This window comes from Panthera tigris, chromosome D2, assembly GCF_018350195.1.
Source record: "Panthera tigris isolate Pti1 chromosome D2, P.tigris_Pti1_mat1.1, whole genome shotgun sequence".
NCBI lineage: Eukaryota > Metazoa > Chordata > Mammalia > Carnivora > Felidae > Panthera > Panthera tigris.
Genome location: NC_056670.1, coordinates 83188025 through 83332203, shown reverse-complemented (window position 1 = coordinate 83332203; position 144179 = coordinate 83188025).

The following is a 144179-nucleotide window of genomic DNA, read 5'->3' as shown; positions in this document are numbered from 1 at the left end:
AAATATTCTTTTTTTCTCTCTCCTACCTACCCCTCTGTCTTAATGTGAAGGAGCCACACTCTGCATTCTGTTTGCTTGCTCATAACCAGAGAGGTAGAAGGCAGTGTGATACCCCGCGGGAAGACATTACAGGTGCATGGATGCGGGGGGTGAATGCAGGGCACATATTCCGATGCCAACAACTGGTGATTCCATCTGTAGGAGAAAACTCTTGATGTAACTGCACTAAGTTGAGCCATACATCTGAAATCTTCATGAAAAATAACAATAGTCTCATAATTATTTTAGACAAAAGGGAGAAAACAAAGCAAATGATTCTCAATTTTGACATCAAAAAGTTTCAAGACAACAGAACCCAAAGTTCGTTTTGTCTAAATAAAGGATGAGTGTGCCAGTCGAGGGTATAAGTCCTGGGAATAGAAAAGTAAGCAGCCGGCTGTCAGCTGAAATACGATAAGAGAATCCATGTTTTTAAAGATATGGCGTTGTAGTTCTTAAAGGTAGTGGTTAGATAAAGGAAAGGATGGGAGCAAACCCAGCTCCCTTTGGGATTCCCGATGACAGTGTAACTGATGACTCCAGATGACAGTGTTGAGGAAGAATGGAAAGAAATTATATTAACAAACTGTTGTTGATGGTTATAATAAGATTTAAGCAACCAAATAACCGAACCTGAAAGACCGACATATTTTTCAAGATGATTTAGAAGGATGCTAACGTGGAAGATGTCAAAAGCCACAATTATGTCTGGACTCATTTCGGGAATGGATTCCTGGCATCAGATGCACTCAGCGTGTTATCACGTCTTGATGAGGGCATTTTAGTACACGACCAAAATTGGACTAAACTCCTAAAACACATCGTTGTCATTCGGATGTATTTCTTCCGTATCACTATCATCAATTTGAACTAGATTAGAAATTTTTTTTATAATAGGGATTAGCAGTTTTTAAAAATCCAATATACTTAAAAGAAACTATTTTTAGAAAGCTTGCAGTTATCTACGGGATAGATGTGTTTATGTTACTTTAAATAACACAAACTAAAAACATTTAGAACGCTTAAAATATCTTAACTTTAGGTAGTTAAGATTCAAAGACAAAAATGTGGAATCATACTTTCTGGCTATTATTTCCTTTTTAAAATAGCTATAGATATGGATTAAATCCATAAATATAAGAAAGGCTTATGTCTCCTATGTTCTGTTTGTGCCTTGATGATAGCTGAGAAAACTCTTTTGTTCCTAAATTAGAAATGTTGCCTTGTTTCTTGATTAATCTTTGTTGTTATCAGCCTTGAAAATGACAGGAATTGTGAAATTGGAATATTTTCTGAGGCTTTATTAAACTGTTTTAATTTATGTCATTAACTTTCTCTTAAATTCAATCTTCTAACCATGTAGTTCTTGAAAATCAATTGTTTGGCTCAGGGTTTCTTATCCTCGGCACTTTGTACATTTTGGACCAGATACTTCTTTGTTGTGGGGCCATCGCATACATTGTGGGGTGCTGAACAGCATCCCTGGCCTCCATCCATAGATGCCAGTACCAGTTATCCCTTCCCCACCCCTTCACCCAAGTGTGACAACAAAAATGTCACCAGATATTGCCAGATGTCCCCAGAAGGACAAAATCACTGCCTGTTTCACATCACTGGGGGAATTACTATTCTTGAAATAAATATACAGGTTGTTCTTTACTCTTGGTATGAGCCTAGACAGTGCTAGACGTTCATGGTCTTACTGTGTGGAGAATGTTTTCTGACAAATGTGTCTGCCACAATATTTTCCTTCTCCACTAATTTTCCCTCACTTTTTGAAAATTTCTGTAACTGTAACTAGGTATAATTTCCTATTTATAGAGAATTGCAAAAATGGTATGAAGAACTCCCATGTACCATTTACACAGTTGTTGATTGCTAACATTTTTTCCTATTTGAATTTTTCTCTCTCTTGTATATATACATACACACACACTCAGGCGTATATATTTATATATGTGTACACACATGTATATATATATATATATATATGTAGGTGTATATACACATATATTCACACATATACATATATATTTGCACACACATGTGTAGACACATACATGCATATATACAAACACACACAAAATTATTTCCCTGGAAGAATCGGGGTAAGTGGCAAATAGCATGCTTTCTTGATTCCTAAATATTTTAAAGTATGTTACCTAAGGAGAAGGGTGATGACTGTTAATTTAAAATATACTCAGGCAAAAACTTGAGAAAGACCATAATATAAACCATCAGACAGAAACTATAGGGTTCGGTGAAGGAGGGAGGGGAGAGAGTTTGGAAATTGGCTATCTCTCGAATTTGCTTGATGAATTGCCTAATGCAAATTCATTCACCTTCAGAGTTTCCTTTGCAAGTGCATGCAATCTGGAGATGTTGGTTGTGCCCTGTTTCTCTTAAGAGTCAACTAGGAAATAGTTTGACCAGGGAGCTTCCCTCCTGTAGTGCCTGGAAAGGCATCACACTGGACCCACCTTCTGTGCTGCTGAAAAAAGGAGTCGAGTGGAGGCAGCAGAAAAGACAAAGTGCAGGGGCAGCCTGGCCTCTGCCGCCCGGCTTGGAGCTCCTTGAACTTGGCACCGTGATTGACTTCTTTGGGGGCTCAGAGCGTGGAGGGGAGAGGCCCAGCAGGAGTGCGCGCCTCACTAATTGCATTACGATTGCATGAGATATTGCAAGGTTTACTATGAACTCTTGGCTGGAGAACACAGGCTGGTGAGCTCCGGGAGCAGTTGGCAGCAGGAGAGGAAAAAAACGACAATCATTTGAAGAGTCAGCACAGTGGTGAAGCCAGAGTGTGCGCTCTTGGCCCGGCACACTCTGACTTCTGGCTGAGGTGCACGCTCAGCAAATGAATCGCACTGGTGAAAATGTTGGCAGGTTCCGGGAGGTATCTTCTCCTTCTTTTGTCTGGTTTTGATTGCAATAGTTTGGGAAGCTGGCAAACAGTTTGGTTTTGTTCTGAATATGTTGGCCAGGAGCCTAAGCCATTTCTTTCCTTCTAAGTGTTTGGAACTTAGACCAATCGGCTAGTTGATCAAGATAATTTATCAAGCCAGAACCACAATAAAAGATATTAAGTTTTCAAGCCTGGCTTTTGATCGGATTATTAGACCAACTATTACAAATGGCAAAGGGGGTAGGAAGATGTCCCCTTGGAATCTCCTCATAACACCACCTTGTTTATTTCAGACTACATGCACATTGGCGCTTCTCACTGGCAGCCCCGGGGTTTCTAAATAAGAGTTTAATTCACTTTGACTAATGACCAAAAACTTGTCTAAGCTAGAGAACTTTTCTTATTACATCTCTATACAAATATACAGAGAACAACCCCTCTTGGGTACCGTGGGAGAAGGGCTCTATGTCACCATTCATATGGCAACATGTTGGCTCTTCCTACAAGCTAGTGGAACACTTGCATGACCTTTGGCCGTGCTCCAAGGAAAAATCCAGAATGGCTGATCTTTAGACCCAAGTGAACTTCTCGTTTCACTTGAACATTTACCTCATACCTTGAGAGATTATTTCAGTGCCAACAAATTTTCACAGTGACTGTGATCAATTTCATAATGGACTGAAGATAGGCTAATGCTTTAAATGTTTACTCTGAGACAAAAAGCCAACATTGACGCTGTCTTGTAAAAAAAATGAAGAAACTTGTGTGGGTCCATAACATTCTCTGATTACTTCATGGATGGAAAAATATCTCAAGGTCTTGCCAATGAACCAGATGCACTCTTGTTGAATTTATGTACATTTTGGGAAAGAGAATAAAAACTTTGATTATTCTGAAAATGAGAAACAACCATTAAGTTGCTAAACTCTCAGATAAACATCATTTTCATTGTTAATTTATTCACTTATTTAAAATATTTAATCAGGAAAAAAAGTTAACATCCCACATACCTACAGTGATGGCCTAGGGAAAAGACAGAAAAAAATAGCAATACTCTGGGATCTAATGTGTATACTGTTAATGCAAGTATTATATTCGCATAAAAGTTTTTTATTGCTCTAAGTTGATATTAACTCTTTAGCTATGTTACAACCAGCTTCAATTGAATTAATGAATTTTCTAAATGATCAATGCAGTAAGCAGTTATGTCTCTAAAGAGACAAAATGTTAGTAAAATAATTGCCTAATGGCACTTTATGTCAATTATTTCATTTGTATTTAATTAAAAGCAGTCAAAACAGTTGGCTGAGGTATAAAAATTCCCTTAGCTCTATAATTTTTAAATTGCCTTAAGAGTTTTTGTTGCTGGATATATAGTTGGCCTTTTGAAATAATCTGGAATGTATTTTACAAGCCAACTACGACCAGTAATGTTTCTGTTGTTATTTCTTTGGGGGAAACAACTTCATAGGATGGCAAACAGCATGATTCATTGACATGATCATATGACTAGACTTGGGGTCAGATTATCATAGAGCCTTGGGTCGCAGGTGGGCTCTGCACGGAACATTCTCAGGTTGATGCCAAGTGGCAGAGTCAGGTTAGCATGCTGGCATTTCTAAGAAGGTAATATGGCAAAATGGGTATGTTGGAAACTAGAGAAGAAAGAGGAGATAAGAACAAGAATCACCTCTATGGAGCACAGAGAAAATGGCCAAGGGTGTTAGAATAACTTTTACCAGGGCAGAAGACTGAACATTTCCCTCATTTAAAAGAAAAACATTTTTTTTAAGGTTTATTTATTTTTGAGAGACAGAGAGAGACAAAGCGTGAGCAGGGGAGGGGCAGAGAGAGAGAGAGACACACACAGAATCTGAAGCAGGCTCCAGGCTCTGAGCTGTCAGCACAGAGCCCGACGAAGGGCTTGAACTCACGGACCATGAGATCATGACCCGAACTGAGGTCAGACACTTAACCGACTGAACCACCCCAGGGCCCCCGCATTTTCCTCATTTATTAAAAGTGATTTCTTATTGAAGCACCGAAGACTTTAGGTCATTCCTGTTGGCCCTTGTTCTTTTTCTTCATGTACCACCCTTATGTAAGAGGGAATATTTCAGGTCAAGATGAATGATGCAACCTGCTGTAACCAATACCCCTACACTGCCAGTGGTTTTGTGTGATAAAAGGTGCTTTTTTTCTCAAGTCACTTTCTGATGCAGTTAGTTGGACTTCCAAACAGCTACCCACCAAATGGTGACTCAGAGACCCAGGAGGCTTTAATCCTGTGGATCCTTCAGATCACAGCTGCCTTGGCATCATCTACGGGCTGGAGGGGAAAGAGCTGGGGTAGAAGTGGGACGGGGAAGATGGGGAGGAGATTGAGTGGGAAGGCACTCTGTATTGTAACTGCTTTGGTCTAGAGGTGACAAACCTCATGGATGCTCAACTTCCATTGACCAGAACTAGTGACCTCATCATTCCAGTTGCAAAGGAAGCTCAGAGGTTTAGAGGAACACATGCCTAGTGGTGATTATTCACAGTCTCTGCCATTATGGGCAACCAAAATTAATGATTTAGGACTTTACTATATGTTGTGGACTGACCACTTTACTGTTATTTATATCTCCTAATAATGTATGAGAAGTAAATAAGTCACACATGAAAAGTGATCAAAATGGGATCATGAATCTTCCTTAACCTGCTAGAGAATCTACATATATCACCTAATGGTGATGTTCAAAGTCTTTCTTCTGAGATTGGGGAAACGACTAGAACGTCTGTCATCACCACCTGTATTTAACACTATATCGGAAGCCCTAATCAGTGTGATAAACGCCCAAGGATTGGGAAGGAAGAACTAAAACTTACAGTATGTGAAGATGATATGATTGTGTGTGTGGAGAATTAATAAGTGAATTCGGGAAGATTCTATCAGAGTTCTGTCAATATACACAAATCAACTGTATATTCAGACACTAGCAACGTATAATAGAAGACAAAGTTTAAAACGCATACAGTTTGTAAAAGGTTTCTATGCCAGGCCCAAAATGGTCACAAGTATCATAGTTTAAGGCAACACTTATTTATTATCTCACACTTTCTGTGAGTCAAAATCTGGGTACGACTTAGTAAACTGCAGTCAAGGTGTCAGCCAGGGCTGGGGTCTCCTAGAGGCCCACTGGGCAAGGGTCCACTTTCAAGCCCACTCAAATTATTGACAGAATTAATTTCTTTGAGGCCATAGAACTCACAGAAGCTTGCTTCTTCAAAGCCAGCAAGGAAGCGAGTGAGCGAGAGAGAGACTCTGGTGTTAGTGGACCAGAAGGTGAGGCTTCCTTCACGGAGATATCTGAAATGTAGCTCATCCATGAGGGTGACATTCCAAAAGCTTTGCCATGATCTGTTGGTTAGAAGCAAGTCATGGGTCACACTCAAGGTGAACAGGGAGGTGGGTGTCATGACACCTGCCTTAAACTTTGTCTGTCAAACCATTAAACTGTATTAAAAGCCCCAGCTGCATAGAAATAAGCATAACCAATGATGTTCAAGACTTCTATACAGAAATTTAAAAGTGCTTTGAAAATGTAAGAGAGACTTAACTAATCAGAGGGATATGTCATGTTTATGGATTAAAAGACTCAATGTCTTAAAGATGTCCATTTTCCCCACATTGACCTAAGGATCCAATGTGGTCACAAAGTTTCAGTAGTTTTAATTTACTTTTTGAAATCAACAAATGGAATAAAACATTTTATATTAAAAGGGGATCTGGGTGGCTCAGTCAGTTAGCCTCTGACTTCAGCTCAGCTCATGATCTCGTAGTTTGTTGAGTTCGAGTCCCACATCGGGCTTGCTGCTGTCAACATGGAGCTTGCTTGGAATCCTCTCTCCCCTGCCCCGCCCCTCCTTTGATCACACACACACACACACACACACACACTCTCTGTCTCTCTTTCTCTCAAAAATAAATAAATCTTTAAAAATTTATATTAAAATGCAAAGGACCAACAATAAAAAAGGTAATTTTTGTTATACCAGAAAAAAAAACAGATTTCTATACTTCAGCAACAAAGAACGGAACATAAAATTTTAAAACAGTATATATATAACCTAATAACATCAAAAACATCAACTACCCGGGGCGCCTGGGTGGCTCAGTCGGTTAAGCTTCTGACTTTAGCTAGGGTCATGATCTCACGGTTCATGAGTTTGAGCCCCACATCGGGCTCTGTGCTGACAGCTCAGAGCCTGGAGCCTGCTTCAGATTCTTGTCTCCCTCTTTCTCTTCCTCTCCCCCACTCATGCTCTGCCTCTCAGTCTCTCAAAAATAAGTATCTAAAAATTTTTTTAATTAAGATTTTTTGTTTACACATGCAACAAAGGACTCATATTCAAAATATATAAAGAATTGACACAAATCAATAAAAAGAGCTTATCAATCCATTCAACAGTTGGGCAAAAGACATGGCCAGGCACCTTGCAAGAGAGAATATTCAAATGAAAAGGGGGCTCGTCTTCACTGGTCAATAGGGAAATGAAGAGTAAACCATAAGGTGTTCATCATGTTATGATAAGGTAGCCACCAGGGAAATAAAGAGGAAAACCTTGACCCATCCATCGAAATGACTGAAGGAAAAGAAAGAGTCACATGTTAAAGAGTCTGTACAGCAACAGGAGGGAGATATACAGCCACTTTGGAAAGCTGATTGGCAACATCTACACGATTGAAACCCATCAGTTGAACCTCTAGGCATATATCCAACAGAAATGTGTCCTATAAATGTGTCCAAATAAAAGACATGTACAAGGATTTCTCAGCAGCATATATGTAATAGCCCCCAACCAGAGACAACCAATACGTCCATCACTAAAAACATATGGAGTGTCACAAACATCTGGAGGAATGAAATGACCCCCCACAAAAGACAACTCACCAAATCATTCCAGTAATTTAACAGATGCATCATTTCTATACTATTTGCTCTTCATGGGGGAAAGAGGTTTGTGTCTGGGAGGTAATGAATTGATTTCCTCTGGTCATAAGCATTTGTAATCTGGATGTTGGCTACCTGAGTAGATCCACAGGTTTCCTTCCTGAGTAGATCCTGAGTTTCCTTCAGTTGTATGCTTATTATTTGGGTGTACATCTGTATGTATGTACTATTTTAATGTAATTTCTGGAAATAAGTGGCCAGGCACATAAAGAGTTTTATAAACCAAAAAACTCCTTATATAAGTGTGTTACTGTCCTTTAAAAAATCCCAGCATTGATGAATTTCACCTTTAATTGGAGACCCTTGTGCATTTTCTGTCTTTTCATAAGAGGGTGCCAATCCTGCATCCATTTAATGCATTGGGTGGTTGTAAGTTGGACCAAGTCCATGTGGTAGGCGTGACTTCACCTGCAGCCCTAAGCACCCCTCCTCTAGTGACAGCTTTTACCAAGATAAAATTCACAAACCATAAAATTCATCCTTTTAAAATGTTCAAATTATTGGCTTTTGTATATTTACAGAGTTGCACAACCATCACACTTACCTCCTTTAGAACATTTTCATTGCCCCATTAGCACTTACTCTCATTCCCTCCTCTGTCCAGCCTCTGGGAACAAATAGCTTGCCCTTTGTTTTACGTATTCATCTATTCTGGACATTTCATAGAGATGGGACCATATAACACGTGGTATTTGTGACTGGCTTCTTTCACTTAGTATCACATTTCCAAGTTCATCTATGTTGTTGCATGTATCAATACTTCACTCCTTTCTATGGTCCAATAATATTTCATTTGTAGATATACCATATTTTGCTTATCTATTTTTCAGTTGGTGAACACTGGGTTTCCATTTTTTGGAGATTATGAATAATGCTCTGAACATGCATGTGTAGGCTTTTGTGTGGACACGTGGTTTTAATTTTCTTGGGTCCATGCCTAACAGTAGAATTGCTGGGTCATGTGGTACTTTACTCTATGTTTAATAGTTTGAGGAGCTACCAAACTCTTTTCCAACCTGGCTGCATCATTTTATAATCTGGCCAGAAAATTCTGAGGGTTATAATTTCTCCATATCTTTGTCTTCTTATCATATGGATCCTCCATATCCAGCCTTGCCCCCTACCCCATTCTGTCTGTCTATCTATCTATCTATCTATCTATCTATCATCCATCTGTCTATCTATCTATCTACCTATCTATCATCTAATCTATCATCTATCATGTGAAGTGGTATGTCACTGGGGGTTTTATTTGCATTTCCTTGAAAGCTAATAATGTTAATAAGATATTCATGTGCCTGTTGGACATTTGTATATCTTCTTTGGATAAATGTCTGTTCAGATTCTTTGTCCATTTTTAAACTGGGTTATTTTTTATTGTTGCATTGTAAAAGTTCTTTATATATTCTGGAAACAAGTCCCTTATGAGATATATAGTTTGCAAATATTTTCTCCCATCCTTGGGAGAAATCTTTTCACCTTCTTGCAGGCATCCACAGAAGCACAAAAAGTTTTAATTTTTATGAAGTCCAAATTACCTATTTTTCTTTTTGTCTCTTGTGCTTTTAGTGTCCTATATAAAAACATGTAGCCTAATCCAAGGTCACAAAGACTAGTTTTCTTTTAAGAGTTTTATTGTTTTAGCTCTTACATTTATGTCTGTGGTCCCTTTTGAGTCACTTTTAGTGTATGGTGATGGGTGGGGGGGGGTCCATGGTCATTCTTGTGTGTCACCACCCACTTTTCCCAACATCATTTACAGAAATTATTTGTCTTTCTCCTTCGAATGATTTTTGCGCTCTTGTTGCAAATTGATTGACCATACATGTAAGCCTTTATTTCTGAACTCTTTGTTCTGTTCTGTTAATCTATGTCTCTCCTTATGCCACACTACACTGTCCTGATTACTGTATTTTGTAGTAAGTTTTGAAACAAGGCAGTGAATCTTCCAACTTTCTTTCTCATTTTCAAGATTGTCTTAACTATTCTGGATCCCTTGTTTTTCCATATGAATTTTAGGATCAGCTAGTTGGCTTCTAGAATTTTTGTTTGTTTCCAGGTTTTATTTAAATTCTAGTTAGTTAAGGGGCACCTGTGTGGCTCTGTGCTGATAGCTCAGAGCCTGGAGCCTGCTTCAGATTCTGTGTCTCCCTCTCTCTCTGTCCCACCCTGTTCACGCTCTGTCTCTGTCTCTCTCTCAAAAATAAACATTAAAAAATTAAAAAAAACTAGATAGTTAACATAGAGTGTAATATTCATTTCAGGAGTCGAATTTAGTGACTCATCCCTTACATGCAACACCCAGCACTCATCACAAGTGTCCTCCTTAATACCCATCACCCATCTAGCCCAACCCCCACCCACCTCCCCTCCAGCAATCTTCAGTTTGTTCTCTATTGTTAAGAGTCTCTTATGGTTTGCTTCCCCCCCCTTTCCTTTCCCCTATGTTAATCTGTTTTGTTTTAAATTTCACATATGAGTGAAATCATGTGGTATTTGTCTTTCTGTACTGACTTACTTCGCTTAGCATAATACACTCTAGCTCCATCCACATCGTTACAAATGGAGAGATTTCACTCTTTTTGATCGCCAAGTAGTATTCCATTGTGTGTGTGTGTGTGTGTGTGTGTGTGTGTGTGTGTATGTATATGTATATACCACATCTTCTGCATTCATTCATCAGTCGATGGACATTTGGGCTCTTTCAATAATTTGGCTATTGTTGGCAGTGCTGCTATGAACATTGGGTGAATGTGCACCTTTGAATCATTGTTTTGAATCCTTTGGGTAAATATACCAAGTAGTGTAATTGCTGGGTCATTGGGTAGTTCTATTTTTATCTTTCTGAGTCTCCTCCATACTGTTTTCCAGAGTGGCTGCACCAGTTTGCATTCCCACCAACAGTGTAAGAGGTTCCCCTTTCTCTGCATCCTCATCAACAGTTGTTTCCTGGGTCGACTTCTGGAATTTTGACAGGGATTGCATGGAATCTGTAGATCAGTTAGGTAGTATTGCCAGCTTAATTGTGCTCAGTCCTCCATATCATGGATGTGGGATGTCTTTCCATGTCTTGAGGTCATTTAAAAATGTCTTTCAACATTGCTTTGTAGGTTTCACTGTGTAAGTCTTGTATTTCATGTGTCTAAGCTTATTTCTAAGTGCTTCATTCTTTCTGGTACTGTTGTAAATGAAGGTGTTTTCTTAATTTCGGTTTTGATTATTCAGTGGTAATATGTAGCAATACAATTGTTTTATATATTCTGTACCTTAAACTTTTGAAGGCCTGGTTCAGGTTCCTAGTTGACAGAAGGGCTGATTTAGTTGGTGGGTGAAACCAGCATGTGTCACTCTGTCCCAGACAAGTGTCCCTGAAGGGCACCATCACTGCCTGGTACCCTGCAGGGCTGCCTCTATTACAGGAAAACCAGCTGAGAAGCTTCCTTCACTGGGACACCTGTTCACTGGACATTTGAAATTAGAGCCCTGTCTCCAAAACAAGGGGTAGGATCAGGTACAAAGACTACCCATCCTGAGGGGCAAGATTTATAAAACCCAGCCTTGTTTTCATGTGTCCAGAAGGAGCTTCTGGGCCATTTAACAAGACTCATAGTGGAGTAAGAAATGGTGTGTCTATGGTAAATTCAGAGCCCACAAAATGGTATGTATTGTTTAGGTGTCAGGGAATAATCTGAAGTTATTTGGGGACATTCTTTTTCCTTCTTCGACATTATCTTTTAAAAAGTAGGTGTTTAACACAGCAAAAGACTGTGCAAATGTATCTATTGCTTATAGAGCCCAGTCATGCGATGAACCCAACCCCTCACACAAGAAACACAATATGACCCCTAACCTGCCCTTCCTTATCTGTTCCTCCTCATCCCACGTCCCCACTCCTCTCTCCAGAGGGTCTTTTCCCCTAAATGGGGAGATGGGATTTTCAAGCATGGTTTTATTAGGAATGTATACATGTCTGACAGCGTGCTATTTAGTTCTGTTTGTTCCCGAGTCTATGAAAGTGGTGTCTCTCTACAGGTAGCCTTCTGAGTCTAGCCTTTTCTGCTTCAGGTTCTCTTTCAAGAATTATCCAATGTGGGTGTAAGTTGCTGTGGTCCAGCAGCATTGTGTGACTATGCATCCATTTATATAGCCTTTTCCCAGGCCATGGGCACCTGCAAGGTCATTCCCTATGTTCCTGTCAGAAATGGGGCTGCTGTGGACGTTGGTTCGCATGCCTGAGCTTCTCTTGGTCTCGCGCAGGAGTGTGATTGCTCTGTTTCCTTCCCACCCACTTTCTTGACTCTGCCTTTGGGCTTATGCTTACCAGATGTCCTAGTGAGCAGGCTGCAGTCTCCCCTCCTTAAGGTTATTTGGACAAGACTTTCACCTTCTCAGGCTGGGATGAGAGGGCTGTGTCAGGGCTCCGTTCACGACAAGCAGCCATGTTTATATGGCTTCCAGGCTTTCCTCAGCTGTCCAGTCTCCAATGGGTGCAAGTGGGTGGTGTAGCCCAGGCCCTCTGCCTTGTGTCCATTAGCAATACATCCAAGATAGGAAATTCACTGGAAAAAGAGAGCAGCAGGCAGATGGCATGGATGGGTACCACTGGACATCCAGTTGAGCAATCTGGGAGAATTCTGATGATGATCATAATTGCTGAACTATCATTCCTATACAGTGTAGAGAACTCCCAGCATCATTGAGGACATGAATGTCATCAAAATCATCATCATAATAATAAGAAATAGCAGCAAACTTGGATGTACAGGCCCTCACTATAGGCCATGACTGTTCTAAATGTTTTTTAGCATATGGATTCTTTAATCTGACAATAGCTCCATGAGGCAGGTCCTCTCAGTATCTCTCTGTTCTCCGGAGGAAGTGGGTCCCAAGGGCTGATAAGCAGTCCATGGCCCTGTGGAGGGACCAGGGTTCATCGGGCCCTGACTCAGGATCTGTGCTCCTGTTTTTGCCCCAGTATCACCTCTTGTGTGTTACTCACCAATCGCATGTGCTTGTTAGTGGTCCTGGGGACTGACAGGCTGCAAAGAGGCTGAAACAGGTCCCTGTCTAAGAAATTTAGAGTTTGTTATCTGAAGTCTTAACTAACAACTGGTGACAAATGAGGCCTGCAGAAGACAGAATTTGTGTGCTCACGGGGCTGATGGTCTCCTCCTGAGTTGGCTGGTCAGCTCTGGCCTTGCAGAAGGAGTGGTGGTGTTTGGGTGGGTGTGCCCCAAATCCTCCACCCTGAGTGTCTCTCATGGAGGAAGAGCCCTCTCTGCTCCTCGGACCCCCAGTCCTGGGTGGTGGTGGTGGTGGTGGTGGGGCTTTGATGACAGGAGATCTGTTTTCTTTGACTCCTTGAGTTTGGCTCAGGGACACAGCTCGATTTTAGGACTCACAGTGAATGCACGGGTTTGAAGCCACCCGGAGGTTTTCTGACCCATGCAAGTGGCTTTTCCTTCCACTTCAGGATGGGGATGGAGGTGGTGTCCCTGTCGCTGCCCGAGACACGTTTCCAGAGTATTTTTCTTGCAAGAGAGCTAAATAATACCCCAGGAACAAGTGGAAACAAAGGAATAAAAGATGTGCATGACCGTGCACGCATGTGAGCATGCACACACACACACACACACACACACACACACACGAAAACAGAAGAAATGGTTGCTAAAAAGTTGTCATCGCTGCTCAAGGATAATGTTAAAATGTTAGATTGGCACAGACTCTACTGCATCATACTTGCTGCACGTGGGCCCCATTAATGCTGAACCCGGCCCTTGACGTGGAAGAAATTTCAAGTAACTTAGTGGGGTCATTTGCCCACTACACGACGTACATCTTATATTTATTTGCGGCGGTTTTTACTACCCTGTTTTGCAATCCATCTTGCATAAAAGTTTCCCTACAATTCCACGATAAATAAATACATAAAAATAAATTTAAAAAATAAAATAAGAAAAGAAGTTGACATTTCCATGTTCCCGGGTGAACACAGTGGTGAAGGGTGGTTTATTCACGAGATGTCCCTAAATCACAATTTCGAAAGTCACACCAACCAAGGCCACTCTCTTTTTCATTAGCCCCCTGTGTATAGGGATCCACAAACAGAATGTTCTCCCATTTTGATTCCTTATAAAGGTATCACACAGAAACTGTTCTTGTCATGAGGTATCTCAAATAGGCAGCTAGTGTCTTTAGATATTTATGCAAGAGACACCGTAATTTTTACTCTACTCCAAACACTCCTAACACTTTCTGGTTATAAAAGCAGAGTTTTTCTATCATGTCTAGTGGGTTCAGCTAGAGAAATTTAATTTTAATTTTTTCCCAATGCCTTAAACTTCCAGGTGTTTGACTATGCATTTCAAAACACCCATTAGCATAGCAGAGGGGACTCTGTTTTATTAACAGAGGCCAAGGCTAAGACCGTGGCCGGCTGCCTGGCCAGGCTGTGCCCACATGAGTATTCTGTGCTGTCTCCCTGCAAGTTCACACGAAATTACTTTTCTCTGCCCACTAAGCTTTTAGCAACTGAGTGTCTATGGCCTCCTGATTTTTAATGCAGCTAGTTCAAACCATCATAATCTTTGCAAGTCATTTGCAATATATTTATAGGAAACCATCACTCCATAGCGTTCTGAATTTCCTGCTTAGGGTACAATGGCAAAAGTCATTAAACATTAGCAGTAATAGTATTTTCACTGTAATAAAGTGTTAATTACTTCCACATGTTAATAGAGTGGGGGAGGGAGTTTTCGCTATTGTTACTCTGCCTAAAATAATTTCCATGTGATAATTTTCCAGGATATCAAAAACTGAATAATTATGCACTAATTAAGAAAGTAGGGCCTGCTCTAGGAGTTAAGACTGCATTAATTTTAATGTTTTTACAGTCCTTTAATTGGGGAAAGGACTGTAAATTGGGAGCTGACGCGCTGTTCCTCCGTGAGTAGGCCTGCCTTTGCGATCCGCCTCCTATATACAGCAACCCAAGGTCAACCCAAGTTTGCAAAATCCCTCTGTTCTTCATAGGAAACGTATTGGTGGTGAAGCGTGCATCGATCACTCTGACAAGCATTTAACTCTCCAAGAGCACATGCGCTCACTTCTTAAATTATTAATTGCATTAATACATTTTCATATTGTGGACGGTTTGCTACAAACTGTTCTCTGGTAGGGAGGTGCTGTCCCCCACAATGGAGACTGCTCACCTTCTGTTGCTACAGGGGACTCACTGGTGGGTTGGCAGAGCCCATGAAGGTGCGTGTCTGTCAGCCCTGGGTTGGTCAAAGGAAGTAACCTTGGTGGTAGTGGTATTATTTTTGTTTTGTTTTGTTTGTTCTGTTTTGTTTTTGGTTTGTTTGTTTGCTAAGTGTCTTTGTTATCTTGTCTGTTTCTTTTCCTTGGCTGGCTTGCTTCATGCAGGCCAGCTTTCAAGTGAAGAAGCATGTGTCCTCCCCATGGACCTCCATGGGGACATTCACTCAATGTTGCAACAGAAGCAGCTTCTGCCTCAATGACATTGAGTCAAGAGCATGGCAAAGAGGACCCGATATTCTAAAGGGGACGTTCTCAATGAAAGCAGGATTCAGGCTATCAGATGAGCCTTCTATGGACCCTAGTATGTCCTCTGCTGCAGTCATTTACTTACCAAGCTGTGGTAAGCTTTGTTGTGCGAGCCATGGTATAGCTATGGTAGCTATGTTGTGTGAGCCACAGCTGCGGGAACAAATCCAAACCTCTCTTTACATCATGGGTGGATCGGGCAGAGGTACCAGGGCATCACTGCAGAAATAAGCTGTGGAAGGCTGACTGCCCAGGGCACATGCAGCTTTGATTGTGAGACCAGAGTGACCTACCAGATTATAGCTGGAGATAGGGCCAGTGTGGGAAGTGCTGAGGGAGTGAGCAGTGGGAAAGGTAGTGTCCTGAGAGGGACACATGGAGAAGCACATTGGAGAAGGGGCTGGATTCACCGACCATGAGCCCTAGGCAAGTCAAGCCACAATTCTTCTAAGGCATATCTCTTGCCTTCCCACGGGACTGTGATTTGCGTGTTTGAAAGCACCTTTCTCAGGCTGCCGTTTGACAAATTAAGTACAAGAAGGTAACAATGGCAGATGTAGGTGGATTCTCCTCTCTTACCACTAACTTGGAAAATAAACCAGTTGAAATGCGCTTCTTCTGGTTTTCCTCTGTGGATTTGATGATGAAGACATCACTGAAATGTGGCGTTGTCCCTGAAAGCCTAGAATGCAGAGGGTCTCTTCAACGATCAAGATGACTGTACTGCAAGAGGCCTTTGACCTGGAACCTTGCTGTGTTTGGGGTGTGTGGGAGTTTGCAATGGTGTCATGGGTGCTGTGGACAAGCTCAGAGCCAGGAAAGTCCTTCCTCTGGCCAGGATGAAGCCAGTCCTTCCCTAGCAATGTACCATGGTGGTGATTCATTCGTGGGTACTGACATTCTCCAGAATATTCTTCTCTAATGTGCATGGATTTTGGCCCTAGGATCATATGATTGACCCAAGCACACTTTCTCCTCCTCCTCCTCCTCCTCCTTCTCCTCCTCCTCCTCCTCCTCCTCCTCCTTCCCCTCCTTCGCCTCCTTCCCCTCCTTCTTCGACTTTGGCTATGGCTTCTTCAGCTTCTTCAGCTTCAGTTTCTTCAGCCACTTCTCCTTTTCCTATTTCTTCTTCTTCTCCTCCTCCTTCTTTTTCTTCCTCTTCTTTTTCTGAGGGCAGACTATATATTTCTTACTTTTAAGGGATATAGTATAACTCCTGGATGCATTCCAAATGGCACTGGCACTTTCAGAAAATCTGGATCCCATAGCAGGAGCCTACTTGGTCTGTGGATGATCCTGTGATCAAGTTATTTCAATGGGGTGTTTGCTTAGGACACCTGTTCACAGGGTGGCAATCAGTTCCTTCTCATGAGATGGCAAATAGGCTCCTTGTTTCAAGGAGCCACCTCACAAATTTACATCAAAACTTCCAGCAATATCACCTTGGTCTGCATACATGGCATCTTTAGCAGCCCTGACATAGGACTTTGGGACCAAACAGTCCAGAGCAGGCCAGACATTCATTCATTCGTTTATTCATTCAACAAATAGTACAGAGTGCTTGTTTTGCACTAGGCGCTGGCCTTGGTTCTGGGACTAGAGTAGTGAACACAGTAAAGAGTGAGGCAGCAGGAGCAAAGAGACTGAGCCACACAGGTATCTGATAAAAAATTATAGCAGCAAGACCAGAGGTCCCAAGGAGGAAGCCCACTGGGATAAGCAAGGAGAGGCAGGTAGATAATGACGTCAGGAGGTAATGACAGAGCCTGATTGTGTAAAGCCTGCGGACGTGGGCCAGCACTTTGGGCTTACTCACAGTGAGGTGAGAGCAAGCGGGGTCAGAGCAGTGACATGTCCTGATGTGGTTTAGACCAGATTGTGGAGGGTTAGGGTGGCGGTGGTCAGACCACCTCACTAACCAAGGTGAGATAATGGTGGTTTGCACTGAGGTGGTCAGTACGGAGTGCCAAAAGAGATCAAATTATGAGTCTATTTTGGAAATCAAGCCAACTGGGTTTGGTTTTGTGGATTGGGTATGGAGCATGAGGGGAAGACGGGGGAAAGGACTACCTGTGGATGGTGGCTGCAAGGGTAGAATTGCCACTTATGGATGAAGAAAGTGCTGGAGGGTCTGGTTGGGGAGGGAACGTGAAGATTAGCTGTGGGTATGTTAAGTTTAAAATGCTAATGGACAAATAAAAGGGGATGTCTGATAAGCTGTTGGTTATTGAATCTGCAGCTCATGGCACAGGGCTGGGAAGGACGTGGGCAAGTCTGCTGACCCGATTGTCCACAAAGGAGGGAGCCTCCCTCTCCCATTGCTCACCATTTTTGAGAACCTTTCAAACGTTGTGGTTGGTCATCTGAGCGTCTGGTCTTGGAATATCTGGAAATGAATATCTGAGTGTGAAATAAAACACTTCCTTTAAAATTTGAATTTAGGTTTAGATTAAGGGAAACATAGAGGATTTGCTCAACCAGATGACTATACCTATATCTGCCAAATGACTGGAGTTTAGAGCTCTTCCTGTACATATACAGTTAATATTTATACACTTTACACGTCTGGTTCATGATAGCCTCTCCAGCTCCTGCAATTGCTTCCCTTGCTGATTGCCTATGATACGTGTTACCTGGAGTGCCCGTTTTGGTGCTTATAAACTGCCTTCTGGATAATAAGTTCTTGGAAGGTAGGGATCGAGTGACGTGAACTGCTATTGTTTTATTTTCAGTGTTTGGCGCCTTGCCAGGCAAATAGTGTGTAACACATGGTTGGTTGGTTGGGTAGGTGAATGAGCACGTGAATATGTAATAAAAAGATAGATGGAGACTCCGTCCTTCCTCACAGAAGATAGGTGTGTGCCTTTTATTATGTTTAACAAGGAAACCCACTCATAACCCAGGGCTTGTTTTGTTTCTTTGTTTTAGAGTCAATGGAAAGAAAATAGAAAGTGAATGTATTCAAGAAAGGGTATGGTTGCGGGGTTGACAGTCTGGAAGTGACAGCTAACTTGAAAGATCTATTATGGGTTTAAATGCCTGCATTTAGAGTATGAGAGAAGGGAAAGAAGGAGGACAAGGAGGGAAGGCATGAACATAGCAGGGTCATATAATAAAGAGCTGATAATGAAGAAGGACCAGATCACATACCCCAGCCTTAGCTATGCTCACTAGCAAGAGTGTTGGTTTTGCAAGTGGACCTCTGATTCCCAGAACTGGTTCAGGAATGTGCCTTGGTTTGTGACACATTTTGTGCATGTGTGTGTTAGCAACAAGGAACACCCTCGGACCCACCACTGACCGGAAACCTGGAACTCTGCCCAGTGGTCGTGGCTTAGCCCCCGTGTGCCCCTCCCATGCTTGGCGTGGCTGGCCTGGTTCCCCCCGAGGTCCAGGCAGATTTAATGATACTGTCCCTTTGACTCCCCAAGAGCCCGGTTTGGATGATGATGCACTGAAGAGCATCCCCCTTCCTGCTTCCTCTCTCCTGATGTGCCAATATCTTGAATTCTGTGTTTATCTTTCCCCTCCTTTTTACACAATAATTTATTTCAAAAACAGGTTTTCTACTGCATCTTGAGTTGTTAAATTTGCATTACTCCAAGGCAGCAGGGAAAGAACATTCAAAGCAGGGAAGCGTAAGGAAATGGTTCTGTGCTCCAGTAACAAGTGGGTGTGTTGCCGAAAGTGAAAATCTGCAGGTCATAGCCCACTCGATGTGCCCTTTCATAGAGCACATTTTCATATCGTGAACTGAAGTGATAACTGATAATAGCTCCAAAAGAAGAGCTATCAAAACGGAGCCAGAGACAGATGATCTGTGCGCTGAAAGTTCCTCCCGGAGCTGTGCACCGTTCCCTCTTCATATCACCCCCTGGTGACTTGAATTGCTCAGCTCTGGAAGTCGGCACTACCAGGAGGAAAGATGAATTGGGCTTTGGGTGGTGGCCGAGGTTATGGAGAGCTGGTGGCATGGGAGTGAATATTAAGTCACCCAGGGGAAGACGACAGGTAGAAACAGGGTCCTGCCGATCACCGAGGGAATCCAAAAAGAGAGAAGGTGGAGCAGGAGTGGCTTCTGAGTGGGAAGGATTAACTAACCTTGGCAGAAAAGAAAGAACCCCTATGCATGCTTGGGCTGCCCAGGTGCCTCCCCTGTTGGCGAGTGAGGGCGTGACAGCTGGAAGGGGCTTCGGCTCTGGTCAAACTCCACTTTGGCCTCTGTGCATTTTGTCTGTGTGTTGTCAGCATCAGGCAGACTGAGGGACTGATGTTAGCTACGGGGGATTCTTTCTGAAATTTGAAAGGCTTCGCATAAGTTTCTGTAAGCAGCATTTTCTGGAATTCTCTGATGTCCTTAGTAAGCATCCTTTGCTGTATATCATGCTGGTGTGCAGAGAAGTGTCAATGCCAACACACTGCTGCAATGTCCCAATGCCCAGTTGAATTGGATAAGGGCTGCTAAAGGCTAAGCTCTGGGGTGCAAGAGCTGGGAAGGTCAAAGATGCGTCCAGGCTGGTGGCGGAGGTGGATTACTAGACAGACAAGGAAACATGGCTGCTGGTGGCACAGCCTTGGTGTCACCGGGATGCCATGGGTACCCTCATTCTGTCTGGGGAGGGAGAGAAAAGGAGTCCCAGGAGGAGCTGTGTTGGCAGATGGGGATTCCATTGTTGTTGGGCGAGGACGGATTGGTTCATGGTGCCAGGGAATGACCTCTGCGCCACTACAGATTTTGTGGGAGTGATGTTAACATCTCAATTTCATTATCCTTTAAATGAAACATGTGTGCTCCGCCATGTTCAAGGTTGCTCTTAGGTCTAGCATTCTCTGTGTCTTTAACGCCACGAACTCACTGCCTCCCAACCTCATGACCTCCAGATTTCCTGACAACTGAAGGAGTGTATGCACTGTGCGTGCACACATTTGTGGAGCGTTGGCCCTTGAGTTCGCCTAGACTGCATCCAAACCTGAAAACAGATGGGATCCTGGTTTGCTGGAAAACACGGGCCGTACCTTCCTTGGGAGGAAGCACTGACCTGCTGGGGATCCAGTGGAGGCTGCAGGCAGCGTCTCTGCTTCCAGAAATGGTCAGTGACTTTGATTCACTGCACAAAGCAGTCACCCTGGCTGAGAGCCAGTCAGGGTCCTCAGGCTGCCGCAAACTTGAAGATGCCAGCAGGGCACGGCACCGAGGACGCCTTGGACCCGTGCCCACCCTGGTTAGTGAGAACCAGCCGGGAGCACCTGAGGCCCCCACTGGCAGGGCTCGTGAATGCCTTTTTAAGACAAGGCAAGCTGCCAACCACAATGAAATATGCAATTGTCCATCTGTTGCCCAAATTAAAAAAAAATTTTTGCCTTCCATTGCCAAAAATTTCTCTAACTACTGTCCAGTGGTCTAATCTTGCATTTCAAGGGGGAGGGGGATTATATAGGTTATCATTTTGAGGGAGCAGTTGGATTAGGGGCAAGGACTTTCAATGGTGTGAAGGAGCCAGAGGTAGGATTCTAGATGGATGCCACGAAAGATACCATCATCTCTTAAAAACCATCTGAGAAATTTACAAATCACCAATTGTTTCTTGTAAAAAATAAACTGGAATCCTGAGGTCACCTTCCTCCTTCATTCCAGACAAGTTCCTGTTGTCTCTGTAGACTTCTGGAGAAGCTGGTGCCAGATTTTGCCTCAGTAACTCCTTTTTGTTGGTAAGAACACACACACACACACACACACTCACACACACACACACACACACACACGTACTTTTCCTTATTTATAAGAATTTTCTCTTCCCCACACCTAAAACAAGATTCACACATCATATTCTTAAAATGTCAAGAGACTCAAATCTTACTTTTTGTCTTGTTTATACCCCAATTTTATCTGTTAATTTGAGTCAATTTTCCTTTTTTAAAAATAGCTGAGTATTTATGAATCTTGAGTAATCTTGAACATTGCAGAAGGAAGTCAAATATGTCAAGCAGAAGATCAAATCTCTGGTCACTAATGATACCTGGAGAGACATGGGTGGTTAAGAGCAAAGGGGACAAGAGCAAGCTTCTGGGAGGCATTCTAGGCTTCCTGACATGTCTGGCACATCATGGAGGGAGGGGACCAGGGTGGTTTGCAGCGCGAGTTTCCAAGAAGAGTCTTCAAAGACAGGATGAACTCAAGATCCAGAAGTAGGGGCTGTGGCAGGAATTTGCTTCCCTCCTAAACCTGTCCCCCATTGTATTAACAGCAGGTGCAAGCTGGAGGGTGATGTTATAGGCTCTAGGAATGTGCTTTGAAGGGGCTCCTAGTAGGGGGAGAAGTCATGAAGGAAAGCTGGGGTGGGGGGACATGATTCCAGGAAAACAAAGGGAAAGCTGAGTCTCCAAAACTGACAGCAGCTTATACCCCTGCTTCCCCCCAGCTGGCTCAGAGTCTCAGTCCATAAATATCATTCTCCTTGTTCTTATTCTTCTCTTTCCTCTATATCCAAGTTCAAATTTCTCCCTTATTAACATTTTCTCTTTCATTGGACCATGCTCCATGAAGAAGGGTGGCCCCTTTTTCATTTTCTCTTCTTTCACAAGTGAGCTTTTTAGAAATTTCTGTTTTTTTATTTACTGTCTGTACTGCTTCATTCCACTTTCAGCCCCAAATCCATTACAATTTACCAAATTTAATTTATACAAATGAAAATTGTCAAGTTAAGGGGCACTCAAGGTATTTTCTCCAACTTCTGCCAAGAATTTAACATGGTTTAACATTTATTTGATTTTTTTCCAAAATGAAACAGATACAATATTCTTCAACATAAAGGTAATACATGCTTATTTCAAAAAAAAACAAAAAAGGAAAATTCTGAAACAATGAAAAAGAGACAACATAATCCCAACTACATGAAATAGCAATAGTTATGTCTTGTATGTATTGCTTTCTTTCAGAAGTTTCTTTCTTCATGTGGACATATGCAAGTTATATGTAAATTATATGTACATTATGTCTACATATAAATGTGTGTATGTATATAAATATATGTCAATGTGTGTCTCTTTACATACATATGTTTATTTTATACTCTATTATGTTGTAATATATATTATATTGTTATATATTATATAATGATATAACATATTTATGTATTATACTAAATATAATACATAGAAACTTAATGATGTATATTATATTTCATTTATATATACACATATGTGTATATATATATATATACACACAGAGAGAATATGATACATATTTTTATGTTTTATAAGTTACATTTGACATTTGATAGACAAAAAGAAATTGGGAAGTGTTTGCTTTTTTCTATTCTTTATGGGAGTTTGTGTGAAATTGATATTTCTTTCCTAAATGTTTGGGAGAATTAAACAGTAAAGTTGTCTGGGTCTCTTGCAATAATTTCATGGGAAGGTTTTTAATGAAGAATTCAATTTTGGTTATTGATATAGGACTATTATGATTTTCTGTTTCTTCTTATGTCAGTTTGGTAGGCTGTATTTTAAAAGGAATTTGTCCAATCTATCTGTATTTTCAAATTACTACCATAAAGGTGTCCACAATGCCTTCTTATGTTAATAATGTCTGTAGAATCCGTGGTGATGTCCCCTCCTGCATTCCTCCTGAATTCCTCCTGTCAGTATAGAGCCTGACACAGGGCTCAAACTCACAAACTGTGGGATCATGACTTGAAGTCTGAGATCATGATCATGAGTCAAAATCAAGAGTTGGACACAACCAGCTGAGCCACCAGGTGCCCCTGCATTTTCATTCTTTAGCTCTTTTTTTGATTAGCATTTAAAGGGCTTATAATTTTTGTTTTTTTTTTCAAAATTTCAAATAAGTTTTATTTATTGCATGTTTGTGCTACATTTCATTGACTACTGCTCTCAGCTTGTTATCTTCTTTCTTCCACTTTTCTTGAACTAAATTCACTGTTGTTGTTGTTTTTACTTGAGATTGATGCTTAGTATTTAATTTTAGCCCTTCTTCCTTTTTTTTCTGATATGTAATTAAGATAATAAATTTTCCTCTAAACACTACTTTAGCTACACCTCATGTTTTAATATGCTTTATTATTTATTTTTGTTATCTTCAGCTCAAAATAATTTTTAATTTATATTGTTATTAGATATTCATTAGTATACATCTTTATTTCTAAGCATTTGGAATTTTTTAAAGTTTTTTAATCATTATTTTCTAATTTGCATGCACTATGATCAGAGAACATACTCTGAATGATTTGAATTCTTTGAAATCTATTGAGATTTGCTCAACGACCTGACATATGGTCTATTTTGATAAATGTTCCATGTGCACTTGAAAAGAAAGTTTATTCTGACACGATTGGGTATAGTGTTCTGTATATGCCGATCAGAACAAGTTTGTTAATCAAGTTGTTCAATTCTTTTACATCCTTACTGTTTTTTTGCTCCTGTTATCCATTAAGAGGCATGCTAAAATCTCTTACTGTGATTAGAAATTGGTCTATTTCTCCTTTTAGTTCTATTGATTTTTGTCTCATGGATTTTGAAGCTAACTTACTAGGTGCATGCACATTTATGGTTAGTTCTTTCTGATAAACTGATCCTTTAAAATTGTGATGCATCCCTTTTTAAGCCTGGCAATGCTGGAGAGAAAAATAAAAGGATTTCCATGTTTCAAATCTACTTTTTACTATCTCAATATATGCACATGAGCTCTCTTTTGGTTAGAGTTTGTATAACATGATTTTCCACCCTTTTACTTTATGCTTCCTGTGTTCTAATATTTAGGATGTATCTCTTGAACTGGCATAATATTGGGTCCTTTTTGTTTTTATCCAGTCTGATACCTTTTTCTTTTAATTAGAAGTCTTTATCCACTTATGTTTCATATAAATTGCTCATATGTTAAATGGTATAAATGTTATAAATCTACCATCTTGAAAATTTTGTATTTAAAACAGTTCCACCTTTATTAGTATACTTAGGAGAACACCCTGCTCTATGTATACTTCATCGTACCCTTCAAGAAGGGAGTACCAAACAACTCCCTTCTTGAAATCCTTTTTTTTCTTTGCCTTTCTAACTACTCAAGTATCTGAATGTGCCATATGCTTTCAAACCACTCTTCCTAAAATTCTACTCATGTTCTACCAACTTTTCAGTCTTCCTTGTGAATTTTTATTCATATAGCTGACCATGAATATTGGTTATTTCTCAAGATCCTTCCTTGGACTTCTTTTCTTATTTCTCTCTAACTTATCCCTGGGTAATCTTATATATTCCCATAAATCTGGTCTCCCATTAATGTCTTTTATATTGATATAAGCTCTAGGCACATATTTCCAACTGTCTTGTAGATTTCTTTATCAATATATCCCTGAGGTGATCAAAAGCCTTTATGACCAAAAGTTAATTTATAGATTCTCCTTCTGCCCTTCCAAACTTGGCCCCCTCCTTTAAGACCTCTGTTGGTAAATGACTTCACTTTCAACCCAGTGCACTGAGCCAGAAGCCTCATCCAATGCTTTGTCTCTTCCCCATTCCAGATAGTTTCTTGGCCAAACCCCTAACTGGCCTCCTCACTGGTCTAATTGCTTCCATGTCACCCCTTCTAGTCATGTTCTCCTATGGCTGATGTTCACTTTCTGCTGAATCAATGTTTTTCTTTCCCCATGGGTGAAGTGGAAACTCTTTCACGTGGCTTATAGGGCCCTTCCTGGTGCAGCCCCAGTGTCTGCTCACTACTCCCTGTGTGGTCCTCATGCTATATCCCGTTGGTATTGAGCTGTGTGTTCTCCCAGCCTCCTTCTGCATTACACCCACCCCTGCCTGGAATTCTCATCTTCTCGTCCATGAGTTCCTGTTTGTTTTGTTTTTCTCCCAAGTCTCCACTCAAGCTTTGCCTCTTCCACAAAGTTTCTTTTGATCTCAGCAGAACCATATGGATATCCTTTTTTCATAAGCTCCCTACTCACCTTATACACTCCTCTGCTATGGCATAGGAAAATTGCTATTTTTTTAAATTACTGTCTGTATTTCCCACAAGGTCCAAGTTGTAAGCTCTGCTTTCTTGGTGTTTTCATGTCTTCAAAATATAGACATGTGTTGGGTACTTGATACTCCTTTGAATATCAAAAGAATGAAAAATAGGTTAAAAAGTGTTATGACTAGGGTTGTGGCAGTCTTTTTACTGACAACAGATTCAGAAATGGTTTTGGTAATACATTGAAGTCAGGTATTTCTGTATTTTCATTTTGCTTTCTTAATTTCAACAAATATTTTATTGCACACTCATTATATACTACGGTTTTTCTGATTCACTGATAATGTATCCTGGTTTTTTTTTTTAGTTTTTTTCCATGGTATGGCTAATAGTCTGTATTTCATAGATGAGAAATATAAAACAAACAATTGGTAAACTATTTAACCAAAGTCCTCAACCAGGAAGTAGTATATTTAAAAAGAGATCACAAGCTATTTAAGCTTACTCTTACAACTTTTTCCTTTAAATGATTCTGGTTAGAAGTCTCAATTACTTACACCGAATAGTTAAAATCATAGTGAATAATAGTCCACTGGTGCATATTTATTTCAGCTTGACTTACTGTTGATAACAGAGTCTCATTTTAGCAGTGATCGTGGTAGCTATTTAATGGGTGTCTGCCACTATCCTAGATATTCACCTGTACATCTATATCTGTTATCTCATTTAATGCTTCCAGCCCTTGAATAACAGATATATTTATCCCGATTTTGCCAATGAAAATACTAAGACTCCACGAGTTTAGGTAAGTGGCTTAAGGGTGGCCTAGACTGGGCATAGAGCAAGAGGTCACCTCTGGATCAGCTGTGCCCCTAAAGCCATGAGCTTTCCTTGGGTGACATTCTCCCATGCAGCCATTCGATTCTGAGGGTAGAGAGTCTTGCCAATCTTCTGTACAGCATTGACCACCATACTTCCTTATGTTGAGTAAGTGTTCCTGCAAATCCAAGGCGACGTGCAATGGCAATGCCTGTGTGTATTTGGTTTTGGTGGTATTCGACCAGGAAGGGTGAGGAGAGGTCCCACTGCTTCTTCTGACAATCTCTCCAGGCTGTGGACATCTGTGTTTATTCTTCTGCATCTCTGGCTGGTTTGGAATCTGTCAGTAATAAGGTGTTATGGTTTTGACTCCACGTTTCACCTGGATGAATGATGTTACTCTTCAATGGTTAAAGTAATTTCTCTCCAACAGAGAAGATTCTTTTTTCTCCTTTTTTAGAAAAATGGAGAGTGGCTCTTTCTTCCTGAAGCAGCTCAGCGGCAGAGTGAATCAGGCTGCACTCTGACCCTCCTCAGTGGGAAACATACACCAGAGATGGCCGAAATATAACCTCAAAATTCTCAGCCACCTCGTTGTGGACAGTACAGGTTCACTGATGTTGAACAGCCAACAGAAATCTCTAGGGTCTGGTGTGTCTCATCTCTCATCAGATCTTGAGGTGGCTGAAGAGTAGGAATCACATGACAGGATGTTCAATTTTTCCGGTGGAAGGGATGTCACAGTGTTCCATGATGATAGAATTACTCACCTGCATGAGGGGACATCCGGGTCATCTTTATGTAAAATGTGACGAGATGCTGCTCACTGGGGAAGACTACCCACCTTATACTGAGGAGAAATTGTCACACAAGGACACTGTCCCACTTTTCCAATACATTCAAAGCCATTGGCCGTCTTTACTAAGTCTACGTATAATGGGAAATTACTCCTGTTCCCTTTTTGGAAGAGTATCTTTTCCAAGGTGGATTACTACTTGTCCGGTTGCACCCTGAGCACTAATCCTTTAATGTAAAGAATGATTAGGATGAGCAGTGAGGATAAAATGGGATTAAGAAATAAGGCTCATGACTTAATTATTAACAGTAAAACTATGAACAGAATCAATAAGGCTGCACATATAACAATGAAGGTAAAAACACCGATGCCTCTGCCAAGATACAGCTTCACCTTGAATAGGAACTGCTACCTGTCTCCGAAAGATAAAAAGCACCTTCCTTGTAAACATGTCATAAATGTTCACTGAAATTTAACCATATGGTTCAGGCTCAGAAATGCCAGTTTTTTAGTTTATGGGGGAAAGAAAAGAATGCTTGTGTTTAGCAGTGAGGAAATGGAGGGCATTGTTTCAGGATTAAGACTCCAGAATTACACATGCTACTTTTCAATAACTATTTTAATAAGTCTTTCATTGCAAGGAGCTTTACATCCTAGAAATGTCTATATGAAGAAATGTCTTGGAGGAAGTCAGGATTCCAGAGGCATAGTGGAAAGACTAACTCACCCAAGAAACCAGAACTAAATACTGGCCACTGAACTCACTGCCTCACTTCCTGTGAACTCACTGTCTCACTATACTCACTGCACTCACTGAACTCACTGCCCTCACTGCACTCACCCCCCGTGAACTCAGTGTCCTCACTGTGCTCATTGCCCTCTCTGCCTGTGAACTCACTGCACTCACCACACTCCTTGTCTCACTGCCCACTCTACTCATAGCCTCACTGCACTCACTGAACTCAGCTCACTCACTGCCTTACTGCACTCACCGCCTATGAATGTGGCAGTGTCCCATGAGCCCGCGAGCTCTAGGTCACACTCTAAAAGTTGAAGGACGTCTATAGCAGACAGCTGCTCCCAGCATCACGAGTCATACCAGCAAAGCGCTAACACCGAGCAGTCATTCACTCACAAATGTCAGTCAGTCACCGTTGTCATCTTGAACGAGAACTGTAATCACCTGAGATGTTTTTTAACATCAATCGTGGCAAAAGACATGGTCTGGAAGGCCATAGCTGAGAGCTGGGCACGTGGTGTTCTCATCAGGCCTCTTTCCCCTCGTGTCCGGGTAATCATAGGCTGAACTCCCTACATCTCCTTTCCTCGTTGGTAAATTGGAGGGGTTTGGACTACATAATCACTTTTATTGCTTTAATATAATACAGTTCAATGATTTTAAAAAAATTCACACTTCACATAATAATAGCACTTGGAATGTTTAGTGGGAATGAATAAAAAGGCTTTTAAAAATAGGTACTGCTAGGGTAGTTTGAGATAATTGAGGCTATTATAGGTAGAAATGAGTCACACAGAAGAAGCGTGTTTGCATAGTTTTCACTTAACAAATGAGAAATATTCTTTTATAGAATTTTTGCTGGGTGTTCAGTAACGGGATTTTAGCTATTGTCAATCTTAGTTGATGACAGACTTTGTCTTCCTGCTGAGAAGCTTCTAAAGCGTGTTCTCCATCAATGACCAAAGGAAGGGATGTCCTGCTTTGTAATTCCTCATGGGAATTGGGCATGAAATCTCCTCCAGTGGATGGGGGGTGCAGAAAGGAGAACAAAATGCCCAGAAGAAGTCCTCTCAGGACCGAATGTGGTAAAGACGTGCCCTGGAGATTCACAAGAGAAGTTCCAGGGATGAACTAACATGAATGGGTAGACTAATACACCCTGATGATACAAAGAGAAATTAAGACCACGAGAAATGATCGGGTTGATGACATTTTGTAGATGCGATAATGCAGGGTGTTGGCCAAAGCAGCTTTTGTGTTTGAATTGTGCCTTTCTCAACTCTCCATACGTCAGAATTCGACCTTATTTGGAAGTAGGGTCTTCACAGAGGCAATCAAGTTAATATGAGGTCATTAGGGAGGTCTCTAATCCAATATATGAAAAGGGGAAATTTGGACACAGAGACAGATGGTTATGGAGGGGAGATGATGTGAGAACACACAGGGAGAAGACAGCCACGTGACAGGAGCTGAGCAGCTATACGCCAAGGATGAGCAGCAGGAAGGTGAAAAGGATTCTCCGTTAGAGCTGTCAGAGACAGGGTGGTGCTGACAATGCCTTGAGTTCAGATTTCTGGCCTCCAGAACGGTGAGACAGTCAGTCGTGTTGTCCTAGGCCACTCTAGAACTTTGTGGTCCTTTGTAACGGCAGCCCCAGCAAACTGATAATGTGCACAGATTCCCTACGGCCCAGAGTAGGCGATGATTTCTCCTTCCCAGAGAGCGGTTTGTCAATATGTATCAAGAATCTTAAAAGTGATCATTCAAAGGGAAGATTCTGATTCCTCTATAAGATGACCATGAGGGATATGTCATAGCAAAGGACAGAAACAGGGACCCGCTGTGTGGGCAGACAGGACAGTAATGGGTGACTCAGGATCACCAAGACCACTTTCAGGAGTTGGGGTTTTGTTATCACTTTACTGTGATTCCTTGGAAGAATTTCATGCAAGAAAACACTAATATCCACTCACTCTTACAATGAGCATCCCTGCTTGCTCTTAGGACAATGGAGAGGAGGGAGTCAGGAGGCAGACAGAGAGAGCAAGTGGGGGCCACCGTAGGAGCTCAGGGGAGACTTAGTGGTGGTCAGACTGGGGTGTGGGCAGGGGACACAGGAGAACTGGGTCCCCTCAGCATGCATGTTGGTGGGGGGATGCTCAGCACATGCTGTGGAGGAAGATTCCTTGGTTTTCAGAATGAGAAACTAGATGGATACTGTTACTCCTGGTGTGGAGACCACCGGGCTGGAAGCAGAGTGGGGGTGGTTGGATGGAGACTCAGAAGGTCCATTCCGCACATACCAAATTTAAGTTGAGATCTCCACATACAGATGTCAAGTAAAAGATGTGGACAGACTGGCAGTGAAATGTGGGAGTCCTTAGCACAATGGTGGTATTTAAAATCACGGGAGTCGGGGCGCTTGGGTGGCTCAGTCGGTTAAGCGTTCAGCTCTTGATTTCCACTCAGGTCATGATCTTGTGGTTTATGGGATCGAGCCCTGTGCCAGGCTCTGAGCTGAGCGTGGAGGCTGCTTGGGCTTCTCTGTCTCCCTTTCTCTGCTTTCATACTTGTGTTCTCTCCATCTGTCTGTCTCTCTCTCTCTCTCTCAAAAATAAATAAATTTAAAAACAAAATAAATAAAATCATGGGAGTGGACACCATCCACTGGAGAAGAGAAGAGAAAGCGGGGTGAAGGCTACCTGATGCCACTGTGCTTCCCATAAAGGCTGTTTTGAGAAGCTGATTGATCGCGATTCATGTAGCACCAGCTCTGAGACTATGAAATATTTGCATCTGGAGAGCAAAAACCTCTTCCCACTGTACTGGCTCCGTTGAGTGTGGAAATCCATGTCTGAGAAGCCAGAATGGACACAGAGGCGGTTGACTGCTTTAGAAAGACAGGGAGCCTTCCTGTACGGAGCTGCTCTAGCGCTCAGGGTGTGTCGTCTGGAGGACTGGTGGCTGAAGGAGGGGAGTTGACGGGTGTTCTCAGATCCTCGCCCCTGTCATCACGCCGGAGTCAGCTTCCCGGGGCTGCCATCATAAACTACCACAAACCGGGAGGCTTAAAACTACAGGAGGGTATCATCTCACGGTTCTGGAGGCCAGAAGTCCAGGGTCAAGGCTTCTGATTCGACAAACTGTGGAGGAAAGATTCAGAAGACATTTGCTCACTTCCACAGGAAGAATTTCTCCCTCTTCCTCCTGCACCAACCGACTAGCATTTCTTTGGCACTTACTATGTTCCAGCATCCCTGCCAATTATCATTAGACTGGAGAGCTTTGAAAACCAGTTAAGGACCTCACTAGCAGGGGTAGACTCCTTAGATTTTTTTTTTCCTGTAAGATATGATGTATTTTTTTTTCAAGTAAAAATACGTATTGTAAGGTCCGATACATTTGGAAAATGATGAACTAAATGTCTTTAAAAATATTTTATTTTATTTTATTTTATTTTATTTTATTTTATTTTAATTTTATACAGAAAGAGAGCAAGTGGGGGAGAGGTGCAGAAGGACAGAGAGAATCTTAAGTAGTCACCACACTCAGCATGGAGCTAGATGGGGGGCTCGATCCCATGACCCCAGGATCATGACCTGAGCCGAAATCAAGAGTCAGATGCTCAACCGACTGAGCCACCCAAGTGCCCGGAGGTAAATGTCTTGAAAGAGGTTTCTGTACTACAGAATCCCCAGAACTTTTAACGTTCTAACGGGCATTGAGTCCAAGAAGGAGAGACAGTATACTTTTCCTGATGATTTGATTTTTATTCCAGCAAACATCTCCTGGAATTACCATTCTTAGGAACACAGAAGGGGAAATGTCGTTTTGCACAATTGTTAACATCAGCCATTAGTTATAAACCTGGGACGTGTCTTTTCCTCTGTTTGAGGAGGAATCACTTTGAAATGTAGGGAAACCTCACCAAGAGCCTAGAAGACACCATGTTGAGACTTCACCCAGAGAGCCTGCGCAATTCCAGGGAATCTCAAATGTCAGGTGATTCCTTGTGCGCCCGAGGCTTGGATTCGGTGACCTAACTTCAGGTGCATAGACTGGGGTCGTGGAGAGGTTGAGGAGGCAGGGGCCAAGCACCCCTGCTTAGTGATGGGACAAGTACAGATTCTCCAGGAAATGCCGACTTGATTAACGCACCTTTCACTTCAGTGGGATTCTTTGATGGTTGTTAAGAAAGCAGTGCCCTGTTTCCTGAGGATTCACCCGAACGATCTAGATCTTTCCTTCCTCCTGTTGGGACAAACGGTACTTGGTGATCACGAACGCATGATGCAGGAGAAAGAGTTGGAAAGTTAACAGACACAGAACTAGACTAACAGAGACAGTTTTCAACTTTTCTTTCTTCTTTTTTCCTTTTCCTTCCTTTCTTTTCTTTTTTTTCCACTGCTCCAATTTCTTTTTTGTCATTGCATTAATTAGAAATTTAGGTAAATGACATAAGTGCCCCAATTTTTTATATCTGCCAGGAGAACAATTAGGCCATTAGAAGTAACAAATGGTCCGGACTCATGTTGCCTGTTGAAAATTTTCAAGCTACATTATTTCTGACAAGAAAAAAACAAATAATAGTTGTTTTGGCCAATTTTTACCATAAGCAATGTCAGCTTTAGCAGATGCAGCTGAGCCCTGGCTCTCTCTCCATTGTCATGCCTCATTAAAGTGTGCTGACTGGCGGGTCCCCAGTCCTTTAGGTAAACACTTATTTACATGAACTGCGACATTTTTCTTTGGTGACAATTTCTAATTGTTTAGGCAACCAAGGGTGATATATAAACACTCGGAAAAAGGCTTCACCTGTGAAACAAATTACTTTAAATTAACTATCCTTTCAAAAGAAAGGCAAAATTTCAAGATGGACAAATTAGGCCCTTCTCAGGCACATATGGTAAGTGTTTCAAACACGTCCCCACTGGTACCCACTCCAGAGAACAATTCTTCATGATGGAGAGGAAGAGTTTCTGGCTCATTTGGGGGTCTTTTCCATGCCAGCATTTGCCCGCAATGTGCTCAGAAGGGATCCTGCTAGGGCTGAACGCCACGCGGTTCCCTCTGCGTTTGGGGCTTCACTGACTCTGTAGCCTTTGCTTTCTGAGCTTAACTCTTTCCGAGGTGTACTTTGATACGAGGCTCTCTTGCAACAGCCTCCATCATTTGCTCTCTTTTACATGTGACTTCTGGTAACTTACATGGTCACTATCTGTTAAAATTCATCAAGTAGCCACACGCCCACATCTTCCGAGCTGGGTAGACTGACGTCCCCAGCTCTGAGCAGGGATAAGACAGGGTCCGGGTGAAATCAATCACCAACACTACGGCTCTAACATGTTCACTTTGCTTAGGGTGCTGGGCGAGGTGCATTGAGAGTAGCATATTAAGAATCAAGGTCAAATCCCTACTGTCCTGGGTTGGATACCGTCCCCCTTCCCACATATCATACCTTTCCCAGAACCTCAGGATGTGCCCTTATTTGGAAATCGTGTCATTTCTGATGTCATCAGTTAGGATGAGATGGTAATGGAGTAGAGTGGGCCCCATACCAAGAGGACTGGTATCAGGCACACAGAGGGGCTCTGAGGGACAAAGGCCATGCCATGATGAAGACAGACATTGGGGTGATTCATCTACGAGGCAGGGAACGCCAAGGGCTGCTGGTGAGCCCCAGAGGCTGGGGGAGGCGCGGGACTGATTCTCTGCCAGCCTGGGGAGCACCCAGCCCTGCCCACACCTCGGTCTCAGATCTGGGTGTCACAAGTGTGAGAGCATAAGCTTCCATTGTTTTCTTCCCACCGTGTGGCACCTCGTGACGGCAGCTCTAGGACACAAATACACACCCTTTAAATGGGAGTTCAGGCAGCGAGTCACCACATATGAAGTGTCACTAGTTCACATCCTTTGGTGTAGCATCATTTGAATGCATTTGTAAAGGAAGTCCCACACTGAGCGAGCAATTGAAACAGGTAAGGTTTACTTAAAAAAAAAAAGAAAAAAAAGGTAAGTACATTTTCAGTGTAGTTGGCAGTTTAATGAATTTATTTGCTGCTACTCTTTATGGGAAATGCAAGCAAATGGGGTGATGAGAAAACGATGTGGCTTTAGAGCCACGTTCCCGCTTCCCGTGGACCCCGACTGTCGATCCACAATCGGGCATCCACTCGCGCCCCCGCCGTGTCATGGCTGAAACCGCGACACCTGTCCTGAAGGAGGCACTGCCGTCTTCGCGGAGCAGAGCACAGCCCATGCGGGGTCTTCATGATCCTCGCCCTGAGCCAAGTGAGTTCCTGCCTCTGTGAGCGTGTCGGTCCCCACTTCTCACTCTGGAGCCAAGCAGCTAGGACTCTGCAGGTGGGTGAGAGCCATCACGTGTCTGTCCACTCTGTGTACCAGTGAGACCCAGGACCTGGGCGCCTTCTCATGCTCGGCTGCCAGACTCCTCCACGTTTGAGGGCTTCGTTGAGCATCTTCTGATGAAAGGAGCAGAGAAATATCAGGAAGCCGAGAAACAGGTGATGAAAAATCAAACTTCCCACTCCCCACCTGTCTCAGGGCCCATCGCCGCCCCTGGGCACACACCACTTCTTGGCTTGTCACCTTGAGTGGGAAGGGTGGGGTCCCACCAGCTCAGCCAAGGTCTCCTGCCTCCCTCACAGTGGAGCTTGCTCTACTGACCACATGAGAGGATGCCCGTGTCTCGAAACCGTACTCCTACACAGACTCTCACAGCCGTGAAATCTGCCAGTTTGCTCTCGTGCCTTCGGAACTTCAGAGCACACCCATGGGTTTGCACCAGGTAAAAGAAAGGCGGGAGGCAGTTGTCCTAAACCCTAGACACTTCTCCAAGAATTTCTGTGCGGTTGCATAGACAGCATCGAGTGCTGTTGGAAGAGCCACTGGATGGGCTGTGAATTCCCAGAGTGCTTTTAGTGGATTTATAGCTAAAGTAATAAATACTTTTCCCTGTGGTTTGCTTCAATCAGGTTGCCTGTGAAATTGATCCCAGGCTCACCTAAAACCACTGCCAGTGGCCCTGAACTTTTTTTCTCCTTGCAGCTCCTCAGCTTTGCTTCTTTCTGGAGCCTCTGTCTCTTCCTCTAGACACTTGTATTTCCCGGAAAAAGCTGTGAGTCCTTTCCTGTGTTAGTGTTCGTTGTGTGCGTTCTTTCATCAACACAGAGGTATTGCTTTTAGAGGGCTTATGTACATCTTCCATCTAAATAGCTGTGCTGACAGCTCAGAGCCTGGAGCCTGCTTCAGATTCTGTGTCTCCCTCTCTCTCTGCCCCTCCCCTTCTCATGCTCTGTTTCTGGATCTCAAAAATAAATAAACATTAAAACAAATTAAACAAAAAAGAAAATTAGTGTTTTCATTCCTCATAAGATCTTTGATTTCTTTTAAGCTTCTTTATTTTGAGAGAGAGACAGAGAGAATGAGTGATGGAGGGTCACAGAGAGGGGGAGAGAGAACCCCAAGCAGGCTCCATGCTATCAGCACAGAGGCCCATGTGGGGCTCAGACTCATGAATTGAGAGATTGTGAGCTGAGCCAAAATCAGGAGTCTGACGCTTAACTGACTGAGCCACCCAGGTGTCCCAGATCTTTGCCATTTCTAACAAAAAACAACCAAAAAAAAAAGGAGAAATGGTGAAAAGGGGTAAGGCGTGGGTCAGAATTTGGAACACATCTTGGGAGGAGTCCATTTTAAATCTAAACACACATGTGCCAGAGAACCAGGCAGGATTGACTCCATTTGTGTAACTGAGTTTTCCCACTTCCTGGAAAGGTTGCTCACTGAAGCCGAAATGTGAACTTTCTAGGGAGGAGGAGCTGCAAAGGGAGGCAGCAGGGAGGGAGGCGTGGAGGGCATCCGGGGGTCCAGAGACCCTCCAATTGGCAGCCCAGCACTTTGTGGGTAAGAGGTGTTTGGAAGTCTCAGCGAGGCGGCACGACCCACCCCACCCCTGGAGCTGCTCCATCCACCAGGCAGATGCAGAGACTTTGAAGCTCGTCATGTCGGTGACAGCTGGGTCCACAGCCCATGGGCTCGACAGACTCTGAGTAGCTCATTTGCTCATGTGTCATTAATGCCCACCCACCTGTGTGCCACAGCCAGGAGCCTGGAAGGGAGAAGAATCCAATCATAGTCCAGAGGTGGATTGGAGCATAGGCGTGAATTCTTTGTCCTCTTTCCAAAACTAGCCACTCACATGTAGCTTTTGAGAGCTCACTAGATACCAATGTGGCAGATTTACAGGTTGAATTGAAAGATTCCAACCATAACAGCCCCCAAATATATGTTGGGGTCATGACCCCAGTTTCTCCGAATATGACTTTATTCGGGAAGAGGTCATTACAGATGTAAATCATTGAAAAGAGGTCATACTGGAGTAGGGTGGGCCCCTAATGACCAGTTTTGTCAGAAGATGGCCAATGAAAACAGAAACAGCAAGAGGAGGAAGAGGAAGGAAAGGGACCAAGAGACCCAGGGTCCTTTGTTGGCCATGTGATTCCACTTGTCCCACCATCCTCTCCTCCGACTCTTCCCTCACTTCAACCCTGGGAGGGGGCGGGTGGCAGGGGCCAGGGGACGGGAGGAGCTGTCAGGGTAGAGACGGGGCCCAGCACCCCCCCTCCAGACTCAGTGCTGGGTGTGAGCAGTGGCAGGTGGGAGGGGGTGGGTGGAGAGGCAGGAAAATTGTCTTTTGATCTCACATGGGCTGACCTTCTTGTTTAATTCACCGGACATAAGGTATAACAGCCCAACATACTAGATTTTAATTAGTGATGATGAAAATATATAAAGAGAATATTGTTAGACATCCATAAATAACAAAATGACAATATCAGTGGGGGGAGTTAACATACTTTCTCTTAATTCCTAGTAAAATATACTACGTAGGAAATTTCAGTAATATAATTAGTATATAAAACATTAATAATCTGGCTAATATATGGAATACCCCATAAAAATATACACTATTTTTAAACATCCATAGAACATTTAAAAAAATGTGTCACTTATTCCAAAAGAAAATCCCAATACATTCCACCAAAGGAATATTTTATTGTGACATAGTCTCTCTTATGGCAATGTAATGAGACTAGAGAAGTTTCATGAAAGAAATAATCATTTGAAAAACTATGGCACCAAAACAGGAAAATTAAAACTCTTTTCCTGAGAATGCAAAAGGCAGGTAACTAAAAACAGGTGAAGGATAAACAAACTTTAATTACTGAAATAAATAATATGAGAATGGTACATGGGAAGCCTCCTGGGATATGGCCACAGCTGTACCAATATGCAAACTGATAGCTGTTAACGTTTTTATTATTAACAACAATAAATATGAGAACAAACCATTCTATCCAAGAATACAAAAAACAAAAAACAAAAAACAGCATAAATTTACCCGAGAATAGAATAGTAGGAGAAAGGAATTGGTAAGGATGAAATCAGCTCTTAGAATATTACAAAAATGTTAAACAATATGATTGAGGAGTAAAATCAAGTGCTGATTCTTTGAAAGGAATTTTAAAAAGCTTATTTTGTATGACCAAAACAAAATTTAAAGAATTCACCTTCTGAGTGCGGAAGGTTGAGTGGAGGGACTATTCACATAAGACCAGAGATGATACAAAATATATCTGAATATCATTGATAATCTTGATGACACAGTGGGTGTATAGGAATATGTATGATTAAAATTGACTTGGAATATGAGGTAGAACCCCTGTTTGGGCCATGTCACTATGTGAAATGAAAATCAAAACAAGCCACTTACCCTCTGCTACCCCAAAATGCAACAACCATCAATGGTTTCAATGGTGATTTCCATGGTTTTGCATCTTTCTGTCTGCAATTACTTTCTACTCTATATAAACTGTTTCTCAGCACAGGAAAGGAAATCTTTTCAATTCATTTTATAAAATAGAAGATTCTTGATATCAAGGGTATAGAAAGAAAGCCATAAATCAATTTCACCTATGAAAAAGTCCTAAATAAAACATTACCACACTGAACGGAACAGGGTACTCAGAAACAATGATGAACTCTAACATTTGTTGAGCCTGTCCTTGTGTTGAGCCTGACTTTGTATACACAAATCTCACTTAAATCCTTGGCGACGTGTTCAAGAAGATGAGCATTAGATGGCTTGAAGAGGTCAAGTAAGATGTTCATTATCACGTAACCGAGAAGTTAGTAGAGATGAGATTCAAACCTAGATTTTTCTGAGTCAGGATTCTAAACTTTTGAGAACATCTCACTGTGACTTCAAAGGGTTCTTTGTAAGCAGGAGTGAGTCCCCACGAAGAAATCTGAGAGACTTGATCCCATTTGTAGGGGACAGGTAAAAAACACATGAGATTATCTTGTTTGATGCAGACCAATTATTTGATAAAATTGAACATTTCTTCTTGATAGTAGCAGCAAGGACAAAAGGGGATGTGTCCTAAGCATGGAAATAATACTTTATAAGATCACAGGCTCTCTGCCTTCCTGGCCTCATTAGTGTCACATCTTTTACAGTTAAGAACAAGATGATCATGATGATTCCTATTTAAATAGGCTCTTTTTAAGTTTTAGAAAAAAGACACACAATTACCAGAAGGGAATAGGTAAGTTTAGGATGGTTTCCAGTTGATGTAAGTATTTGTGAAACATAAAGAAATCAACTGAAAACACATTAGAATTACTGAGGCAATTTTAGTGGCTTTTTAGCTGATATTTAGCTATGTCAACTAAAACTTAATTTATAACTAATGTGCATACATTAGTAGATTTTTATTTAACACAAAACAACCAACAGCATAGAACACACATTCCAGGTAAAAGCATCTGTAATAACAGCAACAGAAATATAAAATAAGTCTGAACAAAATTATAAAGTGTCCTGGAAAAGCATTAAAAATTATAAAACTTTGCCAAAGGACAGGGAAAAAAAACTTAAACAAATATAAAGAATAATGTTCCCGTATGAGAAGATTTAGTAGTTCAGATGTCAACTTTTGCTTAATTCATCCACAAATTCAATGAATATCCAATTCTGGTCCCAGCGGGTTTCAGGGTGGAACTTTAACAGAATGTTGTTAAAGTTCATCTGGAAAAATAAATGGTTGAGAAGAGCCAAGGAAATTTTGAAAAATAAGAAGAATGAGAGGACTTGACCTACCAGATTTTAGAACACTGAGTGACTAGAACAATGTGCTTTTGGCGCAGGATAAATGGATCAATGGCACAGAAAAAAAATTCAGGGAGAGACATGATTTAGATATATCAAAGCTGAAGTTTTAGGGTGGTAAGAAAAGAAAGGGTTATTCAGTAAATAGTTTGGGGCAACTGGTTACGCATTTGGAAAAAGAACAGAGAGATCCACACTTCACAATTAGACTTAAAATGAGCACCAAAAAGAACAGTATTTTAAGTTTAGGAATGGATTTATTTTAATACCAGAAAAAAAAATCTATGTAAAAGTTGATTTAATCTTTCTGTAAGCTAAGGAAGGCTTCTGTGAGTGTGACATCAAATGTAGAAACCAAGAAAGAAAAGTCGATGGGTTTGAATCTATAAAAATATAGTTGCAAGTTAAAAAGTTAGAATACTCACAAATTATAAAAAATGTTTGCAACTTGTTCTACAGTTCAAGTGCTAACATCTTCAGTATGGTGAGCATTTTTCAAATCGCTAAGAAAACTATTAGCCAGAAATCTTCACCTTTAGGCATTTACCTGCATAGTCATGACGTGCTTTCTTTGTCTCTGTCTCTTTCTACATGCACACATACATACACGCACACACGTGCACAACACAACACAAATGCACATGCACACGCACAGCACACACATACATGCATGGATACACACAGGCACACATGCACACACATATGCACCAACATGCATGCACTTTCATTCCTGTGCTGTTAAAATAACAAAACCCAGATAAAGACAATCAATGCATCCAGCACGGAGGGACTGGGTATCTTATGCAGTCAGGAGAAAGGATATGGTTTATGATTATATGGGAAAATCTCCCATCTGTGCTATAAAATATGAAAACAAGGCAAAGCAGTTGTGTGTGAATGCGTGTGTGCACGTGTGTGTGCAGTACGTATGGTAGGAATCAACACTGCTTTCAGGGACCGTATTTGAGAAAAGTAACCGGCATGTGCCATGAAGTAGAAAGGGGGACACACCGTTGAATTTTCTAATCGTGCACGGGCACTTAAAAAAAAGAAATGTCAACAGGCATTACTGGGGAGAGATTATGAGCAAGTTGAGTTTCCTTCTTCATGCTTCCTTGTGGTTAAAAAACTAACAACAACCAATAAATATTAAGTTAAAAATAAAACTATAGAAAGAAAAATACACAGAAGATTTAAAAGGGTAATTAAATAAAAGGGAAGAAATATAAATGGCCAATAAGCATAAAATCTCTAAACTTGACTAGTAATGAGATACAAATAAAAATGAAATGCTCTCTTACTTACAAAATTATGTATATAGGTTTTTACTTATAAAATGTGTGATACTATCTGATGCTGGAAAAGTATAGGAAAATGGGTATAGCTAAAGGTATATGATCTGGCCTATCTGGTTAAAGATTTTCTAATATTTTAAGTTCCATTATAAGTTTCATTTTAAGTTTTTATAGAAATAATTATGGATGTTAATAAAGACTTGGCTTCAGAGATTTTTTTATTGCAGTATCTTTGGTGACAGAAAAACAGAGTGTAATCAACTGTATATTCGTGGTAAATTCATACCATGAAATGCTAGGCAACCATTCAAAATCGTTCTGGAAAAAAAGTTGTGGAATACTATTTAGTATAAAATATTTAGCATAAAAGGTGGGCAATAAAACAGTCTGAATGGTTTGACCCAAAGTTTAATTTAAAAAGTGTGAATTCTTGGGGCACCTGGGTGGCTCAGTCAGTTGGGCACCGGACCCTTGATTTTTGCTCAGGTCATGATCCCAGGGTCGTGGGATTGAGCCCCGTGTCAGACTCTGCACTGGGTGTGGAGCCTGCCTAAGAATCTCTTTCTCTCCCTCTGCCCCTCTCCCCAGTTTGTGTGTGCTCTCTCCCTCACACACTGAAATTAAGAAAAAAGTTTCCTATTAAAATAATAATAAAAAATAAAAACGGTGAATTCTTATGGCAAAAGGTAGGAAAAAAATACGCCAAAATGTTGAAATGGATATTTCTTGATTTTGGCACTGTGAGTGACTTTTATTTTTCTTCTCTTTGCTCACCCTTAAATCCCCGCCATCTGGATTCTCCAACGAAGTAGGTCTAGAGAATGGGGCACCTCGTTCATTAACTTCGGAAAAATAACTTGAACGTCCGCTACGTGCAGGGCACTACGTGGCTCCTTCTGCCGAGGACTCACAGTCGGGCAAGGAGACACACGTGGAAAGACCAGGGAGCAGAAAGACACCTCCCGGCTTCTGCAGAAGACCAGAGAATGGCAGGTGCTTAGCTGGGAAACATATTCCAGTGTCTCCAGAGTTCCTCTCTGAATGTCCCCCGATTCCGTCAAATGCAACCCTGAGGGTCGGCATCCTGTCTGCGTGGGTTCTCTCCCTCTACGTCCAGCCTGCTCTGCAGGAAAGCATTAGCTCCCACGGGTGTCCCCTCCCCCTGCTCTGGGCTCTTGGGGTAAGGTGCACACGAAGGCTGGGCCACGCTGGCAACTGTGAGTTCCACGCTTCTGGGCTCGTAATCTCTCCCCTGGGTTAGGCTGGGAAAAGATCAGGTACAAGATGAGGGCCAAACCCATGAGAGGGGAGTGATGAGACACAGCCATTCCCCACAGCACCGGTAATAATTTCCTTATTTCCTGATTTTGTTGAAAGGCAGCTAAGGTCTGGAAAAGACAGGAGGCTAATATCCCCTTCGCACAAGCCTGGCATATGGCAGATGTTCAGTAGACACCTTTGACTGTGGAGCAAAGGAGTTTACCAACTTGGCCTTCACTTTGTCCGCTGTACCCTGTCCTCCCTGGGCCAGGCTCCTCCCGTCCCAGCCACGGTAAATGTCACACCCTCTGTAGAGAGCCAGGATCCTTACAGCCCCAGACTCCGTGCCTGCAGGGACTTTCTCTCTCTCCTCTGTAAAGTCCTATTTCCTCTTTAAGACCAACCTCCACATGTCGGTCCCCTGTGATGTAAACTGCTTCCCTTTTCATCCCATTTTATTGTCAGTGTTCTGTTTCCATCCTGGATTATTGCCCGCTGTGCTAGATCATTCCTGGAGCAAACACTGTTGTCCCAGAGTCTGAGTGACTTCTCGTGTCCTGAGCTGCTTTAGGCTTTGTATTTCTCCAGGCACCTGTGTCCCATCCACCTTCTTACTGAAGCATGATTACGTAGCAAGATGGTGTGTCCTGAAATAATATACTCTATTTCCAAATGCATACCTGCGCGCACACACACACACACACACGCACAAACGCACATACATGAACACACACAGGTGTTTAAATTTTTTCGCGTCTCCAAGTGTTCATAAAACAAATATTCAAGGAGAATAAAATTTGTTGTAAGTCTGCGAGGTACCAAGAAGCAATCTTGCCATGGTCTCTCCCCAGTCTCCTCCACTGGAAGGTCCCTTTGGGGCCAAACCGAATGGGATGTCTCAAGGCCCACCTAGCACTTGGGTGGCTGGTCACCATGGCTGCCCGTTAGCAAAGCCGGTGCATCGGGCTACCTTCGTCCCCCAAATCTGGGATCTCAACAGAATTTTAGCCTCACTGACTTGCTCTAGGCAAGGATGGAGTTCTTAAATCTCTGAGCTGGTCAGCCTCACCACCTAGTCTCCTGCTGAGTCATCGAGACCCATTTTGGTTTTTATTTTGTTGTTAATTTCATGCCTTATGCTAAGTCCATATTGAGTACTTAATCTTGTTAAGAAACATCCACAAAATATTTATTACCGGGAAACTTATTTCATAGGTAATTGCATTGTACTTTTTTCTAAAAAAACTTTTATTTTATGCTTTTTCGTGAAATAATTAAAAACATCATTTTCGTTTTGATCTTTTGGGGATTAAAACTATATTTAATCATGCAATGTGTTTTTATTATTTTTGTTCTTGTGTTACAGCAAATGTGCAGCGGTTTTTATCTCCTCTTTGTACTTGCAATAACATATTATTTGACCATGAATCACTTTAATGGATTGAAACATAAGCATGTGAATTGAAAAATAGATACATTAGTCAAATCAATAAATAAATATGAAAATATATTTCTACGATGAAAAACCATCTTGGCTACTGTGTCCTCCAACTTGGACAGAGAGAGCTGAAATATATGGCCGTAAAATATAGCTTGTATGTCACCTAGCCAGTGCCTGCAGCCTAAAAGGAATTTTGAGCACTGGGTACGTAGTATTTCATCAACAAAATCATAAAATAAAGGCATTAAAATGAAGGGATGATGGAGTACTGCAGGACGTTTGTAAAATCACCCTTCAGTCTGAGGCTGGAGTAGTTTAGGATTAGACATTGCGTACTTTTCCTATAAATTTGCTTACAAATGGCATGCCTTAACAAGCAGTGTTACCAGGCTGGCCCTGTAGCAAATCTATTTCTACTATTTGTTGCTAAACAAACTCTACTTGTACTCTACGGTATAGCTGGGGTTGAAACAAATAATTCATCTGTGGTCTAAAAAAGTCCAACTATTACAGTTGTCGCCCAGAGTATTTGTCTTTGCTAATTAATGACTTAACATAGCTCCTTTTAGCTATTCAAAAGCCAGCTCCCCATGTTTTTATATACTTCTCCTCATGTGCTGTCTTTATTGGATGAAATCCCCTATTAGTCATAATCAATGTTCAATCTCTAATTTCATAAGATAATAAAATGGGCTGCAAGGATTATTAGTAGTTACATTGTGTAACTTATCAGTTATTTGTCAGATGAATGTCGGAATATAATTAACATGCATTATTTTAACGAATACAACTGAGAAATAAGGATTTTAAGTGACTTGCCTTTCTCAGAAACTAGGCACAAAATACAGCAAGGAGATCTGTATTTGCATTTATTTACATATCAGCGTAATTTTTTTTTTTTTGCTGCTGCACCTAGTACTAGTTAATATCTTTCAATTGCAAATTGCTACAATTTGTTTGATTATATTTTTACACACGTTAATGAGATCAAGCAACATTAATTAAAATGCGTAGGTTCTGTTCGATTGAGGGACTTCTACAGAATAGCTGTGAAATCAGGTAAGAGATTTACAGATTTCGTGTTGGGGGGTGTCCTGAAGTTCTTGGCACCCATGGCATCTCCAGGCGTCCCCGTGCCAACCATCGCCAAGTGCTGGGCCCCGGGACCGGCTCAAAGGGGACGGGGGTGTTCCTTCCATTTCCACCAAGCACCCCTCTGCCTCTGGATCCCCTGCCCTCCCACCCATATGGCGGAGCACGACCACCCCACGGAACCCAACCCTGCAGGATGCAAAGCAGGGGCGAAACCTTTTGGATTTTAGTCATCTCTTGAGTTTACAGCAGTGTTATTTTGCTCCTCTGGGTCCATCCACAGCTACCACTGACAGCCAGCCAGGGGACCAAGGAAGATCCTGCTCTCAGATTTTAATGTATCATTTATGATTTATTTCCCCTTCTCCCACAAGGTTTGTGATGTGACCTGTCCTAGGGAGTCAGACTCTGAAAAGCAGAAGTTGAGACGCAGTGCTCACGCGGCATCCCGGGGTTAGACCCTGCTTGGACCCCTCCCGGCTGTTTGGGAGACAAGGACGTCCTCCAAGGAGGAGCTGAGTCTCAGGGGCTCTGAGACAGGACTCAGGCAAGAAATCCTGGGGCACATGCTTTGAACTGCAGGGGCGTCCTACTGAGTCACATTATCTGCCCTCCAGACCCGCTGCCCTGGGAACCCACCAGAGAACTGTAAGGTGAACTCTGTCCCCACACACACATTTCAGCTATGAGAGCAAGGGCAGAGCTCCCTCCCGGCCAAGCCCAGTCCCCGCCCAGCAGAGGCAGGGACCCGCTGTGCCCGCACTGCCCACCTGATGACCAGCACTGGGAAGATAGGCTGTGAGGGCTCATTTTGCTGACCCGGATTCAACGGTGCTAGTTTCCATGTGCACTTTTTATGAAACATTTTATTCGGGGCAACTGGTGTGACATGGGTTGGCTTTTCTTTTCTTTTCTTTTCTTTTCTTTCTTTCTTTCTTTCTTTCTTTCTTTCTTTCTTTCTTTCCTTTTTTCTTTTGCCTTTCTTCCCTGTATTTTCTGGTTTATTCTCTGTCCAGTTGGTTTTGGTTATGATGTAGCCCACCCACGTGCAGGTTGCAGAGATGGGTGAATAAAAGTCAGAAACAATTCAGAGTAATTGTGGTGAGAGCTTTGTAGAACATCTGTGGATGCCAGGGATGCATTTGTGGAATATACTAGCATATGATTTTGGAATCGATAGTTCGAATTTCTTTTCTTTTGAATTGATTTTTGTGTGTGTGTGTGTGTGTGTGTGTGTAGGGGGGGCAAGTATCCAGAAACCCATCCGAATAAAAATTATTTTTGAGTCACAGATATGTTAGCAATATTTAAATGCCAAATGGGGAATACTGTATGCACATAAACATTTCAAATAATGCCAGTAAAAATTATAGTGACTCATTGTATAGACCACCCTGTGCCAGCGTCGGCTGATTTCGAGCACAGAGCTATTTCTGGATCAACATCATGCTTTATTTAATGTATCGACCCCAACATACTGTTGTCATTAAAGTTGCTAATAAATGGGGTTTAATTTTTAATGCAGTAAATTGTTTATTGTACCGATGCTGCGTTCTTCTTTGAGGAAATTGTAGGGTCATTGCTTATACAAAGCACCTTCCATTTTCAGAAAAGCCAGACTTATAGCTTCAGCTGTATTTCTTGTGTCTGTGCCCTCATTCCCTGAGTGTGAAAACTTTATTGCTCATTATCTACTGGGCTGTGATGAAGTGACAGATGATTTATTGGGAGCCAAAAACTGTGTTTCAACGGCGAACATTTTTATCCTTTTGTACTGCAGCCCTCGAACCTCCTGCAATTGCCGAGGCAACAAATAAAGAAAACTCAGTGCGGGAGGGTCACCCTCTCCCCCATTTCAGATCCCACTCTGTTCCTAATTTGATTCAATTCCCCTTTGTTGCTTAAAAATTCAATTTGTTTAATTGAGCTGTTTGACAGTAAAATCTGAATTCCATGCATTTTAACCATTCATATTAAATTTCCCTCTGTATAGTACTTTTATTAATGTGCTTTACAGGCAGACGCTTAATTTAAATTTGGTGACCTCACAAGCTTATAAAAAGATCTGGATTCTTGTGTGTGTTTTTCCCCCGCCCCCCCAAACCTAAATTAAAATGAATAAATGCAGACCAGGGGTACAGTTGTGATTTCTTTACGGAGTTTAATCAGTCAGGGAAAGGAAAACACCAGAGTATTGGGGGGGGGGGTTGGTAAAGTGTGAAAGCGTGTATGCATGTGTTTTATGTGTGTATTTTCATATTTTAATAGATGGCATAATATTGTGGCAGGAGTGAGAGTATAAATGGCCTGCCTTTCACAGTTAAGAAAGCAAGTCTCTTTTCCATTAAAATGGTAGGTGAGGCATTGTATAATGGATTATACATTGTCTGCTTTTTACAGGGTTACACATTTATTGACAGTTAAATAGCTGAACATCTTTTCCTTTAGGGTTAATAAGGTACCCAGAAACCAGCATCAGGTTTTTAAGGTTTACTAAACTTTAATCTGTAAAATTTAATAGCAATATCAGAGTGATTATGTGTATGTAGAACGCCGTGTGACTTTACAAACACTTTCAAGCAATGAATTATGTTACAAGAATGGGTTGGCTGTGTATCATTATGTCCAGGTAAATGCCAGAATGATGACATAATTGGTAGTTGGGAGTAAAATACAACCCCTGTAAAATGTTACTAAGGTAAATGTGGAAGGGATTGTAATTCATTATACATAAACATGACTTCTAGGTATTTATCATTTTATGAAATATAGACTAACTTGATCTCAGCAGCCATTGTTTTCTTCTTGCCTTTGTTACTCTGTTCAGCAGTGTGACCATGTCCTGTTTGCAAATTGCTAACTCCTTTTTATTCTACCATTTTCCAGCATACCCCAGCGACTTTTAAGTCTCTTCCCATGCACTGGAGACTAAGAATTCTGTAAATGCTAAATCCTAAAAACTGGCCTTAATAAGAATGATAGTCCACCAATTTCAGACAATGATAAATTTATGGCTTCGGATTAAAGGTCAGACGGCTATTTCAGACATTAAAACAGCCCCGTTTCATAATGCCTGGCACCTTCAGGAAAGACATTTGTGCACACCGGTGCCTGTTAGCTCCTGCTAAAGACATAGAGTAATAGTTTGGAAGTCAGGGATCCCATTTCCTACCTGTGCCGCACTCCTGCTCTTAGCCCTAGGCGACTGTTTAACTTTTAACCCGCTTGTTCACACAGCGTACATGCATAAAAGTACAACGTAGCACATGAAGAAGGGGGTCTGGCAACATTTGTTTTATGCTGTTTGCCAGAAGACACATTACTCACACGTTCAGACATTTTCTGCTGTCCCAAAGAAGAAGTCATTTTCTCTAAATGGCCACTTTTGCTTTAAATTTGTCCCGTTTCAGATCATCTTGGCCCTTCTGACATTACCAGGCTTCTAAGCGGGAGAAAGAGTCCGGTATAAAGATGCCTTTGAAAAAGCCTTTTGTTTGGCCATTCTTTTGGGGTGTTTGATTTTATAATATTTCATCAAGCCTCTGCTCTGCGGACCAGCTACTCTCCTGTCATGTGCAAGATGAACAGCTTTATAACTATGAGGTATCTCCCTCCTAACGGTCTTGAGCCGGGGCCGGTGATGAATTATCCTCACCATCACTTGGTGTTTCCCTGTCTGCTCTTAGCCCTGGTGACATTACGGTTCGCGGTTGTGGCGGGGAAGACATCTGATGTGACAGCTGTGTGGCACACGGTAAGCCCTTGGCCCACTGGTTAATTAATGGTACCAGAGAATAGATAATGAAATCGCCTGGAATTAGCACTCTTTCCACTAATGGGGGACCCTCCTTCCAAGCTTGGGGGAACCACCCTATGGAGACAATTAAAGGCAAAGGGGAAAGAGGCAGAGGAGAAGTCCCATAAACCCCACGACGTGGGTGCTTCTTCAGGTGAACGGGGCAGTGCTTCAAGCCCAGGCTTTGCCTGGAGGCCTTCTGTGATCCACAGAAGCAACAGAAAAGCATCGGCCCGTCTAAACTTGTCTACTTCTGCACATCTTCCATGTATTTTATTCATTTATCTCCCTTTCTCAAACGTTTCCCAACAGGCTACATTCCCATTTCCATAGTGACAAAGGATGGGATCTGGTAGGTAAGATCTTCTCTGTGAATATTCCTGAGTTGACAAAGAAACTTTCTTTCCATGCAATCCAGGATCTGGTTAATGGGAAACCAAGGAACCCCTGAGAAAAGCCCTTATCTTTTCTGGGAGAGGATTGTGCTTTTTAATTGAAAGAAAACTAGCAAAAGGACAGGGATAGGATATGCCATTTAAAGGGAGGGGCCCCCCTGGTGGCTCAGCTGGTTAAGCATCCGACTTCGGCTCAGCTCGTGACCTCACGGTTCATGGGTTCGAGCTCCGAATCAGGCTTTGCACTGTCAGCGTGGGACCTGCTTGGGGTTTTCTCTCTCGTCCTCTTCCCTCTCTCTGCCCTTCCCCTGCTCTCTCTCTCAAAATAAATAAACTTAAAAAAGCATAAAGGGAAAGAGAAGTCTCCTTCATTCTGATAAACCATATTGGATTCCATTCAAGATAGAGGAGCTGTAATGTAGGAGATGGTTTAGAAGGATGAAAGGAATTTGAGAAAGACATCTCCTAAACTTCCTTGTAGCTCTCCCCCCAGAACCTTTCTGGACCAAACCTCAAAACAGAGAATGCTGAAGAGTCAGCAGATGAGAGCCTAGATTTGTGTGGGATGTGGGCGGTTAGCTGTGGAAAGGGAGACATGACATTTTGGACCTGGTTACCCATCCACTGACAGATGCACAGGAGAGAGGAAAATCAGAGACCAGAGTGTTCCACAAACGGGGCAACCAAAAGTTGCTTTTAGATTTCTAACACTCCCAAGGCAGCATGGACTGAATTGGTGTGTGTTTCTGCAATCATCTGAGGCATTATTTTCCACGGTTCCCTTCTGCCCCCGCCCACCTTCCCCACTCACTCCCGAAATGAGCTTAGGGACAAAGTCATGCTGTGCTTCTGTTGACTCCCATGCTAAGGGCTCTTCACAAAGTGACGTGCCCTGACTTTTGCTTCGGCTAATGCAAAGGTCTACGTTAAGATAAAGTGGTCAAAAAAAAGAAAGAAAGAAAAGAAAAGAGATAAAAGAGCCAAATGGCAAAGCTAGTGTCAGAATTTAATATGATTCCTCAATCGTCGATTCCGTTCATTTGGACAAGACGCGGTATGAGTCCTTCCAGTGATTACCTGTCTTAGCTGACTGAGGGACCGTGCCCTTGTCGGTGAGTACTGAGCTGTGGGGCACAGACAAGGCAGTGTTGGTAATTACTGGGGTGCAGAAGGAGGGCGATGTGCGAGTTGAGCCTTAAACAGAAACATTTCACCAGACAAAGACTAGGGTGAGAGACGTTCTGGTGTGAGAGGTTGAGAGCACAGACTTGGGAACCCGTGGGTCCAAAGTTCAAGTTCTGGTTCTGCAGTTTCTTACCTGTGTACCCTCGTGGGCCTCCAACGTTTTCTTCTTGTGAGGAATGAGGTCCAAAGGCAAGACCTCCTTCAAGAGGACATGGGGGGGGTGGCGGTTGAATGACACCCTGGAGTCTATTACTCAGCTTTCCGTGGAAATACCTAACACGTGGAGGGATTGTGGATCATCACCGAGTGTCGCAACCACACCATGAGACATTGTTTGTTTCAGAGTCTGCATTGTACTCTTTCATTCTGCAGGCTCAAGTTATATTTTATTTCTGAAAACTTTTCTTAAATTATATCTCAAAAAAATTTTTTTTTCCTTTTCTGTTGCAGTTTTTCAGCTTTCTGCTCCAGGGATACCATTTACCTGTTTGGTATCTTATCTGTATGCTATTTCCCCCTGCTCTGACTTTGGACATCTTTAATCATTTCCATTTTATTTGCTCATTTTCTCAGTCCTGCCTTCCATGCGCCTTTCCACGTTGTCAGCAATGGATCTTGTTGGTTTTTTTTTTTTTTCAATTTTTTTTAATGCTAATTTATTTCTGAGACAGAGGCAGAGCATGAGTGGGGGAAGGCGCAGAGAGAGAGGGAGACACAGAATGAGAAGCAGGCTCCAGGCTCCGAGCTATCAGCACAGAGCCTGACGTGGGGCTCGAACCCACAGACTGTGAGATCATGACCCAAGCCGAAGTCGGTTGCTCAAGCGACTGAGCCACCTAGGCGCCCCAGCAATGGATCTTGTTACTGTGCTATGGCCAAAGTACCCTTCATTCCTGTGATGATTACTGTTTTTCTTCTACTTTTTTTTCTTCTTTCTTCTGTGGTTGTTGCACTATACATTTTCTGAACTCCTGTTGCTCTGCTCTGAGATTTTGTATTAAAGAAGTAATTATTTCATTAAGTTTTTAAAAATTCATGGGGCTTGTTTGGTAACAATTTTCATCTGCTCTGTGGAAACCTGTTTCTAGTGAGTGTTCTTTATTTACCATTTATTTTCCTGTCCATTTTCTCCCTTTCCAGTAGTATTTTAAATATATTCTGTGCTTATTCATTTTTTAAAAATTATTATTCATCCTGGAATGAGATGAATTATTCATGAGCCAAGCTTTAGAAGCTTAATGTTGGCAAGGGCCAGGCCAGTGTTCTTGATTAGCAGGGAGGTTCTTAAGGCAAAATGCTCCTTTGGCAGGTGCCTGTCCCCCACCAGAGAGGTCAACCATGAGACTACCTCTAAGTCATTCTCTCCCAGACAACTTCCTGCAAATATGTCCCTACTATGCGTTCCCTCATTCTGACACATTTCTCTCGCTTCTCCATGGTGCCAAACAGAATCTGGGGCAGGAGGAATTCTCTACCCCTGGTACACTTTTGGGTTTTGTTTTGTTTTGTTGTTTTTTGTTTGTTTGTTTGTTTGTTTGTTTGTTTTGCTTCCAAATCATACATCTTGGAATTTGCCCCTTTTGGGTATGTTGCCTTCTAGAAAGACTTGTGACCTGGAAGTTTTACTTGAATTCTGTAGCCACAGCCAGATGTGCCCCCCTGGTGGTCTTGCTGCACCCCTGCTCTGCCTACCACTGGGCCAAGGGGTCCTTCATACGTGCCGGTGTGTGGTTACAGGTGAGCTCTGGTTTTGTTTTTTTTTTTAATTTTTTTAAATTTTTAAAAATTTTTTTTTAGGTGAGCTCTGGTTTTAATATAATGGAGCTTGCGGTGCTTTACTCCTCGTTCTTGTCATCTAGGGGTGATTTCTCAGTGAGCAAGGAAGCGGTTTCTCTTAACACTAGTGTTTCAAACCTGGAGGTAAGAAGGACAACTTAATTGGATTGCACGGTAATGGATGAGGAATTAAAAAAGCTACGTTGTGTTACTTGGCAAATGCCTAATAAATTTGTAAAGTTTTCAAAGGTATGATTTTTATCAGTTTAATGTAATATTTGTGCAGTTTAGGAAAACACTGTTGAAAGTCTGCTCCATTTCATAAAATGAATTCATTGATTCATTTATTCTTTCAATAAACACTTCAGCATGTACTCAACTAGACATTGCTTTTGGTGGGGACAAAGGGGACAAAACCTAACCATCATGAGCTTACTTTCCGTAAATAAATCAAAGAAATAAATATATATGTAATATAATATGTCAGGTAGTAAGGGACACTAAAAATTATACAACGAAGTGAAGAGAGTGCAAGAACTTGTATATAAAATTTTTTTTAAAAAACTGTTTATTTAGTTTTGAGAGAGAGAGAGAGACAGAGAGAGAGAGAGAGAGATCAAGCAGGGGAGGAACAGAGAGAGAGGGAGACACAGAATCCGAAACAGTCTCCAGGCTCTGAGCTGTCAGCACAGAGCCCGATGTGGGGCTTGAACTCATGAACCGCGAGATCATGACCTGAGCTGAAGTCGGTGCTTAACCGACTGAACCACCCAGGTGTCCCTATTTAAAATTTTTTTAATGTTTATTTATGTTTGAGACAGAGAGAAAGAGAGAGAGAGAGTGAGTGAGCAGGCGTGGGGCAGAGGGAGAGGGAGACACAGAATCCAAAGCAGGCTCCAGGCTCTGAGCTGTCAGCACAGAGCCCGACGCGGGGCTCGAAACCACAAACCGTGGGATCATGTCCTGAGCCGAAGTTGGACGCTTACCCGACTGAGCCACCCCGGTGCCCTGAAAGAACTTATATTTTAGATTTCTGCCCTGAGATAAACGTGGAGGAGAGGTGTGTACAATTGAAGGGGCGGCTAGGAGAATGGTGTTTGGGGCAGAGGGAACAGCGTATACAAGGACTAGGAGAGGAGGGTATGATTGACAGGTGTGATGGTTAACGTTCCATGTCAACTTGGCTAGGTCATAATACCCAGATATTTGGTCAAACACCAGTCTAGGTGGCCCTGGGAAGACATGTTGTAGATGAGGTTGACATTTCAGTCAGTAGATGTTGAGAAAAGCAGATACTCTCCAGCATGTGGGTGGGCCGCATTCAATTAGTTGAAGGCCCTGAGCGAAAAAGTCTGCCATCCCTCTGGGAAGTGGGAATTCTATCTTTGGACTTGAACTAAAACATCATATATTTCCTGAGTTTTTAGCTGCCAACCTACCCTGCGGATTGTGGACTTGCCTGCCTCTCAGATCATATGAACCAATTCCTTTAAATTCAATCTCTCTGTATATATACACAGCCAATCAGTTGTGCTTCCCTGGAGAACGGTGACTAATAAAGCAGGTTTGAGGATTGCCAAGGATGTTGATATAGGGGAGTGCACTAAATGAGGAGGCAAAAAGGTAGGATCTTGGCACTAGGGATCACCCGGGATCCAATCATGGGGTCTTCTCCGGCCAGGGTCAGAGCTCCCTCTTGTTAAGTGTGGTGGGAAGCACAGCCATGCTAGACTGCAGACTAACTTCAGTATTGCCCTGTCTGCATTCATGTCTTCGGGTGGTCCCTCCCACGCTGCCTTGGGGTTGGCCATGTGACCAAAGAGACAGTAGCACAGAGTGCATGGGTATGGGGCTTGCCCTGGCTTGTCGCCATTTGATACCCTGAGGCTGGGTGGCCTACTGGACACTGAGTGCTGAGTACTGGACACTGAGTGCTGAGTGACCCATGGGGCAAAGGAGAACCATGCTGACTCAGGCCCCTGTCTCTCGACCACCAAACCGGAAAATTAGCATTCAGCTTAAGCTGAGCCCCAGCTGAGCACAGAGGTCTGCCAAGTTGTCCCTGGCTATAGGGTGACCCACAGGGTCTTGAGTAATTCGAAATGTTGGGCAAGTACTATGTTCATTATGTTGCCAAGGCTGATTCACAGCAAAGGTGAAAGAGTGGAAGTGGAGAAGCAATCCACATGACAGATGGTGGCGTGGACCCTGGTGGCGTGGACCCTGGTGGCATGGACCCTGGTGGCTTGGACCCTTGTGGCATGGACCCTGGTGGCATGGACCCTGGTGGCGTGAACCATGGTGGCGTGGACCCTGGTGGCGTGGACCCTGGTGGCTTGGACCCTTGTGGCATGGATCCTGGTGGCATGGACGCTGGTGGCTTGGACCCTGGTGGCATGGACTGTGGTGGTGTGGACCCTGGTGGTGTGGACCCTGGTGGCGTGGACCCTGGTGGCGTGGACCCTGGTGGCATGGACCCTGGTGGCATGGATGCCGGTGGCGTGGACCGTGGTGACGTGGACCGTGGTGGCGTGGACCCTGGTGGCGTGGACCCTGGTGGCGTGGACCGTGGAGACGTGGACCCTGGTGGCGTGGACCCTGGTGGTGTGGACCCTGGTGGCGTGGACCATGGTGGCGTGGACCCTGGTGGCGTGGACCCTGCTGGCTTGGACCCTGGTGGTGTGAACGCTGGTGGCTTGGACTGTGGTGGCGTGGACCCTGGTGGCTTGGACCCTGGTGGAGTGGACGTTGGTAGCTTGGACGTTGGTGGGTAGACCCTGGTGGAATGGACCCTGGTGGCGTGGACCCTGGTGGCGTGGACCATGGTGGCGTGGACCCTGGTGGCTTGGACCCTGGTGGTGTGAACGCTGGTGGCTTGGACTGTGGTGGCGTGGACCCTGATGGCGTGGACCCTGGTGGCGTGGACCCTGGTGGTGTGCACCCTGGTGGCGTGGACCCTGGTGGCGTGGACCATGGTGGCATGGACCTTGGTGGCGTGGACCCTGGTGGCGTGGACCCTGGTGGCTTGGACCCTGGTGGTGTGGACGTTGGTAGCTTGGACGTTGGTGGCTTGGACTCTGGTGGCGTGGACTGTGGTGGTGTGGACCCTGGTGGCAGCAGAGGGAGGTTGAGAAGGGACCCGATTCTGCATATATTTTGAATGCAGGCACAACCGGATTCGCTGATGGGTGTGAGAGAAAGAGGCTGGTCCAGATGACCTCAAAGGCCTTGGTCTGGGAGCTCTGTGTCTTGCTGTCGGACAAAATAAAATTTTCATGGCCAGAGGAGGTGTAGAGACTCTGGCTTGTACGGAGCTCAACAGCTTCTGTTACTGCAGGGGTTCTCCTGCCATCCAGCAGATGACGTGGGGCGCCCATCTCCAGGAGGGAGCAGAATGAACAGGATTCCCCAGCATCGTTCCTCCCGGGAATGCCCAGGGGGCACAAGTGGCTGAGCCGCTGGACAGATGTGAGAGGAGGAGGAAGTGGTGGTGTCCGCTCTCGGTCACTGGAGCTGTGGCCGCGGGTCAGGCGTTCACACCATCTCTTTTAGAGCTAGAAGTGTGTTCTTGGGGGTGAGACGGCTCATTCGGGTCCCGTGGCCGGTCGGTGGCAGGGCCACACTGTCCAGCCTGTGTGATGCCTCGGCTCCAGTCTTCCGTCCTCTATGCTGTACCTCACCGGGAAAGATCCGGGTTTCTCCGTGCTTCTCTGATGTGGTACATGGGGGTGTTTGATAGTCAGAGACGGAAGCTTGTGAAAGGTCGTGAGGGAAGCAAATCCTTCCTAAATGGGTACCCCTCAGCAAGGGCGGGAGAGACTGGCGGGAATATACGCGAGGGTACAAGTGAGTCTCCTGTGCAGAGGGGAGCAGCTGGGGAGGGTATGGGGCAGGAGCTTCTTGCAGGGCTCTAGGCCAGGGGGACACAGGAAGGACTCTCGGAGAAGGCAAGGGAAGTAGGAAGGGTGACGTGCTCATCACCTCATGCCATCTGCTGCCACCACCACGTCTGTCCTCAACCCCCCAAGGCTCCCCATTGTCCCAACAACCATATCCAAATTCTGTATGGTGGTGTCCACGGCCGTGGCTCCGTTCTCCAGCTCGTCTCGGGCTCTCATTTTGTCTGTCCCCTCCCCCACAAGGACACTGCAGTCCCCGTGGATCTCCTGCAGCCCTAAGACCTGCACCCCCTTTCCGAGAGTCATCACTTTGCAGATGCTGTTCCTCCTGCTGGGAACACTCTCTGGCCTGCCTGTGGAAACAGAGTTATTTTAAAGTCCAAATTAAAAGTTACCATCTCTAAAAGTCTTCTAGGCTATGGAGATCCCTTCTCTGTGCGTTCAAAAGTAGCTTCCTTGTTCTCATCTGCTTTGCTTTCTGCCGTTTGACTTTTCCTTCTGTTCAGTAGGCTAGAAACAGTGTGTTATGGGGGATGGCGGACAAACTTTAGAAACGGGCTGATCTGAGTTTCATTTCAGGTGCCATCACACGCTGGCCCTGTCACTTGGGTGTTATTTACTGTCACTGAGCCTCAGCTCCGTTTATCAGAGAGGGTTAAGATTACCTACTGGATAGCGCCACACCTGTCTTCTGCAGTTAGCTGGTAAGCTCTGTAAGGGCAAGGGATGGCTTCTTCATTCCTGTATCCCCAGCCCCTGTGCCTGGCACATAATGGGCCCTGGGCAAATATTTGGTGGATGAATGAATGAGTGAATCTGTAAGATGATTGTAAGCTATGAAACCGGTAATTGATGCAAGGTACTTGTCACACGGCAGGCTTTCGCTCTCCGGTCGCTATCAATACTCAACAGCTACTGCTCCCACTTGTGAGTGTTTTTGGAGGCTAGAGATTAAGTTTTGTTGTGTCCTCAGCCAGACCCTCCCGTGTGGTGAATGCCTCAAGCCATTGAGTATCATCTCATGATCATCGCAGCTGGACACGAACCTCAGACAGAAAACAAAACAAGTGAGTTCTGCTCTCTTTTGGGCCTCATGGCTGTCCGGGTCCATACTGTACTCCTGCAAGCCCAGGGACCATTTCACGTGTATATTTTGTTGTGCAACAAAGATAGACTGATGGATGATATTTATTGAGCATTTACTCTGCGGTAGGGTATGTTATCTAATTTTAACTCTATAAGAAGTTGCTATTACTGTTCTTGATGAACAAACAGGAAAGCAAACCCACCGAATTTTCTCAAGGGCATACAGGTGGGAAGGGGGGGTGCTACAATGCATAGCCAGGTGCTGTGATGGCAGGATGGGGGCAGGATGGATCCATACCTCTGTAGCAGTGGGAACTGTGACAAGTTGGATGGCTGCTGGGGTAAGTCTTCAAATAGCATCTGTCCTGGGAGTATTTGCAAAAAAGACCATCTGAATAAAGGGTGCTACATTTGGGTGGCGGGTGGGTAAACTGGGAAGAACCTGGGCTTTGGAGTCTGACATGCCTGGCTTTCTTCGTTATTTGCGTTGTGACCTAGAGCAAGTCGCTTCTGCTGGATTTGGCTGTCTTTCTTCAGTAATGGAGGCAGTATTATGTACCTAAGTAGGTGGCAGTAATGGTAATGTGTGTTTTGAATGTGATCATAAGACAGTTTCTGGCCCACGTCAGAAGTTCACAAGAGACGGTTCTGTTCTTTCTAAGAGGTCACCCCCCCCCCCAGGGAACCTCCTTTCCCTGCGAGGTCGTTTGGGCAGGGTGTAGCACCAGGTGCCCAGCTGGGCTCCTACCCTTCCTTGATGAAGCTCACTTTCACTTTCTGAGGGCTTTGGTGGATGCTAGCAATAGAGGAAAAGCCTGTGGCTTTGCTTTTGGGCGACTTTGCTCTATCTAGCCTTGTGGGGGACACTATGTGACATTCGGCCTGCTTCGGCCTCATAGACGCCCCTCCAGTCTCTTCTCCCCACTTTTGGGGCCACTCGTTCCCATTGCATGGACCCAGCTCTGTCTGGCCTGGGGACCTGCCTCTCTTCAGGGAAGATTTCGCCATGAAGTTCCCCTTGTTGATACAATGTTTGCTGCTGCTTTTAGTTTCTCTGGGAAAATGGATCTCAGAGGCTGTTTGCAAATATGAAGCAAAAACAGCCCTGGTTAAATGCAAGCTGTTGAATCCTACATCCGTCAGGGCACTGGCAGCTTGGCTTTTAATGGGCAAGTGGTCTGAGCTTTGAGAAGTGCTGCCCTAGACCTGAGTGACCAACTTGCCCCTATCTGCCTAGGACATTCCAGCTTGGCACCCCATGGTCCTGGGCAAGCCAGCACCACGGTCACCCTACCCATATGCAAATTCAGTCTCTTTGGGTCTCTCAGGGACTGTATTATAATCTTGGCTTGGAGGTGGGGCTCTGAGTTTCAGTCCCTGCCTGCCTGATTTTCCTCACATCACCTGTCATCAAATTACCAGATGTCACATTCAACCCATTCTTGGGGACACACGTAGATGGATGGCTGGACCCCAGTTCTCCTTGCTTACCGGGATACAGCTGTGGCCGCTCTGTCCTCTCCAGCCTCCTTCTGCCTGCCAGGCTGCTCATGGTCCCATCACCAGCGGGTGGGGCCCGCTTCCGAGCACCTGCTGCACCGTGGGCATGCTGATGTCCACGTGCTGGTTCCTCGGGGCCCCCCTGCCCTCAGCCACATGGGAAGGCGTGACAGCGTGACCTTTCCTGCAGAGAACAAGAGATGAGCTGCCACAGGAGCCCTGGTTTTCCAATTTGAGCTATTGCTGTGCCTGTAATATCTCTTCTACTCATTGGAGGAGTCACTGCTCTGCCGGCATCTGATTCATTACTCATTAAAGCAGTTTGAAATAAGGCACAGTGTGTACTAAAAGGTGCTATATAAAACCAAATTAAATATATTTTAGTACAAGTTCACTCAGCCAGGTGCTCCCAAGAAGACCTGATAATTAGGACTCTAACTTGGTACGATGGTGTAATCTAGCCCAGAAAAGATGCTTATTATAGCCATGCCATTCACACAGGCACTTTGTGAAAATGCTTCAATTGCATGGAAATATTTTAGGAGCGGATAAGCTGGCTCGAAGCATCAGTGTGAATCGAAGGCTGGCATTCGGCCTCTCAACCTCTGCCTCAGTATCAATTGTTTTGTAGAGTTTCTTTGCTTTCTTGTTTCATCATCTTTCTTCTTCCACTCTTCTCTCATTCTCTTTCATGAGGCCAGTTTTGCTTTTTTAAAATTTTTTTAAATTTATTTTTTTATTAAAAAATGTTTTTTATGTTTATTTATTTTTGAGAGACAGAGAGAGACAGAACACGAGAAGGGGAGGGGCAGAGAGAGAGGGAGACACAGAATCCGAGGCAGGCTCCAGGCTCCGAGCTGTCAGCACAGGGCCCGACACGGGGCTTGAACCCACGAACCGTGAGATCATGACCTGAGCCGAAGTCAGACGCTTAATGGACTGAGCCACCCAGACTCCCCAGGCCAGTTTTGCTTTTTATAATTTCAAGCACAAAGACTGGTGTTTCTGCTCTTGGGTTCCCCTGAGTTAAAAACGAGAGCATCCTCATATGGAGTCCTCGTATCAGGCAGCCCCGGAACCTTAACAAAGTCCCACAGGCTGGGCAGCTTCACCACAGGTGTCTATTTCTCCCAGCGCCCCAGCTTGGGGGTGGGTCCCAGATGGGGGTGTCAGCACAGTCGGGGGCCGGGGACAGCCCTCCTCCTGACTCCTAGGCAGCTGCCTCTCACAGTGTCCTGATACCGCGAGGAGAGAGAATGACAGCGAGCCCTCTCTGGTCTCTTCTTTAAGGGCGGGGACCCTACCACGAGAGCCCCACTCTCATGACCTGTCTAAGCCTCATCACCTCCCAAAGGCTGCACCTCCTCATATCATCACATAGGGGTTAGAGCTTCAACTTAGGAATTTGGTGGGGGGGGGGGGGCGGGGACACAAACATTCTGTCTGTAACAGTCGTGTTTTAAAAAGTATTTTTCTCTAATACGTATGTTCTAATTTGCTCAGGGCAAGTGACAGGAGATCCAGAGTGAATTAGTTGTCATGTAGTTACAGAAAAACCAAAGGCAAAAACCATTCACTCAAAATGCCAAGGGCCCCTTGTCCTGGGAGCTGAGGCATGGATCGGGGATTGCCCCAGGGAACGGTGTCACCCCGAGCCCTCACGCTTTCTGAACACTGGGGACACACCGTCAGGTTGTGTACCACATGCTCCCTGAACGTGGCCCATGCCAACACAGCCGGCCCGGCCCGCCACAGCCTGGGGCTGGTCCTACAGCGGGCGGAGATCAAGGTGGTTGGCCAAGGTGCACTCTTTCCCCACCCGTCCGTATTCCTGACACTCCCAATGTTTGCTGTCATCTCCATGTTGAGTGATACAGGTGGGCCCCACGAAAATATCCTACTTTACTGAAGAAATTTCTGGAAAGTCATCACAAAGATGTAAAATTTCCTTCACAGAGCTTTTCACTCTGGGAGCTTTTTAAGAATTTCCACATTGAGACATGTGATCTGCTCTGGTTAGCTGGGGAGAAGGAGCCCGCGAGGCCATATTGTATGCAATATGGCCTTATTGTGGACCACGTTTGAAAGTGGCTTTCTGCCACCAGCTGCTGGGGGCCCAGGGTCCCTCCATGGGGCCCACAAAGGTGTCACCAAGCTCCTGCAGTGAGCTCCTCAGGCCCACAACAGTCTCCTTCCTGTGGCTCCCTGACTCTTCTAGCCCATACCACGTATCCAATTCACCCGCTAATGTGGTATTTGTGCCTTATCTATGTGAATATGTCCCTCCAAACTGGTGGTGGGTCCCTCAAAAGAAGGATTCACTCTGTGGCGGGCTCTGAGGCTATAGTGTGGCTGGCAGGTGGCTCACATTCTAGTGACAAAGAAAGAAAAACCAAATGGGGACTCTGGGGGAGTGTGGTTGGTGTCGAGCACAGATCCACAGGTGCAAGGGGGCCTGGAAAACAAGGGGCCACGATCATCCCTTTGTTGGGCAGCTAACTGGTTGTCACTGGCTGGGCACACGGGAGGCTTAGCCAAGCCATGTGGATTCATCTAATGAGTGGCTGGCCCCACCGGTCAAGGCTTCCAGTACATTCAGTACAAATGGCACCCGGCCTCATGCCCAGTCTGCCATATTGAAGCTGAATGTGCCCCAGCCTATCCTGCTGTGAGGACGCGCCCAAGGCTATGGCAGTGTTTCATAGCCCTTATTCTGCTGGACAGATTCCTTCTTCCCTCACAGAGGCATGGGCATGAGGACAGCACAGAAAAGCCAAGACAGACTCAATCTTGGTTCCCAGATAAGTAGAAAACGAACAGCCCAAGAAGTGTGGAGGCTTGTGCTGTTAGGTGCACGAGATCATGGTGAGAATATTGCTACTTTAGGACTTGATCAGAAGATGACTTCCGGTGACTGTCAGAAATGTGTACCTCTCGGTTCCCGCTGGTTGTACCTGGGGAAGGAGGGTGTCCGCCGTGTGGTGGGCAGATGCCGCATCCAGAGAGTGCACTCAGGCGTGGCGCCCCCTCTGGACGGGTTTTCCAAAAGGCATTTGGCACCTGGTAAAAATAATGGTCTGTGGAAGCCCAGTGTGGTCCTTGACAAGGGAGCCAGGGCTTGGGACGCACAGCAGCACCCCGTGCGTCCGTCAGTCTGCGTCAGGCCCTACACAGGACGATACATCGTTCTCTGTAACAGACCTGATATGTCCTCAGTCGCCATTTATTATATCTGAGAGTAGTTTCCCTGTTCTAGACTGAGGTCCCTCTGGTAGATTAGAAAATTCATAAATACTGGTCATTATAGGAACATATTTTAAGATTCATCGTCTGTGGCAATTCACTGAGAATTCTGTGTCCAGGTAGCAGGCATGAATCTGTCTAAATTGAAATGCCTCACCTCAAAGTTGCTCCAAATTGCTCAGTATTTGTGAGCTGAAAGCCGGACGGACCCACAACTGTACTTTAACATAGTTTTTTTTTTTTTTCCTTGTGTGTGTTTAGGAACACAGTCTCCTTAAATCGTGGTGGCAGGTAGCCAGAGGAAAGAGAGCTGTTAATGAGACTCTGTGTAAACGGAAGCAGTGCAGGACTGACAGTGGATCGAAAAGGAAGGTTGTGGCACGAAGCTGACCGGTCACCTCAGGTAGGGACGAAAAAACAGGGACAGGGCGCAGATTCCAGGACCTCGGGGGATTCACACCGGTGGGGACTGGCTTGGAGGGTGGGGAGAGATCCCGGTCCTCCGTCACCCCCAGTTCCTGGTGAGGAGCACACCCAGCGATGGGATTCCCGGAGTGGCCGTGGCAAGGAGCGGACCCAGGGGAGGGCACAGCTGAGGAAGCGCTGGGCAGCTCACGTTTGCAGGCGGGACTGGGCAGATCAGCCCACTGTATCTTTAAAGAAGGATGCCTGCAGGATGCCTTGATGACTGTGGCTCTTTTTATAGACCTCCCTTTCTTCCTTTGGGTCTGGGCTGGGCGATGGTCTTTTTTCTCCCTGTTTCTTCTTTTCAACTGCACATTTTTTCCAGAAAGCAAGTGAAAACACAAAAAGACATCTCAGTCTCATCATTCTGGGGGAGGTCTGTGGATCAGCTGGACGTGGGAGGAGGCTGAGTCTTTCGGTGGATGGAGACTTTGGGGACCCTCCCTCCTGTTCAACGGTCTCTGTTCTTCGGGTCGCTATACAACGGATTCATTTTCCCCCCGACGCCAGAGTTAGGCTCCTGCTGGTCCCATTGACCACCAAAAAGTAGGAGGGACAGAATGAGGCAGAATACATTTACACCTCACGACTGCAAAAATGAAATATTACTTCCTGGTACCTTGGGGTATAGGCAGCCGGTGTCAAGAGACAACCAGATTTCTGTATTATCAATGGAGACATGAGAACTTTGTCTCAGGGACACACGCAAGGATGGAGAGCACAGCTAGAAGCACATAAATGCAGGAGCTCATGGGCAACCAAACCTCCTTAGCACAGGTGATACGGAAATTCCAATTTCCGTATTACCAATAGGTTTTTAACATTCAGGGGATGAGAGCCAAAGGGGGAAAAAATCCGTTCCTGTTAGCAGGTGACATAAAGTCACCTTTCGGATTTCCCTGCTGCACAAAATAGAAAGCGAGAGGGCGCGGCCAGTGTGGGATAGAAATGCTTGGTGCCATATACTTCCTGCAGTGTTTACCTGGGAAGCATGGGATTTCCACGGGATTTGCCTCGTGGTTTTTGTCTTAGCCCATAGATCAAGTTGAGCTTATGGGAGATTGGTCAATTTCAGTTAACGTTAAAAATTAGTTCAAGACCATTTTGGAGAAAAATAGTCCTTTTCTGCTATTTCCTGGTAATGACCTGAAATATGAACAGCAATCTTTCTCTCTTGCTTATGCTACTTGGCTTTGCAAGAAAATCCCCTAATGGGTTAGATTTAGCATTGTCACCCTTGAAATTAAATGCTGGTGTTTAAAACTTCATTTTTATAAGAAGAATTTGACATTAATAATTTTATACCTTTGATTAAATAACTAAAAATACATTATTATTGGGTTAATAATTACTGTAGATGTGTTCAGATTTTTGACCATTTCACTGCATTATTATGGCACAGAAGCAAAATTTCACTCATATATTTGACTTAAATGGCAGTCTTCGGGGATTTGAATCAGAAATTATAAGTTCTACTGCAATTTACATGTTAAGTTCTGTAACCCCGTGATAGTTCAACCATTTGTTAAAAAAAACAGTAGGTGGCCTATGGTCTGATTTTCAATGAATAATTTTCTCTTACATCCAGCACAAGGTCCAGCTGAATGTTTCATTACATTAAAATTTCACCAAGTGACATAAACCTTGTAATTAAAAAAGCGTTAACGTTTTCTAGAGTGCCCAGATAATTTTTGACAAATATTGATATTTTCCTTCAAGATGTGTCTGGGCTGGAGCTACAGACATTCTGCCACATCGCATCCTTAGACATGTTTTCATTTAAATTATTTAAGCTGTGGTGTTTTATTTTATTTTATTTTTTCCTTTCCCAATGAGGAGCCTTAAGGAACTCAATGGAAATGAGGAGTTATTGTGATTACTTAGCACCTGACTTCTGGAAGAAACTCCGAAATCATTGAAACGTGGTTTCACGTTTCTGCATTGCGACTAATTCCTTCTGGGTGTTTTCGATTGTTTTAAACTGGCTCACGATTTATTATCGTTGCCTCTTCTGTCCCCCGTTTGTTTAATTAGCAGTGCTTCTCCGGCGTGTCATAATAAAGGGTGGAAAACAGCATCATCATAGCAGTTACCTGTCTCCTGCAAGAAGCCCCAGAATTACCCATGCCATCCGAGATCCCAAAATACCCATCTTGCCCACGGGCACCCGTAGGGTCTGCAATGTACTGACATTATTCTTAGACACACTGCCTGGGACTTCTAGGAATGGTGTCCCAGCAACGACCAATCGCTATCCACCTACGATCCGGTGCCACCGTATACACTTGGGTAGGGACTACTACTTCTGGGAAACATTGAAAAAAATCCATTACCTTCTGTGTTCAAAGCAGAGGGGAATGAAAGAGGCAGCCGACAATGCCAGCTAGCCATTCACAAGTGCAGAGAGCTCCTGGGAACATTTGAAAGTATTGTGCAGACTCAGAAACGCTGCCTGTCAAAGGGAATGACCCTTGTTTGTGGGTCTGAAAAACATCCCAAGTCCCCATCTTTGGGGAACAGGAGGGTGTTTCTTGGTGAGGAGAAATCTAGACCTTTTGTGTTCTTGTAGCAGTCTTTGGATGTTGTTGGCTTTCTTGCTTTGTATTTGTGTGTGTGTGTGTGTGTGTGTGTGTGCAGTGAGAAGGATTTTTTTTTTTTTCCTTAACACAATCCGAATTGTCAGTACATGTGGCCTGGGGCTTTCAAAAAGAAAAAAAAAAACAGATGTATATGTTTATCTGTAGAAGAAAGCTCAGAGAGATCTGTAACATTCACCCTGCATGGTTGTGATGCCATTGTCTCTAGCATGCGGTGAAATCCTCAGTGCAAACCTGTTCCTGTGCCTGTCCACTTCTCTGCATCTCTTTATTGTGTCCCCTGATTGCCGCTAAATGCCACCTAGCTGGGCTGTGAGTTGAAAGGGAAGTAAGAACAAATTGGAAAGTCATGATTTCCGTCCCTGTAGATGGCGCATCACTTAATTGCCAGTGGAGGTAGATCCTTGGAAAATGGATGAGAGCTACACTGGGGGAGGTCTGTGACTTTCTCTTTTACAAAAAGTAAAAGAACAAAAGCAGTATCATCTACCAAGGGGCAGGAAGAAAAAGGGCAGGAAAGGTCAGATCTGTTTCCTTCTTTCCTATCTGCACAGATGCTGATTTTAGAATTCCCTTCTATTTCTTTGAGATGTTTGGTGATGAATCCATGGATCCTTTCTCAAAGGTGTTTTTTAAAGTTTATTTTTTTTATTTAGTGTGTGTGTGTGTGTGTGTGTGAGTGTGTGTGTTTGTGTGTGAAAGAGAGAGAGAGAGAGAGAGAACCAATAGGGAGGGGTAGAGAGAGAGGGAGAGAGAGAATTCTAAGCAGGCTTTGCACTGTCTGTGCAGAGCCTGATGCAGGGCTCGAACCCATGAATCATAAGATTGACCTGAGCCCAAATCAAGAGTTGGATGCTTAACCAACTGAGCCATCCAGGTGCCCTGAAAAAAATTTTTTTATTGAACCCTACTAATCAGGGAAAAATAACATTGAATATTAATATACAGCAGGCAGTTCATACAATGTTTTGCAATTTCATTTTGAAATGAAAAGTCTCAAGACTATGGGGTTTGTGGTAATACCTCAAAAATAAAAGTTGTCTTTTGTTTGTTTTTATTTTATTTATTTTTAATTTTTTTTAATGTTTATGTATTTTTGAGAGAGAGAGTGAGAGTGTGAACAGGGGAGGGGCAGAGAGAGGAGACAGAGAATCCGAAGCAGGCTCCAGTCTCTGAGTTGTCATCACAGAGCCTGATGCGGGGCTTGAACCCATGAACTGCAAGATCATGACCTGAGCCCAAGTTGGACGCTTAACTGACTGAGCCACCCAGGTGCCCCTTGTTTGTTTTTGTATAGTAAGTATAAATAAAGAAAATCTTGTACTGTTTGAATCTAAATCATGTGAATGAAGTGTCAAAGCTCACAAGAGGTGAGGAAAAGTCCCCCATAACAACGGATCACGGACACAACCTGAGCCAGCCGGTGATGATGGTTACTGACATTTAGACACCAAAGTCCTAGGAAGACATATTGCTCTGATTTCCTCCCATTGAGTTCAAACCCCAGTCTGAATTGTGATTTCACAGGAAATGCCTTGAATAGACACTAGCACCAAAATACCACATTCTGTAACAATCTTGTTGATAATAACTAGTAATTTTACACAATTGAGTTGGGTAAGTGGTCTCAAGAACGTTGTGTAAACTTGTCACTTTCAGGTTCGAGCATTTTCTAATATGGTCCTTTTTAATTTAATTTAATTTAATTTAATTTTGTTTTATTTTGTTTTATTTTATTTATTTTTTAAATGCTTGTTTATTTTTGAGAGAGAGAGACAAAATACAAGTGAGGGAGGGGCAGAGAGAGAGGGAGACACAGAGCCCAAACAGGCTCCAGGCTCTGAGCTGTCAGCACAGAGCCCAACTTGGGGCTCAAACTCACAAACTGTGAGATCATGACTTGAGCGGAAGTTGGACACTTAACTGAGTGAGCCACCAGGTGCCCCAAATTTATCTTATTTTTTTTTTTTACAAGTGAAAGACTTCCCCATTTTAAAACTGTTTGTTGTTGTTGTTTGTTGTTTGTTGTTTGTTTTTTTTCTCTGCATGTCTTTTGGGAGGATTCAGTCTCCTTGAGGGAAGCACTATAGACTCAAGTCCCAGGAAAGGAAATGAGGAGCATATTCTGTCACCTAAACACATACTCAAGAGGTTTTGAGTGACCAGTGCCCCTCAGTTTTCAAGAACGTGCCAAACATGCCTTTGATTCAAGTGCCTTTCCAGCAGTGATCGGTTCTGTCCCTTAAGGAATCTTTATGGGAGAAAAAAAGCTTGGACCTTCTGACCAAAATGCAGATCTAGTAAACATTTTCTGAACGTTATCGAGAGACGAAGGCCTGTCTTCTGCACAAATACACGGAGATAAGGTCAGTCCCCACAAGATTTTTAGCCCATTTTCTGTCGCAGCCTCTTGGGCAGTTTGTAGGTACAGGCAACTGTGGAGTCTTCTTAACTAGAGTTGTCATCGTAACAAATAACACTTCCTGCCCAGGGAGAGGAAATACCTGTGAAAGATGACAGAATATTAATTTTAACACCCCAGTATGAGCTGGCTGGGGAATATTTTGTGAAATTGTTCTGGACTAGTCACTTTGCGAGTCTTAAAAACTTGTTGGCCAATAAGAAGCAATGAATGGCAGCAGTACTCTAGAATCTTCTGTTTCCATGAAAAGCAGGCTCCATTTAGGACTTTTCAAAGGGGGTTTCTGGTGAGAATTTTCCTCTACCCCTGAAAACTTTACGCTCTTCCACATTTTCTTATTTTTCTTCCTCTGGCACCCTGCCCCCTCACCCCTTTATAAAATTAAACAGAGCCAAGAACTGGCATGCCAATGACCCAGCCTCATGGAGACTTCTCAGCGGTCTGTTCAGTTGGAGAAAAACGTCACGAAACGTTTACATCTTGTCCGATCTATTTTTCCTGATCTAGAGTATTCAGAACATCCAGCACTAGCGGTAAAAATCCCCAATACGCAACCCACGAAAGCCACCCACGCTCTGAGAGATGTCTCACCCTGATGGCCATGCTAAGTGTTTGAAGCCCACATGGCTCCCACCGTTAAGGACAAATGCACAATCAAAACTAAAAAGCAAATTGATTTAAAGATGTACTGGCAACTGCACTAGACTATATATTCTCTCTGTTTCATCTATATTTACATAGAGTGTGAGCAGAACCCTGAAGGCTCATGTAAGTTACGTTAAGTGGTGGCTTACGGGGAGAAATAACCCTCAGAAACCCCAGATAAATTGTGAATGAGAGCCTTAGCAGACCCCAGCCTGGATGGTGCACCCCCCCCCGCCCCCCACCCCCATGCAGAGATATCTGTGTTCAATTTGGCCGACCAGTTTCTTATACAAATGCTGCCTTAGTTTCATTGTACATCTTTTCTAGGAAAAGAAGGGGGGCGGGGGGGGGTTGCGGATAAAAACCCTCTGGAGCAAAAGAGGTTTATCTTGCTGTGTTTCGAAACAGTTTCGGTCATGGAGTTTTCTCTAAGACCACATCCCCCTCCCAACCCTGACTCGGTTTTCCCCGAGGCTACCAATTTTATATCCAAGGTAAATCTAGCTAAAATTAAGAAACAGAACGTACAGCTGCCCTTACTGCTGGCCCACAGATGTTACCAAAATCTGATTAAAAAGCCCTTAATCTCCTGCTGCACCTTTTCATTAGTGTAATAATCATTTTTGCCAAATATCTTGAAGAAGGGGGAAAAGGGGAGGGCGACGGGGAGGTTTTGATCATCAGGATCGCTACAAATGCACGCGGATCCTAGAGGGGAAAATGAGGAGTGAGGTAATCCATGTGCTGAAATATTTTTGCTTCTTTTTCTAGAAAATGTGCAATTTGGTCAGGCAGAAAAAATTGAACAGAGCCTTCCAAGCAATAAATCACTGGATTGCTGGTGACATTCATACAATGCGGATATAGTGTTAACTGTACCAGTCAGCCAGCCCCCTCCTGCACCCAGCCTGTCCCTAGGAGGTGACCTTGTGACGGTGCGGTAATCAATCATCCTGGCGTAGGACACACTGTTTTTGTTTAATATTACACTATTGGAATATATAGTAAACAAAGTGTAAAGGAAATTTGGAGAGCAAGCACTATATAAGGAATGTTGTAGTCTGTGAGCCGCCTGCAGAGAATCCCCTCCTCCCCGCAGCCTGTGAACAGCTAGTTACCAACTTCACAGCCTTAGACACCGAGCACGTCCGCATCGGCAAGCTGGTGTTTCTGGTACAGAGCACAGAGCACGCAGACGGTAGTTAAAATGTTAAGGGAAATGAGACCGGAACTCGGAGAGACTGGAGACACCAGGCCCTGCGCTGGGTTTCCGAGGCTCCCTCGCTCGCCGCCCCCCTACCCCCCGTTTCCATTTTCCCCTTCACGCTTCCTCTTAGGAGTTTTCTGACCAAATACTCAGGAAGAATGGACTTTGATTTCAGAAACACAAATTCAGGCATGCCTCTCGACGGGGGCGCGTCTCCCAGAATATTCGGGAAGGGACACGAACCAGGACCTGTGTCCAGTGTGTTGAGGGTGACCAGCTCCTCGTTCTGAGAATCTATTGCCTTTAGAGTGAGTTACATGCACATAAAGCAGAAGCACAAAAGTGGGGACACGGGGCCTTATTAACTGGCTGGGTTGTTATTTTCAGTGTGGGCCACTTTGGGGCCAGGCTAATCCACAACATTCACGGCTACTGACGAGACCAAATTTTATGGGGGAGATTTTCAAAGATGGATAGGTCTAAACAAATTAATCATGAAAAGTGAAGGACCCTCTTTTTTTTTTTTTTTTTTTTTTTGAGCCGTGCAGCATTTCCTCCAGGTGGTAAGCCCTTTTGCACGGGATGTTGCAAAGTGCACTTTGATTCTATTTCTTCAGGACACATGACACACCTTAGAAAATCATGGAATTGGACTTGTTTGGGATGTCACATCATCGGGCGGGATTTTGAGCCTAAGTTAGGGGCAGAATTGGACTCTAAACACACATAAGTGGAGACTTTTCACAGCCCACTGAAGTGGCACGTTTTAGCTCACATCACATCCAAACATTCTCTCCCTAGCACATTGGAGTTTTCCCTGTTTTTCATGGAAAATCAGCAAGTCAGAAACAGTCAGTTGATTTTTACAATGTGAGTTCTGGGGCCTCTAAATGAGCGTGATAATCATACAATCCAAAGGAAAACAGTGGTGGAGTATTTAAAATCAATGTCGTGAAATGTATTCAGAAAGATCGACAGCCACGCATTTCCCACGTGGGCACGGAGCTCATTTCAATCACTGGAAATGAGGTTTCAGGGTGACACATCCAAATTTCTCTTGGAGCATTCTGTGAATAGCACCGCTCTTGGTGGGGGGCAGGGCTCAGGGAGGTCCCTTCTCACACGAGGCTCGGGATGGTAGGAGATTCTCAAGAGATGCTGGGTCTGACGGAAACCTCGAGGTGGTTGGACAAGGCTACAAAATGTCCGGAAAGGAAGAGAAATCGGAGGCCACGCATGTCCATGTAAAAGGCCTTGGGTATTGTGCAAAATTGGGTTGGGGAGGTCAATGTGGGTCCATATCGACCTACACTAGTGAGGTGTCTGGGTCTACTTTTGACCGCAGGTCGGTTAAGATTGTGTGTGTGTGTGTGTGTGTGTGTGTGTATAAAGCTTTTATCCAATCAGAAGGAAACCTCACTTATTTTTATATCAAGCTTCCTTCAAAGAAGCAGCACACAGCATATTTGCTGACGGGAGTGAGGAATGAAGGGGACCGGCGACAGTGATGAATGATGCCTTGTTTGGGACCAAAAATGCCTCTGGGGAGCAAGGACAGAGACTGGGGAACAGAAGGAAAGTCTGTGAGGGGCAGTGACGCATACGTGCACTCACGCCCCCACACTGCCCCCGTCCCCATGGTCAGCTCTACCTTGAGTAGAGTTTCTATAGCACAGCCCCTGGTACCTCGCTGGAGGGCCAGGAGGAGGCCCATGAGACACAAATGGTCCCTCTGTTCTCTTCTTTCGAGATAATCCAGGAGCCCCAGTAACAACGCTGTTCCTGGCTTCGTTAATTCAAAACATTAGAAAACAAAAAATTGGTGGTCAGTAAACACATGATCTTGCGACACTGTCTCGGATGAAAGAAATTGCAGCCCATGAAATGTTAAAAACTTTTAAGTAGTAAAACCTTTGAAAAGCTCTATTACTGGGGAAGCAGCAGTATTTATTTCTTTTGCTTTGCTGAAATACATGTTGTTGTGCGCTCCGTATCCGCAGCAGGGAGATTTTTATCACCTCTCTGACTAATCCAGCTCCATTATGAGTTATGTGCTTATTTTAAATACATTCTCCTTCCTGCCCTCAGCACTTTTTTCTTGACTGTTGCTAAGCCTTCCTGGGGCAGAAGTTGTTTTGGGTATCATGCTTCAATATACGATTCTATTCTTCAAGAAATGCTGCTGTTCCCCTCCGCAGGGGTGAATTGAGAGCAAGTGCTCTTAATATGCAGCAAGAAATCTGCAGACAACCACATCCAATCTGCATAGCTTTGGCTGTGCGAAAATTCCAGTCTCCAAAGGATAAATGCAAAAAAAAAAGGTGGTCTTTTTGTGTTTAATTATCTGACTTTTAACTAGCTGAGGTATAATTGCTATAATGAGCATTGAAAATATTTTGGGCAAAAGCACTGAGTGTTTTTCAAATTGCTGATAAGAAAACTATTTGAGCAAATTAAAAAAAAATGACAAAAATAAGACCCCCACAATAAGTATTCCTTTTCTGGGATGGTTACAATGAGAGCTGACATAAATTATTAGCATCTTGTGACTCCGTTTAATCCACCAACTTTCCCAGAAGTAGCATACTTAATATGAGTATGTTTATGTGGTTTTTAGAAACAGAAAGTTGAAGTATGAGACAGTATAACCTTCTCCCGCTAGTGATGACACATACTGGTTTTATAGTTAAAACTGTACAATATTCATTTGAGGGCTGATCTATATTTCAAAAGGAAAATCAGAATACAAGATTCATTATTTAGCCTGGAAATTCCTCACAAACAATAAAAACGGAGTGTCTATAAAAAATGTATTGTTTTCAACCTTAGGGGGAGAAACGAATGTTCTTCTTCAAATTTGCTTTTCCTTTAAAAGTGTTGGAAAACTAAGCTCGTGCACCGTGTGACTCTAGCAGCAATTTATTGATTTAAAATAATAGTAATGTGCACTTTAGAATCTTACCTCTGAAGACCTTGAGCATGAAATATTCCAAACAAAATATCAAGAAGAGAAATTTTACTGCGAGCAATTTGAATGTGAATTCGTGCCCAGATTCATTCTTGGGGGAGCCGTCCATCCCTGTCACTAATGTTTGTTCCAGGAGAATAACTCAGACGTGGGTCAGTGGTGTTTCAGAGAATGCACAGAAATTAAGGACTTCCTAGAACAGGGAAATACTGTTAGTCTCGGGTACCTGGCGCAAGCGTAAGGGGCGAAATGTTTAGAGGCTTTCAGCTTTTGTTTTAACTGCTATTGTCAAGCCTGTTGTTTCGCACCTTTAGAAAGCATCAGGCAGACCTGCAGAGTTGTTTGTTCGGTGTGGAGAAAGACACTGATAAGCTTTATCCAGGAGCCCCATTTTCAATAGTTTTTCCAAATGTCAAAGACATTCCTTTTGCGTTAAATGAACGCGAGATGGGAGGAGAAGTCGGCCGACAGGTTACCTGGAATCCGACACACTAGTGCTGCTGTCAGCCGGCCGGGCTCCTTCGCAGAATCACATCACATACCTACGGCACAGCTTCAAGCCTTTGGGGAATGTTCATTTTCGCCCCAGTACCGTCCCCGGGTCCCACCTCCTGGAACAGTAATGGGTGTCAGGTAGAGTCTGGACCAGACAGGATTGAGCCACCAGCCCCCCTGCTGCGTGTTAATTTATTGCTTCAGACATTTTCATATCGGATTCATTTTCACCCACTCCGCGGCGGCCACACAAAGTTCCCCGGGCTGGGCCAGGCCAAGTGGCCCCCGCGTGCGGATCCCGGGCACGGAAAATGGCTTTCTTCACAGCACAGCTCAGGTACGACCCTGGGAGAGCACAGCTGTGCCGCCCCAGAGCTGGGAATAAATAGGACGCCATCCAGCCAATATGCGTAGGTGTGACAGGAGCGCCCAAACAGGGGCTTTTTAGTAAACAAGAAAGGAAATTGTGAGGCTGCCGAGATCCCAGTGCTAGACGTCTTTCGGAAATGGTGTTATTTCCGCAAGAAAATACAGGGTCCCAGCTGCTCGGAATTTACATCAAAAATACCTTCTCCCCAGTTTTGTTTAGTGATTCTGGAGGACCTGCTGGAAAGGTGTTTGTCCCGGCGAGTAAATGCATGCACGGCTCCCCTCTCCAGCTTGGCCCCAGGGACAGTGGCTGTGCTGCTGGCCGGGAGGCACTCAGACATTTGAGGAGCCCAGACAGAGGACTGGGGACTGCGGCCCTGGGTTTTGTCCCCTTCCCCTCCAAAATTCTCGTGGCTGATTAAAAAAAAAAAAAAGGCTTAATTTGGCCCATTGAATAGGACAAGAGAGGAAAAGATGTTTGCAAACACAGGAGGCAGTAGTGAACCTGTTTGCTGTCCCTGGAAACATCAGCAGGCGTTGGTACCTGGATGACCATAACGGGCACGTCCTGCCTGTCAGCCTGCGTTTGCACACGTCTTCCCAGAGCGGGAAGCAAGTTTGTGACGGAGAAGGCTGGTGAGGCTCCTGGGCGCAGGGAGAGGCCCCCGTCTCCCCTCTGCGGAGGGAGGGCCGGGGCCAGCGATCACGGGGCCGATGTTGTTTCTGCCAGCGCCCCTCCACCTCCACTTACACACGGATCCTCGCGGCTCACCTGGGAGACCCAGGTTTAAAGTCGGGCTCAGTTTCACATCCGCGCTCCTTATTTAAAAAGCTGACAGATACCTGGAGCACATTTTTACTCCTTTTCCTTCAATGAACAAACACAAACCCTTGTGTTCCAGGCGCGTGATGAACCCACGACCAGGGAGTGTCTTCGGGTCAATCGCTTGGCCGACTGGTTTTAAAAATCAGGCCCAGGCTTTTATGAGCACAGCACCGCTTGCTTGCCGTTTAGGAAGTGACGGCGGAGTCACACGTCAGGAGCACAGACCAAGCACTGTGTGACCGTGATCGGAAAAAGCACGAGAAACACAGAGCCCCAGTTTTGGGGGGCGGTTTTTAAAATTCAAATGGTTCGGCGCATACATTGGAGGCTCATGTCCAAGGTGCGCGTGTAGAGAAGTGGGCACGCCAGTGGCATCTATGATAAATTGGGTCTTACATACAGCAAGCTTGTGAAACGCATCCAATTGTTAAAGAATCAAATGTGGTTTACGGAGGGACACATGCCCTTCAGGGAAGCCTGCGGGGAACGGTCCCACCAGGGTAGATAGAGAAGTTCAACTCACTAAGATGGCAGACGAAAGTGGTTTTTAACACTTATCAGTTGGGTTTATGATTTCTGTGTCATTCGCCCTGTTTCTGACACGAGGAAATGTTCAACGCGAGGGAATCATTCAGTGGCTTTTTTAAAACTGCACCGTAAAACGGGTTAGTCTCTCTTTCTGAAACCCATAAATGGCTAATTTAATCTCAGAGTCATACTACTGGAATTGTGAGTTTCGTCTGCTAATTATTTGGCACCATTTTGATATTTTAAACGATTATGATGTATTGTGCGATGAGACTACCTTCACCGTGTGGGAAACTGGCCTGTGGCTCTGTGCATGTCCTGGCTTCTTCGGCAAAAACATGAAATCTTCGCCTTGGGAGCGGCAGCTAGGACGAGGCCAGTGGTTTTGTGGACGCTGTCTGCCTGCATCTCGAAGAACCTGGTATGGAACTCCTATTTAAAGAGTTAAAGGAAAATCTTTGCACCATTTTGTTTTCCTGTTGAAGAAACTCTCAATAATAATCTCTCTTTTATTTCACAGCCGGAATTAAAGAATTAAAAAAATAGCTCACCTCTGTTTTTCAGCCCAGGAGCCCTCACCTTTCCAAATGTCATGACCGACATTCGTTAAAAAAAAGATGACTATGTTTATTTTTGGCCTTTTTGAAGGCAAAATGGGTCCTGTGAGTTGGGAGGGAGGAGATGTTTGATGTGTGTGGAAACCCATCTTTCTTCGTGCTCTGTCCTTCACTCTGGCTAATTAACAGCACGCCTGTTAGCTGGCTATATTTTATCTGCGACTTAGGGGCTTGCTACGGTTTTCTGGGAGGGTTGCTGCTGATTGAGCCAAACGTCTGTGTGTCTGGTTACAAGGCAGCGGCTCGGCACAGGGGGGACAGCTTGTTGTACCTCGTGCATCGACGGTTTCATTTCATATATCATTCCCAACTTGCAGTGCTGTTTCCTGAAGTCAAATAACCCTCTCCTTCTCGCCCATTATCACAAATCATTTTGTAATCCAACCCCCCGAGTTGCGTTAGGACTTGGGCAAAGCAATAGAAGGCACAGTGGTGGCGGAGTTACTGGGACACCCAGGCTCGGGATTCAGAGAAATGTTCCAGCTCCCTATCTGGCCAAGACATCGACGCCACAGGCCACCTCGCCAGGGGTGTCTTTTTAATGTTTCATTTCAATGTGATGTGGGGGAGGGAGAGAGGGAGCGGGTGAGCTCAGCAGGGCCCACCCTCCCACCCTCCAGGTCTCTGCCGTGGGAGCCCAACGGCCCTCTGTGCCTGTTGTGTCTCCAGCCCAGCAACAGAGGTCAAACCATGGGAAGGCAAGTTGGGGGCCACAACCAGCTCAACACACCCCTCCCCCCACACAGTGTCTGCTGCAGCCTTTGTCACCACCACAGCACTGGGGCTGTGGGAAATGCAGCAGTAAGCCCCCCGGGAGAGGGCTTGTCCCAGGACCTGTGATGTCAGGCCCTGCCCGCCATCTTGTTGATGAGTTACTTGACTGGGTGGGGGTGGGGAGGCTTTGGGGAAAGTTCATTTCTCTGTTTCTGTATTTATTTTTAATTTTTTAACATAACCTTTCTAAAGATGTATTGGAAGAAAGGCATAGCAGAGTCAAAGAGGGAGCCTTACCCACCCCACCCCCCAAAACTTTATTCACACAATCATCTGTTAATTCCTGAAATCTCAGTCACTCACACATATTGGGGTGTTTGAGGAGCTTAAACACACCGCATCACACCAATCCAGGTACACCAGGTACAGCATACGTTCATACAAAGGCACCAGTTTACTTGCAAAAATAAAGAAAATACAGAAAAATAGGTTAACTCATATTTGAAGCTAACTTTTCCTCCCACTGCTGATGGGGCCTGGGGTATGGGGCTGTTCCTCTTGAAAATAACAGTGGTGGTGATGTCGATGGGCGACCCCAACAGTGTGTGGTTCAAATGACCCAGGGGGCCCGATTCCCCTCACTCACTTTCACAGTCGTGAGATGCAAAGCTCTGGCCTTGTCTTTCTCGAATCTTCTTTCTGTGATAAAGACCATGCACCCATTCATTCTTCAGAACACCGAGTGGCCTTCCCTTGGTGAGATGACAGATATGGTCAGTGGCTGTCTGCATAATCTATTTTGGTAGTCACCACAGGAACCCTTCACTCCCTGCTTCCGTGATGTATGCCACCAGAGGGGAAGAAAAATGACTCCTTGGGGGAATCATTTGATCATAAATATGATACTGCACTTTGCACGGCAAGCACACCTCATCGTTGCCTCATGACACCACAGACAGCACTGTCTGGGGAAACTGAGGCCCAGGGAGGTGGTGTGGGTCACTCTAGAGCAAAGGAAAACAAAGCACGCTGTCCAGAGGGAGCCAGGAGTTACTTGAGCCATAAGAGCTCATCTTGTCCTGAAACCTGACAGCCTCACATGGGGTGACACGACCCTTGGGTAACAGCGCCTACACCCAGGGCCCCGTGGAGCCTTCTTGGGCCCTGCTTCCCCATCACACCCAAGCCTGGTGAATGGGCTCAGAGCAGAGAGTGTTTCTTCTGTGCTGCTCATTCCAACCAGGACTCTGATTTCAGCTCCTCCTGCTGCCAGAAGGAGGAAGTTGTTGGGGGGGTGGGGGAGGGGTAGGCTTAAACTTTTTCTTCTTCCTGCCTTCCCCTTCCTTTCTCTTCCTCCCTCCTTCCCTTCCCTCCCTCCCTTCCTTCCCTCCCTTTCCTTCCTTCCTTCCTTCTTTCCTTCCTTCCTTCCTTCCTTCCTTCCACCTCCTTCCTTCCTTTTTATATGTCTTTTTGATGTTGCATATTGCCCTTATTTGGACAAGAAAACGCATTTATTTATATACTGACATTTTCAAAGAAAGCAAATGCAATTTACCATAAGCTATGGTCAAAATTATCAATGTGGGCAAATACAGAGTGTTTCTAGTAATAGCCAACTCTCGTTTTTTAAAATGAAGACTTTACTTTTTTTGGATTCACAGCAAAATTGAAGGGAAAGCACTGAGATTTTCCTGCACAGGCAGAACCTGGCCCACCATCCGTACCACACAGGGACTCGCCCACCATCCATGTGCCACACCAGGAGGTACGTCTGTTATAAGTGATTAGCATATACTGACACATCATAGTCACCCAAAGCCCAGAGTCTACATCAGGGTGCGCTCGTGCTGTTGCACAGTTCTTTTATCCACTTGCCCACTGCAGGGCGCCTCCATTGTCTCCAAGTTTCAGTAATTATGGGTAAATTGCTATAAATACCCATGTGCAGGTTCCCACACTCCATAGTTTCCAACCCCTTTGGATAAATACCCACGAGTACACTCATTTTGGCTTTTGAGTCCAGATTTTCTTGGTTAATGGGAAACTGACCATGGTTGGCTAAAGAATTGGTCTATCATTTATGTCCATGTCCCAATACTTGGAACCTGTGAATGTTACCTGACACGGCAAAAGGAACCGTGAAGTCCTTACTTGGGTAAGGATTGTGAGATGGGGAGACTGTCCTGGATTCTCTGTAAGGGTCTGCTGTGATCACAAGGGTCCATCGAGGAGGGGAGCAGGAGGGACAGAGTTAGTATGAAGAGGAGTAACAAGACAGGCAAGAAGTTGGGGTGCTTCAAAGGGAGGGGTGTGAGCCCAGGAATGCAGGCACCTCTGGAAGCTGGAAAAGGCAGACAACAGATTCTCCATGAAGCCCTTGGAAGGGGCACAGCCCTGCTTAGATTTGATTTTAGACTTCTGACCTCACAACTGGAAGAGAATAACTTTGTTGCTCTAGGTGACAGTTTATGGTGCTTTGTTACAGCAGCAACAGACAACTAATACCTTAGCCAAGGATGAGTCCCTCCTGGGAACTCTGAGTTGTTCGTTCTCAGCTCCAGTGGTTCTGCCCTGTTTAATGATCCTTTTTGGACTCTAAGAAAACCCATGTGGTGTGTCAGGAAGATGGAGAGCTGACTCTGGTCTCTGAGGAAGGCACAAGCCAATGCAAATCTTTTCTGAGGTTCAAAAGAACTGTTTTTTCAGTCTTTATATTTAAAAAATGTGTGTGCCTTTGTAGTCACTGATTGGCTGCCCATTTAGTATTTCTGGCTGGGCTAAAACCCAGGAAGGTCTCATGAGAAAGGCTGATCACGTGAGATGTTCCAACTAATGATATTTGGATAAATTCTGGGTAAGAAACCAAGTTTTTAGATGCTCTTCCAACCCAAACGTGGAAGCTGTGTGAAATTTACACATCATTCCTTAGTGGTCTGCGGGCGTTGTGAAATAGGAAGCAAGAGAGGCTGGAGAATAACCCTGGTCATGACCCTGGAGCAGGGGAAATTGCTTAAAACCCCATCGTAACTATATCCTGCCCCTTGGATGCAGAGGTGGAGCATTGCAAAGAAAGAGAACAGCCCTGAGCTGCTGGAGTGTGTGCCCTGAACAGCATTTTATGTGCTTTGCAGCCAAGTTCTGCCCTCTTTGAGTACATGAGCCGCAAGGTAGGGGGACCATGTTGTCCCAAGTACAATCTACTCACAGAAGCCTCACACAGCCCCAGAGAAACACTGTGGGGGGAGGTCACTAAGTTTCCCATTAAATTCTAAGCCCTTCTCCATTTTTAAATAATGTACTTCCTGGTTTCTAGGCTTCCCACCATGGGCTAAATGAAATTTCTCATGAGAATTTCAACCAAAGGGGTCTGGGAAAGCCACTGAAATTATATGAAGCTCACACATTTCTGATGAACATATTCTTTCTACTAAACTCCCTTTCAAACTTCCTGGGATGAAGCTTTTCCATTCTGCTGAATGGGATGTTGGAGTGTTTGTAACAAATGTTCTCTTTGTTACCCAACCTTATATTTTGGGCTTACTGATACAGTAAGTATATCAATTACTTACTGTTTACTTACTGATACTTGTATGTACATCATTTATATTTTTAAAATTTTTGACAAGCTGATTAGACTCAAAACTAAATAAAACAGTAAGTAATGATAAAACTTATTTATGAGATTCACCTTATGAAATACACACACACACACATACAAATGCTCCCATGGAATCACAAATGAGGTTAAATGGCTTCAATTTTTACCTTTGAACCTACTTGTTTGGCGGCAGAAATTGTATGAAGCATGGCAAGAAAAAAGAAGCCAAAAGGAAAATGTGCTAAAAGTAAAAACTGAATTCTGATAGATGTAGCTCCATTTTGCACATTCCAGCTGTTGGAAATGGCATGAGAATGGTCAGGTTATCCCTGTGCTGTTGAGATATGCCACGAGAAGAACAGGAAAGAGGATCAAAACTCGACTATAATTCTGAATTGTCCGAGAAAATCTTGCTGCCAATTTAACATAACATAAAAGCCTGAACTAATTGACATGGAGTTATATAATAGGAATACTCTGGGCTTTCAATAGGTTTTCAACAGAGTCATTTAAGAATTGATCTCAGCTGTAATTCACTAAAAACTGGTACTTTGCTCTGCGTGTTCCATTAATAGTTAAAGAACAGACAGAATTTAGGAGCCACAAGGTGGACTGAGGAGGGGCATAGATGCCATAAAATGACACAAAAGACTTTTTAAAACATTCAACCCACTAAAGTACTGGAAGGCACTTTGTAAGTAGCTTTGTAGGAAGCTCTGAGAAACAGATGAGAAGCCAGATGAGGAGCACCTTAGGAAAGCACTTGCTGGGCACCTCTGAGATAGGAGACAATGGAACTTGGGGACTCGGTGGTGTCCCCCAGAGTAACTCTTGCCCAGAAGAGTTTTCAGAAGCCTGGCTTGCTGGAAGTCCTGCCCACCCAGAGCTTGGCACTGGGCAGCATCTGCGTCTGCCCAAGATTGAGCCAAAGGGGGGAGATTAGAGCTGGAAAGGTGTGAATTTCCAGGAGGGATGCTGAGACCCATATCCCAAGCACAGAAGAGGGACAGAGGGGAAAGTCACTGGATGAAGACATAATGGAAAATGCTCCCAGAGTTGAAGAAATGCTTGAGTTCTCAGATTGAAAGACTGAGTGTTGAGGAGAGTGGGTATAAAAAGATGGAAGTCTAACCTTATTACTGTAAAAATAAAATTATTAAGGGATTTCCAAGAAAGGGAAAAAGCACAGCTACTTCTGAAGAATCAAGGATCATAGGGACTTGCAATCTTTTCATGAGCAACACAAGCAGAAAACACTGCAAAGTTCTCAGGGAAAACAAATTCGACTCCAGAATTGTATACCCAGCCAAACTAGCATCCAATAGAGCAAAATACAGTTATTTCACCCTATAGGGACCCAGGAAGTGTACTCTGTGTAGACTCCCTCTGGAGGAATAGAGAGTAGACTCCAGAAAAAGAGCAAGACTAATCACACTATGCTTGATTATTGACTCCGTGTTTAATGGAACGTGACCTTTACTGCAGGCTATTTAACCTCTGGGAACCTTGGTTTTCTCAACTGTGAAATGGGGTAACAATAACTTCATTTGCAAGGCTATTGTGAGGATTAGAGAAAATGAATGTAAAGCTCCCACAAGGGCTCTGAAAGGTGAAGAACACATCTTTATGCGATGAATGAAGAATCTATTGGTTTCTTCAATCCCCTACCTCTGTGCACCTGTATTGATGAGGCTTAGATCCACTGGCAGTCAGGATCGAGTCCAAGTCAATACCCTGAAATTGTCATTTCCAATGAGGGCAGAGATCTATGAATGAAAAGGAAATGATTTTATGATTTCTAGTTCTTTATAAAAATATTCTTTTAATGTTTACTCATTTTTGAGAGACAGAGCCAGAGTATGAGTGGAGGAGGGGCAGGGAGAGAGAGGGAGACACAGAATCTGAAGCAGGCTCCAGGATCTGAGCTGTCAGCACAAAGCCCAACGTGGGTCTTGAACCCACAAACAGTGAGATCGTGACCTGAGCCAAAGTCAGATGCTTAACCAACTGAGGCACCCAGGCGTCCCCCCTCCTTTAAAAAATTAAAAAAAAATTTTTTTAAACGTTTATTTATTTTTGAGACAGAGAGAGACAGAGCATGAATGGGGGAGGGTCAGAGAGAGAGGGAGACACAGAATTGGAAACAGGCTCCAGGTTCCAAGCTGTCAGCACAGAGCCCCATGCGGCGCTTGAACTCACGAACCACGAGATCATGACCTGAGCCAAAGTCGGACGCTTAACCGACCGAGCCACCCAGGCGCCCCTTAAAAATTTTTAAAAATGTTTATATCCTTCTAATTTTTAATCTTTTCACAAATATGATAAATTGGTAAGATTTCCCTCTCCCCCAATATATCCTGTTCCTTTCTTTCTATAATTTCATCTGTATTGAACATATTTGTCTGTACCCTTTTGGGCAGCAGGAATGATACTGTACATATATCCAGAAATGACTGAACTTAGTAATCAAAGGACCATTTTTACTTGGTAATCACGAATTCTTCATAAAGCTTTTCACATCTGACTGTGCTTTCAGAGGGGATAGGCAAGCAGGGGGAAATTTTTGTTCAACTGCACTGTATTTTTATTTCAGAAATGTTCATTTCCCTTAATGTTGACTTCAAACAACTCATTTGAAGATAACTAATGATGGAGCATAGCCAAAGAAATTTGACCTAATTTCTGCCTTCCTAAAAAATGATGAACATTTTATATACAGCCAACTAAAGTGGATAAGGATGAAGTCAAGGAAAGGGTAACTTGAAATAGTGTCAATTCCTTTTTTTTTTTTTTTTTCTGTTATGGTGGTGGTGGTGGTGGAGCTTTGAGAAAAGTTTTAACTCCATATTAAAAGAAAATCCCCAAATGGTGCTGCCTCTGTGGAAAACAGTATGAGGTCTCCTCAAAACATTAAATACAGGATTGCCATATGATCTGGCAGTTCCACTCTGGTTACATAGCCTAAAGAATTGAAAGCAGGGTCTTGAACAGATATTTGTATACCGGGTTCATAGCAGCATTATTTGTAATAACCAAAATGTGGAAGCAATCCAGTGTCCATTGGAAGATGAGTAGATAAATAGAATGTGCTATGTACAAATAATGGAGTATTATTTCACCTTAAAACAGAAAGAAAAAAGAAAGTTCATGCTGCAATGCTGATGAATGAGGACATTTTGAAAAGTGAAATATGCCAGTTACAAAAGACAGTATAAACCGTAGGATTCCATTCATATGAGGTTCCCACAGTAGTCAAATCCATAGAGACAAAAGCAGAATGGTGGTTTTCAGAGGCTTAGGTGGAGGGGGGTAGTGGGGAGTAGTTGTTTAATGGGGACAATTTTCATTTTGCAAGAAAAATAAAAGAGTTCTGGAGCTGGATGGTGGTGATTGCACAGCCATATGAATGTACACCTAAAAATTGTTAAAATGGTATATTTTATGTGACGTGTGTGTTGCCACAATTAAAAATAATTTAAACAAGAAAAACCCAACTGGGCTTGTTCAAAGCTACTTAAGGTATGGGTCTTGACACAGACACACATTTGGTGGTACATATCTTGTTACATAACACAAGGGAAAAGTAAGTGGGAGAGAACTCTGACACCCTAACAGCTCTACAATCGTGTGTGGGTGGTGTGGTAGATGCCTTGGTACCCACCCAAGACCCCTTTCTGGGGCTGGGAGCTCACTCTCCAGCTGCGGTGGGGTTGGCTGCTAACAGCTCACAGCTGCCCCTTCTCCAGAGACCTGCTCTTAGCTAACGAGAGCTGCGTTGCCAGGGAGATTACCCACGCTCCCACCTCAGGGGCGGCCTGCAATCTTCAGTGACGAGTGTTTTTTCACTCAAATTATGATTTTTATCCATGTTGTTTGATGTCGCTCTAGAATAGATCATTCATTTTCAGTGTTGTATGTAATAATCCTTTGAGTGCTTCTCTCCACATTTATCTATTCATATCCTGGCAGTGGACTTTCGGGTTGTTTCAGGTTATTTTTTTTTCTTTTTTTTTATGATGAAAAAAAAAACCCCACACCAAACTGTTGTGAGCACTCTCGTAAAAATGTGCAAGGATTTCACTAGGGTGTGTACCCAACACTACAACTCCTGGGCTGTAGCACATAAAAATGTGTAAATTTGCCAGACACTGCCATTTTTTTTTTTTCCAAAGGGGTTGTGCAGACTTATGCTCGTACTAGTAATATTTAATGTCTTTCATTCACACACATCTTTCTCCAAACTTGGTGTTATGTAGTGGTAAAATGTGTCTCCTTGTAATCTTAACTACGTCCAGTACTAATGAGACAAAGCCACTTTACATATATTTTTGTGTCATTCATATTTCTGCAAAGTATCTCTTCACGTCTTCTGATAGTTAGATTTTTCTAATTTTCAGTGTTGTACAGTGTTATTTGTATGAACCTAGCTATGATTTGTTTTTCAAAGCTGGAGAGTCCGGAGTGTGATCACACCTCAGTTTATTTATGCCTCCTCTTTGGTTCTCACCGACGATGCTTCTCTGAACATTTGTGCACGTGGTTTTGGGGGCACATGAGCAAACATTTCTCTTGGGAATATACTAGAATGAAATGGTTGGGTCATAGCATATGCATATGCTTAGTTGCGTATGCTTAGGTGATGCCAAATAGTTTTTCAGAACGACTGAATCAGTGCACCCTCTTAATGCCGATGTGTCAGAGTTCTGGTTGCATTCTGGCCAATATGTGGTGGTGTTGGTCTTCTACATTTTGGGCATTTCAATGGGCATGCAGGCCATTTGTAGGGGTTCCGTTTGCACCTCCACGATCTCTGATGAGAATGAGGACCTTCTATATTTATTGTCTATGCTTGCATATGCTTTTTAAGAAAATGCCCCTTTAAGTTTCTTGCTCATTTTTTTCTCTTCCTCTTTCTGATTCCTAGGAATTATTTATGTACTCCAGATAGAAAACCTTTGCCAGTTCTGAGTGTTGCAGGGCTCTGTGGCTTGCTTTTCTGCTCTCTCTTAATGCTGTTTCGATGCACGAAAATCTGTCATTGTAATTAATTCGAATTCATTGATCTTTTTGTTTGGGTGGAGAGCTCTCTTTCTATATCCTGTTTAAAAAGTCTTTCTCTAAGCCAAATGCATTGAGAAATTCTCTTGTGCTATCTTCTAGATGCTTCATTGTTTTGTCCTTTATGATTACTCCTACAATCTATTTGAGAATCAGGCATATGGGAGTTTATCATGCATATTTCTCTAGTTGTGTTTGGAAATATTCATGATAAATATGATAAAAGAATGATGTTTGCTTTGGCTTTGCACAACCTTCAACCACATGTTTTTAAATAGTGAATCTGTGTTGAATTTTTGTCAGTCTTGTATGCCTCAATGGATATGATCATATGATTTTAGTCTTATAATCTACCTATGTGATGAAAGATATTAATAGATTCTAAAAATTATATTATCCCTATTTTTTTGGACTCACTTAACTTAGTCATGATATAATTTCTCTTTTAATGGATTTGATGGACTAATGTTTTGTTTGAGTTTGTTTACCTATCTTCATGACCGAGATTGGCTTGTGATTTTCTTTTTTGTGTTGTCCTCGTCGAGGCAGGCATGAGTCAAGGAGCTTTAACTCACTGTATTCTGTAGAATAGTTTGTATAAGGTCAGAATGATCTCTTCCTTGGCAGTTTGGTAAAATTTGCTAGAAAACCACCTGGGTCTGGTGTTTTCTTTCTCTGGAATATTTTAACACATTGATTTAATCTTTAGAAGTCAAAGAACGTTATCTATTCTTGGATCAGCTTTGGTTAGGAACTTTTTTCTGGAAATATTTTCACTTTACTTTTTAGTTTTTTTTTGACATAGAGTTGTTCATGGCATTTAAAAAGTATCTTTTAAACATTTTCTGGGTCTACAGTTTGGTTCCATTTTATTTCTAACATTAGTTGCATATTTTTTCTTGAAAAATATTGTCAGAGATTTACCTGTTTTGTTTACTTGGCAAAGTGAGAATGCAGGTCTGTGGGCTTTCCTGTACTCATTGCGTTTTGTGCATCACACAGGCTTTTATGTGTAATATTGACATGATCATTTCATTGTAATATTAAGCATTTCTATTTTGATTTTTTCTTTGATCAATGAGTCATTTATATGTATTTTTAAATGTTTAAAACATAAGGTTTTTAGTCTTTTTTTGGTTTTTGGCTTATAATTTCAATGCTTTGTGATGGGCATTTGTATGATTTGTACAATCATTTGTCTGAAACCAATTTTTAAGGTTTGCTGAAATTCGATTTATGACCCAGTACATGGACAAGTTTTGTAAACATTTTACTTGTGTTTGAGGAGATCTAATTTCCAGGTGGAGGGTTCCATAGATGACAACAATCAATTTGTTAACTGAGATATTCAACCTGCTTAATCTTTACTAATGTTTTGGCTATTTAACCTAGAAGAATGTTAGATCTCTCCCTATGGGGATGGTTTGTACATTTCTACAAGTAGACCTGTCAATAATTTTTGTTGAATCTTGTGAGGTTCCTTTACATTGCTCATAGAATTTTAGAATATTTTTCTCTTCCTTCAGTATACAGTGTATCTCTCTTTTCTCTCCCTAATAATATTTATAGGAGATTTTATTTCTTAGTTCTGTTTTTCATCATTGGCTTTTGAACCTATCCATATGCTTATGCCTTACATATATCTCTTGCAACGATATCAATATCTAGATATTTTAAAAATTTACTCTAATAATCTCTGCATTTCAATTGGGAATTTAGCCAAAGAACATTTATTATTGTTACTAGTATGCATGAGTTGTTGGCATCACTGCACATGTGTTCTCTATTTGTCTCACTTTAATGCTGCCTTTTTCTTGCTGGCTACTGAAAAATTAATTTAATTTCTTCCTATTTTACTTTTCCTTCTGTTTTCTTATTTCTGCACCTCTGCTGGCTTTGAAGTTATACACTTTAATTTTTTCTCATTAATGGTTACACTTCAAAATATAATATGCACATGAAACTTAAGAAAGTCTAGATAAGTTTTCAACTCTCTTCTGGAAAACACAAGTATCTGAGAACAACCTTTAATGACCCCTTTGGACTTACATTTTATCCGTTTAAATTGTTTTAATTCTGTCCTTGTTCATCCCCAGAAATTAGACATCATAATGATTATTACTTCGTGTAATACTTGTTTAGATTTTCCTTCTGTTAGCTTTTCGTTCTTTTTTGCATCTCGCACTTCCTTCTAGAATATTTTTCCTTCCTACTATGCGTTTTAAACTGAACGTATGTTTATTTTATTCTCACTTAAAAAGTTTTTTTTTAATGTTTATTTATTATTGAGAGACAGAGAAAGACAGAGCATGAGCAGGGGAGGGACAGAGAGTGGGGGAGACACAGAATCCGAAGCAGGCTCCAGGCTCTGAGCTGTCAGCACAGAGCCGGACACGGGCTCGAACTCATGAACTGCAAGATCATGACCTGAGCTGAATTCAGACGCTTAACCCACTGAGTCACCCAGGTGCCTCTTTCTTAGTCTCATTTTTAAAAGGGAGCTTTTGTGGTTACATACTTCCGGCTCACTTAGCACTTTCAAGATACTAATCCCTGGGCCCATGGCTTTCCCTGTGGCTTCTGAAAAGTCTGCCATTGGCGCGATAGCTGTCCCTTTGTGGGCAATTTGCTTGTGCCTCCTCTTTCTCGAAGAACTTCTCTTTGTTCAGACCTTGTGCCTGTCTTATGTTGCCTCTTCCACATGGTGCCTCATTTCCTTATATGTCTGGAACGTCTTTGACAGTGAATTCATATTCGATAGATTGTTATTCACTGAAAATCCTGAAAGCCTATTTGAGTACAGTTTTCTCCTTAGAAGATTTTCATTTGGTTTTGCTTGTTTTGGGGAGCCAGGAGTCACCACTGACACGGGCCACTTTTAGTCTGATTCTGGAGTCTCAGCCTGAAGCTGGGTGTGCCAATTTCAGCCCTCCTTGCTGCCCGTGGATCAAAGTTTGCTCCTGAAGTTTCAATGCTGACATTAGCCTTCCCGGCCCCTGCACCAGCCCCCACTAGTACATCTCCTACCTGCTTCCCACCTCTGGTTCTCCCTGCTCTGACTTCAGCTCACATTTGGGAACATCGTCCACTTTCTTCACTTTCTGTGAGCCTTGCAATCCATTTGCAATTACATTTGATGGAGGACAGAGCTGTTTTGAGAGATGGGCTCTTCTGTGTGACTAGTCTGCCTTCCTGCCTAACACGGAAGACTTGTGGTCCCATCGTGTGCTCACTTCTGCTCTAACCTGATATCGATTTGCTTACTGTGTGTGTGATGTGGATTTTTGCACATCTGAGAAGTACCCCTCTGATTATTTCCTTAGAAACTATGAGAGGAGCAGGGGTGCCTAGGTGGCTCAGTCGATTAAGCATCCAACTCTCAGTTTGGGCTCAGGTCATGATCTTCCGGTTTTGTGAGTTCGAGCCCTACATCAGACTGTATGGAGCAGAGCCCTGCTTGGGATTCTCTCTCTCTCTCTCTCTCTCTCTCTCTCTCTCTCCCTCTCTCCCTCTCTCCCTCTCTCCCTCTCTCTCTTTCTCTCCCCCTGCCCCTCCCCTATGCATGCTGTCTCTGTCTCTCTCAAAATAAATAAATACACTTAAAAAAATAAGAGAAAGAACCTAAGAGAGGAGAAGAATGACCCATTCTCTTCATATACTTGGAAATTTGGAAAACCTTTCCTGTTCCACTGAAGTTTTCAGGCTCTTGAGGCAGACGCCTTATTTGAGCCCTCTCTTCTCATTTCCAGGGCGCCTTCACAGAGGTTTTGGCAACCGCTCAATAAATATTTGCTGTTTGGCTGAGTCCAAACATTCTACTTTGTCTCCTAATCAGCATCTCTGATATATTTAGCTTTGTTTGCCAAAGAAAAGCAGAAACTGAAAATTTCCGAATTATGCAGACTGGGGATTTTGATACACACAGGAAAGTTATGCCGGAATGAGAATCTGAATTTATGACATTGAAGGAAGAAATGGCTAATTAATCTACATGGATTCTTTTTTTCCCCCCTCCATTTTGTTAAATTTGGAAGGAATTCAATTCTGTCATAAGAAATTGTGGTTAAATTTGGTCCCACCTACTCCAGCTGCTCGACCGAACATTAACAGTTCAAGGAAGGTGGGGGCAACAGTCATCTGCCTCCTGGTGTCCACCCCCTTGTCAGATCCTCTCCCTTGGAGTGTAAGTGGGACCTGTGTGTGCTTCTACCCAGAAGAATACAGCAAAACGTGATCACGTGCATGTGGATTCATTCCACACGGCTGTAACATCTGCCTTGCTGAGAGACTCTTTTCCTTGCTGGCTTTGAAGAAGTGAGTTGGCATATTGTGAGGGCCATCTGGAGAGGGCCACACGGCAAGGAGCTGAGAGTGGTTTCTGGGCAACAGCCAGCAAGAAACCGGGGTCCTTGGTTCTTCAGCCACAAGAAAATGAACCCTGCTAGCAACCAAGAGATGTCAACAGTGGACCCTTTCCCAGCTGAGCCTCCAAACAACACCCTAGACCTGGCCACCCCCTTGACTTCAGCCCTGTAGATGACCCAGCTAAGCTCTGCTCATGGAAACCTTGAGAGAACAAACGTACGTTCTGTTAAGCCACTAAGTTTGTGGTAGCACTGTTCCACAGCAATAGATAACTAGTAATGGACAACAGAAGAGCTTTCAGAATCTCCTCTTCAAGGTAATCTGCCAATACTTTTCAAAGTGGTGTGGATATTAGAGGAATACAGTAGTTCTTTCTTTATCTCTTGGCTGTAGACGCTGGGTCAGAATTATGTGGCTATCAAATGATAGAGGGTTTGGAAAAATTGAAAGGCACACTTGGAATGTGAGCTGTGGATTTTGGCAGGACACTGGCTAGTGCACAGTGAGTTCTGTCTGCCATTTGTATCCAGAATGCCTCCCATTGTGCGGAGTGGAAAAAGGCAATCATGGATTCCCACTGTGGTGGACACACAGTGATAGGTCATGACCTTCCAACGCTTAGGTACTAGCTGGGATCACAACATCTCATGCCCTAGCTCCATTACAGGGAATAAAACATCTGTCTGTGCAGGAGACAGAGAAGATGTTCAAAATGAAGATATCTGAGGATATCATGCTCAAAACACCTTTCCACCTGCTTGCCTAATATAATGTAGTCATTATGGCAATGAATGTTTCTAATAAAGTATGAAAATGGATTGTTTGCTTTGCTGCTTTTGCATGAGCTCTCATTTCTCTGTTTATGATATTGAAGCTGACATTTGCTTACCCTTTATCAGTGGAATATTTAATCGAGTCCAATCTGTAAGGAGCAAGAGAAATTTTTATTGTATTGAAAACCTGTCCCCCATGTAAAAGGCCTGGGAACCGGACAAGGCCCACAGAACAGGTGTGACTGTTAGAGTTACGAACGCCAACCTGGAGGGAGTCTTTGAAAGCAGGGCTGTCCCAGGCGTGTGGCTGGCACCTGGGCCTTGTGATACTCAGGTAACTTTGAGCTTTCAACTGATGCCTATGACACATGGTTGAGGAACTGACAGCAAACTCCGTGAGCAAGACTGTCTTCATTTTTGTAGTTGATTGTGCGCTGTTGGTCCTTAGGTGAACCTGATTCATGTCATTATCCTACTGCAAATTAGGGTCAATGGGATTATGTTCAGTGTCCCAAATATAGCACACCAGGACGTCCGTAGTCCACATGTAATCTCTCTTCCATTCCTGCCTCCAGTGGCCCCAGTCTATGCCGGCCCCACCAGGGCCCTGGGTGTTTGGCTGAGCTTGTGTGGGTGTCTCACACCTGTCCTGACTCCACAGCTTTGCAAGTATTGCAGAGGCTACTCTTACCTCACACTGGTAGCTTTACCCCTGTTCCAAGGTCCAGTGCAACTGTTACCTGTTCCTAGAAATGTTTCCTAAATCTACCTTGTTACTCTCCCAGGCTGTGTGTGCACAGCAGTTTCTACACGTTGCACTCGTCCTCAGCTTGGCATCGTTTGCTTAGCTTAACCTCTTCCAGAGCATAGGTGACGGTGTGTCATCCCCAGCACACAACAGTGTCTCTCACACAGTGGGTGCTTTGAGAAACACTGCTATGTAGACGGAAGGTTCGAGGAATGTGGGAAGGGATTTGGGACTCTGTTCTGTGGGTGAGCATCTTTCCAAGTGTCCAATGCAAAGTGTTCTTTTGGGGGAAAGTCCTGTCTGATTGCTTGCTGTGAGTTCTTCCAGTAGTTTATGCTGCCCATTGATCGCACTCTGTCATTCATTCAAAAGGCAGATGATTCTGGTTTTGTTAGTTTATGCTTTGGCTTTGGAAGGTTTGAGAAGTGGGTACCGAGAGCGAGTGACTTCATTTCATGGTGCCGATGTTGTGTTTCCATTTAAGGGGTGCCCATGGTTCTGAGCTGAGCCATGCAGGGTTCCACTGCTGTGTGGGGCTAGACCTTCATTTCAGATGCTCTGATGACAAGGGCTGGTTACTGGGAGGCCCACAGTGTTCAGATCAGCACAGTGTGATTTACGTTCTTGTTTTATGACAACATCCCAGCTTCATGGAATCAAAGCTTCCAAATTAACCCCCACTCTTTTTGTTAATAAAAGTTTATTTATTTTTTAGAGAGAGGGAGAGAGAAAGGAAGAGAGAGAGAGAGAGAGAGAGAGAGAGAGACCCCAAGCAGGCTCCATGCTGTTAGTGCAGAGCCCGATGCCAGACTCGATCCCATGAACCGGGAGATCATGACCTGAACCGAAATCAAGAGTGGGACACTTAACCAACTGAGCCACCCAGCTGCCCCGGCCCCCACTCTTTTTGAATAATAAATGCAACCAACATCACTACTATGCTCACCTGACCAGCAGAGTGCAAGGCATCAATGCCATACCATCAGCTCTACCTGTGCTGATCATGTTCCAGAACTTTCCTGGTGTCACCTTCAGATTTCAGAGCCATTATGTGGCCAAGGGCTAGAGGAGATCTGGGAAGACACAGCATTGTGGGTAGGAAACAACTGAGGTGGAAAATAGTCCTTTGCCACCTGACTGGGAGAACTTTGTGATATGTAAGACATAATTCCATGACCGTGATAAGAACATTCATGAAAATGTTACCTATTAAAAAAAAAAAAAAGGAGAAGGTAAAATGTAATTTTTTTTAAAGCACTTTTCTGTGGTGGCTACTAAACAAGCTGAAGAATTTGTAACTAAACAATGCTGGGGCAGGAGCTCTGAAGCGTGTGCCACCCTGTCATCCCTCATTCCCAGACCTGTGGTTGGAGCTGATCCCCCCTGGCCACTGAACTTTTCCGGGGGACAGCACGGGTCATCTCTGAACCTCGGTTTGCCCATTTGTAAACCAAGAAAGAGCCTTCCTGCCTCCAAACACTTTTCTTTGGTCTTTAGGAAAGAGGCACGGGATGAGCGGCAGACTCAGTTGGGGCTGACTGACTTCTTTAAGTGGGTCTTCTGACCAGGGTCTGAAAAGCCCACCTGGTGTGTACTCCATGCAGTTCCAGTGACAGGTGCATGGACACCCTCTCTTGACTGGAGATGAAACGGTGAGTGGTTGTACTGGTTTGTAGGGCTGACCAAACAGAGGAACACAAATCGGGTGGCTTGACCAAAAAGAATTTATCCATTCACAGTGTGGGGGTTAGAAGCCCGAGATCAAGATGTCTGCAGGGCTGGACCCTTCTGAGGCGCTGAGGGAGGGTCTGTTCCACACCTCTCCCCTCCCTTCTGGTGGCTTCCGGATCCTTGCGTGCATTGGCTTGTGTAAACATCACCCTGATCTCTGCCTTCATGTTCACACGACCTTCCTTCTGTGGGTGTTTCTGTGTCCTGTGTCTAAGCATCCTCTGTTCACAAGAACAGCAGTCTTCCTGGATAAGGGCCCACCCTAGTGACCTTATCTTACCTCGATTACATCTGCAAAGACCCTATTTCCAAATAAGGTCACATTCAAAGGATTTTGACAGCTCTTTGGGGGACACAATTCAATGCAAAATATCCCCCACGTGGAGATTCTCTCTCCCGTGGCACAACTTCGGCCACCAGGCATCATACCTTACCTGGCAGGTTCCTGTGCACTTATATCAAGTCAGGAGAACTCAGCTGAGCTTCTGGGATCCTCCTTTTGGCCATAGCAACTTTTCCAGGTCATAGGCTGCTTTCAGGTCAATTTCCCTCCAAACCCTGCTGCCTCTGGCCAAGCCCCTGGAATTCTCCCCTATTGTTCGGGGTACCTGTGCCCCCCTCCCTATTGCCCCGGTGCATATCTTCTGTTCTCTCCAGACCCCTGCCCTCAGGATCCCCAGTGTTCACCAGGAGGTGAACCAGGATGCCCACCTATCTCCTCTCAGTACCTTGAGTACATCTCTGATGCAGGCACTGCTTCCCCTTAGAAGCCCTCTGCTACAGCTCAAACAACCCCCCCAACCCTTCTGCACCATGAGCACCGGACTGGCATTTCCCCCGTGCTGACTCTTGCTCTGTCAGCTGAACCACACCCTTCCTGAGGCTGGGACCATGACTCCAGCCTCACTGGGGATTTCTAGAGTCTGGCAAATCCTCAACTCGTAGATGGATCTGTCATTGCCCAAATGGTCTTAAGGAAGGATGTGACCAGACTTGTGTGTGAACATCTAGAGGTGGCCCTGTGCTGGTAACACCAGGGCCGCTCCCTGCAGTGGAGGAGTCTCAGCCAAGCACAGGGCTCCTTCTGGGACACCATTACTCCCGCTGCTCTGGGCACTGCTAAGTTGGGGTCCTGGTGTCATTTTGCTTGAGTTGTAGATGTCATCTGGAGGTCAAACACCGTCATGAAACATAAACCACAGGGTCAACTCCCTGAAGGATCCCCTTCCCCCCTGCATCACCATGGTGCTATTTCTGGTGGAGAGCACACACTGTCCATGAGCTGAAACAAAAAAAGACCAAGAGGCCCAATTTCACGGATAAATCAACAAGGCCACCAGACACAAGATGAAGGTGCATCTCTGGCCTCAAAACTTCCAAGTCATTGGGCAATTTCCCCAAATTACACCCGACCAAACAAACTGTTGGTAACTACCCACTGCAATAAATACTTGTACTGCCTTGACTCTGGGCTTCCCAAAACATTGTGGTTTACCTTTCTCCTGCTCCTTCTCTTCTTCTGTGGAAAGGTCCGAGCTCCAAACCACCTGCATGTGTTCATGTTCTGGCTACAAGGCTGCAGGGAGATGGGGCTTGGGGGCGGGGTGGGCATTTAGACCATCGAGAATAATGGTTTCTAAACTTCATTTTTAGCCAGAGAAGGTTTGTTTGAATGAAACCTTAGATAGGGCTCAGTGCATAAAATGGATAGAGGGGGACTGCCTTTGTAGATGGGGGGCCTGACGCCCGGAGCCCCTGCCCTTGGGCTACTGATCCTTCCTCCACAGCCCAAAAGGAGAGCTGCAGAACCCCCAGGGCTCCATGGATGTTATGTAACTTTTTAAAAAAATTTTAATGTTTATTTATTTTTGAGAGACAGAGCATGAACAGGGGAGGGGCAGAGAGAGAGGGAGACACAGAATCCGAAGCAGGAGCCAGGCTCTGAGCTGTCAGCACAGAGCCTGGTGTGGGGCTCGAACTCATGAACAGTGACATCATGACCTGAGCTGAAGTCAGACACTTAGCTGACTGAGCCACTCAGACGCCTGTTATGGATCTTGTTTAAAGCTGCAGCTCAGGGTCCGTGAGTTCGAGCCCCGCGTCAGGCTCTGGGCTGACAGCTCAGAGCCTGGAGCCTGCTTCAGATTCTGTGTCTCCCTCTCGTTCTGACCCTCCCCCATTCATGCTCTGTCTCTCTCTGTCTCAAAAATAAATAAAACATTAAAAAAAAATTAAAAAAAAAATAAAGCTGCAGCTCAGGCCCAGCACTCCTTCGTCCAGGGACCTGCATTGCACTGCTCATGGCAGGTGACGTCCCTGCTTCCATTACATGTTGCCAGTTCCAGGACTTCTCAGCCTTTTGGGACAGTGCTACGTGTCGAAAAGTCCTCTTCACATCAAAATGCCATCCGTCTCTGAAAGCTCGGTCCACTGGCCCTTCTGGTGTGTTTGGCCAGCACACACGTCTGCCTCTTCCTCCATATGGAGACAACCGTAAGTGACCTTCTTCCCTAAGTCCTGGCTTTACATGAACCAACCCCAAACTGCTCTTCAAATGACTGAAGTGCTAGGCTCTCCATTGGCTCGGTCACCTGCCTCAGAATGCAGTCCCTACTGTTGATTTTTGCCTGAAAATGCAGCGCCCGTCACGGAACATCCCACTCCAGTGTCGCCATCCCTCCATCTGGAAGCTCGATGCAGCCAGAGAATGCGTTTGCTTCTTTGCCACCATGTCTCACTGTGGTCATTAATCCTTCCTGCTTTTTCGTGCAAACATTTGTAAACCCACATCCCTCCCATCTTGTGCTTGTATAATTGATTTTTAAAACCTAAATACAGAACTTTCAGTGACTCCCTGTTGCATTTTATTTGGTTTCATGTCGTTCAACCTGGCTTGCTCTTTCTGAGCCCTGTGCTGGAATTGAGCACCATAGCAAAGCTTGCCTCCCCACGTTGTTTGGCCTACAAATTTGATATCTCAAGTGTCTGGGAAATGATGCTTTAGGTCAGGTCAAGTGCAAATCTCTGCAGCCAGCACCACATCAGGGTTTTCTCCTAGGCGGATATTAACTCATTGATCAGCACTGCCCAACCAGCTCCCGATCCGCTCTACTCTGCTGTGTGCCAGCTCACATGTCTCTGTGTCATTCAGATACACAACAGTAGGGTCTCATTTGGATCCCTTAGCCCAATGCCATGAGGTAAGGGGAGCACGGGCAAGAATGCCAGTCTTGTTAATGAGGGCACAAAAAACTTTGGCTTTGCATTCAGAATTCCACCAGTTTGAATTTGGATGAACTGCTTACTCACATGCTCTGACTTTGTCTCTTTACCTGTTAAATAGGCATAATAGTTGCCTCGTGTTTTCTCTGTCCTGGGCCACGTAGGCAAAGCCAAACCCTCCCAATGTCCCATCGGCATGCCAGAGGGAACACACACATGCCCACCTTGAGCCAAAGCCCACCTCTCAAGGGTTCTCCCAGAATTCTTCTTTGCTTACCTGACTTGGCATGCCTTGGTCCCATTTCCCAGGCTATCAGGTATGTTGACTTTGTCTTCAGTTTCTCTTGTTTGCTAACCCAACTTGGATTCTCATCCCTGCTGCATGGTCATCATTATACTCTCAGTTCTACCACCTTTGGCTGCAAGGTCAAGGTCCTAGCCTTTCTGAGTCTTGATGTTCAAATCTATAAGACAGAGAACACAGCATCTGTCTGGTAAAATGGTGCATGCATGAAGGGGGGCGTGGGTAAGAGGTGAGCCTCATCTCACCTGGTGTGTCGTAGAGGCTAGCAAGAGCTAATTCTCTTCCCCTCCCTTAGTCTTCCTGAATGACGTGAGATGCACCTGGGTCCCTGGAGAATGGTGGGGAGCTGGTACTTGCAGCCCCCCTCCCAAGCCTTCTGGCATCTTCCAGAGACAGATTTTTTTTTTTTTCTGAATCAAGATCATTTAGGCTTACGACATTGTTCTTTCTCTTTCAGAACAGACGCCAAGAAGACAGGTGCTGGTGTTGGGTGGTTGGTGCACTTAATCACGGATCCCATGATGGCTCCGGGAAATCCTGCTCTCCCTGTACTATGTGCTCCCGAATCATGCTTAAACAACTCAATAAGAATTTATCGCCATGGCAGTATTCAGTTTACCAGTCTGTAGTTTTCAGGACTGGTTCTTTCTTCTTTAGGAAAGGAGACATTTCCCTCTGTTTCAGACACATTTCTTTTTTTTTTTTCTTTTTCTTTTTCTTTATTTATTTTTTATTTTTTTAATATGAAACTTATTGTCAAATTGGTTTCCATACAACACCCAGTGCTCATCCCAACAGGCAGGCACATTTCTTATTCTCCATGATTTCTCAAAGAGCACCCATAACAGCTCTGGGATCCCATCAGCAGGTTTTTTTCCAACACTGGGTGAGGCAAATCTAGACTCACAGCAGGGAAAGAGATTTCTCCTACCTTCTGTATCCTCCTTGCCTTCAGTGGGTGGTGCTGACAGCCACAGGCTGTGGAATGTTTCAGCAGCTTCCTTGCTAGGGATGGCTGGGATGCTGTTCAAGTTCTGAGGGGTCAATAAGTTGCCCTCCTACCCCCTGGCTTCGCTCTCCACATCACGATCCTCCCTTCACCCTGTATCCAAGTTGGGCGAGTGCACAGAGGGGCCGTGGGTCCTTGTCCCAGGCTCCACAGCCCTCACCGGGGGATCTGCTTCCCCTTGGGGTGACGTGTTTCTAGCTCCCCAAGCAGCCCCTCTGGGCTCTGGGGCCAAAGCAGCCTGTGTCTTTGAAGGCAGTGACAAGACCAGAGCACCCTGGACATCAGACTTGGAAGTGTCCTTGGGGGCACTGAGTCCAAGTTTTTTGTTTTTGTGACAAGGAAACAGAGGAGATCCAAATCATACCTCCAGTTGCCAGCAGATCGGCGGCAGTTTTCTCTTACATTCCCATGAAGTGTTCTTCATGCAGTATTTTTATGTCCCTCATGCAGCCTGGTTCAGAACATAGTCATTTACGATGGTACATATATAGGTAGCACTAACTGAGCATAGTGACGAGGGCTGGAGTTAAACATTTCATGGACATTCCCATGATTTTATTTTAATTTTTTTTATAACTGGAAGTTTTTAGTCTTTTACCAACATCTCCCCATTTCCTCCAATCCCCAACCCCTGGTCACCAGCATTCTACTCTGTTTCTATGGATAGAGGTTTTTAGATTCCACATATAAGTGAGATCATACAGTATTTGTCTTTCTCTGCCTGGCTTCTTTCACTTATCATGCCTTCAAGGTACACATGAATGGCAGGATGTCTTTACTCATGGCTGAATGACATATAAATGTATATCATATATATAGTATATATAACGTATATAACTATATAATAATATATCATGTGTGTAATATATAATATATAATGTATGTAACAATGTATGTATGTTATATGTATACAATCCTTTTTTATCCAGTCATCTGTTGACCAACTCTTCAGTTATTTCCATAAATTGGCTATTGTGAATAGGAGGTACCATCTCATTTAAACACATCATCGTCGTAAGGTAGCATAATACGGAGGACGGGACACCAGCTGTGGGCTTGCATGCCTGGGACTGAAGACTCTCACCAAGTAGCTGTGTGACGCTGGGAACATTGGCTAATGTTTCTGTGCCTGTCTCCTCCCCTGGAGGACAAGGGTAATTCAGGGGTAGTGGCCATGGGTGTGTATCTTCCAGACGGCCCTCCGAAGAAACACCTGCTGCCTAGAGATGTGGGGCTGCGGCTGTCAGACCTCCGCTCCTGCAGAGCCAAGGCCATCAAGGCCATGCTCTTCGCGGGTAGCAGCATCTGGTGTCCGAGCGAGGCAGGTGCAAGGGCCTGGCCATTTCTTGCTGACATGGGACAGCTCTGTTGGGCGGTACTTGCTCTGGGGCCCCTCGCTGAGCTGATCTAGCTTTTTCTAGCACTCTGCCCAAACCTGCTGCTTCCCTGCTTCCTTCACAGGTGTTGGGGAATGAACACCCTGTACTCCACAGTCCAGCCAGTGCTGGCTTCCAGAGAACCCAGTCTGTAGCACCCGGTCCCTCTCGGGGCCACTCTGAGGACATGAGAGTTGTCACTGTGGCTGGTGCAGACACTCACTTGGTGAAGGTGAGCATCACGATGAGCCTCAGTCTGTGGACGATGGAATGGGGTGACGCAGGGAGAGGCCGGCTGCTTGGGTAGCCCCCTCCCCCTGTAGCAGTATGTCTTTGTTGAGGTGGAAGAGTCCCCAAGTGCCACCCTGGCCAGTGTTGGCCTAGATGCACAGAAAAATACCAGTGTCCCCACATTCATTTCTTTCAAACCCAGGATTGAGTTTCACTCCCCCCTTTGGCAAGACATTCACCTACTTTTGATGCCGAACAATTCCCCCCTAGAGGGATGGTTACTGTCAGCCACCACCAGCCTGGTCCCATGACAGCCCTGGATTTGGGTGCAGACCCCTGAGTGAGCTTGTCCCTGCTCAGTGCTCTGGGGTCCTCAGCTTTCACAGGGACGTGTTGGGGATCCACACCACAGACTGAGCCCCAGGCTGTGGTGCAAGCCTCCAGGCAGGGGTCTCTCTTGCTCCCTGCCCGGGGCTCTGTGCTTTCCATCTGGGGGTGAACCCCTAGGAACTCTGACTTGGTCGAGGGCCTGGCTCCCTGGTGGGCTGGGGTCTTCTCCTGGAGCTGATCGCTGACATATTCTCCAGAAATGTTCGTTTAAATATGAACAACAAAAAATACAATTCGGAACGGAGCCTGCTGCTGGGAATCCCGGGATGCTTTCCATAGCCAAATAGAGGTGGTTTTTGGATGCTACAACCTTTTGGATTTCCCGCTATCTCTCAATTCCGATGTTACGGATGGCTCCAAGCAGGCCAGCCCCCCTTTCCTGGTCTTCCTCACCTCTCCGCCTCCTGACGTCAGCAGAGCCATCTCCTGCCTGTCTGCCTTCCACTCCCGCTCTCTTTGCATCCATTCCTTCCAGCAGCTCATGGAGGAGGGATGTTGTTCCCACACTGGGGAAACGGTCCAATTCTGCTTCCCAAAACATTAGGAAATGGTTCCAACCACCATTGCTCCAAAATATATCCTGGCAGACAATGCAGGCCTGATGTGTGTTTCCAAAAATCCTTCAGAGTAGGTGGGGGTCAGCCCAGCTCTACCCGCCCCCCACCGAGCGGGGGCCGCTCTCCCTCTGGCCCCGGCCTCCCGGGAAGGCGTGCCAGCCTGTCTCAGCCCCAGGGCTGCAGAGTCATCATAACCTTTTAAAGGCTCTTACAGTGCCCAACAATAATTTGAAAAAAATCCCTCTCTAATTGGCTTTTCATGATTTCCCTGAACTGCCACCCGATTCGTAAAATGCAAGTCAACGCGATGAATGCGTGCAGCTTTCCCGGTTGCTTTGATCATTATCATAAACTTTGCTGCTTTGGGCTTGGCTGCTAACACATGGTAATAATTTATTGCCCCTCCTTTTATATCTTCTTAAACTTGGCATGGCCTTACTTCCTCTCCCTTTCCAATTTAAATGAGACCACCATACCACTCTGAAACGCGGAAGGGAAGGTCACCCCTTGTATTCTACAAATCAGCTAAATAGTAAACCAACTTTTCAGCCAAGTTGACAGAGATCCTGCAAGAAAACAATTGTACTTCACTGCTGGAAAATCCTCTGCGAATGCGAAAAATTCCTTTACCGATGGAAGGAGCATTTGCTCCCCATGGGTGGCGTACATGCCAGGTCTTTCGCCAGGTAGGTAGACTGGGGTTGGTTTCTCATCAGCTTGGTGGCTGATGGCAAGAACTTTCCCCCTGGTTCCCCTTCACATAGCTGTGCAGATATGCACAGTTTTATGGGCACAGTTGTATAAAGACAGAATTATTTGCAATTCAGGTGAATTAAAAACGGTTATGAAACTAGAGGAAACTCTTGCACACTGAAGATCTATCCCTCAGCTTACCCCTTGACTTTAGGTTCAGAAATGCAATGGATGGTCTCCAGACCCGATTCCGCCACTCTGCCCTGGCCAAAGGCCTCCTTCCGTGTCTGAAACGATGAGGTGGTGTTACATTCAATCTCTAACTCTCCATGAACCCCTGCTGCCCGGCGTGCATGCACTCGGCTTCTTCCTAGGCTGTAGCCTGAAAACCAGCAGAACTTAGGAGACCTTAACTACTGGCCTGGGGCTCAGAAAACTACCACTGTCTGTGCCTCCGAGCTGCAAGGCCAGGTCCCCAGTGTAGGCAAGCAAACTGGTCCTGTCAGGAAGATGCCATTGTTCTCGTCCAGTGTCCGGTGTGTGAACACAGCCTTTCTGTGACCCTCTTAGGTTAAACGTCAACGTTATAACATCTGAGGAGGAAGACTGTTTGGGAACCCCATGTCAATTCATGCTTTCCATTTTTTCCCACACTTAATTTCTCCATTGCTTTAGAGAAGCTTGTACAAACCTTCACTTCTGTGAAGGCATCCTCTTGGGTGTAGACAATGGATTAAAGTGCTGGGTGGTCTACCCAATGGGAGGGGGTGGGCCAGGCAGATGTGGTGCTCCTTGATAAGCATCTTACATGCTTGGAGTCTCTCAGAAAAACCAGTAATCATCTTCATTCTGCCAGAGGCTCCCACCTCCCTTCTGCCTTTTCTACCCACACCCTCCTGGTGCCCGGGGCTGTTCTCCCATTTCCTGTGTCTCTGCTCTGCTGTTGTCTCCTCCAGTCCTCTCTGCTGGGCCCGTGCTGATTTCTGAGCAGTCTTGCTGATGAGCAGCCACCCTGGCACCCTGGCTCACGGTCCCACTTGACAGAGGAGGGGTGCGTGGGGAGGAGGGGTGCACAAGGCAGTGGCTGTGAGATGGACGGTGTGGAATCATGGAGCAAATGGGTGGCAGGCAGCATGGTGGACCACCACCCTGCCCTGTCCCAGCCCAGGAGGATGTAGCAAAATGGAGGTTGGGTGACCTGTGAGTTCTGGGAGAACCCAGGGCCTAACAAGGAAGAGATAAAGACAGCACACTGACAGGTTTTGGAGGGACGCCTGGGGACATACCTTGAAGGCATGAAGAGAGCTGACAGAGAAAACAATGCTGGCATTTGGAAACCTAGAGCCCTGTGTGGTGTGGTGGTTAAATTTTGTGTGTCAGCTTGGCCAAGATATGGTCCCTTTCTGCTCAAACAATAGTCTAGGTATTGCTGTAAAGTGATTTTGTAGATAATCGATTGATTTAAATAAAGGAGACTATCCTTGAGCATGTGGCTGGGCCTCATCCAAGGCATTAAAAACCTTAAGAGCAGAAGGCTGAGATTTCCAAGAGAAGAAGGAGAGATTTGCCTCAAGACTCTGATAGAAGAAAACTTGCCTGAGTTTCCAGACTGTCAGCTATGGATATCAGAGTCGCCAGCTCTCACACTTACATGAGCCAATTGCTTAAAATAAATCTCTCTCTCTACACACACTTCCTATTGGTTCTGGTTCTCTGGACATCTCTGACTGATACATCAGGGTTGGGCAAAGAGACCCAGGTGGTCACAGCCACGTTTGGACTCAGCACAGTGGTGAAAGCTTCTGCCAAGTTGAAGTAGCCAGCTCTTTCCCCTGTCAAAATTCTGCTCCAAAAGTGTTTTCTCTCATGCAAAGTCAGCTCGACTTCTCGCCACCCAGCTACCTTCTGAAAGGGTGCTTCCCTCAAATTGTTAGACCCCAGTTTTCCTCTTGAGATCTGCCAAGCAGGCCCCAAACAGGCGGAGCCTCCTAAGAGAACAGAGCTGTTATTCCTATAGAATATGGAATGCCTTTGAAAACCAACCTCTCTTATGTGACCCTTGAATATTCTCCACAAGGATAATATTAATAATGGGAAATTCTATAAGAATATTTAACATAAGACACTGGCACAATGACAAAACATAGACACTTCTTTTGAAGAGCTCCATTTGCCTAACCAAATCTGTCATGTGGCCTCTCAATAAAAAGGAAGAGAGTCCCGTATTGTCATGTGGAAGAAATTCAGAACTTTGAGGTTACCAGCTAAGTGCCGATCTTCAGAGAGATTCTCGGTTCTTTGCTCTGACAGGCATAGAGGAGGAATTTAGATTCTAGCCATACCACAGTGAAGATACACATGGTAATTGTGGTGTGTAATTACCATGGGGCTCCCAAGAGAGCCACAAGAGAAGCCCGAAAGATCTCAGGAGAATGCCATCCTGACTCTGGCAAAGTGAGGTTGGGATATTTGTCTATAAATCTTACACAATCTTGAGGTAATTTCCAGTAACAGTGCAATCAGGAGTGTGAGTGAGTGAGTGTGTGTGGGTGTGCGGCTTTTGTAGCATGCAGGCTATAAAGTTCTTGTTGGCCCATAGAGTCAAAACATCTGCTGAATAGATAATTGACTTGTTGACTGAATCCAACAGCATGTGAGGAGACGATTGGCCAGCTGTGCCGTAACTAGTTAGGGATATTTTACTGAAGTCTGTAGAGATTATTGTCTGAAACAAGTAAACTATAAGCCTGAGTGTTTAAAAATAAAAAAAATAAAAAAAAATAAAAAAAAAAAGCTTATTCTGAGCAGGCATTTGAATGGCAGAATACGATGTGCATAATATTTTTTGGAATATTTGTTTTTATAACATTTTGCCTCAAGTGCAGAGACCACTCATACTAGCTAGCTAGTTTACTAGACATAGTTAACATTCCTAATCTTTCAACCACACAATTTCATTTCATTAGTCAGTCTTGTCACCTATTTCAGGATGTAAACTTCCTGAAGATACAGATGCTGCGTGAGGGCACAATAACTCTTAGCCAATGGTATCTCAGGGCTCAGGAAAGCTAGCTTGACTGGTGAGGAAAAGGGCACCAGACGACTGCAACTGACACAATTTCTGAATAAAACTCGGTTTCCAACCACAGATCAATCACCTCAAGAAAACAGCAAATGCTCAAAGTCAGACAGAAAAGATGGATTAGTCACACAGGGTCCCAGTCTGGAGAGGAGCTAAGGTTTTGTAGCTCTTACATTTGTAGGTGAGGCATTGGCCCCAAATGGCATGATCCCATTCTCACCCACACCCCCTAGCTATACCCACGGGCATATCTTTAGCTACATCCCTATCCGCAACTGTATCTATTCAGAGCCATGTCTGTATCCTCCTGCTCATTGTCATCCTGAACCTCTTCTCCATCCACAGCTGCATCATCTTCCCCACCCATAACCACATCCATGTCTACACCCACATTTCCATCCACTTGCCCATCACATTCATAATCATGTCCTCCTCCATATCCACATCCCCTCTACCACATCTACATTCATATCCTTGGCCATGTCCAATCTGTATCCATGTATCTTGATACAAATGCTGCCCTTTCTATGAGTCTGTCTAATGGTACACGTACTTTGGAAAGTCAACTGTCCAAGTGACAGGCGAGCCTACAATGTCTTGTCCCTACAAGGTTTTCTAATTAGCTCCTGAAAGAATCCAGAGGTTCCTGTTTTATACTTTGACCAGGTCTGCAAGAATAAGACATCATTCGTTTTGTCCCCACAAATAGCTAACCCCCTGGAATATCCGGTGACTGGTTGGATATCACACCAGTGTCAGAAACCTGGAAAAGTTTCAGTGACCGAGAACAATTGTGAAGTCCCAAAGAGCTTCTCTGCTACACTGATGTTTCCCTCCTGCCCAGCCTTTAATTGGCTCAACTCACTCCATCACCCTCATTAGTCCTTGGTTCTAATCCTGGTACTTGGGTAGATGTATTACTTCTTCAAAGTCACCAGAGTACTTTTGAGACATATAGTGTCTTTCTTTTCCATCTAAAAGAATTAACCACCACAAGCTCATATTAGCAGTGGGTAAAAGTGTTACCAGTTGGTATCCAAAAGTTAGTATTTCTCCCTAACCACTGTTTATTATTAGAACATTAGCAACATTTTAGCAGACTTGACCCATTCAGTTATTGCTGAATCTGTATGGAGCCCACTCAACCAGCAGAATTCCGTGTTTTCATCATCAAAAATACAATTAATAAAGGGGTTGACATTGTTTTCTGTTCCTAATTATGGCCTCAGAGGGTCTTTTTACTCTGATAGATTAATAATTACTAGTCAACTTAAATTTCTTTTTGGGTAGAAGCAATTATTAACCTAAAAAGAGCTGAATTCCTCTCTTTCTAAATAGCTAGACATGGTGAACAAATCCATAAGTGATTTGCTATTATGCTAGTCTGTCCAAGCTTGTGTATCTCAACAGGAAAGTCTCACCACACATTTGTTCATTTTGCTAATTTTTTTGAGAATCTACAGGGTAAGGCTCTAGGCTGGCTTTTTGGAGTCCACAGATCTCTGAATGCACGACAGTGACGCATTCTGAAAACTATGTGTGTTGTGGAATTTCCCATTGGTGGAGGTGTATTTACCAGAAAGAGTATCCCTGTGGAGATTCCCACGTGCCCAAGGTTAGAATTTATCATGGGGAAAAGGTTCAAATCGGCTCTGCCCTGTGATGGGCCGGTCATGGTGGTCACACAGCAGGTTCTGCTTCTGAGGTCATAGGTCACTTGGGGACATGTCACTAGTGCTGCCCTCCTCCTAAAGTCATCTTCGGATGGTCCAGGCCTTGGAGGAGGCAGACAGGAGAGCTGCTTTGTGTCTTTGGTGGGATGTTGGCTGCACGGGCGGCCACGAGGGAACCAAAGAATCTTTGCCCTGAAAGGAACAGAAGTTAGCTTGTTTACCAAAGATGAACTTGTGTGCATTGAGGTAAATCTTAACCAAGGAATTCCCCTTCTTTTTATCTGTGGGCAGTTGTGGGAAGTGCCAAAGAACACTACCAAGTTCCAGGGCCATTTTGCTCCTAAAGATGCTGTGGCTTATCCATGGGGAAAACTGCGTATGAGGAGTAATTTGGTTAAGAGACTGTCAATTAAAACCCTCCTACCTCTATCTTATTTTTCTCCTTCACAGGACATAGTTTTCCCTCGATGTTTCCACAACTATGTAAAAAATGTTGGCCGAAAAAGTAACAGTCAAATATTTATTTTGCATTTAACAACATCAAGAGTTACTTGAGTGTTTTTGTTATTTTAATTTTAAGGCTGTGGTCTGTTATTTCATGTGAATGAGAGAAAATTTTCTGCGGTTTAACTGATAGGATGTTTGAAGACTTCAGAAGTTAAAAGAAAAACAAATAACAAACTGTGGTACGAAACTTCCCTATTCCTGACCCTCTCCTTGTCCGTGTTCTTAAAATTCATATTGAAATTTTGGGGAGTTGTGAATTCACTGCCCTGGCTTGGAAAACCAAAATGATGAGCGCGGCAGACATCTTAACAGGGTTGCTGGTGCGCCATGAGGGTGTTTTATTTCATGCTGACAGAAGAACAGTGTTTTCATTTTGAGACATCCTCTCGCCATTAGAGAAATATTTTCCTCCTTTTATTTCCCATAACTTCGTGTTCCTATTGCATGCTGTAACGTGGTTAGCGGATCAATGCTTATTCCATGCGAGACTCTGAGTATTGGTGAAGTCAGGAATGGAGCAGAGAGTTGGTGACAAGATTTGTTTTCTAAATCAGTTTAGCACCTCAGACTTCCAGCACACCAGATTCCTCGAAGCTGAAATAATTGCAAAACACAAAAGCCAATGCTGAGCAGTGACTGACTCTAGTCAAGCGAAAACACGAGTCCGGGTGCATCCTGGCCACCACGGGGAGTGGAGGTGCGATGCAGTGGGGAGCCCCGGGGCCCACGGCTGAACTGTCTCTGACAGGAGGGGTGAGGGTCCTGATAAGGGAGCAGGGGTCCTGACTCACGCTCTGGAGGACCTGGGTGGCTGGAGGCATCCTGCAGATCCCCTCTCTGAACCGAATCCTCCCGAGCTGGCCTGCTGTCAGAAGCTGGGATCCCGTGGCAGGGACCTAGGGCAGTGCTGTCCTCGAGTGAGGCTTGGAGATGTGTGCTCTCTCCTCACACTGGTGGAATTCACATCTGCTAGTAATTTTCTTCCTTCCCTGGGCAAGCATTTGCTGGGTGCCCCAATGAGCCTGGTTCTGGAAAGTCCCCGTGATGAGGTCCAGAGGGTGAGAAAGGAGATGTGTCCCAATGTCCTGGTGATTAGAGGGGGCCCGCCCACACTACTGAGGGCACTCTCCTTTACTCAAAGTTCACAGACTTAGATGTTACGCTCATCCAAAAACACTGTCACAGAAACATCCAGAATAACGTATGGTCACATGTGTGGGTGTTGTGGCCCAGCCAAGTTGATACATAAAGTTAACCATCGCACATGTCTTTCTAAGTCTCCTCCTTGCTCCAGACACCCCTGGACATGCTCTGCCTGAGGACCACGGCAGGGGTCATAAGCTCTGCCTGGAATACTTTTCCGGCAGATCTCCACGTGGCTCACTCAACATCCCCATCAGATCCTTGGCCAAAGCCTCATTCTTGCGATACCCACACAGATAGCCTGTTCACAGTGCATCCCGTCCCAGCCCCCTGCATTGTTAATATGCCTTACCTGGCTCTGTTGTTCTGTTTCTCCCGAGGACTTACCACCTACCTCACTATGTGACGTATTGCTTCGGTTTATTGTTAATTTTATGGTTCTGCACTAAGGGAAGCATCTGCATTTCGCTTATGAACAGACAACCACCTAGAATAGGGGTTAAACAGAGTACGAGCTCAATAAATATTCCTTGCACTGAAGGCTCCATTTCCAACATGGCAAAAGGGTCTGTTCTGTAAAGGGAAACAAAGAAATACCTGCCAGGAAAAGACTGTAAGGAGTTTTATTTCCTATCAGGTGATTCTCTTGTGCGCCTGTAAGCAGTCATCCCCATTCTGTAGGTAACCCTCATTCACCTGCACGTTTCTCCTGGGGTTGACAGGAAGCCTGGAAATAGAATTTTGGAGTTTTCACAAACCCTCACCTTCAAGAGTTTATCCTTTTTTGAAAAGTTTATTTATTTACTTTGAGAGAGAAAGAGAGACAGAGAGAGGGAGAGAGAGAATCCCAAGCAGGCTCTGCACTGTCAGCGTAGAGTCCCATGCAGGGCTTGATCTCACAGACCATGAGATTAATGACCTGAGCCGAAATCAAGAGTCAGACGCTCAACTGACTGAGCCACCCAGGCTCCCCAGTTCATCTTTTATATATAGATGAAGAAATAGTAAATTCGCAATGTTAGCTGTGATGTCCAGAAGTTTCTAGGCATGCAGAAGAGTACAGAGTCAAATCTACGTCCCTTCCCGTTCCACAACACCAAGCACGTCATATTCTTGTTTCGTGTTATTTTTAAACAAAAGCACCCACAAAATCAAATGCCCTTCTAAAGTCTACTTTTTTCCCACAAAGGGATCAATATGCAAACACAGTTGTCACGACGGGACTTGCAAGGTCAGTCCCAGGCTGTGTGCACCCTGTACGTGGAGCCGGCGTCCCCCACCTGGGAAGTCAGAACACCTGCGAGCATCAAATGCTACCTGTCAAACGGGACAGGACGCAAGGGCCCTTTCTCTGTGTGGCTCGGCCCAGGTTCTGGATGACTACAGACATCCCAGGTCGTGAAGAGGAAGGCACTTCAGGCTCATGGCACCATTAGAAGAATAATTTTCCTTTGCGTAGACCTCCTCGCTCCCCTCCCCACTGCGCGCACGAAAGGCAGGCTTCGGGCTGAGTGGCTGGGTCTCCGCTGAAGTGGGTGAGGAGAGAGGTTTTAGCAGAAACCCTTCACTGCCTTGGCATTCTGCCAGCAGCTGCCACAGGCCTGCTTTTCCTCGCAAAGATTCCAGCCCCTTCTGCCTGGGTGACCCCGAGATGATCTCACGACATCAAACACAGGCTGGTGCGAGTGTTTGGGCAGAGAACGATTTCACTTCAGGCTTCCTTAGCAGCTAAATATGAAAATAAGGTATTTTCTGTCCTTTCCCTTGTTTGTACAGACAGGAACAGGAGGGGTAAAGAACAAAGTGAAGAGCGAGGTCCTTTACTGCACAAATCTTGGCTGTGGGTTCAGCCGGCCACCGCTCACCAGTAGGGCCCGTCCAGATGTCTTCATTCAGGTCCTGCTTGAACGCGGCATGAACTATCTCAGTGTGCTTTTGGGCTGAGTCCCCTCTCTTCCAAAAACTGAAAAATAGGACATGTTTCTTTTCTGATCAGCCCCAGAAATTTGTGTTTCTCTGCCTTTCTTACGTTCACTTACAATGAGGGGCGCCTGAGTGGCTCAGTCGGTAAAGCGTCCGACTTCGGCTCAGGTCATGATCTCACGGTTCGTGGGTTCGAGCCCCGCGTCGGGCTCTGTGCTGACCGCTCAGAGCCTGGAGCCTGCTTTGGATTCTGTGTGTCTCTCTCTCTCTGCCCCTCCCCTGCTCATGCTCTGTCTCTCTCTTTCAATAATAAATAAATGTTAAAAAAATTAAAATAAAATAAAATGTTTACTGAGTGCATGAGAACATATCAGCATGGTGCCTCACAGGAGACCAGAGGCTAGAGGGAGGTGTGTAAGACCCTCCAGCAGAGTCTGTCAGTGACTGGGGCATCCGTGCCTTCGGGCGAGAGGCCTCTGTGGGTAGACAGCTTGGCGTGAAGAGGCACCAAGTCAGGTAGTAAGAAAGCTATCTCCCCGTCGACCCTCTTTAATTTTTTTTATTATTACGTTTATTTATTTTGAGAGAGAGAGAGAAAGAGTATGAGTTGGGGAGGGGCAGAGAGAGAGGGAGACACAGAATCCGAAGCAGGCTCCAGGCTCCGAGCTGTCAGCACAGAGCCCAGAGTGGGGCTCGAACCCATGAGTGTGAGATCATGACCTGAGTCGAAGTCAGACGCTCAACCGACTGAGCCACCCAGGTGCCCCAATCCTCTTTAAATCCTTCTGATGACCGCAAAAGGAAAAGCTCTGATGGGCTAATCTGTTTTTAAAAGTGAAAATAGGCCTCACCAGTGTGTAGTGCTATAATTCCAATAACATTACTTCATTTTTGTTTGCAGATACAGTTGTATCTTAAAAAGGTGATCTGGGGGCACCTGGGTGGCTCAGTCGGTTGGGCATCCGACTTCAGCTCAGGTCATGATCTCACGGTTCATGAGTTCGAGCCCCGCGTCGGGCTCCGTGCTGACAGCTCAGAGCCTGGAGCCTGCTTCGGATTCCGTGTCTCCCTCTCTCTCTGCCCCTCCCCTGCTTGCACTCTGTCTCTCTCTGTCTCTCTCTCAAAAATAAATTAACATTAAAAAAAAAGGAGCAAGTTTTTTTTTTAAAAGGTAATTTGGATCACCCATTTATCATGATGACATAAAAGGTTTTTATTTTCAAACAATAAATGTGAATTAAAAATGATTCGGTTTCTTAAAAGAATACCAGAAAATAAAAGCTTACCTGGGGGCGGACACGGTGGCCAGCAGTTTGGAAGAGGCTGCTATAGACAGTGGGACTTCGAGGTGGGATGAGCCGTGTGGTGCAGGACATGTGTGCAGAGAAGACACTGTCCCGGTGGGATCCCCGGGGAGAGTAGGAGAGTGTGGGGGCATGAAGGTGGCCCACACCAAACCCAGAGGGGATGCTCGGGTGCTGCTACCGCAGGTTTTAAGATGCCCCAAGGGGCTGAGGGTCTGAATCGGGGAGCGGGTATGGGAGGGGAGCCCCGAGGCACAGGAGCAGTGCGGAGTGGTACGTTCAAAGGGTGCAAGAGAGGAGTCCGTGGCAGTGACGGGACCACTGTATGCCTGAGAAAGGATGGGGGACGCCATGGTGCCTGTGGCGTGCAATGCTGTGGCCAGGCTGCGGACAACATAACCCGGCTGCCTTAGTTTCTTGTGGCTGTTGTAACAATTATCGCCCGCTGAGCTGCTTAAAATAACGAGGGCCTATTCTCACGGTTCTGGAGGCGGGAAGTCTGAAGTCAGGGTGTCAGCAGGACCACGCTCTCCCCCAAGGTCTAGGGGAAGATCCATCCCTACTTCTCGCAGCTTCTGGTGGCTGCTGGTGCTCTTTGGCTTGTGGTCGCATCCCTCCCACCTCTGCCTCTGTCTTCAAGTGGCCTCCTTCTCTGTGTGTCTGTGTTCTCTCCTCTTCGGAAAAGGACACCCGCCCTGGGAGTTGGGGCCCGCTCTAAATCCAGGATGACTGTACCCTGAGATTCTTTATTGTAGATCTCTGCAAAGACCCTATTTCCAGATGAGGTCACATTCTGAGGTTTCAGGAGGACATGAGTTTTGGGGGACATGACTCAATCCATCGTGCCTTGGAGGAGGTGGTGAGGACTGGGCTTAGCTGGTGGCTGAGAATGAAATGTGAGGACTTTTACACTGGTAGTGTCCCCACAAATGAGAAAGCCTGGAGTTCCCCTCTACTTTGCCCCACTCACTCTGGGCTGGCCAACCGGGAGCCGGGCTTAGCAAACGGCAGCCTGAAGGCCAAACCCAGCCTGCCACCTGTGTCTATGAATAGAGTTTTACTGGAACACAGCCATGTTCATTTGGTTGTGTGCAGTCTACGGCTGCTTCCCACCCACCACACCAGAGCTAACCAGTTGCAACAGAGACGACAACCTGCAGAGTCTAAAATATTTACTGTCTGATCTTTTACGGAAAAAGTCTGCTCACTCCTTGGGCTCAAGGAATCCTTGGCCAGAGGCAGCAGGGAGGTTCTTGGGGAAGATGGGAAGTGATCCCCTCATGTCCACCATTGGCCTCCTCGGGTCCTGTGCTTTGTCAGGTAGAGGGTGTTGACAACGAGCAAGGGTATCTCCACATGCCGGTTCTCCTCTGAACCAGCCACTCTGCTTGGGCTCTGGGTCCTCATGACTCTGTCCTGCCTGACCATCTTGCTCCAGAATGAGCCCCACACCAGCCGACAAGAGGATGATACCATCCACAGAAGAGGCTTGCACCTGCCCTTCCTGAGTGGAAGGAACCTTATCAAATGCATTCTATGATTTCCTGGCCTTTTAATAGGTCCAGCTGAGCAGAGGTCTCAGAGAAGAGGCATGGATTGCCCCCAGCCTTCCTTGAAGAATATCCTCATTCAATGGAAGCCATCCTGTGGTGTGGCAGGCATCGGGATTGTCCGTCCAGGCATGGGGCTCAGTGCCTGGCCAGGAACTGGTGCTCAGAATAGACACTGATGGCGTTATGGCGACCATGGCCATGACAGCTGGCATCCTTGTGCTCTAGGCCATTCTGGGATGTTGGGGGCCAGAGTTCACCTCAAAGAGTCTTTTAAACAAAGATGACCATGCCCTTATAGGTCCAAGGCCAAAGCTTTCTGCTTCCGACCTGTGGCAAGCAGAATTTTAGATGGCCCCCGAGATGTTCACCCTCTGGAGCACAGGCCGTACATAATCTCCTCCCCTTAAGGGAGGTAGGGCCCCCAAGTAGGATGCTAAGTTATATGGTAAAGGGGAAGGAATTTTGCAGATAGGACTGAAGTCTTAATCACTTGACTTTGAGGTCATCAAAAGGGAGATTATCAGGCATGGCCAGACCTAATCAGGTGAGCCCTTGAAGAGTCTGGGCCTCCCATGAAAGGAGAGACTCAACACAGGCAAGACTCTTCTGATGGTCTCCAAGAGGGAAGTAGGCCAGCTGTCAATGGCCTACAGAGAAGAGAGCTGCTTCCAAGAGCCCAGGGCATCAGTATTGTAACCACAAGTGACTACATTCTGACAAAAACCAGAGTAAGCTCAACACCAGATCCTGAGCTCCAAGAGAACACTGTATGACCAACACTGTAACTGCAGTCTTAGGGGACCCAGAGCAGAAGATCCAGCTATGCCATGTTGGGACTCCTGACCCAAGGAAACTGTGAGATAATGAGTGCGGTTTTAAGCTATGCAGGCTGTTGTAAGCTGTGCGGCCGTAGAAAACAAACAAACCACCTCTGATGTCGAACAGCATTATGGGGCAGAAAGCTGACTGGCTACTCCAAAAAGAGCCTGCCTTTGCAGCCCCCATTAAAGGAGGTGCTCACTCTTCTCTAGTAAAATCATCAATGTTAATGATCGAACCCTGGCGGCACATTCTGGTGGTTTCCTTTGTCTCTGTGTAGGGAAGCAAGGTGATTCGCAGGAAGCCCTGAATTGTAGCATCCAGGGAAACCATTTGAAATTAAAAGGGAGTGGATCTGATCTGGAGGGAGGAGAAGGGTTAGGTGTCTGAACAGTTGAGTGTGAAGTACCCGGGGGGGGGGGGGAGGTGCCAGGGAGAGATAGCACGTGTTGGGTCTACAGTGAGGCATCTAGTTGGGCATCTAGAGACAGATGCCCACACTGACGTCTTGGGCCTGGACTTGACTCCCCAAGCCTTTCCTACCACCTAGCTTGTGTCAGAATTACAAGAGCTAATTTTTGTGTGAAGCATCTTCCCTTGGCATATGCTAAGTGCTCAGAAGTGTTGGTCGTTATTCGGTGCCTGTCTGGAGCCCTGGAGAGAGGTTCAGGCAAAGCTGTGGGAGTGCAGGACACCCGCAAAGATGGTGGCTGAAGGCACAGGGACAGGTAAGATCATGGAGTGCAAGGGCCCTCATTCTTGATAATTTCCTGTTCACATGACTCAGGAGTGTCAACATAGAAATAGAGATGAGGTACAGAAGGCATGTTTTATGACCCCGGGTACAGAAATTAAATACAGTCGTGTCTGTACCCAGCTGTTTCCCAGCTTTTTTTATTTTTTTAAATTACGTCTTTTTTTAAGTTTATTTATTTGTTTTGAGAAAAAGAGAGACAGAATCATGAGCAGAGGAGGGGCAGAGAGAGAGGGAGAGAATCTCAACCAGTGCAGAGCTTGACACAGGACTCACTCACATGAACCATGTGATCATGACCTGAGCTGAAATTAAGAGTCAGACACTTAACCGGCTGAGCCACCCACAAGCCTTGTGTTTTTGTGGGAGTTTTAGCCTGGACTCATCGCCTATTTCTAGACTCCCTGAGGCGTATTGTGGCCATACCTGGGCTTTGATCGTACTCATCACTCGTGTCTGTGGGCGAGGGCTGACAATACAGCATCTCAGATTGCCAGTCTTAGCAGAGACTTGTTTTCTCAGTTCTGGAGGCTCAAAGTCCAAGACTAAGGTCCAGCAGCGTTGGCGTCTGGTGGGATCGCTCTATGGCTTGTGGCTGACCGCCTCCTGGCTCTGCTGTCACCAGGCAGATGGAGAGTCAGATTCCCTCCTCTTCTCACAAGAACACCAGTCATGTTGGGTCAGGGCCTAGCCCGCATGACCTCCATCACCTTAGCCACCTCTTTAAAGGTCCTATCTCCAAATATAGTCCCACTGGGGGCTAGGACTTCAACATTTGAATCTGGGGGGGACACAGACATTTAATCCATAATACCACTTATTCCCCAGCTTGTGTTCTCTTCCTCTTTGAAACCTCAGAGTGGTGTTTCTGGGCCATTTCCAGTGGGAGAGAGAGAGGAGTCTCTCATGTCCAGCCACACTTGGGTGGAGAAGGCCAGAGTGGAGAGGACTGTACTCGTGAGTTGCAAATACAGGGAAAAAAGGCCATAATTTTATCTGCTATCTTACACACACACACACACACACACACACACATGCACTCATATACATATACACACATACACAATACACATATACATAAGTACATATAAATGTACATGTGGGTGCGCATACACACTCATACATATATGGATGCACGTATACATACACACATATGTGTGTGTATTTATATATTTTCCAGAGCTGGTAGCTGTCTTCTGCTCTTATGCACAATCTGCTCCCCTATTTTGAAATTCTCATTGACCAACCGTGACAAAGCTGTCCCCAGCATTCTGCCTCGGCACTGACGCCCAGCTCTGTGGCATCTGTCAGCCTCCCCCGTGGCTCCTGCCATAAGCAGCCGTCAGGGAGCACGGCTGCTTCCCCCAGCCCACTTTAGACTGAAGCCTGCGGGCGGTGGTCATCTGGGAGGCACAGCGTCCCGACACCCATGTTGGGCGTGGGCTAACAAGCAGCAGTAACACCTCGATGAGCGAGGAGGATTTTCTTCATTCTATGCACATCCCAAATGTCTCAGTTCAAGCAAAATCCTAGCTGGTGTCGAAATTCGCTGGAACAGTTTGGCTCAGTATGAAATGTGTAGGGAAATAGGCTCAAAGAGCGGAGGGTAGTTGGAGTGTCTTCTTCTCACTCTTGTGGAGGTAGACACGAATCTTGTGACCCAGAGTCAGCAGTACCCAGAACTTGACCTCTATTGCCCTAACAGGTATATCAGCTCACGTTCCAATAACGCTGATAACAATTACATATTTGTTGAGGTCTTATGCACTGAGCACTTGACATGTATTAGTAACACATACGTCTCCTGGTACATATTTTGCTGTGTACAAGGCATTTTTCTGGATTTCAGAAAGCCCAAAGAAAATCCTTGATTATTAAAGATGCAAATACATTTTCACCATGTAAAATAAATTGTTAGACTCTAAAGCCCCTGCAACCTCATCAGGATTATCCAGAAAATTCAAATCCACAGAACAACCCCGTTTTGGGGTGTTCTCGATGGTACATTCCATTGGTAAATGTTCGTTACAATAACGCATAGCAGCAAATTGGCCGTCCTTAGACCTTCCTATCACATTAACACTGCAGTATTTTTCCTGTTGGACCTTACTCTGTCCGCACGTGGCCTGTGACCATTTGTGTGTATTTGGAATGGGGTCCAAGTGTCTGTGTGCCACAGGGGAGCCTGGCATGCCTGGCGGGATCCTGAGGGGTGTTTTCCAAGCTCCTGCACGTTCTCCTTGCTAATCTGGGCTGTCTTGAAATCCGGTGGTGATCGTCACTTCTGGCATGGGCTTTTCCTCGTGAATCCGAAGTGAATGTGCAGGCTTTCTGCCATAGAGCAAGGGCCCGGACTGCTTGTTTAAGAATGCAAAAGCTGTTTTTCAAAAGTGTGTGAATAGAGTCCTAAGTGTGGCGGGCTCAACTGGTAAAAAATAAGATTCAGCTCAGCATTTTGGCAGAGCTGATTGTTATGAGGCAGGTTGGTTTGTTTACCTTCCCAGCTAGAAAAGACACATGGAGGGAGGCAGCCAAGAAGAGGAGGGTATAAATGGGGAATAGGGAACAGGGCTTGGCTCCTGTTATATTGACTTTGGCAAAAATGCCACGTGAAAAATTATGCCTCAGATAAAAATAAATTATAATCTACAAGTGTTTGAATGAGAAGGGTTCCCTGTGAAAACTTCATAAATGAATACTAATTCAGTTCCCAATTTGTAGCCATGAAACACAACCAGTCATGTTATTCTGTGGTGCTTGCTTTGGAAAAGATTTCATAACCCATGAAACAATTCTTCACAAAGTGCATAAAAGTGTCAGCTTATGTATAATTTATACAGCGAATGTTAGTTACGGTCTGTTTAATAGTATTTAATGCTGTCATCTGACATCACTCTTTCATTTCCCAACTGAAAAAAAAAATAAAAAGACCACTCAAAAACATTTTATAGAGTAAGAAGTATGCTTATTGAATTTGATAAAAATTGTAGACGATGATAAACAGATTCACTGGGGGAGGTATCTTTAAAAGATTTTTGAAAAGAGTTATTATGGTAAAGCATGTTCAGTATTTACTCTACAGTTATTTTAATCATAATTTCCTTACTGTGTGCGTTATCTAATACGCGGCTAATGTGCCTTAAGCAATTCATTTTGCCGACAGCACAGTAAATTGCCATATAGCCTTGGCCCTTTATTAGTAGCGATGATTAAATCCAATTTTAGTTGTACTTACCACATTCTTTCCACTGCCTACAGGGCATCCCTATGGGGGGGAGAGGAGTTCTGCCTCTATCCTTAATCTTCCCATCTTTTGGCCGAAAATCCATTCTGTACATTTTCAGCAGGATATACTCTACCTCTGTTTACTCTATTTTCATAGCACACAGGTTATTTTTGGTGCTGTTTGAGAAAGCAGGTCAAAATGTTTGAAAATTGTTGCATTAAATAAAATATAGCCCATGATCAGTCTTTATGCAGTGAAAGCATTGAATAAAAGAAAATCTACCCTTTCCACTGAGCGTGTGTGTGTTGAATCTTATAAGAAACCAAGGATTGACTTCATATATTATGGGACCAGAATATTCTAGTATGTTAACTCTGTGGGTGAATTCTCATAGGGTATGTAACTGTATTATTTAACTGTGCAAAGCAAGTCGGGGTACAATTTGTGTGAAATGTATTATAGAAAATGAAGTTACAAACTCTCATATGTCATGAACCCTGGCACGCATTTCCCGGAATGCCACTGGAAGGGAATCTGTACAATTCAGCTTCAGTTTCCAGGCTCCGAGTTCATGTGCTAGACGTGCATGATGTCTCCGAACCTCATTTTATTTGCAAATGGATTTTTTTGGCCTCTGAGTTTGGGCTTGATCCAGGGGCCCTCACCGAGCCTTTTTTTGCAAGGAGGATTTTGCAAGTTTTACCTGACAGTCATAGGACGCAGGTTCCAGCAGCAAGCTGACAGCTCAGACTGAAAGTCAATCCTGATGCCCACTGGGAGAGGCCAGGCCCCTGCATCGGTGGGGCAGATGCCTAGGGAAGTGCAGGGTTTGCTTTCTTACCCCAGATTTCGACATCTGGTAGATTGGCTTGTGTGGGTGCTGCTTGAAAAGCCCTCCGCAAAGGTCCTTCTGGAACATCTGGGGGTTGTGGAATGGCACCTTCGGGGTTTTATAAGGGATTTTTCACTATCCTTCCTTGTCCAGTTGTGATGGTGTCCTTGGCATTAGGAAGAAAGACGTACCCAAGCAGTTTACCTCACGACCCAGCTGGCACGCGGCTCTGATTTCCAATGGTGGTACCACATTCCAGGACAGGGAAGATGGTGCTGGAAAGGTCCCTACCTAATCTCACCACCATGCTGCACCGCAGCCCCTACAGAGTATCCTGGACAGGATGGATCCTATCGTGTTGGTTTATCGATGATGCATCCTGGGAAACGCTGGAGAAGGTGTCCCCAGGTCCTATGAGTCTCTGGCAGCTTTTCACACATGTCCTTTTGTCTATTTTTCTCTCTTTCCTCATCTTCCATCCAGACTGGGCACCTTGCACCGGCCTAGGGCTTCCCGATTCCTGGGGAAGTCTCCCTCTGCCCTATTTCTCACTGTGACGGCTCCCAGCTTCTCCCTCCCTGCCTTCTCCCCGATCCAGATGTTCCACTACTAAATGTCATTCCTTTCGGGTCCTGCTGAGTGCAAATTTGGAAATGTGGGCTAATGGGGGATCCTGAGTTAATAGGTTTCCCCTCCCACATAACACTTCTTGGAGCATTGCAGACATGCTACTTTAGCCTAAAGGAGGAAACTGAGAGGTAGGAATTTCTTGTTCCATGTCTGGCCTTGAGTCAAGAAGAGATTTTGACAAGGGGGTCTTTCAACCCTTTGGACATAGATGGGGCCACCTGTTTCTGCCGACAGGGCAGGGAGAAGAAGGGACCCTTCTTCCTCCACTTCCTTCACATGTCTTGCGCTGTGGATGCCAGGTTTGTGTGTGGAAAGTTTGGAAAGGCTTCCACTGCCATCTGAGCCTGAGTTCGAGTCCTGCTCCTGAGCGGGTCTGGCTTTGAGACCTGGGGAAGTCTTCCAATGTCAGTCACATCTAACAGTGACAATCCCGCCAACCCCAGCGGGAAGTTGCAGGGGGTAAACTGGGTAATGCAGGGCAAGCACATTCCAGACTATAGACTTGATATGTATGGGGGGTATTATTATGTAGCCTGATCCTCAGGGAGATCCGGAAGACAGAAAATCCAGAAGCAGCCTTAGAAAAAGCCCTCCCGCTGTGGTCTGAAATATCACATGGTGTGTGTTTGTTATGCTTTTGGCTCTGGGTGGGTGGAGGTCTGCCCTGTAGTTGACCAGAAAGCAGTGACATGGATGGACCAGGAGAAAAGGCAGCATGGCAGGACATCAGACATGGAAACATGGGTGCCCTTCTGTGTCTAGGGGATGCTGGCGAGGCCAGAAACCCACCTTCAAATCTCCCACTCCTTGGTTTCAAGGCTTCTGTGCTGCCTCCCTTAAAATGCCAAGATAAATTCTCTAGGGGCTGTTGAAACCTTGGGAGGCAATTGAATTCTCTTGGGCAAACTACCCAGAGAATTACCAAATCCACATGATAATTTTAGAGACAGCCTTAAACAGACCCACCACAGACAGCAGCACTTTGTGAGTCTGGAAGCCCTAGCTATCCCCAGTGCCACCATATTAACCTGACACTTAACGCACTAACTGGCTTCTTCCAATTAAGGTAAATCTAGGTTGTACAGAAAATCCAAGATGGAACTCTGCTTCTTTGCCGTTTTCACATCTCTTCATCCTGAAGCTCAAAGCCTGTGTCCTTCAGGGCGATTGCTTGACTAATTGTGTAGTTATAGCTTAGACCCAATTAATAGTGAAATGGCCTTTTACTGTTAAAATTACACCTTCTCTAGGAGTTGCAAAGGAACGATGGCTCTGGTCGAGTCTGATTGCTATAATATTGATATCCTTCATGAATAGTAAAAAGATTGCTTTTTTTTTTTTTTTTTAACCTCCCTTGGTTAAATTGATCCTTTTTCTACAAGGGCTTCTAGAAATGGGTAGCTTATGAAAACAGCTTAAGCAGCGTCTGTCGGGGATAAAATAGAAGAGGAAAGAGATCATTCCTCCTGGAGATGCACGAAACAGCAGGAAATGCTGTGACATACGAGGTTCATAGAAACTTCAAATAGTTCGGCTTCTCTTTACCTGGTCTTAGAAGTTGAAAATGTTGTTCGACACTTGTTTCCTGCCCGTGGTTTTGTAATCCCCTCCGCAAACAAAAGCACATGATGTATTTTGGTGGGGCCCTTCTGTTGTCAGATGTCCAATTTCATGTAGTTTATCCAGAATTTGTTCCTAGCAACAAATTCCTAAGGTAGTAATTCATCTAAAATGAAGCCGACTTCCCGGGCGCCTCCCCAGAGCGTCCCCGGCTCACCCCTGGCCTGCTGGGCAAACCCACTTTGTGTGCCAGGAGGAAAACAAGGACATCGAAATTATCTTCCTGACATGGGACTTCAGCGTCGCTTTGGATGGCAGTCTGCAAACTGCATTTATCCAGGAAAAGCAAAAAGGCATCTTGTTCCCAAATGTTGAAAGAGAGACAACTAACAGCGTATTTTTAATTACCCGAATGCTTTAGCACGGAAAGTAGTCAGTTTATAGTTACCTTCAATACGTAGACTACAAATTATTAGTGCATGAAAATGGCATCCAAGTTCTGTTGCTGGGTCTAGTAATTTTGGATATTTTCCATGCTATTACTGCCTGCTCCATATACCTTTACTGGTTCTTTTTGAAATTAACTTAATGGCACTCTGCAGAAATGGACTACCTACTGAGAGTGAGCGCTCGCCTGCAAAGAGGGACTGAGTCCCCACTGCGAGGCACTGATTTGGCACAAACAGAGAAATGCTTTAGCATTAATTTACTTGAGTATCAAATTATTCAAAATAAATAATTAAAGGCTTTTTAGGAGTCAGAGTCAATATTTGCTTTCAATATTTTGGATCCATTAACACGTATCCCATATTGAGAAGGGCCGGGGCTCTGCCAAGTTTTGCCGCTGCAGCAATATATCCCTAAGCTTGCCACAGGTTTTTCCCTTCAGGCATTCAATGTCGTTTCCCTGTCCCTGAAATTTCTCTGCAGCCCCCATTATGCTTATCTGTGAGCCCATCATTCCCTCCCAGGCCCAGCGCTTTAGCGGTGTCTGATGTCCTTCTCTTTTTACTAGCCTGCAGCCCGCCGCCCGACGGGATTCCTCTGTGGGGACAGGGTCCTTGGGGAGGGAGAGATGTGGGACAAGAGGCTGCATGAGCCCAGGGAGACTAGAAACCACAGCAAGGTTGTGTTAGGAAAAGAGCCCCCAGATGCCGCTCCTAGAGCTGCAGTTTGACCTGGTCGTCGATCAAATCGTAACGCATCTCCACGGTCTTACTCCTGCCCTCGCTGCGGTCATAAGCTCTCCCTTCCTCAAATGCCTTGGGAGTCTGGGCTTGAATTGTTAACTGTTGTTTGCAGCATTGGGACATCTAGTCTCCCAAGTGATAGTACAAGAGGCCACAGAGAAGCTTTGGCCTGGGTTTCCTCGGTACTGAAAGGATGCGGCAATTGTTCAACACAGTGTGCTCTGTGTGTGTGTGTGTGTGTGCGCACATGCACATGTGCACGTGCACACGTGTGTGGCCTTGCATAGAATGGCCATGTGGTCGGCATGCAAGAATGTCGTCTTCTTACATTATTACTTGGGAAGCAGAGATGGGAGAATCGATGGTTTGACACTGAGTGGCCTCTAAAGGTCGGTGGTTAACCCCTTTTTAGATAGTGTGAACGAGAGTAATATGAATATCCCTTTAATTTTGCTCTCCCTCTCCATCCAGAAGCAAGCAAGGACCCACAGACTCATGGATGGAGAGAGAGCTGTGTTAATTCTCCAAAGGGTTCTCCATTTGCTCTCCTTAAAGACAGGACAGTTGCCACTTGAAAAGGATGACTGTTAATGATCTCTGTTCTCCTAGCCATCACCCCAGAAACCAAGGGGGTGCTTTGTTCCAGTACAGATTAACGGACACGAGTGGCCCATGCTCAACCGCATGTTAGACACCCTGACTGCTCCCATCTGATGGTGCCATTGAATCTTGTAGATCTGTACTTGGTGTCTCTTCTTGGGGCCGCTCGCGGCCCAGGCACCTCTGCTGTCCTGGAATACGTGACCATAAACAGAGGCTCCTTATTGGTGACATCACCATCCTTCATTTTCTTCAGGTTTGAGAGGGATGTGGGTGAGAACTTTTGAAGGTTTTATCAAACTTTCCGCTTTCCAAGTATTTTTTATTCATGGGGAAAATAACACAGTTATATACAGAGTAGATTGGGCCTTTTGGGGTTACGTCTGAAATGCATATTTTCCGCCTATAAGTTCAGCAAATAGCACTGAGCAGCAGTAGTTGGAGAACACAGTCTAAATTCCCCCCTCTTCTCTGAGCAGGAGGAATTTGCCTTCAGATGTTAATCATCTTAGCCGTGGATTTCATTTCTATTACACTACAGTATTAAGACTCTTCTGGAAGCAGAGAAACACACGATGCTCTTTATCCAAAATGAAGAAGAAAGAAAGTGGGATTCTCCCACTGCAAATCTGGGCTGCGGAAGCTGATTCCATTGTGCTGAATGCCGCCCTCAGCACCGCGTGGGCACCCAGAGGTATGCGTGTGTGAGCACCTGTGAGCACAGCTACTAACACCCTCCACCCGCACCTGTTCACTCACCTATTTCTGGAGCACTGTGGCTGTCCTCAGCTACACAGAACAGTATTGAGGATCACGTCAGTAAGAGGCTAGAAAAACAAATTGTGTGTCACGTTTTAATTGCCATGAAAATTGAACCCGCAGCATTGTCAACTGCACGCCCTCTTAAATTGCATATTGGAGAGGAACATTCGTAACTGCAAAGAGAGGAGGAGGTGGATAAATCACTCAGACACCAGTCTGTGTCTGGTAATGGAGGTAGAGCCAACGTGGAGTATGAGGACACCGGTTTTTGTGGGCTGGCCATGTATAGTACAAAAACAATCTTCTTTGTAATTTAGGTAAGAGCATTGTTGTACATGTTCTTTGGTGAACATATGGATATATTATCTAGGGGTTGAATTGCTAGGTCAAAGACTATGTGAACAGTCAGCCTTGTCAGACTCTGTCAGGCAGGTTTCCAAGCAGCTTGCCATTCGTATTCTCCATTCATATTCTCTCCAGCAGTGGGTAAGAGTTCTGATTGTTCTGTACCTTGTCAATACTTGGTATTGGCAGTATTTCACCCCTCCATTGTGGTGGCTGAGTAGTGGTATTTTTTCAAAGTTATAAGTAGCAATTCTTTGATGACTGAATATGTTGAATACTATTTAATATGCTTATTAGCCATTACAATTTTTTTCGATGTTTATTTATTTTCGAGAGAGAGACAGAGTGCGAGAGAGGTGAGGGGAGGGCGGAGAGAGAGAGGGAGACACAGAATCTGAAGTAGACTCCAGACTCTGAGCTGTCAGCACAGAGCCTGATGCAGGGCTTGAACTTGTAAACTGCGACATCATGACCTGAGCTGAAGTCAGACACTCAACCAACTGAGCCACCCGCATGCCCCACTTAAATAACTGTGTATGTTTGTGTTTCTGGATTCTTCATTCTACTCTTGCATCATATGTTTTAGTTATTGACTCAGGAAATACATCTGTATCTCATTAAAGTGTGATACATTTTTAACTTCAAGAGTGTCGTTTGCATTTTCATGTAAGTTTTAAAACCAATTCATTAACTTCACCTACAAAAAATATCCTGGGATTTCAAGACTGAGATTTTATGACTCTAGACAACTGACACAATTATACTCTAGAGTCTGCTAATCAATGCACATGGTATGTATTTCCATTCATATGAATCTATAACATTACTCAGTAATTTTCTGTTTTCTATGCAGAGGTTTTACATCTTTCAGTGCACTTTTTTTCCCTAGGTGAATGATTTTTTTATGCTATTATAACTGGTGACAATGCAAAAAGTCATTTTCTAGTTGCTTATTTCTAATGTATACAAGTGGGATTTTGATTTTTGTACATTGACCTTGAATCCAGATGCTTTGATAAATTCACTTTATTAAGCTTAATAATTTATTTGTAAGATTTTCCAGGTACATAATCGTGTCACCGAAAAAATTGTTTTGGTTCTTCCTTTCCAACACTTATGTTTTTATTTTTCTTGCCTTATTACACTACTTAGGATGTCTAGGGAAGTGCTATGATAGTGATAGTAGCAAACACTTTTGTCTTTTTCCCAAATTCAGGGGGAAGTTTCAATATTTCATCAGCAATTATGATCTTTGCTGGTGTGTGTGTGTGCACACACACACGTGTCTTTTATCAAATTACATAAGCTCCCTTCTGGTTATAACTCATTATATTTTTATCATGAATGAATGCTTAATTTTATTAAATTCATTTTCTGCGTTGGCTATAACGATTGCATTATTTTTCCTTTATTTTGTCAATGTAGCCAATTATGTTGACTGATTTTATTTTATTTTATTTAAAAAAATTTTTAAATGTTTTATTTATTCTTGAGAGAGAGAGAGAGACAGAGAGCTTGACTGGAGGAGGGACAAGTGAGAGAGGGACACAGAATTGGAAATAGGCTCCAGGCTCTGAGCTGTCAGCACAGAGCCCGACATGGGGCTGGAACCCACGAACCATGAGATCATGACCTGAGCTGAAGTCGGACACTTAACCGACTGAGCCACCCAGGCGCCCTGACTGATTTTAAATATAATACTAACCTTGCATCGTTTAAATAAACCCCATGGAGATGTGATGCAGTTGCCTTTTTCTTTCACAGTGGATTTAGTTTGCTGATATTTTATTTGGTATATTTACATCTATGTTAATGAGAGAGATAGGTCTCTAATTGTTTTTTTTTTTTCATAATGTCTTTTGTCAGACTTTGATGTCAAGATTATATTGGCTTCAAGAAACAAGCTGAGGAAGTGGTTTCTCTTTTGCTAATCTTTGAAAAATTTGTGTAGGGGAGATTGGGTGGCTCAGTCGGTTAAGTGTCCGTCTGTGGCTCAGGTCCTGATCTCATGGCTTGTTGAGCTTGAGCCCCATGTTAGGCTCTCTGCTGATGGTGCAGAGCCTGCTTTGGATTCTCTGTCTCCCTCTTTCTCTCTTTGTCCCTCTGTTCCTTGCATGCACTCTCTCTCTCTCTCTCTCTCTCTCAAAAATAAATTAATAAACATTTTTAATAAAAGGTTTGTGTAAGACTGGCACGATTTCTTTCTTAAAGGCTTGGAAGAATTCATCAGGCAGGTCACGTGGACATCGAGTTTTCCTTGTGGCATCTCTCTGAGATACAGACTTAATTTCTTTAATATCCCTATAACTTTTTGGATTTGATATTTTTTACTTTGTCAGTTCTGTATGTTTCAATAGCGTTTTCCATTTCACCTGAATTCTCCAAATGTATTGATAGGAAGCTGTTCAAACTATCATCCATTTAACTATCTTTTTAATGTCTTACATACTTATACAGATGGCCTTTTGTTTCTCTCACTCTTCCTGGTTCCCATATTTCTGCCCCCTCCTGCCCCCCCCCCACCGGCCCGTGCTTGGTTCAGTCTCACTGGACCCATTTATATATTTTGTTAGACTTTTCAAAAAGCCAACAGTAGGCTGTTTATTTTCAGCTATATTTGCTTTTTCTATTTTGCTGGTTTATGCTTTTATCTTCATTCTTCTCTCTTCTGTTCCTACCTCTAATTTGATATTAAATCCATAAGGCCTGTTATGCAGTTAATTTCTTTGTGCTCAATTTCCTTTTTATTTTAGGTTCTTAATATGGGTATTTAGGTCATCAGTTCTCAAATTGTCTTCTATGAACCCTGGAGGTATCCAAGGAATTTAGGGGCTCCACAAGTTCAAAAATATTTCCATAATAATACTAAAACAACAGGATACAGTATTTATTACCTTTTTTTACTGTATTGTCATTTATGCTAAATGATGTAAAAGCAAGGGTGAGCAAAACTGGTGTTGCCCTAGCTTGAATTAGGGTAGTAGCACTACACTGTGCAAGCGGGTCATTATATTCCTGAATGCCACATACTTGCCCACAAAATGCTAGTTTCACTTAAAAATATGTGATGAGTGGTCAAAAACATTAATTTTATTTTTCTTTTAATATTCTGGAAGGCAAATAGGAAGTGAGAATAAAGCATTTCTGCTGACTACTCCAGTCCAGAGAGGGACTCAGAGAAGTTGTGTCGTGATTGAGATGCAAAGTGAACCAGCCACTTTCTTTTTAGTGGCTTACTATTTTTGCTTGAAAAAAGAACTGATGAGTGTGATTGTTCCAACTTGGATATTTGGCAGACATTTTTTTTTTTTTTCAAAAGAAGAATCCAAGGAGCCTGTCCTTCCAAGGACGATAACTGAGATTATTTATCGCTAACGATAAAATTCAAGCTTTAAGCAAAAGTGAAAACCTTGGAAGGCTTACAACCCATCAGTTATTTGCCCGGAAGTGTGGGTTTTCCTTCGTTGGCAGGAATGTAGGTGCCCAAATTGGAACAGTCCCAGGCAAACTGGGATGGTTGGTGTTACTGAGAAATTTATAGGTTCCCAATACTTTAAGACTTCTGTGACGAGATAGGTAGAAATATTAATGAACATAATTTGAAAAATATTGTGTGAAGATGTGTGTCAGTATTTGGCATATCTGCATCATTCAGCAAACCAATGTTTTTCAAGTGACTGTTCTATAATGTTATAAAATCATATCTGAGCAAAAGGTCCATTCAATGTGTAAGATGAACCAATGTGTTTTAATGTAACAGAGTATGGAAAGGTATGCATATGGGTAAGCATTTCACATTGCAATTAGCCTTTATGAAAGTACACCTGGAAAATTTTGGTGTATTATCAAAGAAGACCATTCACAATGATCTGACAATGTTATTAAAATAATCTTTCTCGGGGTGCCTGGGTGGCTCAGTCAGTTGAGCATCTGACTCTTGATTTCGGCTTAGGTCATGATCTCACTTTTCGTGGGTTCGAGTCCCACATTGGGCTCTGTGCTGACAGTGCAGAACCTGCTTGGGAATTCTCTCTCTCTCTCTCTCTCTCTCTCTCTCAAAATAAATAAATAAACTTAAAAAAAATCCTTTTTTCTAAGTACATATCTGTGTGAAGTTGAATTTCTTTATACACTTTAATCAAAACAAAATATCATAACATTGAATGCAGCTGCAAATAAGAGAATCCAGCTGTCTTCCGTTAAGCCAGACATTACAGAAATTTCAAAAAATGTAAAACAGTGCCAACCTTTTCACCAAATATTTTGCTTTAGAGAATATAATTTTTTTTTCTAAAATGATGTTATCTGTGTTAACATGTAATAGATTTGTTATTATTATTTTAAAATGAATTAATAAATATTTTAAAAGTGTATCAATTTTCATTTAGGATACAGTAAATATCGATGAGTATTACCCACATAAACAAAAATTCTTTCGGATCCTCAATAGTTTTTAAGACTACAAAGGCGGCCTGAGACCAAAAAATTTAAGTGGCTTCGACTCAGATCGTTTTCCAGGTTTTTCATATTTTCCGATATATGAATTCAAGGCTAATGCTGTAATTGCAAATATTAGTATACCTTTTCATCATTATTCTGTCCAAAATATTTTCTAATTTCCATCAGGATTTCTTCTTTACTGTGTGTTATTTAGAACTGTAATTCTTAGTTTCCAAATGATTAGGAAGATATTTCCTGTTATCTTTTTGTTACTGATTTCTAGCCCAATCTTACTCTAGTCATCGAACATATTTTCTGTGATTCCAGTCCTCTGAAATGTATTGACTTTTGCCTTATGATTCAACACATATCTGTTTTAAGAAATGTTTTGTGTGTGCTCACAGAAAAAATGTATCCTGCAGGTGTTGGGCTGGGATTCTCTATATGTCAAACAGATCAAATCTGTTAATTAAGGCTTTTAAACCCTCCATAAACTTACTCATTTTAATTTTTTCTGTTTATTTGATCTTCTTTCAAAAGGAGGGTGTGTAAACACCGAAGCAAATTTGGGTCTTTCTGTGGTTTTACTTTTACTTCTGTCTGGTTTACTTTACGTATTTTGAGGCCATTTTATTAGGTGAAACAAATTTAGAATCGTTTTTCTTACTGTTGAATGATCTCTTTAATTATTATGCAATGGCTCTTTATTTCTAATAGTACATTTTGTCTTAAAGCCTACTTTGTCTGAAATGAAAACAAGTCCATGCGACTTTTTTGAGCTGAGGTTTGCATGGGATGGATCTCTCTTCTCACTTTTACTCTCAACTGTGTCCTTGTAAATAAAACAGATGGCATTTAGGATATGTGTAAGCAGCATGTAGTTAGGCTTTTTAAATCTTACCTTAAAAGTAGCACTGGCCTTTTAATTGGTGCATTTATTCTAATTAATGTAAACTTTGGCAGGGATTGTAGTTAACCTCTTATTTTTTGTCTTTGTTTGTTTGATCCTCTTTTCCCCTCTCCTCAAGTCCATTCATTTAATGAGATTTCATTTCACTCACACCTTCTATCAGCATGTTAGATCTACATTCTTTCCTTTTTCTCTGAATGGTTCACTTGGAGATTATTAGTGGGTCTAAGTGACTTGCACATTCTTGACTAATTAGACTCAACCTCAAATTAATTCTTTTACTATTTTTCCAACAACGCAAAGACCTCGTAATACTTTAAATGCATTTATGCTAGTGTTGTTTTGTATTTTAATTCTGTGTATGCTGAAGTGCCTTCCACACATTATTGTTATTTGAATTGCTATTCCTTCAGTTTTACCTCCGCTTTAACCTTATCTGAAGGTCTTCGCTTCTCCCTGCATTGCCGTGAACCTACTTATGGCCATTTCCCTTTTGCCTGGATAATTTGTTGTAATATTTATTTTTGTGCAGGTCTCGCGGAAATAAATATTCTCATTTTCCAAGCTTCATACACGCTTCATTTTCAAAGGGTATTTCAATGAGCAAAAATTCCTGTTACTTATTTTCTTCCAGCATTTTAAAGATTTCTTTCCATTGTCTTTTGGCTTCCTGTATTTCTTTTGGAAGGGTAGCTGTCCATCTTATTGTTGTACCTTTTCTTTTTTCTTTGGCCACTTCTGCTTTTAAGAGTTTTTTTTTCTTTATTTTTGTCTTATTTTCAGTTTTAGTATGAAGTGGTCTTCACCAGTTTGTAGAATGCCTTGAAATTCTTCCGTCAGAGTGGGAAAATTCTCACCTGACATCTCTTTAAATGGTGCTTTTATCCTGACCTTTCCAATTACCAAATGTTAGACCTTTCTACCCCATCCCGTATAACTCTAATGCTATTGCCTGTTTTTGCTTTCCCCCCTCAATTTTGGATACCTCATATTGACCTGTTTATCAGTTCTTTGATCCTCTCTTGTGCTACGTCTAATCGTCAGATAAATCAGTTGAATTCCTAAGTTTCATATTTTATTCTTTACTCTGATTCTTTCTTATGCATTCCATTTTGCTGATGCAATTCTTTATTTTTCATTTACTCTCTTAAACATGTTCATCGTAATCCAAGTTCGCATCTGATTACTCCAATGCCCACATTGCCTGTGAGCCCATTCATCTTATCCATTTTTCTCTCTTGATTTTTGATGACTTATTCCTATGACATGTCTTTTCTGATAATTTCTTTTTAACTTTTTTTTTTAACATTTATTTACTATTGAGAGAGAGAGACAGACAGAGCATGAGCAGGGGAGGGGCAGAGAGAGAGGGAGACACAGAATCCGAAGCAGGCTCCAGACTCTGAGCTGTCAGCACAGAGCCCGACTTGGGGCTTGAACCCACAAACTGTGCAATCATGACCCAAACTGAAGTTGGACACTCAACCAACTGAGCCACCCAGGCGCCCCTGATAATTTCTTAATTAAATGCCAACACTTCATATACCAATCATGAAGGCAGAGGATGGTGTGATCACCTTCTTCTTGAAGGAGGCAGAGTGCGGAAAGATTACCTTGACCTTATCTAGCTCAGACTGTATCTGAGCTGTTGCCCTTCCAGAATCTCACTGAGAACCTGCAGAACCCACCAGGTCCCTCCCCCAGAACTTCACCTTTGGTCTCTCCAGAACTGTGAGTCTGCCCAAACCCCTGCTTGGCTGTTAAGCCTCTTAGCACCTGCTTTCCTCTTGGTTCCTCCTCCTTTGCCCCGTGTCTGTGTTTACCGCTAAGTATTGACAAATGCCCTGGGGGGGAATCGGGTGCAGAAGATCAGGTTTCCTTCTCTGGGGTCCCCCTTACACTGGAATCTCAGTCCCTTACTTTCTGACTGCACTACACTCCAGTTGTCTTCTCTGCCCATCGAGGCTTTTCTGGCCTACCATTTTCTCCTTGAAGTCTACTTCCTATGCTGTAAACTGGTGAATAACCCGGTTGGGGGAAAAAGCGACAGCGGACGGACAGCTCGCCCCAGTGCCTTCCCCTTCCCTCTGAGATCGCGTACCCTCAAATCTTTGCTGTATTGATTGGCTTCGGATGTTTTCAAACAGATTTTTTTTTCTATCCAGCCTTTACAGTCGTTCTCAAGGGTAGGGTCATGTCACTGCTGCAGGCTGCCCTGTCCAAGCCAGGGATGTTCACTTCTTTACACAGGTTTCCCTAAAACCCCTTCAAATTTTGCTTCGGAGTCAATCCTAGGGGCTACCGCTGGCTTGGAATGTTCCTGGGGGAGGATGAGCTAGATTTGCTCTGCGGCTTGATATTTGAGAAGGGGTCATCTCCTGTTTGTTTTCCTGTGGATTTTGTTTTGCTGATTGAAATATCCTTTGATATCCTTAAAATGCCAAGGTGGGGGCTACAGTCATTCCTCAAACAGGGGCCGGGGGTGTGAGCATCACAGCCTCTTTCTCAGATGGAGAAAGACAAATTGCAAGCATTTTCTCGTGGGAGGACTGGCTTTTGAGGTACCGGGGCCCCCAGTCTGGGCTCTGGCTTAAGGTGAACGTTTGGCAGGTTTGCCTACCAAACGTGCACCGGTCTTCACAGCAGGCTGGAAAACTCATGTCTCCCTACTATCAGCCAACCTGCATTCCGGGCTGCTTCTTGGGTAGACCCCTGCGCTTTCTGCTACCATGTGGGAGAAAAAGGACAGCAGCCTCCTCAGGTTCTGGTTTTGGGCCTGTCTGAGAGGCCCAGCTTGGTTTTAACCATGCAGCGTGTCAGCGATCTGCCTTGGGTTTTAACTGTCAAAACAAACCAGTTCTGGGTCATTACCCCATGGTGCCAGCCAACATTGCGATCCTGGCCGTTTCTCCCCATCTCCCTGGCTCCCACACAAATAGGCCCCAGATCTTCGCTTCTGTGTGACCCTGGGCATTTTAAAGCCTGCGTTTACTTTCACCAGCCAAAGTTACCATAATAACAAAGCCCTGTGCTTATTTTCCAGCTTTGTCTGTTCTTTCTCTGGCTTGAAGGCTGGACTGTGGTTGGCTTCCTTCCATGGCCTTCTTTTATCTTGCGTTCCTGGCACCAAGTGCTGGAACAAAGCTGAAGTTGCCACTTCAATTTGGGAAGCTAAGAGGTCTGAAATGAGGACCGGTTCCCTTAGAAAATGTCGAGTTTGCCTTGTTTACAACCTGAAGTCCCTGATTAACGGGGCTTTAAGCTCATGGCGTCGTCAGGCAGGGCCTCTGACATTTTCTCTGCTGTGGACACCTTTAGCATTTGGCACGGCTTCAGGACCCCCTTCTCAGAATGGTCTTTTCAATCCATGAAATGAAACCAAACATTGAAAATAGTTATCGGATATTGAAAAAAAAATGAAATCAGTGGCACGGACTGTGTGATAAACTTGTGGTATGTGCTTCTTCAGTGCATTTGCCAACTAGTTCTAACGGTGGGCTTTCGAGGAGCTGAGAAACACTGATTTGTCGTGGCACATTGTCATTACTGCAGGTATCTCAAATACCTTTCGATTTTCATCACCATTGTGCACGGGACCGTGGCTTTTTTGCCCACATTCAGATGAAAGAACATGCCACATCCCAATGCTTTTTCCCGTCCAAGCTCGCGAACCCCTGATTCTGTCCAGACTAACCCCCGGGGTGAAGGTCGCTGTGTGTCCGAGGCCTCAGGAGGGACCGTGCGCATCTGCACACAGAGTGTGGGCGTGCCAGACCGTGTGCATGGCATGTCAACCTGCAGCTGGCCTCCTTCCTCGCGAGCCCGCGGAGCACCTGCGTCCACTCAGACTTTCCCAGGCACCTACTCCTTCCTGCCCCGTGCTTGTTGGTCCCCACCACCGGGTGTCTCGGGGCCCTCGGGTCCCTGCAGCCGTGCACAGGGGGGCAAGAGGTTCTGTCTGAGCCACTGCCTAAGTGTCGCTGGGGTCCCATCCATCACGACCGCTGTCCCTCAAGAGCAGCAGTGTCAGTCTGAGGAAGGCAGTTACACTGTTTCGTTCCAGTGATCGCGTCTCGTTTCCTCTTGTGTGCGCACAGAGACACACGAAGCACACAGACACACACAGACACACACAGAGAAACATGTAGACGCACACACACCTACAAATGCACATATGTAGACACGCACAGAGATATGCAGACACGCATACATACAGAGACATACACACACAGACCACCGCCCCCCCCCCCCCACACACACACGTGCACGTGCAAGAGCAAGCGGGGACTGAAGGGAGGCCGCAGATACACGGACTCAGTCTGAGCCCTGCTCACAGCTGGAAGGTCACCTTGAGACGGGGCTGCAGAAGTGGACTGTTAAGACGCACGAGCCAGCCGCTCAACAGAGTGTCAGCATCTGGCCAGGACACAAACGCAGGTCTTTCTGGGAAAGCCTTGAGATCTTTGAGGCAAGCAGCCTGAGTGTTTCGGGGATGGTAGGCCTCCAGGGTGTGGGCTGGAACTCACTCAGTAGACATGAAACCTAGGATGGTGAAAGCCTGCTGATCCAGGACAGTCAGCACAGCCAGGGGGGCTGGGAGTGGTGGAGGGTGACACCAGAGCAGACAGTGGGGGCCCGAGCTGTGAGCTAATGCAGGCTGGGGGACGGGCGGTGGGAGGGTGGGTCACCACAATCCTCGTGATAAGGGAAGGGTGTCATTTGGCCAGTAGTTCCTTATTTCTCTCTCTCTCTTTTTTTTTTTTTTGTCATGAAAAAGGCCACTTGCAACAACAGTAAAGAAAACTAAAACAATACCACCAGCAACAGCAGCAAGACTGATGTCCTTACCACCCAAGCTCACCCCTGACATTGTGGGGTCCAGAGCAAGAGGATATATGGACACCACAGGCCAGATAGCTGACTACGGGAGGGTTACAGATCAAACTAACCACACTGCTAGACAAGATATCACTGCTCCTTCCCCGTGGTGAGTATGCCTCCTTCACTCGCCGGAAGGCCACGCTGGAGTTTAGACACGGTGGGCTTCTTGGCACTCCATGCCTGAGGCGGGCAGGCGGGACAGCTGGCTTCTGGCCCGTAGGCCACACCGTCCTGTTTCCACCTCAGACCACATCTTGCACTGAAAGGACCTCACACACAAGCTCTGCCCCCTCACACACATCAACGCTGTCCTGGGCCACACTTCATAACTCTGAGTGGACATGCATTCAATAGAGCCACAGCATGGGCTGCGCCATATTGGCAGGAAGTCTTTGGGTCAGGCAGGGGCCCCGAGCTCCGGGTGGCTTACACCCCGGGGTCCTCATGACTTTGTCCATCGGCAGGCAGGCATTCGGGGTGTGGGACAGGAGCTCCTCTCTCCCCATCTGGGGAGGTACTGGCATCACACAGCTTAACTACGCTCATTTTGTACCAACCTCCAACCTTATTCCACACACACAAGCTTGACACTGGTATATATGCCAACTGGATTATTTCCTCTCTTTCTGTTGTAGCAGAAATATTTTCCTTGTATCTACATAGTCTTCATAGTTAAAATATTTTATTTTTTTATTACCCTAGAAGTATATAATCATTGCAGATAAATAAGAAAATACAGAGAATTATGAATAAAAGAATTGCCGTGTATTCCCAGAACTCGTGGATAGGTGCTATTAACATTTTGTGTATTTCCCTTCAGAATGTTTATGATACATATTCATATATATTTTTCTTTTCAAAAATAGGATTTTCCTGTAATTGTTGTTTTGTAGCCTGCTTTTTCTGCATTTACTGTATCTCAAATCTCCCCAGGTGAATACATGTATTTCTCCAACATTTTCCTTAATGGCACCCAGTATTTCATGGTATGGCTAAAACAAGAACAACACTATGATAGTGATATAACATGAACCATCTCCATTCCAGACTCTGGACTGAGCCTCCAGAGTATTTCTGAGAGGTAAATATTGCTGTGCTCCCTGTAGGCTGCTCAGGCTTCTGTGGCCCCCAAATTTAGATTATTTTCAAGTTTCTGATATTATAAATAATACTGTGTTGAACTTGATGGTACTTGTCACTGTTTTTCTTCAGAAAAATTCCTAAAAATGAAACTGCAGGATCATAGACTATACATTTAAAAAAAAAATTAATGTTTATTTTATATTTGAGAAACAGATAGACAGAGTGTAAGCAGGGGAGGGGTAGAAAGAGGGGGACAAAGGGTCCAAAGCAGGCTCCAGGCTCTGAGCTGTCAGCATAGAGCCTGATGCGAGGCTCAAACCCAAAAACTGTGAGATCATGACCGGAGCTGAAGTCAGATGCTAAACTGACTGAGACACCCAGGTGCCCCTGTACATGCTTTTTCTTTTTCTTTTTTTTAAGTTTATTTATATATTTTGAGAGAGAGAGCTAGCGTGGGGGGAGGGGGGACAGAGAGAGAGAGAGAGAGAGAGAGAGAATCCCAAGCAGGCTCCGAACTGTCAGCACAGAGCCCGATGCCAGGCTTAATCCCTCGAACTGTGATATCATGACCTGAGCTGAAATCAAGACTCACACGCTCAGCCAACTGAGCCACCTAGGTTCCCCAGACTATACACTTTTTAAGTAAACTTTATCCACGTTGCCAACGTTCCCTCTAGAGAGCTTTTACCCAGCTCTCTGATCATTAAAAAGCAAAGTGAACACACATAACCCTAACGACAAGAAGGACACAATGGGAGCTCTGGCCAGTGGATCCCTGAGGCCGTGGGCACACTGGCATGGGCACTCTTGCTCGCTCCTCCGTAAGTATGTTAGCTGTTTCTACTTCTCCTTTGAATCATCTTGCTATGTTCTTTACCGATTTTTCCATTTATCTCTTTCTTAACGATTCACAAGTGCTCCTTTTTTTATCTTGATGACAACAACCACGGGCCAGGCACATATGTAGCAAACATTTTCCCTCAGTTGGTTTCCATTTTAATTTTTTGTTAGGCATTTCCTCTTTGAGTAGCTCTTTTCATTTTTGTTCAAACTTCTAGCAACTTCTTCTGTTTTCGTACTTAGGTCCTCATGCTTGGGAAGACTTTTCTCACACTAACTTTATACATTTTTCAAACATCGTGTGTATTTATTACTTGTCCTTACATGTTAGTTTCCATTGGCTTTTTACTTCATTTGGAGAGTATATGCTGTGGGATATGAGTAAGGATCCAGCTTTGTTTTTTAGAACCGAGTTAACTAATGATTTAGCACCATGCATCGGATAATGTATCCCTCCTGTGTACATTTGAAATAACTCTGCTGGGGGCGCCTGGGTGGCGCAGTCGGTTAAGCGTCCGACTTCAGCCAGGTCACGATCTCGCGGTCCGTGAGTTCGAGCCCCGCGTCAGGCTCTGGGCTGATGGCTCGGAGCCTGGAGCCTGTTTCCGTTTCTGTGTCTCCCTCTCTCTGCCCCTCCCCCGTTCATGCTCTGTCTCTCTCTGTCCCAAAATAAATAAAAAACGTTGAAAAAAAAATTTAAAAAAAATGAAATAACTCTGCTGTCTTCTGTATCTCAGGGCTTGCATTTTTGGTCTAAATTCTTTGTCTTTGGTCATAATGGTCATCTGGATTTTCTCGGGTCACAAGTTTTGCTGCATGTGACATGCATCATAGTATATGTTCATATGTGAAAGTGAGAATTCTTCCAATTGTTCTTCTTATCTGTTCAGAGCTTTCTGGTTTTGGGGAGAGGGTTCTTGAAGATGAAATATAGTATTTGCTTTTATCAGCTGCATATTTATTAATGAATGCATCAGCTTTTTAAAGCAATGGCTTATGATAGCTTTAGCGTCTCTAGATTTTTCCAGAAGGAAGATCTTTTAACAGACAACTTTTGCTTTTGTGGAATTTGTGGAAATTTGCTCCTTCTTTCCTTCATATGAAGATGTCAAGCCAAAACTTTCTCCTTTTGTCCATCCGTGAAAATTACCTTTGGCTACCCCCAACTTTGTCGCTGTCAACTTTGGTCTCTGGGTGCAGTTTTGACTTCCTAGCCTTTCCACAACTTTAAATTGTAGCTAAACCCACTTGAACCCAGGTTCTGTCCGAGCCCGTCAGTGGCTGAGCTTGTTTTGTGTTTTATGTGTAGATCAGCAAGCCATTAACATCTGCCACATCATTGTACAGGAGCCGGAAGGCGTATGCAACTCTGGGCCAGGGACCTCTAGCACATCATGTCCTGTGTAACTTCTGGCAGTACGGTCTTCACATCTCCGTGTTCGCTTAATAAAAGCTTACCGAGGATTCGTCGAAAACGAGAGGGCACAGAAAAAAAGAACACTCAAACTCCGCCTGTCCTATGATGCTTCCTAGCTTCAAAACAAGCAGGAAATAAACTTCATATTTGAACTCAGAATGATCTGGGGCAGCAAGGGGAGGTGGAAAAGTCTAGTATCAGAAGGAACGACGAGGCCAGTGGTACGAGAACTAAGCCCCGTTCTCTCACTGTGGGCGGCGCTGTCCTTGACTGTGGGGGGGCACCACCCAGCTCCCCTCCGTCCCCTTCAACGGTCACGGCCTCAGGCTGCATGGCTTCTAGTGCAGGTGCAGCTCAAGACCCAGCCCGAAGCCGGGCTCCCCCCGTGTGGTCCCTGAATGGACTGGAAGGTGGGGGGGAGGCCTGCTGCATGATGACATTTTCCTGGCTTCATCAGCAGGCTTGGGTGCAGGAAGGAGAAGTGCGAGCCTCACCCTCAGCATGGAACGGCCTTAGCCCCACTGCGCGTAATGCCGAGCGCTCGGATCCCAGATGTTTGGAACAATCCGCCATGCCCCTGGGTAATTGGGTCCATTTCAGCATGCCTGGCTCTGGCTGGTTTCAGAGAAGAATTGTTCCGTTTTCCTACTGTTTTGCAAATGCATGAAAATGGCTAGAAATTTTGGTCACCCTGTGAGTCCTTTTATTACAACTGGAAAGTAGGAAGGGGTGTTTTTAGTTCAAACAAATAGCGTTGCAGGCACAATATGTTACATTAAGAAAGGGCTAATTTTGTATTATTAAATATAATCAGAAACACAACGTGAGGTTTGTCATGTTGACATGGTGTGCTAGGTACCTTAACACAGCTCAGCAGGCTGCCTTGTTTGCACACTGCTTAAACTTTCTCATTGATGAGTTTTTGCATGATAACCAGAATATTAAAAATACATGAAAAGTGGCCTTCGCACTTCTCAGCAACTGCAAGCTTGGGTTACTGGAAGGCAGCTCCCCTCCCCTCCCCCCCCCCCCAGGCAGAACTGCAGGCTGCAAAGCCTCAATGGTCACCCCGGGGGGGTCTCCTGGATCTGGGCTGAGCTGCAAGCTTGCTTGTTGCCTCCTGGTGCCGGCCCCAGCCTCCCACACAGCAACCTCGTCAGCATCCATCAGTGCTATTAGGCACAGTGGAGGGGGCACATGCTTTGATCCTAACAGCCTTCCTTGGGTGGCAAATCTGTAACTGCCTCTCACTAGCTCCCCGCCACAACCCAGGCTAGCCATATTCTCAACATTCTCTCTTCTCTCTCTACCACAACACTTTGGAAGGTTCTGGAAGGTTCCAAGGAGACTGAGGTAGCTGGCTACACAGGTAGATTTTTCTTCTACAAAAAATAAGGTTCTTTTGGAAAAAGAAGACCAAAGCGACAGAAGGAAGATACTTGGCTGTCAGGCAAAATGGGTCCACAGGTGCCCTGCCATGCCGGGTGTTAACGCTTTAGTTACTAAATGTGAGGGAATCCAATCCAATGGAAGGGGACAGGCTACATGGCAGTGGTGGGAGGTGGGGCAGGAGAGAACGTGGCTACTTACCAAGTTCTGTGGAACTATTTTAATACCGTAACAGTGATAACAGTCCTGTTGAAGCTGGATGCCAGCCTTGGTTCACCAATCTCACGAACTTGTTCCTACATTTGATATCACCATTAATACTGTTTCCATTTATTACCTTATTAATTTAAATAAATACATGTAATCCTCTATATTTGTTTCTGTGATTTTGAGCAATGCCTCTTGACTGACTTATGAAATGAATATATTAGGACACAAATTTCTCTGTTTTTTTTCCAATGCATTATTTGAGGTAGAGGAAACTGTCAGGTAAGTTTTCCTCTAGATAAATTCAAACACCACAGAAATTATTCCTCCAGCAGGCGTAAGGACAAAAAGGCTCTGATGTTGGCCAAGATCCCAATAATATGGCTCCTGCCCTGCGGTGTTCAAGGGGCCCCATGGACCAATGCAGAAATTATCCAGCCTCAAGTCTTAGCTGGTATTCCTGCCCTTTGGGAGATCTGTCGGATGACAACGACTAGTCAGGTACAGCCTGACTGGAGCATCCATCTGACTGCAGGACAGGAGGAAGAAATGGATGGGCCAAGGCTAGTGAGCAGCTTAACCCGCAATGAGATTTTAAATTTCATTGTCCCTTGGTCCAAGACGAGAAGGGAGAGTTACTGGGCACTCACGGACCAGCAAGGTGATTAGGCACAGGTGCAGAACGAGGACGGACCAGGCCCTCCACCACCATCCCGGCAATGCAGGACCACACACCCATTTCTCCTGTCTTTGAGCTGAGCCTATAGAGCCCTAGCTGGAAATGGACATCCTGTGAATGGGGCTGAGGTTTCCTGATATTCCCACTCCATGAAGGGTACTATGCTGTATTTTTTTTCATGATTATCTGTGCAAAGATTTGTTTCAACAGGAGTTGGTGTATGGGAGATGAGATAATTTAAGACTATTCCCTGTGGTGGTAATAGAAACAACAGGGACCAGCAGTCATTGCTTTGGGATTTATTTATATCTCTGAAAATTCCAGACATTTAAGGCAAATTACAGAAAAAATGCCCAGGTTGTAGATAATTTTTCTAGGTGCAGAGAGTGCTCAGATTCTGGATTTATATTCTGGTAGGCAGAATTCTAAGCTGGCCCCCCCACGTTCCAACCCCCCCCCCCCCAGGAAACTCTCCTCCCTGAATATGGACAGGGTCTGTAGACGTGATGGGATGTCACTTCCATGACTGGATTAGTCTCTGGTGAAGGTGAAGGGTCCCTGCAAATGTAATCAAGGCTCAGATCAGCTTGACCTTGAATGAATCCAAGAGTTTCCCTTGAGTGGGCCTGAGTTATCCAATGAAAGCCCTTAAAATAGGAACTGGGACCTTCCTGCTGCCTTTGAGGAGTGAGCTGCCATGATAGAGGGTCCCTGAGAAGGTCGTTGTGGGGTGGGGTCAGGGTGGGGGCTCTGTGACTTGAGAACAGCCCATGGCTGACAGCCAACCAGCAAGTGGGGACCCTAGTCCTATAAGCATGGGGAACAGAATTCTGGCAACAATCATATGCAACTATGCTGATACCTTGATCACACCCCAAGGCCCTGAGCCAAGGCCTCAGCTAAACCATGGCTGGACTCCTAACCCACAGAAACAGTGTGGTCACGAAAGGATGTTCTTTTAAGTGGCTAACTTTGTGTTATGTAGCAATGGGAAATAGCCTACTTACGAAATAGTGTATATGTGGAAATCAACCTGTGCATTGATAGGATGGTTGTATTGTACTGGGCCTGACAGACATAGGGCTCTGCGAACTTCATCCCAGCAAAGGGACAAGGGTCACATGGCCCTGTGTTCACACCTGTCAGGGCCAGTGAACTAAGTTGCCATGAAGAGGAGGAGAGATGCCGAGGAAAACCAGAGGTGACTCACACTAAAAAATGCTGCAGCATCTCAGAAGCGTCTCTGATGAGACTTTCACCAGGAAAAACTTCCCGTTTTTAAATAATATGGTCTTGATTGCCCATTTCCATTCATCATGACAAAATTTTCCTCTGCCAAAACAAAGAACAAATGCACTCTTTACAATATAAAAATCGTTTTTTGTTTTTTTTTTTAATTTTATTTCAGCCAAGCCAGGGGTCTCACAGTCCCTGCACTTATAATAAGATCCCAGATTTCAAACGAAAGCTGGTTATTGATGGCCTACTTTTTTCAACATGGTACCATGTCAATAAATTGGAGAATATTTTAGTTTGTTAGATTTCCCCAAGCATTCCGGAGAAATCCTTAGACAATTTGCCATATAAACTGAGTTAATTGCTTTATAGAGCAAAGCTATATCAACTATTTAGATATACCATATGACAGACATTCATAAATACAAGACAGACATATTTGTCAATAAAGTGATGTATACGATAATTATTTTTATTATGTGAATTTCCACGTTGAAATCAAGATACTAATGACTGGCATGGCCTCAACTAGTTGTCAGAGTAACAAGAAGGGAAAACTCTGGGTTGTTTTCTGATTTTCCTCCGTTCTTCCTCATGCTTGGAATGTAAATCTCAGGGCGCCATAAAATTGAATAAAAAAATGTAAGTTTAAATTATTTTTATTTTAAGTCGGGTAGGAGCATAATAGAAAAAGATCATCAAAACAATGAGAAGAAATAATTGTTAATTTCTACAGTACCTTGAAACAGAAGCCCAAGAGAATAAATGGAATAAGGATACTATTAAAATTTCCTCTTTTATTATATCTTCCCTGCCAGAGTAATTGTTGCTGTGTCCAATATATGCAGGGGACAATTTACTAGCTGTTTTCTATTAGTTTTTAACATTAACATATACAGAAATAAAATGAATACCAAGCTTTCTTTGCTTAATTAAATGACTGACAAGGCACAGATGTTGCCCGACTAACTCTTCTACATAATGTCTGAAAGCAGGGGAACCAAATAGAAGTACCACAAGCAATGCAAACTTCCTCCTTTATTAAGTGAATATTGATGCAGTATTATGGAATATTTTCCAGGCCACCACATAAGATGGGGCATGTGGTTCTTTTTCTGCAAGAATTATATATTAGTATTCAGATAGAAAAAAATTCCTAATATATCATTTACACACCGGATTAAAGGTTTTCATAGACTTTTTTTTTTTTCTCTGAAATCATTGCTCCTCGCAGGTGTTCGTCAGTGTAGACGTTCCTAATGGCACAAGGGCACAGAGTGATAAGATACAGGGGATTACTGGGAACACACTGGCTTGTTCCAAACCCTGGATTTTCTTCACGACTTTTCTAGAAATAGAAAATTGACCTCATTTGGATCTTAAGGTGTATTCAAGGCTGGATCGGCTCAGTCAGGCATGTTAACCAGATGTGATAAATGCTAACCCAAAATAAGATTAATAATAGTGTCCTTTTTTCTGAGAGCAGGCTGTGCTCACAGCACAGAGCAGACTATGTGCTATTTTCTCTCCTCTCTCCATCGGTGTGTCTGTCTTTCCCTACACACACACCTGTGTAAGTGTGTGTGTGTGTTTGTGTGTGTGCATATGCACACACTACATACATACATAATTATTTAATCCAAGAGCAGCCCTATGAGGAAGGCACTATCAATATCCCCATTTTATAGATTAGGAAAGAAAGGTAGAGAGATTCAAAGCCAGCAAATGCTTCCCAGCATATTGACCTAGCATGCGAAAACTGCACCTGGGTCAGGTGACTGATGGGTTCACTCATTCAGCAGGTATTTTTTGAGCACCTACTATGGACCAGACATTCTTCTTGGTACTGTAGACATAATGAACACAGTGAACATAGTCCATGCCCTCACGGAGCCAACATTCTGGATTATTTTTAACGATCTGTTCCATAGTATCATACGACTAACACTACCACCCTAGCCAAACTCAGCAAGTTAATTACAACTCAAGGAGGTTAATTAGGTATCCCAGGAAAATACATGATTGAGTCGTAAGTCTGTTTGGGGAGGCTCTGGGACCTGGCAGAGCGGCCCTCTCTAGCTCAGTGACTGTGTGGCATGCTCCGGGGCGCTTTGGTGGTATTGCGGGTGCTGTGCATGTTGGGGACCGCTTAACAAATTTTTCCTATGCCCGTTCATGCAAGGTATGTACCAGCCCTCCTGCTATTTCCTGGTTTTTTTGATTTAGCAACAGAAAAGGATTAAGTAAACTACGATGTGAGTTTATAGGGAAACTGACCCACATTTGGTTCATCAGCCAGCTCAGCAAAGCCTCTCCCTACGTGGTTGGTAGAGTTTTTGCAATGAGGGTGGGCTGGAATGGTGAGCTGCTTCATTTTGTAGGACCCTAAAACTCAGGGACCCCCATGGAGCGGCCATTCAAGCTGGTGGTTCTCCAGGCCAATCCACACCCCAGATCTCTTTGGTGACACCAGTGGCATTTTCTGCACTGGCCATGATTTCTCTCGCATTTGCTTATATGGTGGTCCCAGAGCAGTCCCCATTGACGTGCAGAGCCTGAGAGGTTTTACAGCAGATGTATACAGCGCCACCAACAGCGCATGGACTCCAAAGAGCATTGTGGCGGTGAGGATACCGTAATTCACATTTCCAATATCGCTAATAAAATTTAACAAATGGAAAACCAAAATGTCAAACAAGCAATAATACTGATGGTATTTCTCTTAGGCCGAGTAAAGAAAATCATGGTGACTTTAATTGGTTAGGATAACAAAAAGAAAAGAGAGAGAAAACCCACCGTGTGACTCAGCCGGAGGGAGAGCGAACCTAATTTTACTAAGAGTAGGTGGTAATAACGTATCAGGCCTAGGAGAGGAGGTACTTTAGATGGCTGTAATTGACTTGGATTAATTATGAGGGTGATGAATAGTGTCCCCCCTATGTAAATGAGGGTATGCCCGAGACTCGAGACCAATGAAAGTGCAGCTGTGCTTTAGTGGACCGTGGCGTCATATTTCACGGAGCTCAAGTTGAAAGGGAAGGGGAGTGATATTTATGGAGTGCAAAGCACTCTGGGACTTTGTGGGAAACCACATATATTCCTCTTGTCAGAAAACATCTTAATATTTACTCCAGCAATCCCAAGACTGAAGGCCCCCCCCCCCCCCACCCGAAAGCTTTCATTCACCCATTTTCCAGATAGAAAGCTCCGGTAAATCCACCGAAGCTGTTGTGCTTTCTGGAATGTCACTTCGGATTTGTAGATTATTCCTCTGCGTTACCACGACGGTGACATGCGTGGGAGGAAATGCTGATAATGATTTGGGGAATCGCGCTGAATAATTCTCTTGTTGCCGTTTGTCACAACCGGATTCGATGCAGCCAACATTTCCCTTGTTGGTGATTTTCCCGTAAAACTTTAAGCCCCGCTGAGGGCCAGCATTCACAGGGAAGAAATTGTGGCTTTAAAGAAAAGAAAAGAAAAGAAAATATCACTTGGGTTGCACGAACACACTCAAAGAACAAAGGCGGCACGGGCACTGCACTCGTTCAGATGTTTCCACCCGTCTAGATGCCCGGTGGTAGGTTGAGAAGCAGCTGGGTCATGGGCGGAAAGTGTCTGTGTTACCAAGAGGGCGTGGTGTGGGCACCATCTCTGCACCACAGGCATTGATGATTGTGAAAACAACTTTTTAGTGCTTGCTGTTACAGGCTCCGGACTCTTCCATTACCCCAAACTCTTTTCCGGCATCAGCTCCAGCTTAGATACCCTTCAGGAGAGAACATTCTTTCCCCTAGCTGTTTTGTCTTTGGCATGTCCCAGAGGTTGCAATTCGATGATAATTCAAGCTTTTTGTTTTTTGTTTATGTTTGTATTTGCAACGATGTTGCTAAAAATCAGAGCACAAATAAAATGGGGAATGTGTGGAAATACCCATGGTTTGATCCATGTTTCGTACATAGTATATTATGTTAAGAAAGGTTAACTCTGTATTAAATATAATCAGAAACACAATGCAGGGCTTGTCACGCTGACATGGGGCGGTGGGTACCACAGTGCCGCTCAGCAGGAAGCCTTGTTATATTTTTTATATGTTAGTAGATGTCTACTTAGAATTGATCAAACCTTTGCTTCCGAAACATATATGCCAACACCTCAGCAACACACACCATAAACTAGACTCTCAGAAAATAATAATGATGCTTATCAGTCACTCGCCTTGAGTTTGCTTGTGAAAAACCTCCAGCTAGTGTGCTATTGGAGCTCTTAAAACATAGATCTTTTTGCTGTACTGATAATTCACTCACAGCTTGAGATTGATGACTATGTGAAGTCCATAAAAGATGTTACCACTATATTTTGTTCTTATGATTTATTTTATCATGTTGTCAAGGTTTGCAGAAAACAAGAAACAAATCAATGAATGTCATGCTTAAATATTAAAGAAGGCTGTAATACACATTTTTATTCAGATGCCTTATTCAATCTTGTGGCTCAGAAAAGAGTAGTGGCAACCGAGCTTTTATTTGAATTACTTTTGGAAAAATTAATTTAGGAGGACTGTTGAATTGTGAATGGCAAAAGGTAGCTAACCTTGTTTGCTTAAATAGGAATATATGGTTGCCGGACTCCTTGGAAAAGCGGTTCTAACAAACCACAGGGAAGTGAATGGATTTTAAAGTATCAGGAAGTTGGGCTGGAGTGTGCTTACCAAGTTCAAGCCCGTGCCGTGGATAGAAGGGTGTTTGGAAAGAGGCGAAGGAATAAGACTGGGCTTCGGGGAAAGGGGGCTGGATGCTGTGCACTTTGCTTTTGAAACGAATCATTTCCTTCATCATTATTTGAAATGAAGATCACTGTCTATTCCTAGGGAAGGCACTGTCTGTAAGCACGGCATAGCCAGAATTGCTGGCCTTTCCCACACCTCATTAGACAGCAAGCAGAGAATAGCTAAATCTTGCTTTCTTTTTCTGAGTTTGACTGGCTTCCTGCAACGGCGGCCTACCTGTGCTGATATTGTCAAGGGCACATTAAAACGATCCAGGGTTGGACACCGCACATTTCCAGGGCTTGAAAAAATATAGTCTGAAGTCTGGTTTTATTTAGTTGTTATTATTTTTTTAAAACAGAGAAGAATGCCAAAAACAAACAAACAAAAAGATTCAAAGGACCTATGTCAGAAATGAAACTCCCAGGTCGAGTCCCGGGATGAGTATGCTTCAGTCTAAATCAATCCCTTTCTGGAAACTCAGGTCTGTGCTGGGATAAGGGATGAGCAGACCCCATGACTGCCTGGCACTTTGAGGTCCTGAATGCCTTTGAATTATCAAAGAGAAAGTAATTAGGCTCAGCATCATTTCATTGTTAAGTGTATTTTATTGTAGTTTATTATATTCTTGCTTCGTGAAAATTGGTGATCAACACAAGGCAGGTTTGGTGGGTCCAGATTAACATGAATATTCAATTAGCCGCAAGACCCTGTGCTTTGACCACTCGGAATAAACTGGAGTTTATTTAAATTTAGAAAACAGATAAATTAGGAGGTGATCATTTGCATTACAATAGGATTCTTCATTCTAACAGAGGATTCCTTGTGGGATTCTTTTAAATAGAAAGCTCTCCAAGTACTTTGAAAAATATAATTTGATTTTTAAAAATTCTCTTCTCATGTAGTTTCTCAGGAACATGCCTATTGTATGAAATGAGAGGCGTATCTATTTAATTTGGTAATGAGAGAGCTTCGTTGCAAATATTTTGGACTCGAAAAAAAAAAGAAATTCTGCTGTGCTCGTCGGAAAGTCATACCCAGACTTCAAACTTAGGTCCTGTTTCCCGACTATTTCCCTTCTCTCTTGGTCATCCCGAAAGCAAATTTTAATTCTGTTAGTTCACCTCCAACCACCCCTCATCCTGCCCGTGCCTGGACAGGAGGAGATTCTCTGAGGGCCAAGTGAGATGCCCAGGACATACCTGGATGCGGGGGAACTGGATCTTTCCGTTAGCAGAGATAAGCAGAGGGTGTGGGACTCACCGGGACAAGCTTCAGGTTATGCAAGCCGGTTTGATGATTTACCACAAAAGCTGTGTGTGTGTGTGTTGGGGTGGGGGTGGTGTTTAGTCACCTGGGTGGCTATGCTGGTGCTTAAGACAACGAAGGACAGAAATGCTAAGTGGGAAGGAGGTTCTCAATGGATGGGCCAGCAGAGGCAGTCCTGGGGCATCAGGCAGGAAATCTGTCCTCACCACAGGGAATCTTGGGGCAAAGTCCTTGCTGTTGGGGCAAGAGT